Genomic DNA, 144179 nt, shown 5'->3' with positions numbered 1-144179 from the left:
TACTTTGGGCAGCATAAAGCACGAAAGGAGAGCATCAACATAAGGACCACAGGGGCAGGTAATGACGACATGAGGAAATCAAGCAGTCTTTCTTTTCTCAGTACTCATAGATCATCTTTATTGCAAAGTTCTGAGTGAGTTTAGGAAGAAAATATGAATACTTAAAACGTTAAAAATCAGGAAACAGGACAGCACTCAGAGAAATGCACACATCCTGCACTGAGCAGTGTTCTGTAGACAGAGCTGGCTGCACTGGTTGTGACTCGGGTGAGCTACACTGTGACTATAAAATGCTGTTGGCTTTACAAAGACACAAAGGAAAGGGAGAAATAGGAGAAAAATGCAGAATCCCTTTCTTTAATCCACCTTCCAATGTTTGGCTTAGCTACAGAGTAACAACAAAAGAACAATATGTATTTACTAACCGAACACTGAAACTTGTGTTTAAATTCTGTGGAAAGAATAAAAACCTAACACCTGTGCAACCAGTCAAGCTCTGTCTGCCCTATTGGCACTGGTATCTTCAGCTTTCCAAACTGCTGCCTGATAGGTTTGCAGCTGTTCCTGGGAGAGATGAGCTGAGTTTTTCCAGGATATTCATCCCCACTATCATCACTCCATGCACAGAAAGTGGTATTTCAGGTGGTCACAGTATGAAATGCTGGAAGGATTGCAGGGATGTCAGTTGCCCTGTGGGCTTCGGTCTCCCAAAAACCCAGCTGGAGCTATAAATTAGCTTTTAAAGTGTTGCTTAGGGTGATGCTGTGGTGGTAGTTTCACCAGAAATGCCCAGCTGGAAGAGACTGAAGCTGTTCCTGTCTGAACCAGCTTGTCAATAAAGCCATAAATCAATAGCTATTTACAGATTGACATCCTGGGGCAAATTCTGGATTTTATTTTGTCAATGCGTTGGCACTGGTCTTCACCACTTAAGGGCAGAGGCCCCAGGGTTTCCTAGCAGGGTTTTTAATTACCTTAATATATTCTCAGTTGATGACAGGCAACTGCAGCACACAACATATTGCCCTTCTATAGCTCCTCTGGCATTTTCTGGTGGTATTGTGTGGTTAGAGCTGGTGGAAAGGATTCAATTGCAAAACAAAATGTGAAAATACATTGATTTTTTTTTTTTTTAAATTCCAGACTTCCATGAAAATGTAGCTATCTCTTCATTTATTTGTTTTAAATAGCTCTTTCATGTGTTGGGACAAAGGGACATTGTATTAATCGTGAAGTGTGAAATGTTTTTCTTGTTTGCTTGGGACAACAACTGGGAATACACGGATTTGCCTATTCACGCTTTATTGTTATGGCAACATTTTTTTCACAAACTATTTGAAAGCCAGTGCTATGAAAGGAATAAAGTTGGCTATAAAGCTGGAGGAGTTTCATGCTTTTGTTTTAAGCTTGTGTGTGTGAGCTTTGTCAAAATTGTGAGTCTTTCATCCGTGGTGTCTGCCTGATTCAAGGGTTCTTTTCTTGTTCAAATATCCTTTAGTAAAACCCATTTGACTGAAAGGCTGTGCAAACACGAGCTGGCTATGATAAGGGTTCTACATGAAATCCTTAACATGCTTTGTCAGCATGAGGTTTTTTCAGCTGTGGTGCCCTAGTAAATATTCCCCCCCTCCTCCAAACCAAGTTCATTTTCTTGAAGTGCATTTCTCATTTATAATTGCTGTAATTTTGTGATGGATTTATGACAATAAGCCTTTATGCCTTAGGTGAAATGTTAATCCACTCTGGATTAGAAAAATAGTGCATTACTTCAGTAGTTACTTGAAAAACATTGCCCTAGTCAAGGCTGTGCTACTAAAACAAGCAGCACCAGAACAGTCAGGTCCCAGCCATGCCTGAGATTTATTTTCTATGTTTCTCTTTCCTAAATGAGCTGCCTGTCCAGCTTTCTTTAGCACCAGTAAAAGGCATGGTAAGGAATCTCATCTTGTGACTTTGCTAGAGGAGGACACATTAATAACTTAATCAAAGTCAATATACATCAAATTTCTTTCAAATGTGGTTGTCACATGGGAGCACATCACAGCATGGGCAGGAGCTGAGGACAGGAGGGTTCATCTAAACCCTGTCCCAGCTCTCAAACATCCAAGAGAGTTTGTGAAAAACCAGCTGTTTGTTCTCTAATAAATTGTTCATATCATGCATCACACAACCTATGTTCTCTATCTGGTTTGGTTCTGAAATGGGTTTGTAGGAGGAACAAGGAGAAAAACTTGTCTTTGAAAAACGCTTTGTTTCACTGCTGTTCATTCCTGTGTTGTTGCTTTAAAGCCTGAGCTTTTCCAGCTCCTATTCATCCCTGCTCACCTTTGCTTTTCTTGGTAAAAGTACATTGGCACACAGCTCTTAGACAGGAAAAATGGAGACATTTTGCCACATGCCTCTGCTAAGCACAACTAATAACACTCTGGATATTTTCCACTCCACCCAAGCTGCATAATTGTTCACCATATGAAATGAAGTTAATTCTGTGTAATGTTTTGATGAGTAATTTTAATCAGTGCTGTGAAGAAACTGCTCTCAGGTCTGGAAACGTAAGTGCTTCCTGTAGTAAACAAATCTTGTGGTTTTAGCATTTGACTTAATTTGGTTTTTCAGATGACAGAACACGTTCCTTCTCTTTCCCTATGGTCTCCAAGGCTTTGGAGCAATTTTGTAGCCCAAATTAATTTGTTCCTCCCTTAAACCAGTTAAAGGGGAGAGAGAAAATGTAGATCTCACCTTTTCCTTTGACAAGGAAAGTCTTGACCTTGACTTCTTGGCTTTCACCTGTCCTTCAAAGAGCAGGAGTGTGATTCTGCTGTGATGGCCCCTGACAATGAGCAGCTTCTTTGCAGGGTGGCCACTGGACCAGTGTCCTGTTGGAAGAGCACTGGGGAAATGGGTGAATGTGAGTGGATCTGATACATTTCAGCACATGGCAGTGACTGCAGGCACCTAGAGCCAAATGGATCCACCAAGGAAATCTCCTGACTTGTGGCAGGAGCTGCCAGGATGAACTTGGTCATAAATTAATAATCAATCTTTATTGCATGTCTTAAGCTTCTGGGTGCTTTCAAGGCTCCTGAATACACAAGGTTTGCTCCAGTCTAACCTTTGAAAGCAGAAAGAAGCTGCAAAAGGAGTGGTAAAAATACTCTTTTTGCATTGTAGTGCACAAGGAGTTGTCTGTGTTGGGGATGGAAGAGCCTGATCTGATTCTTGGGTTATCCCTAACAATCTGTGACTAAAAAGGCCAAGGTACTTAGTTGTCCAGAACAAGTACAAAACAGAAATTCAAAACTGAAATTTTCAGTTGCTATGTATGTTATCCATGGGCAAATTAAATATATCATAACTTTTGCAAGAATATATAAAGGAAAATAAATCCCTAGGTTGGCTGGCTGTTTATTTATTATAGCAATTTTACACTTTCAAACTCCCCTTCCCTGCAGGCTCCTGTATGCTCCCAGGCAATGGATCACTGTGTGATCCATATCCTGAACTTGTGTGAACAACCAACACTGGTCACAAAGGCAACTCTTGGGAGCAGATTTCCTGAGAAAATGGGAATGCTTGTGAGTCAGGAATTCACATTTTAAAAAATGCCCTCTGATATTTCCATGTGATTCCTTGGTTTTATGAATTTTCCGTTAATAATCTTGTTTCCCCAGAATGTTTCCAGCAAGGAAGCACAAACAGGGAAGCCGTGGTCATTTTAATATATATGTAAATAGTGGTGTGATGCAGAGGATATTAACATTTAGCAGTACTCTAACACTTGCTATTGGTAAGCACCATTTCACACTGCAGTTGGAAGTTTAAAGTAATGGTCCCATGAGCTATCCTGTCTCCCTCTTTTATTAAATTCTTTGTCATGGATTTGTCCTTTGCCAAACACATCACCTGCTCTTTCAAAACTGAGAATCTCCAGATGTTAATTTTTTACTAAAGCAGATTCAATGTTCCCCCTGAAAAATACCATGGCAAACAAAAGATGCATGCTGTTACAGAAATGACAGGCTTCTTTTCTTGGCAGGTATTCAGCAGGCTGAAAGTGCAGGGAGTGCCTGCTGAAGTTCACGATTCCTGAAGTGCAAGAAATGTCTTTTAATTCCACACTGCAGCAGATAGGGGTGTGCAGCTTTCTCTGCTCTGCAGCATCTGTGGTGCAGGCTCTACTCTGATGAGGGCAATGGGTGAGAAACTGCCCTACCCCTCTCTACAGACAGTTCTAGAAAATATTGCCTTAAATTTCCTCAAGCCTTAAGTGTACTTCAGCCTTCATTTGCTAAGGAAGCTTTAAAGGACTTCAGCTTAAAGCATTTCCCTGTAGCAATCATTGTCCCCATTTGAGCAGCATCTGCCACATGGTGATGACCCGGCTGTTGCATCTCCTTCCATTTGGGAGGAAGAATCCCACTGCTCCTCCTTTACAGAAAAGACCTGAAAAACAGAATTGAATGCCTTGTGCAGTGTCTCAATGGGGCAGAGATGAATTCCGAACTTTGATCTTACTAGACCCTCACCAGCATCATAATTCCTTTCCCTTGTTCCAAAGGTTTCTGCTAAATCAGCTCAAATGGACAGCATCATCCTGAGAGTGTGCAGTGGCTTCTGCTTGGCCCAGGAAATGTTCCTGCCTGCTTGGGGAAGGTTTCCCAAAGGATTGCTGCCCGTGCAGTGCTAGCAGGGATTTATATTACATCCAAAGCACTTGCCAAATGCTCACCATGAGGATTTGGAATATGGAGATTGCAAAAAGAGTGAGTGGTCTGAAAGGGAGCCCAAAGCATGACCGCTGCCAAGGTGAGTTGTGTGTACAACATGCATTTAACAGAAGCATAAAATATTGATTTTTCTGTGGCCTGGATGATTTCACAAGTCATTTTGGCACCGTATTTTGTTCCCTAAGCTGTTTAAGGAGATACTGCATATCCATGTAAAAAACCTTATAGCTCAGCCTCTCTTTGTCCTTCACTGCAGAAGCACACCTGAGTTGTATCCACCTCCTCTCACAAGCATTGTCCAATACTGCCCTTCCCTGGGTGTTAACTTGATTTATTTGTTGCTCCTTGAAAGACTGGTTTCTTCATTCAGCCTGCGTCTTTTATCACCAGGTTTCTCCTTGGCTTTGTTGTTAACACAGTTACAGCAAAACAGAGGATTTGATAATATTTTAATATATCTAGTTTTTAAACATTAAATATCTCAGCTTCCATTTGCTGCAGACAGAACAGGTTTTGATTCTGGCTGCACTGAGGGGTTTTAGGTTTGGTGACCATTTGGGATGGACACGAACTGAACCCTTTTATCTTCTTTTCCTTTGTAAGTAACCTTCAGAGGCAGTCTGGCTGGAGGACGTCAGTCTGGCTGCTTCCTTTCTGTGCAGAGACACTGGATCAACACCTGTGACACACAGCTAGGGATGGATTCCACATCTTGCAGCACTCACTCCCCTGCCGACACGGGGACAGCACAGATTGTCTGCTTCTGCTGCAGCCATCCAATAACCCACCATCTGTTTTCCATTTTTAATTTAGACACAAGCAATAGACCTGAATCAAAACCTGTGGTTCCAGATCCCATGGGGATTGCTAGGAATTCTTCTGAGTTTAATAATTAAATAAACAACAACAACAAAAAGTAAATGATTTAATCTCTCAGCAGAGATCCACGGAGCTGTGCACGTGCCTGCAGACTCATTACCTCATTCTCTCCAGCCCCCGCGCTGTCAGGGCTCGTTCCTTGTCACATCTCAAGCCTCTACCAAAATTTCTGCAGGGCAGGGACTGTGTGTGTTTGCCTGGTCATGTATCTGTGGGAATAACATAAAGTACTAATGGTATTAACAGCAAGTGTGAAAGGCAGTTTGGAAACCAGAGTTAATTTTGAAATTTGGCTTTTCAGTTCACCATGAGTAACCAGGCAGAAAGCAGGGAGAAAGAAGAAACCTGTCATTAAATGTAATTAAAATTGGGATTTGAAATGAGAATTGTCATCTGAGTCATAATAGCTATCAAGGAAAAGTCTAGTGAAATCTCTGGGCCAGCTCAGTGCCACCCCAATGTGGCTCCCAGGACACCTCCCTCCCTTTGGGCTACAAGCAAAGGTGGTGTGACCATGTGGGCATGGCCCAGACCCAGCAAGGGATGTGGCACAGGGCTTGGGCACAAAAGGAGGAGAGGCTGTGTTGGGCTGCAGTGTTGCCTTGGAGCCTGGTTTGGGATAAATCCATCCTGCCAGGGGCAGCAGTGACTCAGAGGGACCACTCCTCCTTCCCATTCCTGTCCTGATGTGGTTCTCCCCCCACAAGCTCAGTCATCACCTTCTCCTCTCCAGCTCTGATGATGTATTCCCAGCCTCTGGCAGCCCAGGAGAGGTATCTACCTGGAAAAGGGAAGAAGCATTGTAAGAGCACAGTAAGAGAACAATATTATCAAAATGCAGGATTTGAGGGTGAGGCTTTCCAGGGACTGTCTCAAGCTCCTGAGGACTGAAGAGTCATCAGAATTAAACTCTAAAAAAGGAGATAGTTCCCAAAAGACCTTCTGTCTGAAGTGGTGATGTCAACAGGAGAGAGAGAAAAGGGAAAAGTCTACTCTCCTGGTGTTTACACTTGGAGACAAAAACAGCTGGCCATGGCAGGGGTCTGGAACTGCATGGGTTTTAATTTCCCACCCAGTCCAAACCATTCATAGTTCTGTGAATATATGAGGCCTTCATTGGTGATGTCAGAGGGTTGGAAAGCATTTATGGAGTGAGCAGGTGAATCTTTCCACAAGGAAGGCATTTACTGGGCCAGTCCTTTGGTCCCCAAACATCAGGCATTTCCTGACTACGCTGGGCCTGTGGCACCCAGCTTTTGTTCTGTTTCAAGTCTGTGGAGCCAAATCCCACTTTGGGATTTTCAGCAGCATCTCAGACAGTCCTCAGCAATGGAGCAGACCTTGCAGAGGACAATGCATGGCTGCAGTAACCTTGTATGGTGCTCCTAATCTCCCTGGCAGAGCACACAGGGCAGAATCCGTGTTCCCATGGAATGGAGCCGGGTTACAGGGATGAAGCAGAGCTGGGTTTGCTGCAGTGGAGGCTGCTGGTGGGAGAGGTCTGGTGGAGCTGCATTGCTGGCTGCTGGCAAAGAGATGAGAGATGTTTCCTCTCCTTTTGGCAGAATGAAGAGTTTGATCTGGTTTGGTTTCTCCTGACGTGATGAACAAGCTGACAGCACTCGTGCAGGATGAGTGCCAACAGAGGAAGGAAGACAAGCAGCAGAGCTGCTGAGAGTCACAAGGATGTTATGTGGGACTGGGGCAGGCTTCCCTCCAGGTCTTACTTATGTTTTAAAACCTGTATGTGGCCTTGGAGTTGGTTAGAGAGAGCTTCTACCTTCCTCCACCTCCAGCCCTGCCCATGAGACAGTATCTGAGCTGCTGAGTTAAGGAACCACGGCCATCCCAGAGCCTTTGGGGTTATCCCTTCCCAGGAAAACAAGCATATGGCTCTCTGCAGGGTGAGGGAGCATCTGGGCACTGCATTCAGGCCTGGACCTCTGAATGGAAAGACTGAACTCTGCACAGCACTGAGCAAAGCTCCTCACAGTTTTCTGCCCAGAAGCTGAGTCTCCTCTGCCAATCTTCAGTTGTGCCCAGCCTTCCCAGAATATCCTCCAAAGCCATCCTGCTTTCTGCTCCCCACTGCAAGGAGCTCAAAATTAGGATTAGGATAGGTGGGTGCTCTCCTGGCCCAGTTTTGGAAAGGCTGGTTAACAGGAGTTCAGCACTGAAAATACCTGCTATGGAGATGACCTTGCAGAGCTCACCCAACGTGAAGGAAACAGTTTTTGTCTGAGTCTCCCAAGCCGGGAACAAAAAGTGATTTTATAATTTTTTTTTTTTTAATGTTTCAGCTTCTGCCCGACTGTTGCAATCTTCCTGTTATTTGCTGCATCACTGTTCATCCTTGTGAGGAGGGACAGGGAGGGCAGCCCTGCTGTTTAATCACTCTCCTTCACTGCTCACTTGTGGTTAATTCTTGCTCCTCAGCATTGGCAAGTGGAATGCAGTAGTGCTGCTTTGCATTACCGCCCTGGAGCTGAGAACCAGGCCAATATCATCAAAATTCAAGGCATTCCTTTCCCAAACCCACTTTACATGGAAAAGTACCCTTAACTCTCTCTAGCCCCGAATACCAGGCTTGAGGGCCTCTTTACCTGCCAATGATGCTGGGCAAGCTTTCAGCCCAGATAAATCACAGGCAGCTGGGGAATGGGTGGAGGCTCTTGTTTCACCACTTGAAAGGCAACTTTTAAAAGTTGGTTGGAATTCAGCCTTTAATTTTGCACCCACAGATTTAAGCCCGTGATCAGATGTGAGCTGGGATCTGCAGATCTCATCTGCTGCAGCACCAACACCACCTCTTGCTCACTGCCTGCCTAATCCAAGAGAACAGTTAGGTAATTAAAGGTCTGAATGTGTTCAGCTTTTCCCACCACTAGTTATGGGCAGAGCATTAAAAGGCTTTGGGTGCTCTGCACAAATCCTGGGTGAGCAGATTCCTGCCCTCCTCACCTCCTGGTCATTCCTTTGGGGTTTCAAAGTGCTCCCTGTAACTTTCACGATTATTACATTCTGCTCTCCTAAATTAAGTCTTCTGATATGCTGCTCCAAATGAAATTATCATTACTATTATTGTTGCTATTATCATTATATGAAACCCCTAAACCCACACACTTCCAAAAGTGAGACTTCATTTAGTGAGGGTTCTTTAAAATGTATTTATTTTATTTTCCAAGTCCAAACTTCAGGAAAATTTTGTATGCAGCATCCATGGCTCGGGGCTGTGCCTGTGGGCAGCCAGAGCCTCAACATTGCTTCCAGGGGAAGATTGCTCCACACAGCCCAGCAGAAAATTGTTATTTTTACTGGCATTTGTGCTGCAGCAGAATTTGGAAGAAGGCATGGAGGAGCTTTATGGCATGGTCTGCTTGTTCTTGTTGTCATTGGTGGAAAAAAACCCAGATAAATCTTAAAACTGCAGCCTCTGTTCTCTGCATTAACAATGAGGGAAATGGTGCTCTGGTCTGCTGCCTCACCTGAAATGTCACTGCACATCTTGAAGAAAAAGTCAGGGAAGTAAAATGAAAAAAAAAAAAAAATTTCATTTCTTTCCGAAATGTATGTAATAGGTATGGAAGAAGGCAGATTTTTGCTGAACTACTCCTTGAAGAAATCACTGATATTTGTGTTTACTGCTGGGTCCCATCCTAGTAGATGTACTTTCATTCACAGAATGATGGATTTCACTCATAGAACAAAGTGCAATGGAGCAAAATGATTGGACTTTATTTGAAGTATATGACTCTCACAAGCGCTGTCTTATTTTATTAAGAAAAAATCAAGTCTCTGCACAGAAGCACCTGATGTTTCATCAGGCTTTGGATGCCCCCTCCCCTGTCCTGTGGGAATGTGATCTGACTGATTCCCAGCTGGAAGTAAATGTTGTCTGGGAGTGATCCCAGTGCCCAAACACACCAACCATGGCTGGTGGTAGGAGACTTCCCCGGAGAAGCCAACCCACACCAGGAAAGCCTCACTTTCAGTTAGGCACAGGAGGGGAGATGCATTTGGCTCTGGGCTGTGCTCTCAGTAGTGCTTCTTAGTCTAGATCATGATTAATGCTGTGTCCAGTCTAAAAGTTTAGATTATTTTTTGTAACTGGGCATTGAGCTTGCTTCATTGTTTTGTTTCATGGCTCCTTGAATGTATCAGACAAAGTCTTTTTCCTCCCCTGGAAAAACTCTGTAAATCTCTTATCATGATTCCATCTTGATACGCTTCTCGTTCTCCTCTCCACCTTGCCCTTCGTTCTGGAACCTGCATCATGTGTACATTTGATATAATCACATTTGTATTTCTGGGTCTTAGGATTCATTTTCTTCTTTCCATCCTTTTGCTTTCATTGCCTTGCCTTGTTGCAATTAAAAACCTGTGGGGCAGAAATTTTACTTCTACAAAAACACACCCATGGTGATAAGCAAACCACCATGCAGAAGGCACACTGTGTATTCTCATGGGCTACTGGTGTGTTCACAGGGAAAGGTTCCTTTTTACAGATGAATGCAGAGCATGGAAATGGAGTGGAATTTGTATTTCATAGAATTATTTAGGTTGGAAAAGGCCTCGTTAAATGCCATATGATATTTATTCCACATTTGCTGGCCTGAGCCACTCAGCAACGTTGCTGAGGGCTGTTACCTCTCCCAGCAGTGGATGTGGTGGGGGGTTTGTGAGGCTGTGCAGGCTCCTTCAAGATTCAAGACCCTGTCTTAAGAACATCCTGTTTTATTATTTATTTAAAGGAGGTTTTCATGACACTGCAATTTCTAACTCAGCATGGTGAGATCGTAAAAATAATAGTGGGTCTGTTTGGGAGGACGTGTTTTATTTGGCACGTTTTGGGAAGAGCAGTACAAAGGAAGAAAATAAAGTTGCAATGTTTATGGCAGCTAGGCTCTCTGTCCGTTGGTAACCACTCACCACAAATAACTGCTTGCTGCTGCCCACACGTGATATTTTAAGGCCCGAGCTCTTAAAAAGAAGCTCTTAAACATCAGCAATATTTAGTGCTGCGCAGCCTCCTGGCCACACATAATGACTGCAGTGTTTTTTATGAAAATGAAACTCATCGCATTCTGGGCTTTGCTTTAAGACCTCACATCAATCACTCAACCCCAAGCCGTGCCTCACACCTTTTCAATTCCCAGAGTCTTGCTCTTTCCGTTACGTTGCTCTTAACGTCTCTTTTTTCTGCCTTCTTCCTTGCTGCCTACTCCTTGAGGAAATATCCTCTCTCCAATGCTGTTTGCTGAACAATCCTCCTACTGATCTGGAGGAGAGAGGAAAACCTGATCAGGTCCATACGGCAGATACAATTAAAGCACAGTTATTGACTGGTACACTAAAAACAAACATAAGTAGTACAGAGATCAAGCAGCATTTAAGGCAAGTAAAGGAAAAAAAAATATTTTTGCCCACCACAAAATTAATTGTGGGACTCACTTCCACAGGATATTGTGAAAGAAATAGAAATTATTTTTTAAAATTAACTAAGAAAATGAACAAAGGCTGGATTAACCACTTGTTATGAAATGTAATGACTCAGGTGAAAAAAGCTGCTGAGAAAACTCCCAGGCAGTTGGTAGGAGCTGGGAGGACCAGGAATCCACTGTTGGTCCTGTGGGATGGATCTGACTCAGCCACTCTTAAATGCTTTTCAATCACACCACCCGTCAGGTGTATGTATTACAAAACATAATTACAAACCGCTACAGACTGCATAAATGCAGTTAATTCAAGGTATGGATTTGCCTTACTGATGAAATGACCCAGTTCTTCAACCTTTTCATCTCTCAGTTTCTTCCTTTCGGCTTAATACTATCTTTCTCCTACTCTGGTAATGGTAAGTTTTGTCTTGCTGCTCCTCAGGGCTATGCCTGTGGCTTTCTGTCTGTAAAACTGTCTCATGCAACTACAAGTAAAGCAATTTATTCACTTGTTTTTGCTTTCTCCCATTCCTTGACAACCCCAAATACTCTGTCTTTCCCTTGCCCCTTAGTCTCCTCCTCTCTACACTGTGGACAATAAACACTGCAGAAAACCTTTCCACCAAGCAGGAAAGGCTGGTAGGACATTTCTGAAATGCTTGGTCCCTTATCACAGACCCTCATGGTGAAACTGGGGATCAACCAGGATCGAGGCCACTGCTGAGTGTCTGAAAACTCTTCCCACTTCTCTATTTTAACTCAAACCCCCCACCCTCTGGTGGTTTTGAGTTAGAGTTTTGGTCTGGGACCACTGAATGACATGGGGTGACGTGAGAATATGTATTGGAAACAGCACAGTGCTGTTGGTTGGCTTAGCATCACTTTATCTCTTGTGGCTGGGGCAGTGCAGGATGCAGGCAGCTGAATTCTTTGTACTGAGACAGCGCCTTCCTCTCTAAGGTTATAATATCATGAAGGAAATGCAAGATAAGCCACAGCTTCAGCACCCTCCTTTATCTGGTCCCTCCCCATCTGAGATGCCAGCGCACGGAGACACTGCTGAGCTTTGTTTGGTGCCCTGCCGAGGATGCTGGGCAGCAGGACAATGCCCAGTGCCACAAGTCACCAGCTGTCCCACAGCAAATGCACCCACAGTAAACAACCAGGGACAATGGGGACCCTGGAGAGAGGGAGTGGGTTTGTACCAGGGCTGGTGACTGTACCTGAAGGGACAAAGGGACAATTCAGCTCTTTGGGATGGCGTACGGCGGCACGGCGCAGAGAGGATGAGTGAGGAGAGATCAGCAAGGCTTGGCTTGTGCAGGCTGGCACATGAGAACATTATTGGTTCTGTCATTTGATGCTCAGTGAAGAATGCAGAAAGAAAGTGATTCAGCCAGCTAAGTTAGCATTTGATGTTGGTAAAGGTTATTTTATGGTGTTTTCTGCTCCACTCCCTTTTTCTGTCCGCTGCAGTCTGGTGGAAGCCTACTCTACTCCTTTCATCTGATATTCCTGGTTATCAGGCAGCACCAGGACGGTGGAATTCCTGCCACACCAGCACCAGTGCTGGTTCAGTTTACTGTTAACTGGCAATTGCCCAGGGATCAAGACATCCAGAAACTTTCAGGGTGGCTCACCTTGGGCAGGCTTTGAAAGTATCAATGCCTAGCCTAAAACATCCAGAAGGAGGAAAGGTAACCCATACCTGAGGGAAAAAATGGTCTGACGAGGATTTATACTCTGAAGAACTGGATAGCTCAGCACACTGTGAGAAACCCAGCAGGAGGCAGCTGGGCTTGAAGATGTTCGTTTGTGCTCTCCATGACACACCCTGTAAAACCAAAATCTGAGTGCAAATAGTAGCAGATAAAGATTTTTTTTTTTTTTTAATGGCCCTTTGCCATGAAGGAATGGAGCTGGGCAAGCAAACAAGCAAAGGCAGCTGAGAGAATGAAGGTCCCATAACTCACAGTGCATTTGTTTACTTACTTTGGCATGAGATGCAGGTGTGAGCTCGGTCTTTGTTTCTTTCTGCAGGCTGGAAGGAAGCCTGCCTGCTCCTTGCCACGCAGGTAGTATAACTCTAGTACCAAAGAATATTCTTTAGCCACCTTTTTAATGAAGGGACACATGCCTTTTGGAAAAAAAGGAGTCCAAAGACCGGCTAAAGGTGAATAAATAAATCCTGCAAACTGTTTCACACAAGGCTCTAAGGATGGTTTTCATTTATTCACCTCACCTCCCCCTGAAATAACCTAAACTGAATGTTCATGGATTACTCTCCCCAGTTTTGCTTCCTGGCATAGATCTTTGCACATTTTCACCTCTCAGGTGTTGCAAATCCCCACGGGCTCTCCCTGAGTGCAGACTCTGTACACACTCTCATCCTTGTTCTCTTAGTCTTTTGTATTTTAAAATTTGTAAGTTTTTTTTTCATATGAACTTTTTGATTTTAGACCCTTCCAGTGCAAGTTTAATGGAATCACAGAGTATTTGGGAGAAGGCAAAGAGTAAGAGCAGTAGTGAGGGTGGCTGAGTGAACCCAGGTCAGAACTGCTGGATACAGAGCAACAGTTTTTGGGGAGTAGTGGCCACATGCAGCCTTAGGAAAAGGAGTTAAGTTTTCAGAACGAAATGCAGCTGTGGGGAAGCCCCTCTTGGAGCTTGTGGAGGAGGTGTACGTGCAGGAGCAGAAGGCAGGCACCCAGACCAGCTGTGTAACCTGAACACCTTTCCTGTGGGATGGATAATGGGGAGAAAAGCAGTCCCTGGAGAAAGTAACTTGGGTGGACTGACAGCATTGTCCTGTGTGTGAGGATGCAGAGGCTGGAGAGCAGGGACAGGAGAAGAGGGAGAAAGAGGAAGAAGAGCAGGCAGCTGCTCTGTGGATGCTCCATGTATTTGGCTAATGATGGTAATAAAACAGGATTAGCTGCTGGCCCTGGATTGATGGTCATGGCAATTGCCAGACACTCTGCTTCCCTTCTGTGAGCAAAGGAAGGTGGCTGCATGTGGGAATTGCTTTTAAAAGCTCATTAGCTGGGTGTTAAGTCTCATCAAACAGTTAACATTTCAAACAAGTACAACTCGGGTATAATTGCAGCCTCTCTAAATTTGTTTGCCCCATTAATACCTGCCACTATCAATTATTTAATTCCTTCTCAGTTGTTTGAATGCTTGTTTCAAACTGGGCCTTACACGGATTTATTTGTTTGTTTCTGACCAGAAGATGTGTTTTCTCCTCCTTGAGCCCTGTAATCTGAAGGTAAGAAATTAAGTGGGAGATGATGAGGATGGTGAGTTTTGGTTTGATGCTGCAAAATCCACGGGAAATTTTTAGGCAGAGGGCAAGCCCAGGTTGGAGAAGATTGGGGTTTGGAGGATGTGGTTTGGGTCTCCCAGATGTGCAAAGGAGTTCCCACCAAAGCAAACGGAGCCTGAGTCACTCAGGAGATTTCTGCTCATGTTTATTCCAGCAACGGGAGAACCATAGCAGCAGGAAAACAAACTTTGGGAGAGAGGACAGATAAATGAGACATTCCTGGGCAGCAGGAGTGAGTTCCATAGGGATGCCAGAGGGGAGGGAGGGTCGCCTGCCCTGGAGCACTGGGGGAGTGCAAGAGGGGTGAACTGTCCCTACCAGGCTGATAAGGAAAATAATAACCAGGAAAAATCTTTATTAGTGCTGACCCAAATATTTTTGCCATTTCTTACCTCAGAATGTTTGCTTTTATTGCTGTTGATTCTCTTTATTTCTGGCTGCTGGATCTCTGCTGAAAGTTTTGTGGCACAGATGGCTCCCTGGTAATTTCTGTGTATGTCCTCCAGGACAGCTATTTAAATTTTCCATTTTTTTAAAGTGACACCTGTTGTGTGTGGGTATTAATTGCAGAGGGCAATCAAGTGGGCCGGCAGGTGAAATCTCTCCTCTTGATCTCCCCATGCTTATCTTTAATGCTTTTAAGCATGGAGAATCCAAATAATTAATTAAGGTGGCATTTCTGTGGTCAAGGGGAGAGCTTTGCTTTGGCTCCCAGCTCCCCACAGCTGCTCAGCTGCCAATGAGCAGGCATTTCTGTGCAGTGCATATGTGGCACTCTGTGCTCCTGGCGACTGAGAAAAGGGGTTTATTTTGGAAACTGCTAATGGCTTTGTTTGCACGTTCATTCCCTTTGCTGAGACAGGCTGCAGACTGTCCCTGTGACCTTTTGTGTTTCTGTGATAGGGAGCTGTGTTGGGAGAAAGCAGACTTAATGCTTTGGGCACCCAGGGGCCTTTGGAAAGGCCTCCAATCCATCCAGGCAGAGGGAGGCAGGATGCTGATTGCAGCTGGAATCCATAGGCTGGGTAATGTTTGCTAGGGTAAATATTTGGAATGTAGGCGTAGGAATTTAGAAGGAAAGAGGTTAATGTATATACTTCTCCAAGGCACTGGGATTGCTGGTTTTGAGAGTCCAGTTCTAGAGGCATCTCCAGCCATGCCAGGGCTGCTTCCAGTTTATTTCCTGTAGAGCAGAGGGAGGCATATGAAGGGGAATGTGCCTTCCTCCCATCTTCAGTCAGGAACCTTGCAAAGCTGTCAGACACCAGCTGAAAAAGGGCTTTTGGTTCCCAGAAAAGGAAATGGCAAATCACCCCTGAAGACAGAGCAGCAGCATTCTCAGTGTTCTTCTGTCTCCAGACCATCTCTTAAAAAGAATTGCAAATATTTCAAATTTAAATGCTAATTTTTATATAAGAAGCAAACTATAAATTGTTCTTGCTCTTTATTTTGGCACTAGAGCTGCAAACAACAAGGCATGTCATTTTGTTCTTTATAACCCCCCAAAAGTGGCTCTAATGTACTTTCAAGTTTTGGTAATATTGGTTTCCATATATGTTCCCAGTTTCTAACTGAGAACATATAGTAAAAAAAATCTACTTACATGAATCATAATTTATGACAGGGAAAACTGAATTATGAAGACATCCATGGTGAAAGTACAATGTACTTTTTTTTATTATTATTATTCTTGTTTAAATAAGTACCTTGGAACTGGTCATTTAAAGAAGAAAAACAATGCTGGTTGCTTTTTCAGTGGCCTTTTCAGCTCGTGCATGTAATAATATATAAAATGAGGCATATTTCCATAGCTGCCATTCTGGAGTGAACAAAGCTTGTTATTAGCTTGTCTAGCCTGGTTTGTTTGATTTGAACTTCAGTCAGGGGATGAGTGCATGCCTGACATTTCTTCTGCACTAAAATGTCTAAAGCAATGCCAGCCTGGGCTCCATTATGGGGAACGAGTAAAATCCATTCAGTATGTTCATGAGCAACTATTCTGACTTTTAATATACTTACAAAGTATATAACCACTTCTGGCTGCTTATGCAGCTGAATGTTTTTGATGTTTAAAAGAAATAAAAAAACAACAACCTAGTGTAGGTTTTCTTAGATATGGAAAAAGTACCAGTGAAATCCATATTTGTTTTATGTGGCTGAGCATGTTTATATTGCCCATGCTGAGGATTATATGCCCTTAAACAGGAGAGGAATCTTGTCCACAGCTGTTGTGGGGAGCCTTTATTATAAAAGATGACACAGAAAAAGTGAAGAATTTTCTTAATGAGTGTGTTAGTAATGAGAATAGAAGACAGATCTGTGATTTTAGCTCAGTTCCTTGGGCCCTGGAAGTACTTTAAATACATCCCTGACCTGATCCCTGTTGAACAAATAAAGTGGGTATATCTTTGAGGTTATTCATTTTAATGGGGCTTACACATGTGTTCAATAACTATGTACAATAAAAGCTCTGCTGAATTCAGGCTCCAGGTTTGCTTTTCAGGTCAAGAACAGTGGCATTTGTCCAGCTTGTCCTGAGAGCTACAGATAAAACCATTGTGGGTGTTCAAAGTAGTGTTCTCTAGGCTTAAAAATATGAAAGAAATAGGCAAAGTGTGTTTCTCCTTCTTGGGTTCCCTGGAGATGTCTGATTTGGCTGATGGCTTGCCATCAATATAATCAGATAATCCCAGAATTAAAACATTAAGTTGGGAAAAGCCTCCAAGGACAGTGAGCCACTATTGACTGAGCATGGCCAAGGCCACCACTGACCCATGTCCCCAGGTGCCACATCCACACATTTAAATCTTCCAGGGACGATGACTCCACCATTGCCCTGGGCAGCCTGTGCCAATGCCTGGCCACCTTTTAGAGAAGAAGCTTTTCCTGATATTCAATCTAAACTCCTCTGGCACAACTTGAGGCCATTTCTTCTTGTCCTGTTGTTTGTTATTTGGGTGAAGAAACTGATCCCTAGTGATATTCACCACTTTAAATATTGCTGTGCAAGCTCCAGGCATCACTTTTAATTAATTTAATTATTTCTGTCTCTCCAAATATGCCCAAACCTCTTTTTTTTTTTTTTTTTTTTTTTTCTTTTGCCACAGCAATTAATTAACCTAAAGGCTGATATAAATGGCAGTGAGTATGACCAGAAATCAGTGTGCAGAAGTGGCCTCTGCCACACATCTTCATAGTGGCTCTGCTGGAACTCTGTCAGGGCTCCTTCCCACAAGATGTGTCTGAACAGGAGGCATCCAGGCTCTGCCCTTTTCCAGATGCAGCAGCAGGAAGCAGTTTCAGAATTCCTCCTTTGGGCTCATGCCACCCAAACATGGATTTTTTTTTTTTTTTTAAATTTTTTTTTTTTTTTTTTTTTTTTTTTTTTTTTTTTTTTTTTTTGTAAATACAGCATGCATGCAGCCTACTTGACCTCAGTAAATACTGCATGAGCATGTGTGTAAACTTGAGGCCAGCACACAGTTGGTGACTTGGAGAGGCTGCTCTGGCAGCACGGAGCTGCCATCAATCACAGCCTGCTTTTAGGGTGTCAGCCCTTGCAAGCAGAGCAGGCTCTGTGAGTCAGGAAAAGCTCCAGATGAGGAGGAGCTTACTGGTGACAAAGCAGCACTGCTGCGTGATGTGATTCACCTCTGGTACTGTAATGTGTGCACATCAACAACAAATCCATGCCTTTCCCCAAATTACTCACTGTTGTTTTTACCCTGGTGGCTACCAGGTATCACTTGAATCTTCCTGACCAGATTGAGTCCCAAATAATTCCAAACTGCCCCCTGGTCAGTTTGCTGTGGAGAAAAGACTGAACTCTCCATTCACAAACTCTGTAAATTTGTATTTCCTTCATGAAATTCCTACTTTGGGATGTCCATGATGTCTTTAAACTCTCTGTTTCCAAATCTTCATATAAAGGTCAAGCTTGGCACCTGGCAGTCATTGTTTTCCTTAACACTTCACATCAGACAGTGAAACTAACATTTTACTATTTATTGTTTTGCTCTCTGGGGGAAACTTGATTTTTTCTTTTTTTCTGAAGATTAACCCCATCACCCAAACCAGACATTATTGGGATAGTTCCTGTCAGAACATTTTCAGTAGTGGCCCAATAGTGTTAAAGATGAAGATGAGGCAAGACAATATGGCTCCAACAAAGCTAATTGGAAAAATTCCCATGAACTTCAGCAGAATCAGGATTTAATCCCTGCTATTGTACAGTTAAGAAAAGCTACATGAGAGAGAAGTCTTTAAAAAAATTATTAGAGAACAGTTATGATATTGCATGTCAAATGTATTTAATTAGAATTTTTCCAGTACCTCTAGAGATTTAGGAACATGCAGTGGGACCTTTTCTGTTCGGAAAATACTTTGCCCATTGTGGGCACTAGGAGAGGAAAAAAAATCAAAATAATCTGTATCCAATTGCAGTTAGAAATGTAATACAATGGGATAGGGCTGAGACCCACAGGGAAGCAGTGGCAGCACTCCCACTGACCTTAATGGGAGCTGGACCACATCCCACACGGCCTCGGAGACATTTGTGGGGGGAAAAAATGTCTACTGCAAAGCTGAAAGATGAGAACGAAGAAACGCAAGGATTTCAAAACTCTGTGGCTCAAGTGGGGCCAGAGCCAGAAGCTGCTGAAGCAAACACAGAGTCAACGGTCAGGCAGGCTTGGTTTGACTCCTTCTGTTGCCTCTTTTGTTTTGCTGAAAGTTTTGTCAATTTTTTTTGTTCCCACTCTTAGAAAATACCTGTTCATCAACAGGTAATGCACGTTAGCAACTCTTCTGTATAACTGATACAACATTGGGTTTTATCCCAAATAATAGGTTTTATCCAAAATCACAGTGTGTTTCCACTAATGAAGTCCAGCAGGAGCTGGTGACCTCCACTGTCAGCAGTTCCACTCCCAGAGGAGGATGTCTCCCATGGGATCATCTATGGGCAAGAGCTGGGAAAAGGCTGGCAAAAAGGGGTCTTACAGTAGTGGGGTTTCTGTTGCTGCAAGTTGAGGCAGATGATGGTGGTAAAAATGCTGCTGTCTCAATGGCTTTGACGACAGCAGGAAAATGATGAGGAGGTAAAATTTTCTAGAGGTAGAATATTTTCTGGGTTTGAAACACAGCTGAGGAAAGGCTTAATGGTGAAAAGGCATTTCCTTCATGTAGAGGAAAAGGAACACCCAAAGGATAGAGGAAAGGGAATGGAAATACCTTCAACTTCAACAGGGCCAGCAAAAGCCAGAGAGCTCCCAAGCTGCTGTTGTTTCCTTGCTATTTTGTGAACTTATGGAAAGAGGTCTCCACCATGGCTCAGTTTACAGCAATCAGGTTTCTGATGTACAAATGTGGGCAGCTAAAGACAGAACAAACACAAAGTCTCTTCTGGATACCAGGACGAGCTTTACTCTGTGTCTCTCCAAGTGCATCAGTTCTCCAAACTACATGGAAAAGTTTCCAGTTTCCAGAACTTTCAGCAGAGCAAGGCTCACCAACACCAGCTTCGTAAGGAATTAGGAGGATCCTCACCCCCAAAGAGCTCTCAGAGAGACAACACACAGGAGGAGCCCAGCTCCTGAGCAAAGGGCTGCCCGTGCTTCCAGAAGAACTTGCTAGAAGCCACAATACATCTTGGAAGGCGCGGGGATCATATTTCAGCCCTGGATTTTAGGCACACGTTGTGACAGCCCGCGGCAGACATGCCAGGAACTTCATTCCGTAAATCACATTTCTTGCAAAGGAGGCCTCTGTGCTCAGTAGTAGTAGCATTTGTTTCTTCTTTTTCTTGGCTGCTTTGCTTGGAAGTAGTGTAAAGACTTAACCCTGGTGAGAAGGACCTGCAGAGAAATAATGGAGTATGTGAGAGCTCCGGCTTTTGCCTTGTTAAATGAAACTTGGTCTATATAAACACCCTTGAAAAAAACCCACTGGTAATGCTGCAAACATGGGATTCAGCACTGGGCTGTTTTCATTTAGCCTCTTGGCAGCATTTTTAACAAGAATATGTTTTTTTGCGACTTTCAAACCAGACACATCATCTTGGATGAACTATAACGGTAATAAAAGCATTGCAAATATCTCTATTTCTAACCCAGGTTTTGCTGGAAGCATCTTACTGCTCAGAGGACAAATAGAGCCTTCATGCACTGAGCATAAATTGCTTAGAATTGAGCATATTCCTGTCCTTACTCACACCCCAGCTCTACTCTTAGTGTTCTTTGGTTGGCTCAGTATCACCCCTCTTGTTAAGAGTGGCTTTTGCTTTCATCCAGCTGTGCTGCAGAAACTTCAGAAGCTGCTGACCTGATGTACTTTGCCTTTTCCCTCTGAAGTGTGTGATGTGTTTAATGCAATAGTGTTTTGTATACACAAAGGCTATCATCACCCCAAATTACCTGTTTGTAGACAAATGTTTCCTCAGTCAGTTGCTGAGGGTGAGGAAGATCTCTGCTGTCAGGTAAGGAAAAGCCTCAGTCTGGAGTGAGGTCTGCTTTGAACATTTCTGAATGAATATTTTGCAGAGAAATGTATATAGGGAGACATGGTGTTCAGCTTGATTATAGTGGTGACCATAAAAAATGCTAGTGGAGATAGTAATCACGAGAAGGGCTTAATTAGCAAAGCACCCACTGATTTGTACAGCAGACACGAGCAGCTTCAATTCAAAGTTCCTGCTTCTACCTGAGATGCTGAACCCCATCATCAGCTCATCATCAGCTCATCATAACCTTGTGTAGTCCTCTGTGTATCTTATTCACTGTCAGCCTAAGGTTGGGCAGGAATTTTCCCTCACTACCATTTAGAAAGTTATTTCAGAATCTCTCTCAATAGCTCAAAATGTTCTAACTTCCATGTGTTCTACATTTTCTTGTCATTGCCAGCTGGGAAAGTTTGGCATAACTGTCACTGTTAATCCTGAGCAGCACAACTCTATTCATTGTATCAGTGAATTCAGTCTTTTTATTATTCTTGCCCTGATCCCATTCTCCCTGAATAGACATTCCCATCTTCCTCTGTTTGGCAGTCCTTTCCGGTCTTATGCTATCAACAAAATTCAACATGCTCCTATTTCCTGTGTCAAGAACATTGATGAAAATATCTAATATTTAACTAATATTACTATTAAGCTAATTATCTAATTACTCAGAGTCTGGGAACTCTCCTGTTCAACTCTATACTGATGTCCCTCCTTTCAGTTTGAGGAGACACCACCAGCTTCCCTAAGAATTTCCTTCTGGCTCTCTGCTGAAAGAGTTGCTGGAAATGCTGAGCTCTGCCCATTCTTCTGCTCCAAAGTTGGGTAAAGACCAAAAAGCATATTTCTTTAAAATGTACTGGTCATAGAATCACAGGATGGTTTGGGTTGGAAGGGACCTTAAAGCTCATCACATTCCACCCTCTGCCACAGGCAGGGATACCTTCCACTATCCCAGGCTGCTCCAAGCCTCATCCAGCCTGGCCTGGGACTCACAGAGATGACACAGCCACAGCTCTTTAGGCACGCTGTGCCAGGGCCTCACCAACCTCACAGTAAATAATTTCTTCCGAATAGCTCATCTAAACCTGCCCTCTGTCAATTTGAAGCCATTCCCTCTTGTCTTGTCACTACATGCACTTGTAATAAGAAAAAAAAACAACAAAACCAGCAGAACTCTTAAAGCTGGGGTTGTCTCTGAGCCAAAACACATCTTAGTAATAAAAAGTCAAGTGAGAAAATGAATTGTGCCTTCTGCAAAATCGCTGAGTTTATAAGAATCACAGGTAATGGGATGTTCATGACCAAGAGCCCCCAGTACCTCATCGTTTTGACTGAACCATTCATGCTGTCCATGAAGGTATAGATTTGGTGTGTTGTCACACAGCTGCTGTTACCAGTGCAGTTTAATTCCTTGAAATGTGGCCTCTGCACGGAGGAGGCTCCTCTGCCTTGGAGCAGAGCTTCCTCTGGGAATGCCGATCGCTGCTGCAATGCCACCACCATTGACCACAGCAGAAATCATCGCCTCCAAACACACTCAATATGGGGAAAACCAGAGCCCCTGCTGTCCCCAGGGGTTTGCTCTTTCACTTCTGTCTTCCTTCTGATGCCTGGGGAAGGTGACCTGAAACAGAGACTGGGCAGAGCTAGAGAATAAAGTAGGGATTTATTGAAAGGCCTCCAGGATCCACCTTGGACAGGACAGGGCCTGACCAGGGCTATACCCAGGGTGGACCCAAAATGGTCACAAAATGGATGACCAGTCATGAGGTCTTATATTGTTAAAATTTTTGGTCCATTTACATATTGGGATTTAATTGTCCAATTCCAGCTGCAGGTTGTGAGGTCCCATCCTTCTTGCTCCTCCCTCCAGCCACCCTTGTTTGTGCTTTTGGGCCTGAAAGTTGTCCTTCGTGCGCAGCAGGAAAAGGATTTGTTTTGTCTCCCTACTCTGTGAAGAGCTGACTGGCACTTAATGTGAGCTCAGAACTGCACCCCTGGGCAGCACAGAACCTGAAATACATGAAAGCTCAAACTTAAGGCATCACTTCACCCAGCGAAGGGGCCACCAGTGACCACAGCCCGCTGAGGGGTGTTGGAGCCTCGCCAGAGGAAGGGGCAGCACCGTTGTCTTGCAGGTCGATATTCCAGCCTGTGCGGAGCTCCAGGAGGCAGGCGGGGAGTTAACTGTGAGCTCTGCCATCACTGGGGGTTGCAGGCCAGCCTGTGAGGAGGAGCACGGCCCACAGCCGGAGCCGTCAAGCTCCAACACGCCGGAGCCTCCGCGGCACTCCCGGCACGGCCCCGCCTCGGCCGCGCTGCTCCTTCTGCAGCCTCCCAAAGGCCGGGGAAAATAACAATCAGGGGCTGCACTGTTTGCCTTCAAACCCCCCGTGCCAAAGGCAGCAGGAATTCCCTGCGCTGGGAGGTGCAGGCAGGCACGGGAGTGGCCTGTTCACGGTGCACGCTGCTGCTGGTTTGTGCCTCCTCAGCCCAGGGCTTTGTGCGCTTTGGGGCTGTGGGGTCAGCAGCCATGCCATGCCATGCTGTGGTGATTCGGGTTTGTGCTGATATTGCCATTTCATGGATCACAGAATGTGCTGAGCTGGAAGGGACCCATCAGGACCATCAAATCCAACTCCTGGCCCTGTGCAGGACATTCCAACTATCCCACCCTGTGCCCAAGAGTATTGTTCAAACCCTTCCTGAGCTCCGTCAGGCTTGGTGCTCTGACCACTGCTCCTGTTCCAGTGCTCAACCACCCTCTAGGTGAAAAACCTGTTATTGATATCCAACCTATACCTAAACCTTTCCATAAATATCTAATTTTAATGACATTTAATGCAGTGCTGTCCCTGGTGTCAGTGCATGCTGAAAACACAACTGACCATGCTTTATTTTTTTCCAAATGTTTAATTGGCCTAAATAAAAGATTAAACAACTGGCACTGATTTAGGTTACTCAGGAAATTCCTGTTAATGTAGCAAATTTACACAGCTTACTGGCTATTGCATGCAGTCTTTGCCTGACAGTATGTGCATCACCCCATGCTTCTCTGTGTGACAAACCATCACTGCAAAAGGCTTCTGGTGTGGGGAAAGGGCACTTTAATGAAGCAAAATTATAATGAGGTTTTGCGGCTGAAAGCTGAAGCTGAAGAATTCAGACCAGTAATAAGGTGTGCATTCTTGGCCACTGGAGAATTTAATATCTGAAACAATTTGCCTAGGGATATGACGAATTCTCTCTTTGAAAACTTAAATGAAGATGGGGTTATTTTTTTTCTAAACAATCTGGTTCAACCAGAAGTTATGGTCTTAATGCTGGAGGTTCTGGTAGCAAGTACCTGACCCAGGCAATGCAGGAGTTCAGACGAGACACTGCAAGTCTCCACTTGGATGAAATGAAATGTTTTAAATGCTGTACTAAAGCTTTGCTTGCCTTCATGCTTTAAGTCTTAACTCAATCTTTCCTGCACGAAGAAGTGGGGGGAAAAGTGAGAACAAATGGCATTTTCTGAATTTTTCTGCGATGTACTTTTACTTCTGTATCTATTCCTCTAATAACTTCTCACTGACATTAAATATAACTTGGCTTGAAGGGAATTGTCTTACCTTCAGAGATCCTTCTGATCCCTTTTCTTGTCCTAGGGAATGGGTTACTGCTTGCCTGATGGAACACCACTGCTAAGGGATAATTCACCAGGAAATACCCCAGGCCAAGCAATGAACTGCACAGCAGCCCTCTTTCTACTCATTTTCCTGCAAAAACAATCCTTGTGTGCTTAGATATTTAAGGAATGCAAAATACAGTGGTGGTAGTGACTTTTAGAGCTACTTAGTATATTTTTCTTCTCTTCCCTTAGCATAGAGGGGAATTTTACAAAAGCCCCTATGGTGGGCAGGGCACAGACCTCCCTGGCTGGAGCAGGATTTCTCCTTCTCCTCCTGGCCTCTTGCAGAGGATCTGTGGCTGAACTGCAGTGACATCCAAACCACTGCTACCTGCCCAAATGGCTTCTGAACCCATGAGCTCCTGCAGATGAGCTGGGGATAATATGGGCATGGAAAAAATCTCTACATCCCTGGGAATAACTGGGCTGGCAGGAGTTGTTAGGTGCTGAACAGTCAGCAACAGGCTGTGATAAGAAGGAAAAAAACAGCCAAGTAAGAAGAGGACCTTTGATACAATCCCATAAAAACCACCCCTACAACCCATGAGTACCCTACAAACTCTTCCAGCATTGTATAAATCTACTAAATTAATCCAGTGTTCATGATTAAGATGAACCTTTGTACTCGTTTCAGCTGTTTCTGTATGAGGACCTCAGAGGAAAATGAAGATAAAGGCCTGTATGAGATCTACTTGACTTTTCTCTGTCTCTGTGATAGTGGTGAATAATGCCTACAGGGAATACCAAACTTAATTGTGTTGTCTGTGAATAATGAGTCTTCTCTTAATACTCTGGAATTAGTAGGTAAACAAGAAAGTGGTTTTTGGGGACATAGATGTAGTGATTCCAGTATTTCCCATGATTTTACATTTAGATTTATTCAGTCAGTGGGTTTGATGAGCCCTCAGATCATGTCCTCATGAATGACATCATTCAGACTCCCTCACTTGTGCTTTAGGAGCTCATTCTAAGAAATGATATTACTTTTTTTTTAACCTGTGAGAAAAGCAGGGTTAGAGGAGAACTGAAATACCAATTTACTTCATGTGAAAAGCAGGCAATGTCCAAGGCACAAAATACTGGAAAATTATTCTTACATTTGTCAGCATGCTAAAGCCGGGATCCATCCTTTTGCTGGTGCTAAATTATTCTTCATTGTGTACAACACAACTTCACAAATTATTACTTTTTCAACCTTACTGCCCAGTAGTTGTTGAACAGAAAAAATCATGCTTTCATTTAGTTTAGTTCTTGCTTTGGAGAAACAAATTTATTTACCAGTGAGAGTATTGCTTTTTGAAGCAAACCCAGTATTTTGCTGAAGAGTGTTTTGGGGAAAGCTGCATATGTTTATCTCCCTGTGTTTACTGAAAATAGACAGAAAAATCTTCCTTACAGAGGTTCTCTGTACTGGTGGTGAGGCACAGACCTGAAAAGCTCTGGTGGGTTGTGAGCTGGCAGCTGTGAAAGTGCTTCTGTTCTTCTGCCTTTGTGGCTTTCATCAGCAGAGATGCACAGGGTGGCATTTTAAGATTGTAGCTCACCAGGAGAGTGGGAATAATACCCTCTGGATAGGCAAGGAGATGAGATTTATACAGGGAATTTCAAAGCCTGCAACTGAAAACTACTTGTAGGTAAATTTTGCTGGGCAGATATTTCTTTATTGACCTGAGACACACACACTTTACAATGCTTTGTGTTTGGCCAGTAAATTATTTAATGGAACAAACAGTTAATCTTCAATCGCAGCCTTGACTCTGGCTCTGCTCTTCAAGCTCGTACTCACTCCAGAGCAAATGTTCCTCCTGACAAATTCATGGTGATTTTTCATGTTGTTGGCATGGTCTGGCACATTTCTTCAAGGAAAATAAATCTTGATATCAAATAGGGAATATTCACCTAAGGAGGAACTGAGTAAAGGTTAGCTATTAGTTCTTTGGGTGTACCTTCCTTCAGAGGAAGAAACTCATCCTTCTGTTTAACTCTTGAAAGCTGTTATTGACTTTAAATAGAAAGAAAAAACACTGAGAGCACACTGCAATCTCCTGGCAAATATGTAAAATCCTGTCTATTTGTAGTCACAGAGTAGAGCTGGAACCAAACAATGAATATAGACCATCAGTAAACTTCCAGTAGATGAGGCAATGTGCCATTGAATAGATGGGGATGAGCTTTTTAGCAGGGCTGGTGGTGATTAGACAAGGGGGGGGTGGCTTTGAACTAGAAGAAGGTTGATATAAGGAAGAATTTTTTTTACATTGAGTGTGTGAAACAGTGTGGCACAGTGAAACTTCCTCATCCCTGTAAGTGTCCAGGGCCAGGTTGGTTGGGGTTGGAGCAACCTGGTCTAGTGGAAGCTGTCCCTGCCCATGGTTGGGGGTTGGAATGAAATTACCTTTAATGTCCCTTCCAACCCAAACTATTTTAGGACTCTGTAATTCTATAAAGAATAAAGGAAGATGTGGCTCTGGGGTGCTCTGTAGCAATAATAAATTAAATAATAATTTCTAGGACTGGACAGGTGTATAACTGTGCCTTACCCCAGCACAATGACACCCTGGATGAAAAACTGCTCAAAGGGAGATTTGTCATATGGAAGTGGTACCCAACCCTCACAAGGAAATCATTTCTACTGCTTATCTACAAGCTCTTCTGCAATGCTGGGTGAACTGAAGTCAAATATTACACTTTAAAAGACAATTACGTGTCTTTCACTTCCTCAAGCCCCTCTAAAGCCAAATAGTGCTATCTAATCTAAACCACCCCAGCTCTTCTCCATCCCCCTCAGACACATGCTGTGCATTACATTTCTGTAGAAATCCACTGCAGTCTGCTTCAGCAATCCCTTTGAAGTCCTTGGAAGCTTATCTGTACTCCAGCAAGCAAGGGTGTGTCTCCTGGCCAGCTTGTGGGCGACCATAAAGCAGAAATTTATCCCAGAGGCCACAGGTGGCTCTCTGGGGAATTTTTTTTCTATGAGTATTAAGAAATCTCCAGAATTACCCCAGAATAAAGGGCTTCTGAGCCTGTCAGAGCTGCTGAGTGGGAATGTGGTGTGGGCATGGCCCACCAAGATTTAAACCTTCAAGAAAGCACTGAAAATGGTCACAGCGTCCTCGTGACAAAACTGAGCAGGAAAAACCAAAGTGGGGTTGGCAGGAAACATATGTCTGTCTCTCCTCCAAACCCCAGCAAATCCCCCAGGTGCACCCACCCAGCACCATTCCCACTCTGTAGAGGGTGTCTGGACTCTACTTCCCCTGCCTCATCACCATTCTCATCCCCCTTTCCTAGGAACCACAAATACTTTGCCTAAAAAAAAGCTGGAAAATGGTTTTAATGCCACAGGAGAAAAGAACAACAAACAAAACCCCAAAAAATCTGACATTAATCCTGAGATGAAAATGGTCGAGCAAGTATTTATGTTGATTTAGAGCTGCTCTTGTTACATTCTTGAAACTACTGAGGTTATCTTGTAATCCATCTGAATTGCAGCTTGCGGCATTTTGAGCTAATTTTCAATTGTGCTGCATTTAACTATTCTTTACCTCCTTCTGATTCCCAGTATTTGTGCAAAAACATTCATCAGGCTTAGGAAACCTAAGCCTATAGCCTCTGAGGTGTCTCTGCACCAGAAAATGGAGACGGCATTTCTTAAACAGACAAATTTCAGGGTCTGATGAGATTTTGGACTCTGTTGAGAGGCGACACTTTTGCAGGGCTGGGTTTTGGCAGGAGGAGGGTTCACTGAGCAGCTCCCTTTCTGTTTATTTTCTGAATGTTTTGAGTGAATGCATGTCTCTATAGATGTTTAGAGAGCAGCAGCACTGGAGATGAGGTTTATTTATTCACAAGATATGTATCGTGCAAACAGCTGTGCACTGCTTCTCCTCACTGCTCTGGTGATGAGATTCAGCTCCCAGCCCACAGATCCCACAGGGAGAGGAAACACAGCCCCCCAGGAGTGGGGTCTGCAGTGTCTGGAGATTTCTGCCTCTCCTCCAGCCTCAGGCCATTGGGCTTATCCCTTCCTGGAGCTCTGTGCTCCAGGCTGGAAAGCGGGAGGAAAACTGGACATGATCCAGTACTCACAGGGTACCCAGAGAAGCTGTGGCTGCCCCATCCCTGAAATGTTCAAGGCCAGGCTGGACAGGGTTTGGAACAACCTGGGACAGTGGGAGGTGCCCATGGCAGGGGAAGCTGGACTAGCTGACCTTCCAACTCAAACCATTCCATGCTTCTAACATGGATACGAGGATTTTGGAAGACTTTTTCCCTCTGGTGAAGTTAATTCTCTTCTCCCACCATTCTGTCTTTTAACAGTAGAGCTCCAAATGTGTAGCAGATTTGTCAGAGTTTTGGGTCTAAGGGCATTAGGAGGTATTTTCTGCTGAGGCAGTTTGGTAATCTTCTCAGCATCCAAGAAAAGGAAGCCTCAGTACTAAAGCCAGCACTTAACATATCCAGTGACCAGACAGATTTCCCTGGAGTACAAAGCAACTGGATGTCTCTAAGCACATGGGATCACAGCATGATTTTCCTCTGGGATCTTTTGCAAGTTTCTCCCTGAGGAAAGTGGGAGTAAACCCCATTTTTCACATGCCTCTGGAAAACACTCCTGGTCTGCTCCTTACCCCTTCAACCATCAGAAATCTGGGGATTCAAGGCAGGAATGAAGAAAGAAAATAAACCTTGTATTCCCCTTGTATTTCCCCATCATGTCGTGGTTCCATGACAGTTTTAGTGAGAGCACCATATGAGCACCTTCCTTTTCTCCTTCAGCTTCTTTTCCCTTTTGTCCCCTCTCTTGACCCCTGGGCACCCCTGTGGCATGGAAAGTGACCCATTGCTTGTAGTTGCTCCTGCCTGTTTGTTTATAGAGATAGGGTTAAACCTGCATTATTTCTTATCTGTAAATGATGTTTTTTTCCTGTTGAAAACAATTACAAATGCAGCTCCTTTGCTTTTAGCTCAATTTTTCACCACTTGTTCCTCCTTCCCCCCCCCCGCCTTGGTTGTACTCTGGCGATCACAGCAGTTTCTGTTTAAAATGTTTCAGTTTCTCTGTTTTCTAGAATTAACCAGGAGCTTGTTGCTACATGTGGAGCAGGGCGGGACTGCTGATGCCTTTCTTCTTTTTTTGCTGTTTTTTGTTTGGGTTTTTTTACCCTCAGAAAGTAGCTTGCTGAATGTAAGGCTTCAGGGAATAAAATTTACAGGAGAGAAATTGCCTTGTATGTTTTTAAGGCACAGCTACCTCACTGGCCAACACAGGATTTCACTCTTTGCATGCCATGAAAAACCCGTTTTAGAGCTAATGATTTTTGTAAATCTGGGATCAGTGTTTCTCCAGTTCCTCACTCCTTACTACTCTTTTCTTGTCCTCTGTGGCCAAAATTGAATTTGTTGCTTTCAGATGCCTTGCTGAATTGCTCTGATTTACGTGTAGGAAGGCTGAATATTCCAGTAAAAATTTGGAGCCCTGTTTAAAATCTGCTTTTTAAAAGAGATTTTTTTGAATTTTATCATTTGTCACCAATCAACATTATGGCCCTTTTCAAAAGACCTGCAAAATTTTGGGACCCATCCAGCTCAGGAAGGTAGAGAGAGGCCATTTGTCATGAAACCCCTGTGGAGGACACCCGTGGGACAGGGCTGGATCTGCAAAGCTCTCTTTGGCAAATTAAAGGAGCACCAGGATTAAAAACCAGCGAAACCTTTGCTGCACATCCTCACGGACCTGCTGTATTCCTCCCACTAGAGGACAGCAGCTGGGTTATGCAGCCACCAGGAGCATTTCACAGCAGAAGCAAGAATAAAACAGCCCTACCCTTCGTGTAGAAACTTGTTCCTTTCTAGTGGTTTTCACATAATGAATCCCAGTGAATATTTAACTAAGTCTCCCCTGTAATCAAGTTTCTGGCCTCTTTACTTGTACCCACAGTGCAAAACATTTCCTGACCCATTGAGTTCAGCAGCCCTGGGAGTCTCCAGCAGGATCTCTGCTCAATTGGCATCAGGGAAGCAGCATGAGGGTTGTTGGGTTTTCCTCATCCAGCAATCACCAATACAACCTTTGCTATCCTTTAAGAAATGGAATCTGGCCTCAGCTTGGCTATCTAAATCAAAAGCAGGCCTTCTCTTCAAGCCCTGAAATATGGCTGTGTGTTTATACATATATGAATATTCATTCTTATGCATATGAATATTCAGTAATGCAAGTCTGGATTTCATGCAAAGCAAGCTTCCCTGCAACCCTTTATTTAAAATAGAGAAGAATGAAGGAGAAAAGGGTGTTTCTGGGTCTGTGGGAGCACGGAAAAAGGATAGTTTTGGTCTATATGTGGGAAACCTTTCTGTGACTTCAGTTTAAGAACTCCTCATGGCTGTATCAAATTGTCTTTGGACTTTATCTGCCTGACCATTACCTTTCCATCCCATTTTTGGGGACTGCAGCTTGTGAACGTGGCTACAGAGTTAACAAATGAGGGCTGTTAAACCTCGGAGCATCTCTGTTTATGTGGAGACTTTCATGGGCAGATCACTGGCTGCCCTCCAAGGCAATCCAATGTCTCAAGTGAAATTGTGGGTACCACAATCACCTGGCAAAGTGGAGGAGGAGGTCATCTTACAGGAGCTGATAAAAGGCATGGCTTTCACTGAGAGAGACACATAAAGGAAGAAGCAAATTCCTGTGAAAATTCTGGTAGGAGATAGGGAAGGGAAATGATGTGCAAAGGATGGGGAGAGGAGAAAGAATATTAACTGCCTGGAGAATGCTGACTTGAAAGATGTTTGAGGGTTAAGAAGAATGAGGCAGGGAAAGAGTTGTAGGCATTTAGTGCTTTATTACCCAACCTGGGAAGTAGAAGAATTACTTTTATTTTATATTTTTAACTGCTACAGAGTGATTGTGCCTGCTTGTGCCTGCATCCAGACCTGTGGGAGAGCAAACTGGAATTGCAGAGCTTGGCACAGCAGCAGAGGATTTGGGAAGCAGGAGGGATTTGGTGCTGTGGGACAGCTGGGTCATAGAACCCAGAGAGTACAGAGTGCCCACACTGCAGGTCCCTGCCTTCCAGTTTCCTGCTCCTTCCAGGATTTAAACTGTAACACGAGCCCTGGTGTAAGGCTGACTTCACACCTCCTGCTCTGAGGCTGTGCCTGGAAGTTGGAGCACCTCTGCTGAACCCTGCGGTGTCACCAGAGAGGAATCTGATCTGATGTAACACTGCAGGGGAAGCTGCCACAACCACCAGCTGCTCCAGTGAGACACAAGGGCTCCAGTGGAACAAACCAGCGGGTATTGATCAGCTGGAAACAGAAATGAGAAGTGCTCGGGCCAACAAGAAAAATATACCCAAGTTCTGTAACAGACGGAGAAATTGTCTTTGCAGCTTTTGTCTTCTCGTTTTTACAAGTCTGGCTCTGTCTTACTGTGCCCTGCTCAGCACTCAGAAGAGGTTTATTCACGAGGTTTCTCTGCAGTCTGCTTTAAAGGAGCTCACTGCTAAAAGATCTCCAATGGATGCTGCTTTCCACTCTTTTAGAAATGATACTGTTCCCTGGGAGCCAGGGGTGCTCTACCGGGACAGCGTGTGACAAATTCTTTATGAGGGAATACATAATAAATTGAGGATTTTCTTTTATTTTGATTATTTAGTTATTCAATATTTGCATTATGGAAGTGCCTGGAGGTTCCAGCTGAGATCAGTGTCCTATTGTTCTAAGCCATGCATAAAAACATGGTCAGAGATGAGGAGCTTACCATCTAAATAGATGAACTGGATAAAGGGTAGGAGACAGGAAGCATCTATTATTCTCATTTCATAGCTGGAGAGCTTGGACACAGACAAATTAAGTGCCTTTCTCAGGAAAGCCAAAGGAGAAGGGCAGAAATCATTGAATGTCCAGGATCCCAGTGTAATACCCTGCTCAAAACACACCACATTTCCTGTTTAAATATATCTTGCAACACTGTAATGAAAACAACAAATATTTATTTGGAATATTTTCCTTAAGACACACAAAATGAGAGGAGCAGCAGAAAGGTTACATGGCTATGAGGCATAACAATCCAAGGGGAGTGTTGATACTCAAATGCCATTACAAGACATTGACACAGCAGTGAAAATAAGAGGGTTTTCTCAACTGGTTGGCCTCACTGCCTGAAGAATTTCCTAGAATATTCAGCTGCTCATAATGCAGAGGAAGATCAAAAATTGATAGACAAAAGCAATTATTTTATCCCCTTCTCTAGCTTAACCAAAATGAGGTTTTCTTGTTTGATAAACACCCAGTAAAACTAACCCTTGATGGGCCAGAAACTGCAGCCCACCCCTTTCCATACATGTTTTGCTGCAAAAGAACTTGGTAGCCCATCTGCTTCACACTTTCATGGATAATTATTTGATATATTGGCATTAAAATTTGGAAAGCAGGAGGGATCTGTTGGGATTTGGTGCTGTGGGACAGCTGGGTCACAGGACCCAGAAAGCACAGAGTGCTTTCATGGATACTTTAATGGATAATTATTTGATATATTTGCATTAAAATTACTAATTTTAATCTCAATTTTTCAGTTTAGCAGCATCTTGAAGTAATACCTGGTGAGAACTAGTGATGGAAGCCTCTCTGTAGTAGCTTTTATTTTAGAATGGGGTTATTTTTGTATGAAATGACTTTTCCCTGAGACACTGAAAAATCTATAAAGCAACTTTTCTTGTCTTTGAAAAAAAAAATCAGAAGTGGGTTCCTATGATTTGCTGTTTGGTACCCTAAAAAAAGGTTTGAAGCTGCCTGGAAAAAGAACCATAAACACTTTGGAAACCAGGTAAATATTTTAGCTGCCAAAGTTTGGGTTTAGACACTTAGCTTTGGAAGAACTTTAAAGTAAAGAAAATTAAAAAAAAAAAATCTTAGACAAGCATTTAATCATATCCAGCATGGACAGGAGACATTTTTTGATGGGAAAGCTGGAATAATGGGGAAGAAATGTTGGTTCCCATTGTCTTTTGTGGAGAAAACCCTTGGTGATATGTGTGGTTGAATTTGGATCTGGAGGATTTCTCCCCATAGACCTCTAAGAATTGAAAGTGTGGGCTTTCATTTTCTTTCATTTGTCTTTCCTAATTTAACTCCCTGTATTGTAATCCTATTTCCATCAGATGGAACTGTGGCATGTTAGCAGGTCCTGCAGCCGGAGAACAGATCAGTGCTGCAGAACTTGCTTCCCCGGGTACCCAGAGCCTCCCCTGCCATCTGTCTGCACCGTGCCAGGAGCTGGGGCTGCTTCCTCCCTGGAATTCCATGGAGGAGCCGCTTCCCGTGGAGCCCTGGCTGCCCTGGTATCTCCAGCACTTAAAAGAAATGTCAGAGAGTCTGCAAGGATTAGAACTGAGAGTGCTCAGAAGCCGTGTGCTGTGCTTTTTTTTCCGAGGTGACTTTTCCCACAATTACTCGGAGGCATCGGTTGCCCATCTCACCCCATCCCTCCGCTGACACGAGCTGTTTGCCACCTGCTGAACCTTCCACCTTCATCCTTATGGGTGAGCTGGGCTGTTATGGGTGAGCTGGGCTCTGCTGGGTCCAGCCCAGGAGCAGCCTGAAGTCAGGCACATCTCCACCTTACCCCGCCAGGTAAAAGAGATGTCGGGAGGGGATTAACCCATCTCCTCACCTCTGGGTGCCCCTCGCTGGGGATTTGGGCTAGCCCAGCTGTGGCCTGGCTGCAGCTGGAGCAGGGCTTGGACCCTGCCCCTGTTGAACATTAACCGCATCCCTGCCTGCGTGCAGAGGGAGGACCGGAGTTCGGCTGACAGCAGCGACAAAGAGCTGGCAGGGCTGAAAGATTCAATTTAACTTTCTTTCTCCTCCCCCGCTTCCATATGCGAGGGCACACAGCGCTGTTCCTGCTTTTGAAACTTGCGGGGCAAAGGAGCATTGGTGTCCTCATTTTCCTTCCTCCCTATTGATGTATCATTGCCAGGATGAAAAAGGACGTCTCAAGAGCTTTTGAAAAAATGGGTGACTACTCAAGACATTTTATAAAGGAGGAAGAATGGGAGAGAAAATAGGACTCGGTAGGGGGTAGAAGGAGCCTGAATGTGTGCCTTGTCTGTCTATTCTTTCGCTTGAAACCTGGAGCTGTTGTTCCTATTTCAGTTCAAACTGTCACCTTTAGTTCATGATGGCTTTACTGCCCTTGCTCCTGAACCTCAACAGATTGGGGCTTATTTACCTATTCACACTCTGCTGTGGAACCTCATTAATAGGCTTATTAGCCACACCATTCACGTGCAGGAGGGCTCACAGAAAAGATCCCAGCCACTTTGAGAGGAGGAGGAAAAAACTGTAAAGAGATTATGCTCTCATTCAGCAGCCTAACTGCTATGAAAGGCTCCCTGGGCCCACTGAGATCTCTTGAAGCCTAAATATGATGACAGAATTGATCTCCCCCCCCACCCCTTTAATTCCAAACATGCTTCTGCTTTTCTCAGATTGAGGAGCTGGGCTGTTGTGGGCCACTTTAGGAGAATGTGGCTCATTTAAGAGAAAAGGCTGCTATTGATAGACTGCTATCTTTTCATCCTCCAAAAGAATAAATTCTGACAAGTGCTTCCAGACCTTGGAAATAGGTGTTCTGATTTGTCATTTTTAGTGGAATGCTTCCTTTTCTTTCAGAGTATGCAAAGATATCGATGAATGGGGAAAGGTATTGCAGCTTCCTGTGCCGGACAATAATTTATGTGAGAATGTGTTAACAATGTTTTCAATGGGCGATGGACATGCCCGGTGCTGGGAAAATTGGATCTTGACTGTGACATCTCAGCTTCTCAATTAGAACATTCAGATGTCTGATGCTTTAGGAGCAACAACAGCATTAAAAAAAACCAAAAAAACAAAAAAAACAAAAAAAAAAAAAAACAAAACAAACAAACAAACAAACAAAAAAAACAAACAAAAAAACCCCACAAAAAAACCCACTAAACCTGTGTTTTCAATCAATTATAAATTTGTCTGCCACCCCTCATAGAGACTGCGGTAGTGGTGGGAAAATACATGCTGGGAGGTAAGTACGTATTCTACAGAAAACTTGTTTCCAAGTTTTTGGTGTCAAGGTGTGTGTAAATAGAGTTACACTATGTGTGGCCTCAGTCCTTGAAAATCCCCTTGATCAATACCGCACACAGCATATAAAATGTACAGTAGAGCTTAAATAAAGTAACATTAAATTGATCAACACTGATTAAATTTGAGGCAACCACCCCTTATTGATTTTGTTGTCAAGCTGACTCTACACAAGCAAGCATTACACAGATTCCATATTCAAAACCTTTTAGTTGATGATGTCTAAAGCAAATGTTTCATTAAGCAAGGATCAGGCTAAGCAATATTGAATTCTGAATACCCACATTATGCAGTTTTGAATCTGTGTGTCCAAACAAACGATGTTTGCATAACTTTTCGACAACTTTTCCCATTTGGAAAAGTATACACAGACAGGTATTGAAAGTGCACTGTCAGACTAATTCACGGGGCAGCTGGAATCGGGCTTTGAACTGAGAGGCTCCTAATTTTTGGAGCGGGTGTTATCCAACCATCTCCCTAGATGGAACTGGCCACAGGCCAGCCATGGCTTCTGAGCCAGAAACACTTCAGGAGAGGTTTCGGCGGCCGCTGCTGAGCTGGTCCCGTTTCTGTGTGAGGATGCAGATGCCGCCCAGCGCCGCGGTGGCGGTGCCGCAGCCCAGGCTCGGTCACTGCGCTGGTACTCGCCGCGCTGCCCATCCTTCCTTTCCAGCCCCTGGAAAACTTTCGGTGCAGCGCCCGTCCGGGGGCTGTGCGGGGCCGCTCCCCCCCGCATCCCTCCGTGCGGTGGCGCTGGGATGAGCCGTCCCGCTCCCCGGACAGGCACTGCCCGGAGCGGGATCCCGGCTCCCCTCCTGCCCCTCTCCGGCGCTGCCGGGCGCGGCGGGACCCGGCGCGGGGACACCGCGACCCCCGGGCGGGGCGGGGGCTCCCGGCTGCGCAGCCCGGAGGGCCGGGCGGGGGAAGGGGCTCGGCGGCGATTGGCAGAGCCCGGCAGCGCCGTCCAGGAAACGGCTCGGGTTGCAGCGGGGGGAGTGACCGGGGGAGGAGGAAGGAGCCGGAGGAGTGCGCCGAGAGGGGGAAAGGGGGGAGAGAAAACCCACCTCCCACCCGAGGGGGCCGGCGGCGTGACAAAGCCGCGGCGGCTCGGGGCGGGCGGCTGGATGGAGCGGAGCGGGACCCGCGGCGCGCTGCTCGGCGATGCCCGCGCGGGGGAGGAGGCAGCTGGCGCCGGGCACGGCGGGCTCGCCCCTCTGAGGCGGTAGCGCTGCGGCCGAGCCAGGGCACGGCACGGGACGGGGCGCCGGGCCGGCTCCCGCCTCGCCTCGCCGCCCTCCTGCCTGCCCCGGGCGCGTCCCGCGGGGGATGCGCGGCTCTGCGCCGCTGCGGGCTCGCCAGCCGGGGCCGCCCGCGCAGTGACCGCGGCCGCTCCGACGGGACTCTCGCCCCGTCCCGGGAGCCGCCGCCGCTCGGCACCGCGCCCCAGCCCGGGAGCCGCCGCGGAGCCGAGCCCGCCCGGCGCTCTCGCCGCAGGTAAAGGCAGCGGGCGGGCCGGGGAGGGGGCGGCCCCGGGAGGCGGCGGGGCAGGGCCGGGGGTCCCGCCGCGGGCTGTGCGCGCTGCAGCGCTTGGGGATGTCCCGATGCGGGGCTCGGGCTGTCCCGGTGCGGGGCTCGGGCTGTCCCGGTGCGGGGCTCGGGGTGTCCCGGTGCGGGGCTCGGGCTGTCCCGGGCGGGCTGTGCCCGTGCCCAGCTCCGTTCCGCTCCCGGCGGAGCTGCGGGGCGGTTTGTGTCGCTCACACGGGGGAAGCCCGGGCGGCACCGCTGCTCCCCGCCTTGCCCGCATCCCCGGGGTGTGTTCGGGGATACCCAGCGGTGACAGCGCGGGCTGGGGACGGGGAGCAGCCCTGGAGGAGCGGCCCCGCTCGGTCCCGGCCCCGGCCCCGGCCCCGGTGGGAGCTCGGGGCTGCCCCGCCGGGCTGCGGGAGCGGGGCCGGGGCCACCGCCGCCCGTCTGAGATACGGGCAGAGAAATCGTCACTGAGATACAGATTTAAATGCAAAAGGGCCCCTTCAAACCGGGACCCATTATGCGTTTGGTGTGAAACGCTATCAACATTTAAAACTTCATTGTCTCCTTTGTACCAAATCCCTGTAAATCTTCCACTAGCCTTTTCTCATTTTCATCTGAAAAGCCTGTTTGGGCTGAATAGCAGCAATCAGCAGCCTCTGGACTTCTCCCGCTCTCCGGAATGTCAATTAAAATGCAGATTTTTTTTCTTTCCCCCCCCTCCCCGATCTTTTGGTGGCAAAAGACTTGAGAAAAACAGGATAGTCCTGGAAAGCAAATGAAAGAAGTTCAAACAATGCAAAAGTACTGAAGCTGCCAGCCGGTTCCCATTAGTCCTCCAGAATTAATGTTTAATAGCTGTGATGCTCAGATTTGCTTTGAACTCTGCTGAGGAGTCTTGTTAGATATATATGTGTATATGTGTTTTCATAGACGGAGGGACATGTCTGCATTTTCTGTGCACACAGCATTCCTCTGTCAGTGGAATTGTGTGTGTATAGAGCTGTTAGCTTTAAAGCTTCATCTACCTGGATTTTTCTGACGAAGCTACTGGGCTTTTAGAGCGCTTGAGGTTTCTTTGTGGAGGGAAGATCCCTGTTTCACCCAGATTTTGCTATTCCCCGCCTAATTGAGAAAGATGCTGTAAAGTTATACAGTGAGCAATGTATTGATTTGGTTCGGATACTCCACAAATCGTACTGTCCCTGGGGAGTGATAAACATCGTATAAACAACAGTGCGAGTAGATTAAAAAGAACACTGAGCATCGAATTTAATTAATGCCACTGCTGAACAAGTACTACTTGTTTGTGTGTGCGAGTGTGTTTAAACTGAAGTACAGCTTGGAGGAATTTGGTTGGGCTCCCAAACCAGTCTGCTTTCCCATGCTTGTCAGTTTGGCAAAGAAAATTTGGGCAGGTATGTGACGAGGTGAAAATTGACTTGATGAGCGAGTGGCAAGGAGAGCCATCAATCATTGGGGGCTGACAACTCCTCCCCAAAGTGTAGGCTGAGAAGAGAGACAGAGTTCCCTTTCAAGGGGAAAAATAAACACTACGTGTGGCTTTCACTGAGTCTGAGACTCCAGGAGGGATTATGGTATTGTAGTCAGGAAGCCAGAATTGTGGAGGCCAAAAAGCATGCTGGGGCTGTGTTCCAAACATTGAGATAGAGGTACATAATTATCCAGCACAGGAGGTCTTTCCAGAGACTCGTCCCCCGGCAACTGTGGCAATTAAACTATGAAAAGAATTTGGTTTCGTTTCGTCTTCGCTGGACTCCACTTCTTTTGGGAGAGGGCAATCCTTGAAGCCTGTTTGCTGCCCTGGTGGTAAAGAGTGCTTTGGCTCCATGGATGAGTGCAGAGCTTTGATTTTTGCCTTGTTGCACATTCTCGAGCCTGGATTTTGAGCTTGCTGCTGCCCTGTGGATGAAGAATCTCTTTTTTTCTGCCGGCAGATGTTGAGGTGCAGGAGCCAACAAAAATCTTCAGGTGAGGAGAAGCGTGGCCAAGTAGCCTTGTGCCACAATTCAGGGTTTAGGATGAGGATAGGAACCACGAATGTGCTTTCAGTGGCGTTTAATGCAGTCTGAAAACCTGAAACTGGAGGAATGTCAGTGGAATTAATGCTCTTGGAGTCTGAAATACATGCTGGCGGTTCTGGTATGTTTTCGTTCTGCAAAGCCATGATAGGGTTTTGCATTTATCAACACAGACTTTAATCGGAGTTTACAGGATGATTTATGGAAATTAAATCAGCATTACATCCAGGCTGTTAATTAGGGGTTCCTACCCACTTTACAGCTGGATAAACTGAGCTGCAGGGCTGTGGCTGCCAGGCAGGGAGGTGGGCAGTGGACCTGGGTGGCGGCATCCAGGGGGGTTTGCTCTGGTCCTGCTCCAGACACAAACTGAGCTCTCTTCAGCTCTACACCTGCTCTCTGCTTATTTATAAAAGGGCTGGGCAGGCTCTTTGCAAATGTTTGTGCAGTGGTCTGGTGGTGTTTTCACTGGAAATTTAATGGTGGTTGCTAGCTTGTGGTGTGGGATGCTCGAGCCAGGCTGAAATCTCTCCAGGAGGGACAGGGCTTTGAGGTGATACCAACGGAGTTGGAAAACGCTTGCCCTGAAGTAGCAGGGATTCACCTGGGATGTCACGTATTAATTGTTCCATGAAGTGACTTATTTATGTTGTCCAAACCTGTTTTTACGAACTCCAGAAGTTACTGCATACAGTACTCAAGATAAAAGATGCCTCAAGACTAACAAAAATCAGAATCAACTTTCTAAATGGTTGGCTTTAATGGTTGGCTTTATAAAAGGAGTATCTCTGTCCCTGTTTCTGCATGCTGAGGTACCACACCAAATCCCAATGACAAGGAGTTTGGAGAAGTTTATCTCCACATTCCCTTTTTATTTTATTTTTTTTTTTTTTTGATTTTCAAGTATTGAGGGCAGGAGGGAAAAAGAGATTCTGTGTTATTTTTTCCCCTTCCAGGCAAGGGCTCTCCAAATTTCAGTTGGGTTTCATCACATCCAAGATGAATCATTGACCAGATTAGAACAATCGCTGCTGCAGTTACTTGTTTTATCCATTTACTGAGGTTTTAGCGTCTTTTATTTCTGAAGCGGAAAATCAGGTCTAATTTTCTGCTTGAGTTGTTAAATCGCCCTGCGAGGAGGATGCTCTTCTGACCCTCACCTGGCATCTCACTGTGGAGGCAACAGGGTCCCCTGACGGGAGTGCCAGTTCCTTAGGTGCCACTTCTCTGTCAGACCATGCCTGGATTGCCACTTAACTCCATCCATTTAAATTTGTTTTATTGTGAACAAAATAGATTTCTCACCTCTGAAAAATGTATCTCAATAAGCATCGTTGAGAGACTGAGAAAAGAAAGGTTTGTGCACACAGCTTGGCATGTATGGATGGAAAGTGATGCTGGGCAGCTCTTCTGTGAAACTGCAGTCTATACCATATTTTATACTGATATTAATTGCCTGTAATGCAGTGTACCAGACAAATACCACTGCAAGGACTTGAGCCTTTTACCTGTCCAGGACTCAGGGGCTTCCAAAGTACACTAAACTGAGTCAGAAGAAGGTACATCCATGGGGGAGCTGGAAGCCTTGAGTTGAAATAGTCTTACAGATTTTTCCTAGTCTAAGGAAAACATTTTTCAGCTGTTTTTCTTGTGGAAAATTACTGAATTCCTGCAAATTCATCTGGCTGCAGAACTGCCTAGGTGAAGGAATGAAAAACAAGGCAAACTTACATAAACCTTCAAACAATAACAAGAATATAATTTGTATAATTGTGGTAATTTTGCAGCATTACAGGTTATGTGCCTGCACATGTGTGTGCCTCTCATTTTTGAAATCCTGTATGTTTTTCTGTCAGTAAAATAGCTCTCAATATGTGCTGAGAAGTGATTTTGTGAAAACAAGGAGGACTTGGTTACGCCTCAGGTGATGATGGAAACTGCTAACAGAAGATGAAAAGTCACTCACTTTTCACATATTCTTGAAGCTGGAAAACTATTTTTCCTATCCTCCTCCTCCCCTCCCTCTCACCTCAGCTCTGTTCAAGACTTTATGAAGGTTTTTGGTTTGTGTTTGGAGATGTTTTTGCTGACAGTGTTCAATCTCTCCTTCTCGCAGCAGCCGCCATCGTTCCAAGGGAGGAGGCATTACCCTGGCCGAAGGCACAGCTTTCTCTCCATGCTTCTCTAGAGGAGTTCAGATGGGATTAAAGTCCACATGGAGATATGGAAATGGACCAGGAATTTACTCTAAAAAGATGGTCAGCTGGGATTCGAGTTGCCTTATCTGCCTGGTGGTGGTCACCATGGCTGGACTTTGCCTGGCTCGACCTTCATTTAATTTAGTTGTTGAAGACACCACAGTGGAACCTGAAGGTAAATCACTCTAGGATACTTAATTTTTTAAAAGATGTTAATTTTAAATGCTTGGACATCTGAAATAGGAGTCAACATCTTTCCATGTGCTCTGGCAAATCTAAGGCAAGTAACAGACCAGCCCTGGAGAGTTACGGTTTCTGCCTTTCCCTGCTCCCGCCTGGGCTGTGTTTGTACAAGCGTGCGTTTGTTTATTCTTGTGCAAGCCAGTGGTGTCAGTGATTTCACTTGGGACTGTCATCACGTTGTATAATCAAAGTGTACAGATGAAAGTTTTCAGGAATGGACCTTTAAGGAAACCAGTCTGTGGCACTTTTGTGCTGTTACGTGTTGCTGTCTCAAGGAATGAAGGCTGCTGCTCTTTGGGAGTGTCTTAACCTGAGGAGTCCAGAGAAAAATGAATCTCAGTAGTTTTTATTTGTGAATGTTCAATTTTGCCAGGCACTCTGCAAAAATGCTATTGCAGCTTTGTTGGTGTTTGTACTGAGGACAAACAGTTCCCTGTTGCTGTTAATATCCAAGCATAATCTTGCATTGGTGCATTGTCTGGATCACAAGTTCTGGAGGTGTAAATGTGGAGTTCTCAATAGAAGGGCTGTAATTTTTTGCTGTGAGAGCAAAGGCCAATCTAGACCTTCACATTGAAAGAGGTGTTTTGATAAAATCTCCTATTTTGAGCCTGCACCTGTTGTTATGTTTTTCTAGGTTTATCTGTTTCTCAAGCTTTGATTTTATTCTCTGGAGAGCTCAGGAGAGGCGGGCTGCTGTTTTATTGTTGTGAGCTGATTGTATTGAAGAATGATTTTACTGTGTTGTGCTGCATCAGTCCTGCTCTCTGAGCATCTGGAGGAGGAAGTGAGGCTTCTTTCATAAGGTTGTGTCTGTCTTTTGGAGGAGTGATCACAGTTCTAATAACTCAGCTGTCAAGCTGATCTAATAGTCCACAGAGCATTTCTCACCTGGCAAGCTTGCTGCAGAGAGTTTGGCCTTTACACGTTCTACTACTCATGTCCATGGATGTAGCTTTGTTTTTATTTAATAATTCTTCATGCATAACTTTTTTTGTTTCTATCCACCGCCTCTAAAAATAGACGTCACCAGCTAACACATTTTTAGAATCCGCTCCAAGTACATTTTTATTGATGGCAGGGGATGAACTATTTAGAGATGATGAGCCCTCTAACCTAGCAAGCATTCTTGAAAAAAACTTGTCAAAGAATAGAAATATTGTCATCTGTCAGCCAGAGAGATTGTTGATAGCAAAAATGTTTGGGTTTTTTTTTCTTTTGAAGGTAACCTGAGATTAAAAAAAAAAAAAAGCTCAACTCTTGTTGCCACTTACTGTATGATTTGTTAATTGAACATCTGGTGCCTTTTTGGCTTTTCAGGGGAATGACAAAATCATGAATAATTCTGGTTTCAGACTAGCTTTGTAGTGAGGTCCCCTACTTTTAGGGTAAAGTCAGAAAGAATGTGATTGAAGATTGGTGAAGTGTTTTGTGAGAAAAGTAATATTTTTTGAATGGTGACTGATAATTTTTCAACTTCTCAGGGAAAGAACAGTTTTTTTAATTTTGGAAAGCACAGTTTGAGAATATATGTCTCTTACATACTGAATATGTAAGAGGTGGAATCTGGGTTTTATCAAAAAGTAAATTGTTAAAAAAGATTTCAAACTTCTTTCCTGGGTAGGAATGTTACTGGTGTGAAACAATTTTAGATGTGAGAACCCAAATCATTACCAGAAACAAGAAAAAAAATCAGAAAACGCTTCTAAGTTAATGGCATAATAAGAGCTTTTATGCTGCAGAATACAGGGAATTGTGTGGGATTTATATCTGAGAATTGGGAAATAAAACCTCCTTTATGTATTTTATTAAACCCTTTGATAAGGAAAAAAAACCAAAACAAACCCAAGTTTTTACACAATCACCTTCTCTGGGTTTTATCACTGCCACCCACAAGCACTCGAAGCCCAAACCAAGAAAAAAACCCTTCAAAAGATCTCTTCAAAGACAAAGCAGACTTCTTTTTTTAATTTAGCAAATGCCAAAACATTTTGGGCAAAGCTAATTTGGGGGGGTCAGGTGCTCTAATAATGTAAATTTTCAGTGGGGCTGCTGACTGCAGTCATTAGAGCTATGACATTTCATGCCAGCTGAGAAGGTCGGCAGGGCCGTGACCTTTGGTGACACTCGCTGATCTGTTCCCAAGTCTTCCTTCATGGACATGCCCTGAATTGTCTGTATTTATTTATTTATTTCCAATGCAAGCTGCTTGGATGGTTATTGTTTATTGCCTTAGTGACTCAGACTATTGGAAAAAACCGTACACAGCATCAAAAGGAATTGAGACATGTTCTTTTGGATGTAACAGAGAAAATACCTTCTCTCAGCTATACATAACTGTAGGGACGTTTGCAATCATTTCCTTCAGAGTATCTGAAGTATTTTATGTATAAAAATACTAAAATGTGTGTTTTAATTCAAGCAGTATTTATCTAACAGGGTTATTAGATCGTGTTGCATGGATATGTGCAGGATGTCATGCATTATGGTGCTGTGCTCTTTGGCTCAGTCAGTCTTGAGAAAATAAATATCCCTCCATGACCACTGGATGTTACTCTGGTCCATATGAAAGTATTTACGCTGAAAATGCCATTCTGATCCGTTGTGAGTGATAGTGTTGGTGCTGATGTTGTGGGTGCTCACTGAGGATCCAGAGTGTGGTGGATCTCAGCTGTGGTGCTTTATTCCCAAGAAAACCTGAGACTGTTGTGCTGTGTGAGCAGAAACAGAACCTGTGGGACCTCTGTGGGGACTGTCGGCTCTCAAATTATATCTCACATTGAGTGTTTACATACATGTTTTTTGTCCTAGGGAGCAGAAAGACTTTTTCTGCTTTTAAATATTTAGAAATAAGCCTCCCCCAGCATGTACAAAGGCACCATTCTCTCAGCCTGTGTGTGCCCAGGCCTTTGATGATGGCCAGCATTTCACAAGGGCTCTGACCGCACACATGGGTTGAAGGATTACTTTGTGAACTGAATAATTAGTTTAGACATATATTTGATAAATAGTGAGCTCTCCCTTGACCTCTCCTTGCCCAGGCTGTGTGTTATCATCCTGCTGGGTAGCTAATTTGGTCTCTTACCCACATGCAATGCCTTGACACCGTCCTTGGAGCACCCACTCGGAGCCCCTGACAATGCGTTTCAGTTCTTTTAATTTAGGTCAAATTTCAAAGGATTAATTTAAGCTTTCCACAAGGGACAGCCTATTTCTGTGTCCTGTGGAAAACACAGTAGTTCAGAGTGGTCCTACATTTGGGAGGTTCCCAGGAGCAGCAGGGAAGGGGAGAGACCCCCTTTAATGGGTGAGATGTGCTTATGGTGGAAGTGAGTAATGAGTTTTTCTTTGGGATTTAATCAGTCATAGCCACTTGCTGACACTAAAAAACATCCAAAAATAAGTATGTTCAGCACAGTACCTTCCTTTCTGCAGAAACATTGAGTCATATGAGCAAGGGACCTTCATTTTTGTAAAAATGTTGGTGGTGCTTAAAGATTAATGTCACCTGTGGTCAGCGGTGGTCAGCACTGTCCACTTGGAGATCCTTCTTTAGCCACTGTGACCTGCCTGAGTGAGGATGTGGATTTTCTGAGGTGCTCCAGTGTGTGGAGGAGGGATGTTGTGGTGGTGGCATGTCCCCTGTCCCACTCCCCGTCCTCGGGTGTCCCCATGGGTCCTCTCCAGCCAGTGCCACCCTGCCGAGAGGTCACAGGGCTGGGGGGACCCTGCACGTCCATCGTTTTCCTGGGACAGAGCTGGTGTAGAAGCACCAGAAGGCTGCTTCTAGTTTGGTAGGAAAAAATAAAGCAAATTGTTCACCCAGGATTCTCTTTTGACTGTTCTGTTTTGGCTTTTTCTTTTTTTGAAACGAGAACAGTGGTTTGATATCCGCAAGTTAAATTAAGAATTCAAACCAGATTAGTTAAATCAGAGTTGGCTTTATCTTTTTCATTTTTTCTCCTTTTAATTTTATTTCCAGGAAGGGCAATTATTAAGGCCCATTATGGAGGAATGTGACATCCCCACAGCTTCGGGTGAGGGCTGGATGCCCTTTCAGGGATCCGGTTCAGTAAGTTGTTTGGCCCAGTACAGGATTTGCTAGCTGAGATTCTGGGGAATTGTACAAGCAGCCAGATTAAATCAGTCTAAATGTGTCCATTCTGTGTTTAAAATCTGCAGCCCTTTAGCAGGGGCATGGTCTTGAGCTTCAAACTAATTGGACATGGGTAGGGTTGTTATTTACAGTCCGTGTTGATGAGACACTGGGAGTTGGTAGTCTCTCAGTGTGGCTACTATTTTGCAAAGTAGCAGAAATAATTGCATGTTTTAGGCATATCTGCCAGACAGTTGAAGCTTTTTGAAGGGGTATAATAATTATTAACTTTTAGGAATTTTATTCCTTTAATGTGGTTTTTTTTTTTTTTTTTTTTTTTTTTTTAAGCCGGAAGATTTTCAAAGATGCTGAATTGTGAGGGTTTTTTTAATATATATATATATATATATTTTTTTTTTTTTTTTAAAAACTACTTGTATAGATAAAACCCCAAACCAGTGGCCAACTCCAATGAATACATAGTTTCCTAATGTTAAAATAGTTCTCCCTTGGCAGGGAGATAGCAACAAATTTCAGGCCATAGCAACTTTTTTACGGGCAAGTTTGAAACCTCTGAAAGCAGAATTTACAATGAAAATGCTGACATCTCCAGTTATGCAAGGCTGTGTATGCATGAGACGATGGACTATTGTGGAGTTTCAATAATACCCATAGCGTAGCTCCTAATGAGCTTATTTCTATATCCAACTTCCCAGCTTCACTAGAAATGATCTTTAAATGGCTTTAAACAAAAGCATTCAGAGATTAGTGTTTTCTTAAAATGGGTATTTAGTTTAGGATCAGATGGGTATGCTAGAAAAATAATTAATTATGTTTTTTTCGGTCGTTTATAGAGAAAAATTCCTTATTGGAAGTGTCAGATTTTTAAGTGTTAAATATTTTGAGGCTCTTCAAGGTTGAAGCTTTAGACTGAAAGAGACTTTGTTCGAAGCAGCGCTCCTGAGCAGTTTAAATCTTGTGTTTTTAAAAGAACCATCACCCACTTTGGCAAGTTATGTCTTGTCTGTGTGTAATAGCACACCTGGTTTGACAAGAGGAGAAAATTTATTTCAGTGTAGTTAAAGAAGTGCAAAATTCAGGCTGAAGAGGGACCTTGAATCCCAGCTGGACAAGTGGGGGCATCTTCTGCAGAGGACACTGCTTTGTGTTAGTGGTGGCTGTGGGAAACGGGGCAATATTTGGTTTGGCACAGAGCCTGTCAGTGTAAAATCATCCTCTGAGCAATTCGGGGACTGATTCGGAACTCAGACCTTTGAGTTTAGGCTCAGCACATTGCAGTGTGTGTTTGCAGTGGGGTTATTTTTCAGGGAGATTTGGCACAGCATGCTCCCCAAATCACAGATGCCGTCTTGCAGTACCAGGGACTAAACTGACTTCTAAGCTGATTGAAAGAGAAGTTGGAGCAACTGAGCAACTTTGGAGCGACTTTGTAAGAGTCAGATCTTAAATAAGGACCAGATTTGCAGGAGTGCAGCAGCCAACAGCTCCTGTTATAATTACGAAACGTGCGCTGGGAGTGCCAGGGCTGTTCTGGAAGTTTGGCCCTTCGGGTTTCAATCAGAGCTGGGAGTGTCAGCAGAACTGCCTTGGCATTTGCTCCTTGGGGACCGTGCTTCCCAGGACAGTTGCAAAACAAGAGATTCTGTAAGAGGAGTAGATTTTTTTAATGTGGATTTTTTTTTTAACTTTCCAAACCAGCTTATAATTCATAAACCGATTATGTATTACTCCAAATTGTCCTTTCCTATCTCTTAATTATCACTGGTAGTTTGTTTTGTTTGATTTTTTTTTTTTTTTTCCCCAAAGAGCCCTTTTTTATGGGTTTGTTTTTGACTTCTGAGTATCAGAGCACCCGATACTGGGATGTGTCTTGTGGGCTTCATTTTCTGCTGGTTCAGGTTTTTGTGCCTCTTGTCACCACACAAATGCCATTATCCATATCAAAGAAAAGAACAGAAAGTTGAATTCTACAGTGTTGCTTTGTTCACTTGCTGTGCTATTATTATTTTAATTGTATTTTTAAAGTGGCTGTAAGCGAAAGCATTTGGTGAACCCCAGTGAAGCTGAGGAGTTGAGACCTGACCTACTTTCATTCCCCTCCTCACACGTTGCAGGTTGTGTGTAATTATTGCTTTTCCTTCCCCACAAAAGAACTGGCTCATCAGTTTGGGACATTCACTGTGTCAAGCTAAGCCACAAGAACTGGGAAGAGGGGAAAATTCCTTTGTACCAAGGAAATGGCTTGCATTTATGAGGGTTTACTGGAAAGGGAAACGTGTTGAAGGATGGGAAGGGAATAAAATGAGCATGAGAGGCTGGTTGAGGATGAGAAAGTCATAGTTGGGTTGTATTTGAATTTTTTTCCCCTCTTGGCTTTTCTATTTTGAATAGAGTTTTGTTACATGAAAGGAAAAACATTTGGTGACACCTCAGGCTTTCTCCCAGGGGACTTGTGGCTGTTTCTGAGTGGGGTTTGGAATGGATGCTGTGGCTGGGGATGCCTTGGTGGGCTGCACCCACCAGGATAAGGCTGCAGGAAGTTCAGTTGTGGTCGGATGGACAGGAATTGATCAGAACACCACGCAAGAACTTAGTTTTTAAACTGTAGTAAAAAGTTGCAGGGTAGAAAACGTCAGTAAGGTTCATGCTACACTGCCTTTAGGATGGGCTGTGTGGAGAGGTGAGCTGCTGCCAGGAGCTGCTGCTGGGCAGGAGCAGAACCTGCTCTCTCTCGGGAGACTGGCTTTGCAAGTTTGGAAAGCTCAGTGTCTCAGTGTTGCAATATTTAATTTGTTTCAAGGAAAGTAATATGACTTCTAATTGTGAATGCCACCCGACAGTTCTTGAAAATAATTTTAAACACCCAGTTTAAATTTTGAGTACTTCTTGAGCGTGGTTCTGTTAAACATTGTTTATTCATGAAAAATAGTGCTGGTGAGATACTACAGCATTGAAGTACCCAGATTTCCCTGATATTGTTTACTCAGCAGGGTAGCACAGGTATTTGAGCCGTGCAGGATTAACATGGAGACTCTTTAATAAATCTGCAGTGAACCACAGCTCAGTAATAGCTCTTCTAGCAATTCAGGAGCATTTGAACCTTCTTCCATTAGTATGGCAAAGTGCCCGGGAGCCACTGGCACCGTCAGGAGTGACGGAGGTGTCTGCAAGTTCAAGTGGAGCATTGTGTGAGTGATTTTGTGCCACCTGGAAGGGCAGGTAGCCAGCCTGGCTTTTCACTTCAGGGCTTGTGCTGCTCTTTCTTTGTTTCCACTGGAGACTGTCCTCTGTGTGGAGCTGGAATTAAACAAGCTACGATGCCTCTTGCCTAAATGTTGCTCTCGGTTGAAAGGGAGCCTGGTATGCCTTGAGGCTTTGAAGTGTTTGGGGAGCATCCCGTGGTCTGTATCCCTGTGAGTTGTGGATGGGACTCTCAAAAGGGCTGAGAGGATGTTTTGGGGATATTGTTTCCAGTGATATTTTCAAATCCTGCTTTAGGAAGTAGAGGGAGATGAATTTCAGGGGAACAGGCAAGATGAGACTTCCAGACGAGCTGCTAAAATTAAGGGGATTTGTATAGTCAAGTAAAAATGGGACTGTGTACAAAAGAAACAACTGCTGACTTGCTTGTAGGGAATCTGAATAGATGTTCTCTGCCTCCAGAACTAACACTGCAACATTGAATTGTGCAATTTTTAACCTCCCAGTTGTAATTTATTTCTTTTGCACGTTGAGCAGTAATAGTTTTGAGCATGGCCTTTGGCAAAGCTGGAAGAAAAAGGTTCTGTTTTTATGTTTGGATCTATGCTACATTTTGTTCAGGTTTTATGTTGCTCTTGAAATGCAAATAAGGAGCCTGAAAAAGAGCTACAGATTGGAATAGATGGAAGAAAATTCTAAACCCAAGAAAAACCTTTTGCAACCGAATATACGTGCTTGTATGCTTTCCCAAGCCTATATATCTTATTATGGAGCCTTTCCCAAGCAAACCTTAAGGCTGGGTTGAACAACAGGAGCTGGTTTAATTACTCTGCCACTTGGTTACGTGCAGAATTCAATCAGGGAGATTTGAAGTTCTGCTCTTACTGAAAGAAGAAACAATAAGAAAATGTTCCTCATTTCAAATTCTGCTTTTTTAGAAAGAGAAGATTAATTTTTTTTTTTAGCTTTTCATTTGAGATTCTGGCAAAACGTGATTCATTTCCCCTTTGTATTGTATAATAGATTACATGAGAAGACTCTTCTGTAATGAGTTGGAAGAGCAGTTAATTATTTTTGAGATTGTGTTACATATGTGTTAGATTTGTTGTACTCTTCAGTTCACTTAGCAGAGAGATTCTCACTCTGTTACTTTAGGTGGATGGTGGAGATTATGACTTGAACAGGAATGCTCAAGGTTTGGTGCCTGGAACCAAACATTCACATCCTGAAAGATGGCCTTTAGTTTCTCATCAAACTGATGAAATTACAAATGGCAGCACAATAATTTTAGGGGGTTTGGTGTGGCTTCTCAAGGTCGGGAGTGCTCTTTCCCTCTGTGGTTGCCAAGGCTTCATGCAGAAGCCATCCTGGTGCTTTCCTGTTTCTGGCCCTATCTGGAGATCAGTCTCCTGGTGCTGCTGTGTAAAGAACTCTTCATCCTGCAAGGAGCAGACCGTGAGGAATGGGGACAAACAGGAAGAAAGTGGCAGGGCAGCTCCCAGCAGCAGGAGGTGGCCTCGCTGGTCTCTCTGCTGTTTACTTTGAACTTGGCATGGTCTGAGTCTTCCCTGGCCTGGCTTCCAGCAGCACAAAGCCCAGGCCAAGCCCAGGAGCATGTGATACTTGGCGTTTTTGACGCAGGTTGTGAGGCTGTGCGGCCGTAACTCAACAGTCCCGTCTGTAAACACAGGTAGGAGCAATCAGGCTACGAGCTGCAGGAATTTTTAATTTCTGCGCGAAGCCTGGACAACTATGTGAGTTTGTTGAGGATTCTCAAAGCCTGACAGAAGGCTCACATAGTATGTATCTGTATGCAAACATCGAGATAGAAAATGTTGAGTTAGAAATGCCATGGAATAGAATAGATGTTGTTGAGAGAGAAATGGAACCAGGAACAAGTTTTAAATGATGGTCTTGCAAACAAACCAGGTACTTTGGAAAAATAGAACTGTGAAAGGTGCATTGTAGTAGGACCCACGAGGGGCGATTTTAGATGATTGGCTTTAAGGCATTTACAGCATTGTGTGGCAAAAGCTGATAGGCCAAGAAACGCTTATAATGTATTGTAATTAGGAAATAGTTGGCTTCTAATTGTGGTGGCATGAATTATAACATCTATGTTGTCTCACCCTTCACATGAGAGTGAAAATGGAATAAAAGTTTTTAAAATGCCTCTCAGTTGCCCCATCCCTGGGTCAGAAAAGGGTATAATCCGATACAAGTATAATTTGTTTCTCTTGGGGAATGAATCTTTCCTTAACCATGGGGTGAGTGAGGCACATCCACCCAACTGCTTGGCAGCCGTCAAAGCCCTGATGAAACTTGTCATGTCCCTCACCCCGTGTCAACCAACATAGCAGGAGACCATCCTCACGAGGTTTGGTCCCACTGCTCTTCTGTGCTGGGTGTGATGGGGCCTGGTGGCTGTAGCCAGGGCCAAATACTGCCTGGGGACTGTTACTTGCTGCCAAGGAGTATGACTCAAAACAGATGGGATATAATCACATGGGGATAATTTTTGGGTGCCTACACAGAGACATTTTTTCCTTGTCCAGGGATTCCAACAAGTGGCAAAACGCTTTGTTGGTCACCAGAATTTTTCATTTTTTCTCAGCCTTCAAAGCTTAGGAAAACAAGATATAGTGCAATGTAATATTTTCCCTTACCCGTGATGACATTGGCAAGTTGTTGCAATTGGAGGAGATTCACTTTTTTTAGATGGTTTTATTATATGTAGCACTCAATAGGAGTTGACATGGTGTGGAGGTCCAAGCTCCAGCAGGTCAGTGTGGCTGGAAGCTCCACACTTGCTGGAGCACCAGCCACGTATGATGTGGCAACTTTATTTTGCAAATGTTCATTTCCAGGGCAAGAAGATTATTATTCCTATTCCTTACGTAATTTTTTTTTGGTCTGGTTTTGTCTCTTTACCCATCAGATGATTATGTCCTTATTCTATAAGGATAACAATACTAACGAACATGCCAGGAAAAAATTATTTTGAAGAATCTGGCGCTTTGTTTTGTGAAAGTCTATCAAATAGAGCAGCCCAGGAGTTTGTGTTAAAGGAACAAGGAAAGACTTAGAATCTGCCACGTATTTATGTTTGTAACTATCATGGGTGGCTCTTTCAAGTTTTGTGTTTGAAGCTTTTCTACTAAGCCCAGATCTTTTTCATCAGATTTGAGCAACTAATGTTTTTATACATTAGATGAGGGGGAATTATTCGTGCTCTTTGGAGTCTTGTTTAGGGACAAGGGATTTAGAAAAAAAAATAAACTGTTAGTGTTTTAAAATTATGGGAGGAACTGTAGCAATTTGGAAAGGAAAGAGTATTATCAGAACAGAGACTTCCTGATGGTGCCTGGCAGAGGCAGAGCAGGGCAGAGCTGGCAGCTGGCTGACAGCAACAGTACAAATGGGACAGCAGGAATCCAGTGGCTTTGGAGCAGCTGATGGATGAATTGCAAACACTGTTTTGTGCCCCTTTGTCTAAGGAGCCTTTGTTTTGCTGTTGGCTAGTGGGAGATGATCACCATGGCCAGGAATGACTCTCTGCATTCTTAAACTGGTGGCCCCGTGACTTTTGCAGGCTGATTTTATCATCCATTGTCAGAAGAGGACATGGAGATACTCTTAATATTGGTCTGCCAACTTAAATTAAGGGAGAATCCCATCATCTTGTCGCTGGGAGGTGGGAGGGAAGGCTGCAAACCTGACTGGTGATACCTGGGCTGCCTCCTGGAGAGAGCCTAAAGCCTTGGGCTTGACTTGCAAAGTCGTGAGACCTATTTGACATCCCCATTCCATGTTCATCCAGTGTGGTCTTGCTGGACTTCCCTCAATGGCAGGAAAGCCATGAGGAGGGGTAGGAGAAGCAGCAGCAGCAGTGGTGGTGGTTGGCAGCCTGGTGTTCCCTGTGGGGACATTCAATTTTGCAATGAACCTCTTGGATTCTTGACAGGTCAGGTCTGTTGACCCTTCTGGGCACACTGTGGTGAGTGTTTAGTTATTTACTAAAGCCTTTTGAAGTGAAAGTGGCTTGATGGGGTCTGAGGCTTTTGTGTTCTGGAGAGTTGTGTGAGAGTCTTTGCTGGGGTTAGCTATTAGCTGATTGTTTCATTATTTGGCTCTGTAACTAAGTAACTAAATGACTTGAGACTTAAGATAAGCAGCTCTTTGTTAACATTTTATTAGACGGAGACAATTAATAATAATGATAATGATAATAATAATAATTTAATGCCTAAGGAAGTAGAAATCTCTCAGTGACCGAATCTGGAACAGAAACATGATTTGGAATACAATTGCATATCTTAATAATCTGAAATAGAGCAGTCAGAGTGTCCCCAGTCCTCTATTGTGGTCATGGCTTTTATACAAACAGTCTTTACTCCACTTGATGGCTGGATGGCATAAACCATGCTGTGAGGCTGTATGAGCAGGCAGAGAAAAAAGTTCACAGCTGTTTATTTAACAGCAGCTTGGTTTTCCATGGCAGTATTGTTCAACAGCTCCACCTATAAAGTTTAAATACATTGTGTGCACCACTATTACGGATAAGGATGTAGCTGAGAACAGAAAATAGCAGAAGCAGTGTCCCCTGTCCTGCAGTGTTTAAGAACACCCAGAGTCGTTCTGCATGTGCCTTTGTTGCTTGTTTGGTGTTCTAAGGGGTGACAGACAGGTGTAATTCACGTCAAGTCATGCACCTTTGCAGGAGGAACCAATGCCATAGTTACAGGATTTGCTTGAAAAAGAATCTTGTGCCTCCTTAGAATCAAGGAATGGTTTGGATTGGAAGAGACCTTTAAAGGTCCTCTTGTCCAACCTGCCTGCAGTGAGCTGGGACATCTTCAGCCAGACCAGACTGCTCACAGCCCTGTCCAGCCTGGCCTGAAATGTTTCCAGGGATGGGCCATCCACTGTCTCTCTGGGCAACTGTGCCAGTGCCACTCTTGTTGTAAAAACTTCTTTCTATCTAATCTGACAAACCCAACAAGGGCTGGTTCACTGGTGAAAGGCCTCTGGTGATGGCTGAGGATCCAATTCCAAGGCAGAGCTCCCAGCTGGAGGAGCTGGATGTGATAGCTGGTCATCAAGCCTTGCCTGGGGAGCAGGGAAAGAATCCTGCTGTCAGCCACAGGGGAGCCATTGGTGTGATGGTACATGGAACTCGTGGACATGAGTTCAAAATTTGTCCCTGAATTTCAGAGCAGTGCAAAAATCCATGTGTAGCGTCCCAGGGAGAGTTAACGTTGCAGCTTAGGTTGTTTATGTGCTGATGGGAATTTCTGAACAGTTTGATCTGGTTGATTTTCACAGTGAAGCTGTTGGGCGGATTCATGCCTCAGAATCCCACCTGTTCTCTGTTTGCTTTTGGGCACCATTTCAAACCCACACTGGAAAAAAGTTTATAGGCAAACATTATAAAAAGTGACAGTCTTAAGTGCTGCTACATTCTAGTTTGGCAACACAAAGGCTTACCTGAAATAACTCACAATTTCTAAACATGACTTCATTATATCATGACAACACTTTGCTGCATCTTCCCTGATACTCTAGAGAGAAAAAAAATGGAGGAGCATAATATATACCAAATGCTAATAGCTGTTTGAAACTTGTTTTTCTTTAGTGTACTAGTGATTTTCTTTGTAAAAGGATTTTTTTAATTGTAGTTTTGAAATAAATTACTCTTCTCAAGTTTGGATTTGTGTTGAAAGACTCAGCACAAATTTGGGGTAGTAGTTTAAAAAGAGATGAAATCAGGGATGTGATTTTTAAAAATTATTTTCATTTTAATTTCCTTTTAATTGTGTGTGTGCTCATCCTGTGAGTTTCCTGGCACTGTTCAGCAGAAGGGTCTAATGCACTTAAAGGAGGGTTGAGGTATCATCACCCAAGGTGGCTTTTAAAAAAGTTTAAACAGAGACATTTTTAGACTCCACTACATTTTTGGCACAGTGTAAACTCTGTAAAAGAAGTTTTCTTTGCAGGTAGAGCATTACAAAGAAGTCTTACTAACTTCAAAGTAAATTAGGTAACTGGCTTCAGGTACCTTTTTTATTTGACAGTGAAATCTAATTAAAAAAAATTCTCAAGCAGACTCAAACACACTCATTACTGTGATGAAATATATGTAGAAAGGAGCCCATGCTCCTTCTGGAAATTCGATTTCTAAGAGCATAATGTAACACTCAGTGAAACACATGCATTGCAGATCTGTGGGTTCGTGACTGTATCAGCAAGACTGAATTAATTTATAAGGGGTATAAATCTGTACTGGAGCCTGTCCTAGACTCTTGAGATGGAACTCTGCACACTAGAAAGTTTAGAGACTTTGTTATAAAATCTAAATCCAAGAAACTTCACAGTCACTGTAACTGGTTTTGTTGAGTTTTATGTTCCACCTTGGTGCAATGTGTGTGTCAAATCTGTTTCTTTGAGAAAGCATGTTTGCCCTAATGAAAAAGGCAGAAGAAGCTTTGATAGGGCACATTCCTGTAATGAGAGGATTGCAGGGAGAGAAACTGAGCCTCCCAAGTCCATCAGTAGAACCTGATATCTACAGGCATGAGTCTCCCACCATGCTGGGCCCTTCTGGTGCTCATAGAATCATATTTCGAGTTGGAAGGGACCCATGGGGACAATCAAGTCCAACTCCCTGCTCCTGGCAGGAGTGCACAAAACTCAGCTACTGACAGAACTTCAGCATTTCCAGACTCCCATCTACAGGCCTGCTCAGACGTGGTGCTTGTTTCAGGCAAGCACCTGTTGATGAGTGTGATACGGAAAATGAGAACCCAAGGATGAGGAGCACTGGTTTCAGGGTTTTGGCATTCTTTGAAGGAAGTGTGGACTTCAAAGAGTCACCTTTTAGTACTCCTCAGAGTCCCAAGCATATAGAGAGGTGTTTTATTTATTCCTAAGTGCACAGTTGGTGCCCCTGCAGGGCAGGACGTGTCCGGGGTGCTCGGAGAGCAGCTGTCTGTGCACTCTGACCCTCCCCATGAGCAAACAGAAGATGCCTCTGTGCTTCTTTCCTTTATTTACCATTCCTGCTGCCCTTGGTGATGTCCTTGGGAGAGGGATGGTGTGGTGGTAGGGAGAAACCATTTCCAGAAGCAGTGCCTGTTCGTGGGACAGCTTGAGTTCATCCTAGGTGTGCTGAACCTTCCTTCTGCACTGTGGAGACAGTTTGAAGTGCCTGGGGCTGCAGTTCCTTTCCCCCTGCTGAGAGCTGACCCTGCAAGGGAGGGATGAAGCTCAAGTAACTATAGGCAGATGTAGTTTCCCAAGGTTGTTTTTTTGGAAAAAGGCTGTGGTTTGACATTCTTGTTACTGGGTTACAGAAGGGAGCTGACGGATGAGCCATTTCGTTCTGAACTTCTGTGCACACTGTGACTCTGAAAGCTTTGCTTGTGCTCCTGGGTTCCTGCTGTATTCCGCTTGGGAGACGTTGTGAAATAAGTGATGGAGCAAAAAAGAATTTAAAGGAAAAAGTTACTGTCATGGAGAGAAGTGCTGGTAGTGTAGAAGGTAAATGTGAGGCTTTGTGATGGGCACAGGGAGAAAAATAAAAGATATCCTATATGCTGTGTATAGGAGGAACTCATGCTTATTACTTTAGCGAGTGAAAGGGTTTTCGAGCGTTCTTTTCTTTCTAAACAGCAGTTCCCAGGTTTTAAAAATTAAACAGCAACTTACAATAAAATCAGGTGTGGAAAGATAATTATTCATTTGAATTGTGGACCCAAATACTAAGATAGAAAATGGAATTTGCCTTTTGAACCCCTCCTGATGCTCCCACAAGCCCTTGGAAGCCTCCAGATTCCGCAACCCTCATTGTCCCCTGCTCTCTGTGACTGATGAGAAGAGTCATGTGTTGATGTGGCAGTGGGGACAAGGGACATACCAAGACACTGATGAATAGTGCCTGAGCTTTACTTGTGGTGAACTTCTTGAAAATAACCTGCATGTGGTTGGTTCGGTTTTACAACACAGCCTACTGGGCTAATCTGAAACTTTTTTTTTAATTGAACGTTAACTTGATTTCCTTGAAAAGGGACCTTCACTGACCTGTGTTGGAAATTCTCTCCTTTCCTTTCTCTTTCTTCTATTTTTTCCTCCTTTCCTTCCACCTTCGCAGAGCCGCCAACCAAATACCAAATCTCTCAGCCAGATGTTTACTCGGCACTGCCAGGAGAGCCGCTTGAGTTGCGCTGTCAATTGAGAGACGCCGTCATGATCAGTTGGACTAAGGACGGGCTCCCTTTGGGGCCCGACAATAGGACAGTGATTATTGGGGAGTACTTACAAATTAAGGATGCCACGGCCAGAGATTCGGGCCTCTATGCTTGCACTGCTGTTAGGACCCTAGACAGTGATACTCTGTACTTCATTGTAAATGTTACAGGTGAGTGAGTCAAACGCAGGTTTTTGCATGCAGAAGCTGTGAAATGTTGATGTTAAGACACATTGTGACCTAACATGTAACAGTCCACTTGAGCACAGAGAGTTAAAGATGAGTTCTGTCGCCGTTTTGGGCATTTTTCTCCTTGTCCTGACCCTGAAATGGGCTCTGCTCATTTTGTATCTGCTCCTTTTTGCTCTGTGGGCTCTACAGTCATTAACAGCTTCTGTAGAGCTCTCTGTTTTGTGCCACTCTGACAAGATTAAATTAGACAGCTGTGATGATGATAAAGCCAGTAGAATACAGGTTGTTGCCCCCTGTATCAGAAGAGGAAAACGTATGCTCTGCATCCTTCAAGTTTAGAGTTAAATTGTTCTGGAGATGCTCAGTTCTGTTCAACTGCATTTCTTAAACGGAAGTTAAGGTATTAAGTAGAAAGAGATTTTTTTCAATTAGCAAACTCCCTTGGGAATCTTTGTAGCACTTCAGGAAGAACTATTAGCTAGTTTTTTTACAATTTTACGTGGAAATAGCACGTTTTGTGCCTGGATTTTCTTTTTCTCTAGCTTCTGTACAACTAACACAAACACTTGTTCTCCTTGATATACTCTATAGTCTAAAAGATGTAGCGTATCAATTTATTTGTCTGTAAAAAAAAAAGATAGGCTGATTTAAAGACCTGGTTGTTTTTAATGTGCAGATGCTCTTTCCTCTGGGGATGATGAAGACGACAATGATGGGTCCGAGGACTTTGTGAATGACAGCAACCAGATGAGTAAGTAACAACGAACTGTCAGAAGTCACTAGCAAGATCCACGTGGAAAATTATCTCCCATCTTTTGCACTCCTGTCTTCAGAACTTCTTGATTGTTAACTGCATGTACTGTCCAATAGCGGTGTCTTTGTCCTCCTCTGTTTTCTGTTTCATGTAGCTCATAACTTGGAAAAGTAAAACAAAAATAAACTAATATTCTTTTGAACGTGCTTTTCTGGTCTGTACTTTCTTTTCTGCCTTCTTCCTGGCATTTCTGCAGTTTCCTTTCTTCCTGAATCAGTGTTCGATCTTTGTCTCTCAATTTAGACTCTCACAGATAAACTAATTTTTCCTGAACCTGAGCAAAAATTCAACAGAAAAAAACCAAAGATCCAGCTCATTTTGTTAAAAGGTAGTATGAAAACTTTTTAAAAAACTGAAGTTATAATGAGGAAAATCCTTCAATCCCTAATCTCAGCAGAAACGTCCCCAGGGAGAATGAATTTGGAGACAATGAGGTTCTTTTGTCTGCAAGGGACCTTAAGGTTTGTTGCAAAGGAGGCAATTCAGTGCTAAACCCACATTTTATGTTACTTACGCATGATGAAAATGGGCTAAAAGAGTCTTAAACCTATCTGAATGTGTTAAACTTCGTCCCCTTTAGAGGATTCATAAAGCTATTAATAAGCTCTAAATAGAGCACTCTTAGAGAGGAAAAAAAAAAGTATATAAAATTCATATGGGCCCCTTATGCCACTGTGCAGTGTTGCAAAACCCCCTCAGTGACTGGAGGTTTGCTATCGCTGGTGCCTGGTAAAGTCAATAACACAGAGAGCACAGAAATCCTTTGGGGGAGATGTCAGTGAGTGGCACCCACAGTGGGCAGGGAGTGTGTTTGCTGCCCAGGCTGATCAGGAGCTGGCAGCTGCGCTGCAGCTTGGAACACTTGTTCAGGTGATAAAGTAGGAGCCTGATTTCAGTTCCCCTGGTTAGTGCCTTTTGTGTGCCGCTGCCCCTGGCCTGAAGCTGTGAAACATTAGATGCTATTTAAAGTGATATAAGTTCCTAGCTGCCTGTTTGGCCTCTGCCATCTGTTAATGTGATTAACCCTGGGCTGATGCATAGGTGCCTCTGGAAGGGGCTGAGATCAGGCAGCTGGAGGCTGCCCTGACAGAGGAATGTGGTGGCAAAGAGAGTTGGATAGCTTGGGAAAGGGACACTGCTTTTAAAAGAGGTTGTCTAGGCAAAACTCACCAATCCAGGCAGTGTTAGCACTGCTCTGAAATGGAACCATGGTTAGAAATTCCTTTTAAGAAATATTTCAAGTATTTGCTCCTCCTTAAAGCTTTATTGGTGTTGTTCAGAAAAGAGCTTGCGATGTTTTTGGTGACGATTGTGCTTCTGATCTGCAGTGGTGGCTTTGGTGATGCACTGTGAGCATAAATGGCTTTTGGAATAAGTAAAGGACCTGCTCTCAAGGCAGCTGTGCTCTGTAATGGCCTCAGAAGGATTCCTGCTCTTCCAGCAACAGGGAGCAGTGCCCAGTGCTTGCGCTAATGACGCTCTTGTAAAAAGAGCTATCATTTTAAGCTACTGTTAATCAATCTTGATTGGGGAGCTGGTGAAAGGCCCTTGACAGTGTCCATCTGCTGGGACAGGGGTGTGTGCTGCAGCAGGGGCCAGGCACACTTTCCCTGCTCTCAGTGAAAGATGCCTCTCAAGCGCCAACATTTAAACATCACGGATGGCGGGGAAAGCGCAGCTGTGGAGATGGGAGGAAACTGCAAGAAAACAGATTTGGGCCTGAGCAGAGTGTTCCACAGGCAACTCCTTGTGGGATTGCTCTTTAAAAGATGCCCACTGTCTGCTCAGAGAGCAGCACAGCCTCCCCAGGTCTGAGCTGGAAGCAGGACAATGACTGAAGGTTGCCATGTCCCTCCAAGTATTTTGTGTTCAGTGAAAAGTTGCATCGTAGTAACTCCTTGGGTTAATACGAGGCTGCTGAAAGAGAGTTGTGATTTGACATATGTGTGAAAGTCAGGTGTGAGAGTTGGTGTGGTGTGCCTAGTGCCTTGTAAGCCTTCTTTTCCTCTTCCAAATTTTCTGTCGCACTCAAGATGCCACATCTAATTGAAGATACTGGTTCCAAGGGAGGTGGAAGCGTGAACCAGGAGCTGTGTCTTCCCTGTGTGTGCTGTGGGGCAGGCTGTGAAACACAATGGCCAAATGCCCTTTACCTTCCCTGCCTATGGGATGTGGAGCCTGGGGAAGTCCACGACCTCACAAGAGTCCCTGGCTGCTGCTCTTTTACAGAAGTCTTTTAAGTGTTTCCTCAATCATGGTTTGAGCTTTGCAGATCTCAAATGATTTAACTGATGATTTACATACAAATTACAGCTGTGATCATTAAGGATAAGCAATGGAAATTGGCCTGGTTATGCCTTTACTGATGGAAACAAAAGGCCATGGTCTTCAAAGGTTGTTGCTTTTTGATGAAACAATTCTGATAAAGTCCAGCTGTCTTGGCATGTTAATTATGATGAGATGAGGCAGGAAACGGCTGTAGTGCCTTCAACAGGAAGCTGAACCTTGGCATTCTCATTCCTGCATACTTAAAACTAAAACAAACCTTTTAGAGCTGTTTTATTTACACTCCTAAGTATTCTTTTAAGCTGTTTTATTTTCTTTGCCTCTGTTGCAAATACATATTTCAGAGGCCAAGGTTTCCAACTGCAGGTGGAAGAGGCCGTTGAGGAAATCTAGTGTAATTTTCAAGGCTGCCCAGAAAATACAATTGCTCTTGAAGTCGGTGGAGGCTGTAGGTGACTCTTTAGATGTGAGGAGCAGCTCCTCCTTGGGAGAGCAGGGCACTGGTGTGTACCCATGTGCATTTGAGCACTGGCCCTGTGTGTATTTTTCAGTAAGAGGCATGCAGAGCAGATTTCACTCTGCATTTGCTGTCCCTTCAGCTTGACAGATACTTTAACTGTCTGAAAAAACACTGTAGTAGATTTGTTCCAGACTGCATCCTGAATAGCTTTTTATTACTTCCAGCTTTTGTTGAAGGGATTAGTGCTCATGGGGAAGGTGCAGGATTGGTTCCACTGCAAAAGTCCCCTTTCTCCACAAAATGGCTTTGTTGGCAACTCGAGTTTTCCTCTTTGTTACCTTAAAGATGGGCCTTTGCTTGGTTCTTGGAGGGTCATCTCCAAGGGCTTGCTTTTACAAACTTCGGTGCTGATCATCATTCTGGCAGCAGGGGAAAAGACATTGCTGGCACTTCCTGCCTTGTCCTCTTTGTGATTTTGAGAGGTAGCTCTAATTTGAGGGATTTCTATAATCCTGACCTGATGCTGGCAAGGCAGCAGCTGTCATGGTGGTTGCAATCAAGTCCACCAACTCGTTTATTCTGTAGACCTCTGGGTAGCCCTGAAGATGCTGCTGCTCTGCCTTGAATTCTGGTCAGGCAATGGAAGCTTTATGAATTTTTTTTTTCTTATCGCCCTTTAAACAATTTCTTCTGGGCCAAGCAATGGTAAATTGGCACCAAGAACAAAAAGTATCTAAATGTAATCCACATGCTGTTCCTTTCATGCTTTGAAGAGTTTCAGAAAGGATGAAACAAGGTTCAAATTCATCAAATCCTGTAGAGTGGAAACCCACTCAGGGGAGCAGCAAAAATTGGATGTTGCCTAGAAGTGTTTTTTAATTAAAGGTCAAATACAATAGTACTGAAAACCTTGGAGGGGTTTGATGTGGTCACTTACGGCGCTCTATTGCCTGCTTGAGGTGCTTGTCAGGCAGGCTTGGAGTTGACTACTTTTGTATTTCTTTGTATTAGATAAGTCCAAATAAAAACTGAAGAGTCCTGAAGTGAAGTGGTCCCCTGGGCTTCCTAATTTCAATTTCACATGCAGGAGATTTGGCTGATTAGATGTAATGTCTGTGCAGTGGGGGTCAGCAGGATATTTTCTTCACTAATGAGAACTCTAAAGGCAATCAGGAATTCCCACCCGTTCCCCTGCTGCTCGTTACTGCTTCATGCTGGAGTCTGCCCTGTGGTTACTGTGAACTTTGAGCAGTGGTGCCACCTTCTTCCACCTGTCCTGGTAGCAGTGATGGGATGTGATGGACATGGCCCGTGAGAGCAGGCAGCACCTGGTGGTATCTGCTCATTAACTCTGTTCATTATTTTAATGAAGCTTGATGTTTTTCCTCTCAAGACAAATTGAAGCACTAAAAGGTGTTTCAGGTTATGATGATTTAATCTATAAAGAAGAATGCTGTGTGTCAATCAGATCAATCACTGGATGAAAGCACAATATAAGGGCAAGTGTGATGGTTTGTGGATGTTGCTGCCTTTTCCTCTTTTCCTTGAACATGCTGAGGAGCTGCCAATAATGAAAAATGTAGGATGTCTTGGAGCATTTTCAGATGGTGTTTTCCATATGTGATGTCTGCATGTTTTTCTCCAAGCTGATGTGTAATTTAGGAGCATTGCAGGTTAATGCTGAGAATTGTGTGAGGGAAGATTTCCAAACAGACCTTTCTCCCATTCTGGGGTGTTTCCTTTCCCCTTCTGTGGGACAAACCTGAGCCTCTTCTCTTCATTGCTGCCTGTGTCTGCCTGGACTCTTTTCTGCACCCATCTCTGTCAGAGGTTTTCCCTCTGTGCATTTGTTGTGTTGGAGCTTTTCCAGGGGCAGATTGTTGATGTAAAGTATAGTCATTTTCAAGAAAACCAGAGGATGGGCTGCATTACAGCACAGTACAAACCTGGCTGCGTGGAGCAGCTTTCTTTGGGGAGCTGCTGGTGGCTGCATCCAACTCCCAATCTGCAGCCTGATGGGAGCTTCCCAGAGCTTGGCCCTTCCAGGCTGTGGGCTGCAGGGCAGCTGTGCCATGGGTGAGCTGGTGGCTCAGAGGCTGTGCTTGCCAGTGGCTGCATGTGAGCTCTTTGTGTGCATGTGAGAAAGGTTCATGTGGTGGCTGTGATGAGAAGTGACCGTGCTGGCTGCAGAGTTGCTGGGTTGGCAGTGCCCATCTGGAGGCTAAAGTAAGCACTTTGCTCTGGCTGGGATGCTGATACAACTGGTTTGGATGGTTGATTGTCTTTGACCTGCCCCAGTTTACTTTGATTTTGTGGGAGCTGTGAGTAGGACCCAGCAGTGGTTGCCTTGTGGAAGACTTTGTAGCAGTCCAGGGAAAACAGCTTTTTAATCCCTCAGTACCAGCATGTAGTTCTGCCTTTGCCTGGTGTACTTGTAATGTAATTTAGCCTTTGCGTGTAGCAGTTAATTCCTCTGGTTGGCTTTGTTTAAAGTCTTCTGTTGTTTTAATGTGATCCTGCTTTTAGCAAATAATGTTAACAGTGATTTTCCTTGCATCCCTAATTCACTTTAGTCTGCGTAACAATTTCTTAGTGTTGCAGTTAAATTTTCAATAGTTACTTGATTTTCTATTTTGATTACATGCACAAATTTGCTTTGCTTTTCTACTTCATTAATTTTAACACTAATTGCCACTTCGGGCAAAAAAAAAGAAAAAAAACCAACCCAAACACTTATCGTTCATAGCATCATTATAGGACTTGCGTTTAGAATGTTTTCTTTATACTGAGAGAGACTTTGTTAAAGGATTTATTCCTGTATTTTCTGCCCAGCTGTATTTTTATTTAGAGAGGGGGTAGCAGGATTTCTGAGTTTGCACTGATTGTAAGAACTGCTATAAATATTTGAGGAACGGAAGAGTTTATTTATAGTGGAGTGTTGGCCTGCTAATGAAGGAAATGAAACAGGGCTGAGAGAAATGGAGTTATTTTTCTGGACCCCTCTAGTCCTAAAAATTCCAGGCTAATCTGATTTGCTTCAGGAAAACTCCATTGTAAAAGAAATTAATGTTTCCTACTATTAAACAGGTCTTGAATCTTTAACTTTAAAAAAAAACCTGTTATGTTGAGACGACTGAAGCAATGCCATGAAGACGTTGGGAGGTGTAGATGAAGTGGTGCAAGGATCCAGAGCATGGGGTAACCTTGTCTTTGGGTCTCTGTATCCAAGTTTACTTCTGTGAGGGTAAAAACATATAATGGGTAGTTGTAAATTTTGTTCTGCTGCGTTTCCTCTACTGGTACATGACAAATGTGTTTTTCATGATGTTCATGTGGGCACAGGCTGAGCCAGGACATGGCAAGAAGTGAGTGAGAACCAGGAGAGCCATGTTAGGGTCTGGAAAAGTGATTACCTCAGAAAATGTGTGTTGAGAGAGAGAGAGACTCGTTTCATGGCATGTTTTTGGATGTCACTGACCCTTTGGACTTCAAGAGGCTCATTAGTGTGGGAAACCCCTCCAAAATGATAAATGTTTTTTGCTGATCCACATTTACTCGTTTGGTTTCCCCTGCTTGTGTTAAGATTTCAGAAATATGTTCCATTTGTAAATACATTTCAGTGGTTTCTATGGCAGTTGCAATACAGTTCACCTTGGCATCATCTCACACTCAGCCTTTAGCGTGCTGTCAGATAGGTTGGTGCTTTTATCCCCCTTCTCACAGAAGGGGAAAGGGGAAGGCTGATGATTCCAAGCATCTTCTGTCTTGGTCTGTCTGGCTTCACAGCTGAGGGCCAAAAATTCTGAGTTTGAACCATCACGGTAACTCAGCTCGAGGTCAGAAGTGTCTGATGAGAGCCCGGCCCCTGTGTCTTACTTGATGTACACCGAACAAAGGTTGTGTGTGGTTAATTATTGTGATTTTTGTCTCAAATTAAATACCCAGAGCAGCAGCCTGAGCTGTTTGCAAAGCCCTGGCTGACACTTGGAGCACACGCTCTGCAGCCGTTTGTGCACTCTTTTTAAACCGTGCTTAAAAAGGATTCATGTGGCCGGTGGAAGGGGCTGGAGATGGGGCTCAGTTTCCAGGTGCTGATGTTTCTGGATGTGTCCCTTTGGAACAGGGGCTCCTTACTGGACACACACGGACAAAATGGAGAAGAGGCTCCACGCCGTGCCAGCCGCCAACACCGTCAAGTTCCGCTGCCCGGCCATGGGAAACCCAACGCCGACCATGCGGTGGCTGAAAAACGGGAAGGAGTTCAAGCAGGAGCATCGCATCGGTGGCTACAAGGTAAGGGCTTACAATGTCATTTTGTAATTTCTCTTCTTGACCAAAGCTGTAAAAAAAAAAAAACAAAACAAAACAAAATGAACAATCCAAAGCCAGTCCTCCTCCCCCTCAAAAAAACCAAAAAACCCACCAAAAACTTGCTGAAGTCAACAGAAAATCTTTTAATGGCCTTGGATCAAACGTGGAAGCAAAAAGAGGTGGTTGTTTTCTTCTGGGGAAGGGTGGGTGGTTTCTTTGGCGGTTACTGAGCACTAATTCTATATTTATTTTTTCTTTCTGAAATTCAAGCTTCTAGCTTAGCAGTGCAGCTAAGGATTATTTATAGAGATGTATTTGGAAAACTAAAGACTGACTTAGCAAAGCAGATTAAAACTGTTTTGCTCTATTCATTTTTGGCTGCTTTGTTAAAAACATGACCATCCGCTTTGGTGAGTGTAAGGCAGTTTAATAAAGGAAGCCTTGGAAGTCAAAAGTTATTATTTTCTATAGAGTTTATGGCCTGTGAAACTGAAATGGGAAGAAGAGAATTTGAGGGAAAGTAACAGCAATTACTTGGAAGGGTTTGTTTGAATTTTAAATAGCTTCAGATTAGATGTCTTATTCCGAGTTGGTGGTTACTGATTAAGAGAGAGTTTTCGGGAGGCCAGCTCTCTCTGTGTGTTAGTGCATGGACCTTTAACCTCACGGTATCTGCCTAGGTCAGGTCAGAAGTCAGGATCCGGTCATCTGATCCCTCTTCTCCAAGGAACTGGGAATGCGTGACTTCGGTGGCAAATTGCTGTTCAGGCATTGCCATTTCTGACTTCCCTTCACCTCTCCTGTGGGTTTTCTCTCAGCAGTTTCCTCCTGTCCCCGACACCTTGGCAACTCCTCCCCAAAGAGGAGAAGTTTCTGGGGCTTGTGCTGGGATGGAATCCCCATCCTGGAGCGCATGCTGAGCTGCTCCCAGCAGTTTGCAATGGTAGTTAGACTCAAGTTAGCTGTCTTTGCTAGACAGAGCTCAGTTCTGAGTCCTGAGGCTGCCCCCTAGTCCTGCACCACTGCCTTGCCCCCATGGTTGCAGTGTTTTTGCGGGGGCTGCCTTGGTTGAGCCATTGCTTGGTTGAGCTGTCAATTCAGGTCCTGCTCAGTGCAAAAAATCTGTTTTCCGGTGCAGAGGAGGACAAGCCTCAGTCTCCTTTCCTCTCTAGCTGGATTTACTGTAGAAAGTGTCAATTTTTCCAACATTTGTGTTAGCAGAGAGCAGAGCCCAGAAAGTCTACCCACATGAGCACTAATTATCTAAGTAGACTTTTCCATCTATGTTTGCTTACACCATAAATTTCTGTTGCTTATGAGTGTACACCTGGCAACACCTTCTGCCTTTCATAACGCTGTGGAGTGTTAATGAATTGGCTCCAATTCAGTGATTTTTGCCCTTCTCAGTGCTTTTTTAAAAACAAAAAAAGCGCCAATTAAGGAAAAAAAATCCCCAACCAAACTAATCCTGTCTTGGAAAATAATAGTAACTGTTCTGGTAGTAACCAGGCTGTTATTTTGAACACTTTGCATCTGATGAAGGGGAAATGAAGATAACACTTTTGAAGACCATGAAGGAAAATGTGTGTCTGGAGAGGCAGGGTGGAGATACCTGGTGCCTGCTTTGGGAGGGGGATTTTGGTGAAGTACATCAGCTTATGTGGGGCTCTATGCTGGCACTGCTGGTCTGTGTTAGGGAGCTGGGTGAGATCATTTAGATTTGTGCCCATTAAGTGGCACAAATTAAACTTTTGGTCATGTGTATTATATGTATGCAATTTCCTAGGTATGCATATACTCTGGAAGGAGCCACAGGTGCCTGTTCCTAAAGCCAGCTGGATACGTGAAGTCTATACCTCTAATTCTAAATCATAACTTCTTGTATCTCTTTAGTTCAGAGGAAAAAAAGAGGGCACACAGCTGAGGATCTCAGATTTTCTTGTTGCTCAGAAAGACATTAAATTTTAAATTATCTTGTAGGATTTACTTACCATTGTCAAATCAACCCAAATCCATGTATATTCTATATTCCGTCATTTTGAATGACCATCTTTGAAGATGGAAGCTTGTTCCCAATGAATGGGTGTTAAAGAGTGAGAACTTAGGGCTTTTGGAACCTGTGTCCTCGTCTTCTTAAAGAGAGGCAGGGTGAAGTCCCTCTGAGCTTAGGCAAAATTACACTAGAACAGAGAGAGAATTGCATTTTCTTGACACCACTATTACAATGAGCTTTAAATGAAGGAGTCCTCAGGAGGGACTGAGTCCATCAATGTTGGTCTGTGTTCAGCCAAGGTATCACAGCAGCTCATGGTGAATCTTGCACCTTAACTTGTCTAATGTATCTGGGTGTTTCTCTCTGCAAGGCATTCTTGCTGGAGATATTCACAATACTTTGAGGTAGAATCGCTGGAACCAAAACTAGCTTATCTGACAGAGGAGACAATCATCCCTTGAAGCTTTAAGGGACAAAGGGAAGGGAAAGAAAAGGTAAAGTTTCCCAGTAATCCTTCAGCCACCTCTTTCCTGCTAAGAGCTGAGAAATCCCTTGGTGTGTATTGTTTTTATCTAAATCAGATAGTGGCCTGTAGCACTTTGTCCCTGGACTGGGGAATGTCTTGAGTCAATTTGCTCTCAGGCAGGCTAGCAGAAGGGTGTATGTGCTGGCCAAGATAACTTCCAGGGTGGAATTCCTGCACTGTGACTAATTCTGGGTGGTGAATTTCAAAATTGATCCTTTTACGATCTTTCATGATATACTCAACCTCCTTAAAATAAAGAGAACAGGATCAGTTACTGAATATCTAAATCCTTTTTACTCTGATTTTTTTAAGTGATGATAACTCTTGTTTGTACCATTAGAGGCATTTTATATTTATTTTGAGTTGATAATCTAAATCCTCTCTGAGACCACAGGAGCCTTTTCTTTCCTGTCCACCACCCAGAAAGCAAATGCACTTCTATCAGCTGTTACTGTTTAAGCATTAACACATGGGTGTTTTCACCTATGCATTTGGATAAGCTTCATCACTGCAGTTGTCTTAAACACGTTTAAATTCAGCCAGGTAAATACAGAGTAAGAAAATTTCTGATTACAGGAACAACTGCACAAGCCTGTGGCCTCTGCCAGGGGTGTTCTGTACTTGTTCTTTTTGAGCAGAACCACTGTGCTGCTGTCTGAACTGTGCTGATTTTGTGGAGAGTTGTTTTGGTTTCTAACTCTTCTTTCCTTTTAAATTAGTTTAAAATTGATCCATTTTTAGCTAAGTGACAACTTTTCATAACATTTTCTCTTCAGTGAAGACACACATTGTAAGACTGAACAGAACTGTCCACTGTTCTTTACAGGATACTCCAAAAGCAAAAAATGAAAAATTCCTTGCTCCTTCCCAGTTACCTGAGTAATATTTGTTGGCATTTTGATTCCAGTTTGTTTCTCACCTCCAAACTATAACTTTACGGTGCAGTTTGTATGCACTTGATATTGATAATTCAGTTTAAAAATTGAATCTTTTGGAAAGATTGTTTGGAAGACTGGTTAAAAACTTGATGGAGAGGATTTCCCCCCAAAAAAGTTGTCAGTAATTTGCTAGAAGTGTCCATAACTGGTCAGGGAAAAAAACTGTGCTAAGGGATGTGGCTTTTCACTTAAAAAGGCCATATTACCAAAGCCTGTGTTTCAAGCTGTGTGGGTGCACAGATGTGTCTGGACTGTTACATGCCCGAGAATGAAATGTTGAATTTGGAAATCTTCAGTGAGAGAAGAGGCTGCTCATTCCCAGCAAAGGGGATTTTCCTGGACTTTGCAATTCTGCACTTGCAGCCACAAAGCACTAAGCTGATAGTCATGTTGGATCCAGATCCCTGACATAAATCCTGTTGTCTGACAATGTGTCATAACTGCTTTGGACCTCTACAACAGTTGTTTAGCTTAAACCAAAGTGGCTTAAGCTGTTGTTTTGTTATGAAGATATTATCTCTGTTCATGGAGTTGCAAGAAGGGAAATTGCACAAATACTTTTTAATATTGCCGTCCAGTATATCCACTTGTGGCTGTAAGTTAGTTATTTTTTTTTTATTGAACATAAACAATTTCTCATTTTTTTCTGTCAAATTAATTACTTGCAGCTTGTTTACAATTTTTGGCTGTTTTAGCTTTTCTGGAGCTGTAATCTGTTCTGTTTTACAGTCAGATTGGTTAAAAACTCTTGCTCTGATTCTGAGAAGTGTGCTTTAAATTGTAATAGCAGAAAGTTCAGGTCACTTTGACCAAGTGTCCTTCAAAATAAATCACAAAGAAGTAAAATACTCAAAATATGTAGCTGTTGTATTTGTTGTTTACCAACAGTTTATGACAGTGGTTCTTCCTGACCCAAACTTTGACTTTCAGGGCTGCTCAGCAGAATGAGATGTTAAAATAACACTGATAAATTCTCCCTAGTTCTATAAACTTATGCCTTAGCTCTTCACAGTGTGAAGAAAAATGAAGATATCATTTTGATGAAATCAATACAATTGTTTCACCATCAACACAAGGAGCTGAGAAGAGAAGCCTTAAGTTTGGGCTGGAGGTTTTGAGGCCATGTCACACATTTCTCTGATGTTAGCGTAGCATTTTCTCTTCTCCTGCTGCTAGGATATTGCCCACACCTCCTTTGCTTTTCAAAGCCCACATGGCCAGTTATTAGCTAATATTATTAATCCACAGCTAAGCAATAATAGACATATCCAGCTATTGAGATAATTACTAGCTGAGGGAACTACAAGAGCCAGGAGCTGCCTATAGAGGGAACTTCTCTTCCAAGCTTTGGACTGAAGGCATTTTTACCTCCAGCAAGTGCTCTTGGCACTGGGATGTGGCCCTGTGGAGCTTTTCCTGCTGGATAAGGACCTACAAAATAGTCAGGCACAACGCAGGATTTCATAGCTATAGTTGTAATGATGTTTTAAGAATGTATAGTTACTGGAAGCATCACTGAATGGTCCATAAATTTTTCTCATGTACAGCACTGAATTACTGCTTTCCATTTGGCTGATTAAAATGACTGTACCAGATTTTGTTTTATTCCATTTGCTGAAATATGTACTTTGCAGTTGAAGAATTGTATGTTACACTACAGAGAATGTTAGGCTTTCTGAGCACTTTGTCAAAAATGTAATGCTAAAACAAGGAATTAGTCCACAGCCAGCAAAAGGTCATTTTGGGAGCCAACTTCTGATGCAGGAAATATATGTATGTACCGGATGGCTCTGTATCCTTCCAGTACTGGGCTGGATCCTATTTTCTGTGAGACCAATGCCAGCACTCCTTTGGAGTTCAAATGGGAACAGAATCAGTACCTTTAATAAATTCTGCCTGAGAGGGATTCTGTGAGATAAATGTATATCCTTACATTCTGTTTCCATAAGGATTTTTTTCAGGCATTTTTTGTGAGGCAGCATGATTCTAGGATTCATTTCTTTCTTGTGCTGCCTCAGTGCAGCAGGAGGTCTGGGGGAGGAATCCCAAACATCACCCCTCAGTTTCTCTAAAGCATGAGCTGTGTAATTGAGCTTTTAAGAAGGATGGAGACCTAGATGTTAGGGGATCATATCCATCCTGTGTTGCTGATGGGTAGTTAATACCAGGTGGCTGTTTGGAAACAGGTGGGGAATATCCTGAGGGTGTCCATTCACTTTAGAGTGGATTGAAAGGTAAAGTCCAGTTAGACAACTGCTGCTAATTGGGGCCATACTGGTCAGCCTGGAAGGGCTGAGTGTGCATTGACATCTGCAGTGCTTGGAGCAGAGGCCAGGTAAATTTGTAGCAGAAGGTGTGAAAGCTTTCACTGCTGCAGCTGTGTTGTCCTGGATTGAGCATAAGTCATTTCCAGTGTCCAGAAGTGTCAAACGAGCACAGAAGAGGCTTTCAGCTGTGAATTAACAAGGCTAATTATTCAGGGAACAGTTCTTTTGGAAGGGGAGAGGGTAAAACTCTGCTTGAGAAGATGCCAACCTCTCTGGTTCCACCCCCCAGGTCCGTAACCAGCACTGGAGCCTCATCATGGAGAGCGTGGTGCCGTCGGACAAAGGGAACTACACGTGCATAGTGGAGAACCAGTACGGCTCCATCAACCACACCTACCACCTCGACGTGGTTGGTAAGTGAAGCTATCATGGGCAGGACAACGTTTTGTACTAATGACTTTCTCTGTTCAGACCTTTAGAACGGAGCTGATACATCCCACGTTTATTTTGGAGATGATTTCGCAGCACTCCAAAGATAAGATTTCACTGCACAGCCAAGTGCTTCATAACTTGATGTATTAATCTGTCTCACTCGTGTCTGTAGGCTTAATCTACCCCTGCCTTGGCAAAAAGTATAATATCCATGTGTAATATCCACCCACAAGATTGCCATGGAGACCAAATAATAAGTGCTGATGCAATTTTAATCATTAGTATTGCAATTTAATTATTACTTGTACAATTGTACTAACACAGACTTTAATAACTGCAGTTATGAGAACTGTCAAGCAATCCTTAAGAGTCCTGTTATTATAGCTGAAATGATTTTTTAAAAAAATTTAAATGCTAGATATTGACTTTGCAGCTGTAGCAGATCTGGAGCTTCAGGAAAGGCAGTTTGCATTCACAGCAGTCTTGCAGAGATCTGACTGGAGCCTGTTGGGTGGGCTCTGAGCAGTCTCCAAAACACAGATGATAAAAACTCTGAAGAAGTATTTTACCTGAGGAAAAAAATCTAAACAGATGTGTGAATTTTAAGTAGTAGCAAAGCTGTGATTACACAGGCCTGTTGAACACAGGCTTAATACTGTTATCTTATTAATACCCAAATCCCGTTGACTTTAATGAGGCTTACAGATACTGTTAAGTGGTTAGCTAAATTAGAGCTTGCAATCCTAGGAACAATTTCTGTTCGCCTCTAGTCTTGCTGATTAGCCTGGATGGGTGTGAGCTATTTTATTGACTCTCAAGGCATTGCTGTCCAAAATAACCAGTGTGGCTTTTCCTATAGGACCTTTAGGGATCCGAGCCATGGTTTCTGAAGTATGTCTTGAATGGGCTTTGCTCTCTCCAGCTTTGCGAGGTGATCTGAGCATTACTGTGAATGGAATTTTTGATCAATCACTATTGAAAGCAAATGTTAGTTTGATATCATATTCTATTTTTGGCTGGTGAGAGACAGCCCAACTCCATAGATTCTTTGCAGAATATCTTACTGTAAGTGTGGGCTTATATGATTTAAATGGTGACAAAATGTTCATTTCCCTAGTTCTGGATTGGGTTTACATGAGTAAAAATATATCCCTTGCATTGTTTTGGATGGTCTTTAAAAGCAGAATCTTGTTTTGTCTGGGACCACTAAATTTGTAGAAACACCCAAATCCAAGAGAAAAAAGTGCCAGTTTCTTGGGTGGCACAAAAGGAAAACATTCCATGTGAAAATTCCAAGGAGAGCTAGCCTTTGTGGGGCAGAGGAGGAGAAAGATCACTTTGTGATGAGGATGTCATCAGACTAAAGCCCCACCACCAACCCTCGTACTTCTAATGCTTCAGAGCCCATGAACCACCCAGCTCACCCATACTTGAGTTTGGACAGTCAACACTGAAAGCACTGGGGGTTTTCATAGCCTTGGCAATATTTTGTCACAGAGTGAGCTCTGAGTATGGCTGAGGTGAGCTTGGGTGGCTGGCAAAGCCATTTTTGTGTTTGAACACTTGTTTAAACAAAGTTTATAGAGGCTGCAGCAGGAACGGCTGCCGGGGATGGATGTCGGTGGTTGTGGTCAGCTGTGCTCTGCATGCTGTGGTTCTCTGCTGGCCACCTCACCTGGGGCTCAGGCTGCCTGCAGGGGCTTGCCAGCCTCTAGGACTGACTCAAAATCTTTCCTTACTGAAATGAAACTGGTTAAAAATCCCCCTTCTCTACCCCCTCTTCATTTTCCTGGCCCAGCCTGGCGTGTTTCGTGTTGACCATAAATTTCTTCGCCCATTTTTTTTTCCTAGCGAATGTGTTCATGGATGATGCGGTCACTTGAGCAAATATTTGTCAGAAGCCCTCTCACCTCCTCTCCTGCTTTGAGGCTTTTGAATGTCTTGCATTGAGGAATATTTTGCAGGAGTTTATTTTTCCTGGCGGTAAATTATAGTGACCTGCATGAATGAATGGAATGGTAGTAAGGATTATGTCATTTATTTAAATGTCTAGTCCTTTCCTATAGAGAGGCAGGAAAATAAATAATGAGGTTTTCAAAAGTGATGAGAGGTTTGGGGTGCTGGGTACCCAGCTGATAGCACCCAGAGGACCCTGCTTGTGTCCTGTAAGAAATGAAACCAGAAGTCCAAAAATTACTTTTGCAAGTCACAACCTGCATTTTGGAGTCCTGCGTACTTAGTAATTTTACCACTCTTTTTTTTTTTTTTTTTTTTTTTTTTTCCATTTCATTTGATGAGTTCAAGGGTATAATTGTGAGCCTCTTTGAAAACCTGTGCATTGGAATGTGCACCTTGGGTTGAGTTTAGTGTGAATCTCTCAGGAGACTGGGATTTTAACCTAAAGAGGGGTTGGTGTTGGAGTGCTCAGCCGTTCCTGTGTGGCTGGAGGCTTGCAGTAATTGTGGAGCATAAAATTGCTGAAGCAGTAAATTAAGGCTGGCCAGAAGGGGAAACTCTGACAGTTCTTCTAGCTGAGACAGTTATACAGAGTTAACTTTATGCCCTTTTTTCTGTTTTCATATGAATTTTCAGTTCCCACAGGATTGTGGAGAGTTATGAATGTTTGTTTAGAGGCAATTGCGTACGTAGACCGCATCTTACAAACTTCAGGTCGTAATTTTAGGTCGAGTTCTGTGTAGAAAACTGTCAGTTGAAAGCCTCTGAAATTACTTTTCCTATATGGTTTAACTGGTTCCAGAGCTGATTAAGTGTAAGTAATAGCAAATGGTATTAAACATGGTAACATATTACACTAACATGAGCATCTGACTATATGGTGTAATGTAGAGAACCCTCTGATTATGTCACAGAGTTGGGAGGTATCCCAGCAGAAATTGTGCCAAATAGTGACACAATGCTAGTTAGGAATATGTCAATAACTTTCCAAACCTTGAACTCTTTTGACAATTAAAAAGCCTGGAGCCAGCAGGGCTGAGAAATTTTCAGTCAGAATGTAGGTGTGAAGTATTCTCATTTTTACCTTGTAATTACTTGCAAGAACTCTTAAGAGTCAGCTCAGATGGTCTTGTTCAAGTTTACAGACCTGGCAAAACTCTTGCCCTGATTTTTTTTTTTTTTTTACAGTGGGAATAGAAAGTACAGAAAAAAAGAAACAGCAAGTCATTGGCAACCTCTCTATTTTACAGGATACTTGTGCACAGTGACTGTGTTAGCAGGGAATGGCCCATTCAAGTTGGCCAGGATGTTCTGTGCTGGACAAAGTTATTCTCTGCATGTTTGGGATACCCCAATCAATAGCCTTTTTCGTCCTTCTCCATTTATTTCCAAGTGGGGATTGCAGCAGGGCTTTGCTCAGGGACTCAGATGTGTTAGGTTGCAGTAGTGGCAAATGGTGGTGATACAAAACTCCACCAGGATGCTGTGAAAGGGAGACGAGTCAATTTTAGCTTTTTATTAGAGTAGGACCCAGAGGCTTCAATTAATATCGGATACTTATTGTCCAGGGCAACATGCCAGCACACAGTAATTGCTTACAAAAGAAATACAGCAAGGCCAGGAGAGGGAAATGTCACTGTCCATTTTAGAGATGAAAACCCGAGCTGCGGAGTGATGAAATTTCTTGCCCTCGGTCACGCAGGAAGCTGGTGACAGAGCCAAGAAGCAAAGCTGGTCTTTGAATCCTAATCCAGTACCTTAATTAAAAGAATGTTCTTTCCCTTGTATAGTTTAGCCCATCAGCTGGTTTTTTTACATGCAGCTGAAGTGCCTTTTCTCCTCCTTTGTATTTAACAGTAGGTAGAAACTTTGGTTTTTATGGTAAGCTTACTAATAGACTAACTCCATTCTCATTAAAGGTATATAAAGTCGTGCAATCTTAAGGGAGAAGGAATGAAAACGATGTGGTTTTCACTGGAGTTGCATTGTAGTGAATCCGGGTTGTAGGAAGCAACGTGGGAATGCAGCCACTGAGACTTGTATATAATTAGATCACTCTTGGATGGCAATTATTGCTGGAGTACAATTTCAGCAGCAGCAGTTCTGTTTGAGCATGGAGGAACTAATTGAATTTGGGTTTTAACGGCAAAAGGAAAAAAAAAAAGGTTACTCTGAGCAGTCCTGGGCCAGGTAGCTGTTTCTGCCCTATTTAATGTTGTCATCCGGGGAGACAAAAGATGGTTTGGTTTCAGGTGAAGTTTGCCACGTTACCTCATTATACTGGGATTTATAAGCAGCTGCTATAGCACAACACCTCTGCAAAGGATATATGAGGACCCTGCTGTTTGCTATAAAAATGAATATGTTGCAAATACTTTTTTTTTTTTTTTGAAAGAAGCGCTTTTGCAGCCAGGTTAGCAGTACTTTGAGCAGTCCCTAATTTGCCTAATAGCCATGCCTTTGGCTCTCTTTGCTGAGGAGTGAGCTCCAGGGGTGGCAGAGCACCACGCAGCTGTCCCTTAACAGTAATTCATATTTTCATATAAAATCGGTGTGAGAGTAACTTCTCATCCAGAAAGCATTTTAAATGACTCTCAGTTTAAAGCTTGTGCCTCAGAAATCCCATGTATGAGAGATTTTACTGATGGCTGTGCAGAAAAACACTTTTATTCTGAACTCTTGGTGGTTTTAGAGTGCTATAGGATAAATTTTATTCTTGTTCTTTTACAGCTGTTAAAAATCTTATTAAAATGGGATAGACATTTTGCTATTGGTACTTCACTGTTTATGTTTCCCTTCGTTTAGACAGAGGGAAAAACTTCTGCTTTTGTTTCTACTCAAGTTTTATTTTGGGACTTTCATGTGCTCTCACAGTCTCTAGCTGCAAACATGGCATGAGTACATTTTTATTTTTTTTAAAGACGTGTTTCCATTTGATCATTCCCGAATTCATAAAAACATATGGATTGTTGTTTGCTGTTTTGCAGAGGCTTCTTGAAGTAAAGCTCAGAATTAGTTTGACTCAAGTATAGTTCTTCCCTTAATTTCCAAAGAATTGTTTTTAGGATTCGGGTTACATACAAAAAAGGAACTGACACCAACTCAATAACATGCCTTGGGTGTTGCATCATTAATGTCTGGCAGGAGTTAAGGGGGCAGGTATTACAACCAAGCCTAAACTTGCATTTCTGGCAGATGTTCCTGGAGTTGTTGACTGGCTCTTCACAAGGACAAGCTTTGGCTTGATGTCTTCACTTTGGCGCTCCAGGCTGGGACAAGATGAGACAGGGACAAAAAGCATGAAGGAATCCAGGCTGATGCCTGCCCTCAGGTTAGGCTGAGAGGGAAGATGCTTTTATTTAATGTGCTGATAAGCCCAAAATGTGGACTTTACACCTGGCACCAGGATTTTTGGCAAGGTGTGTGCATCGCAGGAGGAATTAGGCAAATTGTTTAGTGCTGGGGGCTGTGTGGTTTGCTCCTGAAAACAAAGCCCACACTGTGATGGTTCAGCTCAAGGAAAATGAAAGCTTATGGGGTTTGCCCCCCCCTCTTCCTTAATAAGGTAAAAATATTCCAACCCTGTAGTTTTATAGCATTAAAGCTTCTGATTTCATTGGAGTAGTCTGGCTAAATTACATTTTATGGACAAATACTGGTGTCATTACTTCATCTGCTGGGTGAACAGTGAATTTGTCATGTTTGGAATGCTTCCTGCAGAGTCTGCTGGGGAGGACTGGTCTCCTTGTCCCACTTTCTGTCTTATTACAGCCCCAAGGCAGTTATTTCTCTTTCTTTTGATGAGTGATGAACAGGATATTGTTTCAGCTCTGTTATTATCATTTTTAATCATGCCTTCTAATTTGTGCTGTATCCTACTTGTGGAAGTGCAAGTAGGAATTTGCAGGAGTTGTCTGAAGATGCAAACACAAGACTGTTGCCTTGTTAATATGCAATTGGCATGTGTCGAAAGCCATATCTGTGCCTGATAAGAGGGACTTTCTGACCTGATCCAGCCTTTTCTCACAGCTTTATTAGTGGAAAAATGGCAGTGTAATTGGCAGTAAATTGGTAAAACTATGTTTTAAAAACACAAAAAAACACCGCAACCTAAAAAAATTATTATAAATATAGAAAAGTTGTAAATGAACTGTGATACAGGTTGGATGATGACATATTGAAGACAAGCACAAGATTTACAGTCCAAGAGAAAAAAAAAAATCAAGGGGTGTTACCAGGCTGAGAAAGGTTACAAGGGCGAGGAATCCGGCGGTAGAAAAGCATGGACAAATCAGTAAAATGTAAAATTCTGTGTCTAATAAAGAAAAAGGTCACACCTAGAGCCTTAGTGTTGGTCTCCTCTCCTCCCTCTGCTCTGCAGACCACTGTGTGACCTGAACTCCAGAGGTGGCTGTGATTTACAGCTTTTGAGGATTTTAAGCCATTATGTCATCTTTGGATTGCTACTGTTCCCGTGGTGTAGCTTCCACAGCTGTTGTTCCATTTAAACCTAAAAAGGCACATTAAAAATCAGAGTTTGGTAAACACTTTTGAATTTTTAACTGCTCTGTAAGTTTAAGATACTGAATTTATTATTTTCAGATTGCTCTTTGGAAAGTAGCATGAATATGTTGAAATTTTTGACTTCTCATGGAAGTGAAACACCGATACTGTCAGAACTTAGGAAAGGGAAGAACCCAACATGACAGTGTATTAGTTGAAATAAAGTAATTTATCATTTTTACAAGATGCTTACAAGAGTCTAAAATTAGATCTACTTTTAGGGAGTTTTTAATCACCATCACAGAGAAGGTGATCAAAGCATGAGTTATTTTGTGTATTCTGTGTTTATAAACAAATCTCCATGCATTTATTAGTGTTCTTACCTGCAGAACTGTGTCTGCTGTTCAGTTGGGTTATGTACATTACTGAGCAACATAATTCCATTGCAGCAGTTGGTTTCCTTTGATATCTGTGCACCTAGGGTGTTTGTGAGCACACCTATGTCTGTATTGATGTGAATATCCAATGGGTTTTATTGCTCCAACTGCTTTTCAGTGACATTTTCTCAGAAAGCAGCTCTGGCACCTGCTGCTCATCCAGAGGCTGTTGCTGGTGCTCCTGTCTCTGCATCCTAGGAAGCTGTCCATTTATGCTGAAAGGCAGCAAAATGGGGATGCAGGGATGTTGTGGATTATCCCCAACAGGGAACCAAGCCCCACACAACTCTTGCTTACTCCTCACTCTGGGATGGGTGAGAGAATCAGAAGGGCAGAACTGAGGACTCGTGGGTTGAGATAAGAGCAGTTTAATAATTTAAATATAATGGTAATAATGGAAAAGAAAATAAGGGAAAGAGAGAAATAAAACTCAAGAAAGTCAAGTGATGCAAATGAAAACCTGTTGCTCACCACCAGCTGACTGGTGCTCAGCCAGTTCCTTGAGTGGCTCCTGGCCAGCTTTCCCCATAATTTATACACTGAGTATTTGGTCTGGAATACCTCTTTATCTGTCCTGGCTGTGTCACGCCCCCCCCAGCTCCTTGTGCCCCCCAGTATCTCCCCTGGCAGGGCAGCAGGAGGAGCTGGCAGGTCCTTGACTGAGTGTGAGAGCTGCTCAGCAGCAACTGAACCATCAGTGAGTTCTCAACATTATTCTCATCCTTAAACCACACAGGGCATTGTACCAGTGCTAGGAAGGAAATCACCTACCCCAGCCAGGACAAGAGCTGTAGAAAGCTAACAAATCAGTTTTGTATTTCTGGAGCACTGAGTTTGTGTCCAAGCATGGCCAGCCTATGGATGCTGCTGTATCTTGTGAAATTTAGTTGGATTTACCCAAATTACTGGAAATATAATGACAAATGTGTATAATCAGGGTATTCCTATGAGCAGTGTTCTTCAGCATCTGCTCCAGCTTTCTGAACAGTGGGTTGTGTGTTGCAGAAGGGGGTGTGACGCTGATGGAGGGATGTCTCCAAATGTCATCACCAGAGAAGGGAAGTCCAGAGGGCTGAGTGAGGGCTGACATAGATTTATCATGGGGCTGAGCCAGGACTGTCCAGCACTGAAATTCTGGGTGCTGGCGCTTCTTTTCTGCCCTGAGACCTGCACAGTCAATATGGTCAGTCAGCTGCTGGTTGGCTGTGTCTGGCAGGGAGCTGGGGAGGGGGCAATCCTGCAGTGCTTCCAATAATTTCACACCTGCATTGCTCAGTAGAGCAAGTGTGCTGTGTAAGAAAAGGGGGGAGAAGTGTAGAAATGCAAGGAGCACTTTTAAAGCTTTACATAATCTTTTCCATTTTACTTTAAAGGCAGAGCTGTTTTCAGGAAAGGAAATTTGGCTGATGAGAAATATGTAGTTGGGTCACAATACCAGCAGAAATAATAACTCCCCCTGCCGTGTGCTTTATGGCATCACTGGGTGCACTGGGGAGCTGAAGCCACTGCAGCTGGGAGAGGACATCATCCCTGTGGGAGGGATGCTGTTTGCCAGGCATGCAGTAAACCTTTGGCAGAGCCTATTGGAAAGCCCATTCCAGTGATGCTGGACCCAGCATTGTCTCTGGTTATTATACAGCAGCTGAGTGCTGGGAGCTGTGCACAGTTACAAAGGATGATATCTCTGGGTGTAAAAATTAATGCAGTCTCTGGGAACAGCCAGAACAATAAAATTTTACCACTTGTCTGTGAGAAGTCACAAGCTGTTTTTCATAGTCTCTTGTAGCCTTTTTCTTTTAGGGTACACTGAAAAGAATATCAATGAAAATTGTAGCCTCTCATTGTTCTGTTTCCCATAATTTTTTTCACACTAAAATAAGGCCCCTCTACCCTTTGTTCAGACATGTATGAAGCATTTGCTTATGCATGCACTGTGAGAGGGACGCTGCAAGGGAGCTCCAAGATTAGTGTTGTACAACTCTTGCTTCTACGACTTTTTCTGCTCCTTGGGGCTGATGAAACCCATGCTGTCAGCCTGACAATAGGGTTTTGCTTTTAAGGACAAACTAGTCTTAAAACCCTGTTGATAATTTCGTGTTTTAAAACAAGAGCATTCATGTTTCCTGTCTTAGCCTCAGGCTTGCTGGATGTTCCTGTCTCTTTTAACCCTCAGATGTATGTGTGATTTGAAAGGACAGCTTTTAACTAGTTCTGATTCTGACTTTTTGGTGTTGTTTTCATTGACATCAACGGGCTTTGTATCAAGCCAAATAGGTCAGTCTTGCTTGCTGTCTTTTCCCCATCTTGCTGCCCTGTGAGGAAGAGGTGTGCAGATGCACTTCTGCTGTAAAGGTGTGCAGAGATGGATTTTAAGCTAAAATGCAGGTAGGACAGAGAGCTGAAGCTCTGCTGTGGAACTATCCAAGGAGACAGATGGGATAACATCAGTGGGAGCTTTGCCTGCTTGGGAAACAGTGCCATTACTTAAAATTAGAGGTGAAGATGGTGAAGCCAAGGACAAAGAGTTTGAATACACCTGCTTAACTTCTGTAAAGATTTTTAAAAGGCGCTGCCTTTTGCTTGACTGGCCTTAGTGAATAGAAGGGCTTCAGTGTCACAAAGAGGTTGGATGGAGTGGCAGAAGCTTTGCTGAGGGTAACAAATGGGTCTACTGTGATATATGTGACAGAACTTCAATCTTTAGCATTAAAATTCTTCAATAGTTTTCAAGTGTTTAACTTCTTGTGAAAGTATTCACAAGAAGTTGTGACAGTAGGAGTATGTGGAGTCTGGTTCTGTGCTGACTGCCCAAAAACCAGAGAAGAGCTGGGTGTTGGGGCCCAGTTGTTAGCAAGGATGGAGTGAGACAGACAACAGCAGCAAGAACTGCAAAAAGGCTTCTAAATGCCAGGACAAAGGAAGCTTAGATCATGGTGATGGAGGTTGGCCCCAGGCCCCTGTGCCAGGTTCACTGGAGTTCCAGCTGCAACGATGCCCCTTTGAGCTTTGGCCACCAAAATGAATTCTTCAAGTGGTGCTGGGCCAGTAGGAAATGCTGCACATGGAGACTCCTGCTGTACTGGAACATGGAGCAGCATGAACCATTTGTTGGCTAATACCTACTGTTTAAAAGATGCCAAAGTTTGTCAGGTGTGATATCATCAGTACTGCTAGTGCTGGACTGATCCATAAGCTGTTCTGCAAGTCTGCCTGAGAGGCTCCTGTTCTTTATCAAGTGTTCTTGCCAGGGATGGTCTTTATCTCTTACTGTTTTATGACAGTGATGTTAATCCTTCCAGCCTTCAAGCACCTTGTGATTTTGCAGGTTTAGGGAGAGAGCATCGCCCCTGACTTGCTGTGGGCTCTACCTTGGCGTGTGTAAATTACCCAGGAGGTGATGATTGGAGGGGGTTGTGTGTGTGTCTGTTTAAACAGAACATGACAGTTCAGCAGCACTTCTGAATTGGCCATGAACAACACATAGTGCTTCATCTTGTGCAGGGAGAAACCCAAACTGACGTGCAGCTGGTGGAGGCTGCTCAGCTCCTGGCTCAGGGACATCTGCCACGTGACTTTAACTAGGAGAGGTGTTCTGCCTACACCTGCTTGGCTCTTTCTGATCTTCTGAGAGAACTGCCAGCAGCTCCTCCACACCAGGGAGCAAAGGGTGGAGTTAGGAGTGTTCTGCTTCCAGGCTTTCAGAGAGCACAGGTTCCCCTAAGCAGTGGCTTTGTGCTGGGGATAGGAAGCCAAGGTTTGGCTTGGCCCATGAGCAGAGAGCTACCTTGAAGGAGGAAATTCCTCTGGGGGCTGGTATCTCTTTGGTTGGACTCCTCCTACACCACTGCACATAGGGGCGTGGAGTGCAAGTGTAGCTCCAGAGTCCTTTGTGAACTCAGACAATTCTGGCTTTACAGAGAAACCCAAGCTGCAATTCCTCATGCTGGAGTTGCTCCTGGAACTCACCTTGGAAAGGCTCACTAATTCAGAGAACAATAATTAATCCAGCCTCTGAGTGCTTATGAATGGATTTGCAGTCAGTGTGGGTGGGATCTTTCATGAAGGATGGCAACCCTTGTGTTTCTCCATGCAAACTGGTTCCTTTGCAGTCAGCTAGCACAGGATAGAAACCTGAAACTCACTGAACAGTAGGGGTTTAATAATCTTATAATCTTTATAATAATGTTATAATCTTTAAGCCTTTATAATCTTATAATGGTTGATATTTAGCCCAAATAGATGCTGATCAGGGACTGATACCCTATGGCTGGCTCCTTGGCTTTAGCAAATGCTCCAGACCTGTGGCAGGTACCCACATCACCAAAACCAGCATCAGAGCCAGCAATAATAGTACCTACATGTACAGTCTCAACAAAGATGTCTGAAAAGGAGCACAGAGACAGAGTGGCTTGCACAAACAGGGAGTTGTTCCCTCATACTGTGTCTGAAATGGTCACAGTGCCACTGCTGAGAAGAAATCATGTTTCATCTTTGAGGTGTTGTGGGGTGCACTGTAGGAAGGTGGAGCTACACCTGAGGGGTTTCACCTTACTGCTAGCTCCAGGCGGTGGGTAAGTCACCTGGAAAGTTGCCATAGAACTGCCCTTCCTGATGGAGCAGTTTTGGTAATCCTTTGGGTATGGTTTGGATGAGGGAGAGGAGAGGAGTCTAGGTGTCCCAGAGATGGGTGACACTGCTGAAGAGGTCTCTGGAGTCCCAGAAATGGGTGACACTGCTGGAGAGGACTGTGGGTGTCCCAGAGATGGCTGACACTGCTGGTGAGGTCTCTGGATGTCCCAGAGAGGAGTGACACTGCTGGCTTCCCACTCAGTGAAGTCTTTGGGTCACTTGGTGGCACAAGGGATGTGTAGGTGGCTTTACATCCATCTGTAATGTGTCTCCCAAGGGAATGCCCAGATGTGTTGTTAATTCAAGGACAGAGCCATGCTACTCCCAGACTCCAGCAGCTTCTGAGATCTCCTGAGTTAGGTAGCTGGCCCAGTGGAAATGGTGGGAGAGTGCTACTTGTTGGTGAAGATGAAACACAGGGGAGGAATGTTTCAGTCCAAGCCTGCCATGAAAAGGCTGTGGTAATTTTTTTTTAAGGCTTGCAAGTCAATCTTGCAAGTTTACAATGTGAAGCCAAAGCCAATGCAATAGGCTGTGATTACAGTCTGGCCTAAAATGCTGTAGGATGCTTTTGGGACCTGTAATTTACAGCATAATTAGCATCTTCCGAAACAACAGATGTTGCAGCATCTGAAGGAAGATGGTTGGGAGTGGGTAGTGTTTTCTGCAAGCAGGGTCCAGGCTGCTGCTGAATATTTCCCAAGCTTGGAGTCAGGCAAAATACACAACTAGAGCTGAGAGTGTTATGCTGAGCAGGGCAAGAGAAGAAGTAGGTATGGCAGGTCGGTGCTTTCAGTCAGCACAGTGACAGCTGGAACTACTTCGTTTCTCATTTAGTGATGACTGAATGCACAGAACCTCTACCAGGGACTATTGATCCAGACCTGGTGCTCAGAGACAGCATTTGAGGCATCCCTCTGTAGCTGCTCAGTGGCAGCCATCAAGATGAGTCCTTAGAAGTCAGTAACATTTCAAAACTGTGATTAAAGGGTCTGATAAATGTGTCTAGCTAAAAATTAGGTAATCTTTTCCCCCCCTCTCTTCCCCCCTTAATTGAGGATTCCTCCATTGTCCCCAGAACTCATGCTTGGTGCTTGGTCTTGCATTTGCTATTAAGCTTTTATTTTTCTAGCCCACTCTTGAATCACACATTTGCAAGGAGAGGAAACAAGCACATTCAAAAGCAGAAAATAAAAGTAGTTTTCGTTTTCTCTTTTTTTTCAATGAATCGGATGCCTTATGCAAAGCCCATTGAATTCCATGTGAGTTTTCCCCCTGACTTCAATGGGCTTTGGTTCTGGCTTTTAGCTCCCGTGAAAGGTCCTGAACTATCTGTGCTAGGGTGACAAGGAAGCTTGGAGAGACAATTCCCAGAGCTCTTCTCAGGCCCTGGCACAGCCAAGTTGCTAAGGAGACTTGGCCTGGCCAGGGTCCTGGAGCTCCCCCCTTCCGGGGCTATTGTCTGCTCCCCCTGCCAAGGCTCTCTGGTGGCAGCAGTGCCACTCTCTCAGCCACAATTCCTCTCCACTGGTCTCTGGCAGCAGCAATTCCTGCCCCACACCTCCCCTGTGCTCCTTGGCGAGCAGCCTCCCTTCCCGTGGCTGTTCCCTCCTGCTCCGGGGCTGGAGGGATGAGGTGGTGTCTTCTGGGGTCTCCCTTGGCTGTGGGAATTGGGGTTTGGCCCCTGTCACCCACCTCCACACCCCAGCATCTTCACCTCGTAGGATTGCATCACTTTCCTCTTTCTCTCCTCTCCCCTTTCCCTGGCCAGCAGAAACACCTGGAAATGAGGCCAAGGATGGGGAAGGGATGAGGCCCTTTTGTAGGAATCATCTGTTCAGGGGCTTAAGTTCCTTGAAGAGCCAGTTCTCAGGATTCCTTGGGAAGTGTGTAGGCTCCAATAGGCATTTCCAGTACCAGGAAAGGCTCCCACCATCTCTAGTGATCCTGCAGTGCTTGGAACTCCCTGGGGAGCACCTTCCATTGTGGCAGCTTTTTTGGAACTTGGAATTTGTCAGCTTTCCTGGATTCTTTGTAGTTTTATCTCTTGGAGGGAGGTATTTTGAAGTTTTAACATTAACAGGCTAAATGACAGTTTACTCTAAGCTTTGGGGCAGGGCCTCTTTGTCAGTCATCCCTTCAGATAGCGACTCTGTCTGCAGATAAGTGAGCAGAAGTGCTCAAGCCCTGGGCACTTTTATGGTGGTGTAAAATTTAGTTGCTTGTGGCCTTGAATCTGATAATTCCTCATGTGAGCAATCATTTTGACTCTGTCTTTTGTAGATAACTGATTCCTCAGATGGGGATGATGTTGGTTTTATATCTCAGCTGCAAGCTGGTGTCTGTCTCTTCCGGTGGGATCCAGCATGAAGCATGTTGGGGGTGATTTTCTGTATTATACCCTATGTTTTTGACTTGATTTTTATAACAAACTGTGTCAGCAGTGAGGCCGTAACACTGAAATTTCAGTGTTCAGGCAGCAAAGATTTATTTCTCAGGATGATTCTTCAATATTAGTGAACAAGAGGAATAGTGAAATCAGGCTCCAGAGCGATGAGATTTGTTGCCAGCTTGTTTTGTATGAAAATATTGTTTAAATAACTAGAGATGTATATGGTCACTATGTTTTAGTGATGATCCTGATTATAATTATTAGGTAATGATAAAATCACTTTCACCAGCCTTTAAGATTTTTTTCAAAGGCAACTTTGACTCCTTTGCTGGTGTTCAGTAAGAAGGAACGTGCTGTTCCCATCTAATATTGGTGCAGCTAGTTGTTTGAGTGATGATATCTGCTTACAAATGTACAACTTGTGTTTTAAATGCTGAATAGTGATGTGAGATTTATGAATATGGCTTTGACAGTGCCTGTGCTTAACAGAGTCCTTACATGTGTGTGGGTTTGCAGAGAAATAGGATAACTTCAGGATGTTTTTTGATAATTAACTAATAATGAAATTGGTATTTCCAAGAAAATGCGCTGTACAAAACTAAGCTTGGTCATTGGTAGTTAGTGGAAGTTTCTTTGTAGTTATTTTCCCCAATCCTGAGTGTATTTTATGTTCTCTTTGGACCCCAGGTTTGCCATGAAGCCCTACTGGATTTGCATGGTGATAGTTTTATTCTCTTGTGCTGTTTGCCTGTGTGGGCACAGGACTCTCCTCTGCTGAAGTGGAGGAGTTGGTGAACACTGATCCATATGTGGGAGGGCAACTAAAGTTTATTTTTAACACATTTGCCTTTAGAGAAGAAATTTCACAAACAGCCATGCATATATACCCATCCATATGCACATACTTTAATTATGTTAAATGAAATTGGGGGCCAAGAATGTGAGAACTCTGCTTTTACTCCTTTGCTTTGCCTCCTCTTTTTTGGTAGAGGAAGTGCTTGACAGTCATCAATGAAAGATTAAATCATTGATGGCTATTGGGATAAACTAAACACATCTCATGTGTGGATGCTGGCATAGTAGGAACTTTTCCAAGATGTTTCAGGCCTCATTCTCTGGTTTGTTAAAGGGCAGAGAATAAGGTCACAAAGGAAATCAAACCCTGATGTGGAGAAATGAAACATGAGGCCTACTGACTTCTAAAAAACATTTTAAATAACATTCTCTAAGGTTTCATTTTATACCGAAGGCAGCTGTAATAAGTTTTGGAAGATGGTGTAAGGTTTCTATTAGAGAGAGATTTTTGCTTGCTGTTTTTGTACCCAAATGAAGGAATGAGGGAGATGGAATTAGAGCTTATTTAGTATAAGGTGAGAAACTAAAAGTTCTCTCCAGAACTGTAAAATAATAATTTATATGTTTTAATGCAATTTACAAATTAAAAAATATGAAACTGTTCCTAGATCTTCGAAAATGGCACACATAGCCATGGAATAATTTAGTAACTGCAATGCAAATGCACTTTTGCCACAAGTAAAATAAGACTGCTGCTTTGTAGTGTGCTGCCAGCATAGCCTCAGTGAATAAATTCCCAGTAGATGTTTGCTGCATGCCAAATATATTGGACTGCATAAAAGATCCCATTGTTCAATGGCATCATTATTTGCTATTATACTCACAATGTTTGCTTGTGAAACAATTTATTGGAGCCCAGTATGTTTAAGAAGGAACGCTTGGTTTGAAATTCAGCTGATTTGGCTCGTAATGTCAGAGCTTTTACAATATGTAGGCTCTAAAAATAAATATTTAGGTCTGCTATTTTTTACTTACCTTTGAAAGAATTCCTGGAGCAGGATAGAACAGGGAGCTGAGGCTGGGGATGGGCAGTGGGCATTTCACTTCTGATTCAATTGTTTAGGTTGGAGAAGCCCTCTAAAATCATTGAGTCCTACCCAGCACTGCCAAGGCCACCACTAAACCATGTCCGCAGGTGTCACATCTACACACGTGGCTTTCAGAGGCCCTCTCTGGGCAGGCTGTTCCAAAGCTGGGCAACTCTTATATTGAGGGAATTTTCCCGGATATCCAATCTAAACCTCCCCTGGCACAACCTGAGGCCATTTCCTCTCCTCCTGTCACTTGTCACCTGTGAGAAGAGCCTGACTCCCACCTGGCTAAAACCTCCTGTCAAGGAGTTGTAGAGAGTGAGAAGGTCCCTCCTGAACCTCCTTTTCTCCAGGCTAAACGACCCCAATTCCCTCAGCTGCTCCCCTTGAGAGGTTGACTGAAAATGTGTGAGAAATGCTTATGCATGGGGATAGATTAGAAGCTGAACTGGCTCACATTAAATACACTTCATTTTTCTAGAGAATTCTGTATTTCCCTTTGTCTTGGTGAGAATAAGAATGAAGCAGTGTTCTGCTGCTGTGTCTGGGTGAAGCAGGGAGCAGTGGTGGTGGTGGCACTGATTAGAGCGTTTTAGGAAGTTGAGCTGCCTGTTTTGTGCATCCTGCACTCTGAGGCTTCTGCTGCTACTTTTGGGAAATTCCCTTTGGTTTATTTTAATGCGTTTTTAAAATTAATCAATAATATTTCTTCCTAATGTGCAGAGGCCTAGTTGAATCAAGATGTTTTAGAATTCAGAGGTAACTTTATTACAGTAGCTTAAAAAAAAAAAACCAAAAAGATATATTTTACCTAATTAGGGCTGAGTTAAACAAATGAGTAAAGTGTTTAAGCAGAGTTTCCCCCCTCCTCCCAAAAATGTCTATTCTTTAAATTACAAGTGTAGCTCTCAAGCCATCTCCTTTGAACCGCAGGTTTTGTTACGCGCCTTGGCTGCGGCGTTACTTCGGAGGAGTCAGCCAACAGGCTTACAGGGCTTTTTGGCTGGGGTTCACTTACAGTTTTCTTGGCAGCCCTGCTTATTTATGCATCTTTATTTCTCTCTCTCTCTCTCCCTCTCTTGTGCTCCTTCCCTCCCGTTGCCTGCCGGAGCAGAGCGCTCCCCGCACCGGCCCATCCTGCAGGCAGGGCTCCCTGCCAACGCCTCCGCCGTGGTCGGGGGAGATGTCGAGTTTGTCTGCAAGGTCTACAGCGATGCCCAGCCCCACATCCAGTGGATCAAGCACGTGGAGAGGAATGGCAGTAAATACGGGCCAGATGGGCTGCCCTACCTCCAGGTGTTAAAGGTGAGGCCCCACAGATGCCAGTGGTGATGCCTTCTTTAGAGAGCAGCGTTTGTTTGGTGTGTGAATCTGAGGATCTCGAGTGGAGATGTTTGTGTTACAAATAGATAAACATTTGCTTGTCTGAATGCTAACTATGCAGCTTATAGACACTGTTTTGCTCCTTTTTGCTCCCTTTATATCTGAATGTTTCAGGCATGACTCGTTCAGAAAGAAATTGAAAATCCTTCTAAAGGACATCACTGACATTTTTGTATGGGCAGAAAGCATCCAAAACATACCTGGGACAATCTACTCCATTTCTTTCATGTTTCTTCAGCCTCTTGATTTCAAAGTAACATGGCAGCTGCAGCCAAAAGCTTGCTGGAAGACTGGGCTGTCTGGATGCTGAGCCTGCAGAGATGTCTGATTTGGAGCAGTGTATTGGTACTGTCATTCCTGCCAGTTTTGGAGCAAACCTGACCAGGGAAACTGGAGTTTTCCAAGCTGGGTGGCATTGCCAAAACTCTGACGGGCAGGACAACCAGCTCTGTACCTGCTTGTCCCATGCAGTACCTGCCTAGGTGGATTTTTTTTTCCCCCCATGCTGCTGTTTTCCAACTCCTCATGTGATGCTCTGGATGTAAGAAAACCAAACAACAACCAAAAGGAAACAGAAAAACCTCCAAACTCCAACAAATTCCAACCCCAAACCCTTCAATGTTTAGAGACTGATGTGGAATATTCTGGTGACATGTTGGTGGTGGGACCATAGACAGATTGGTGTCCATTCTGGGCAGCAGTGACGTTGTTCTCCTGTGTTATTGGTCTATTCTAGCACTCGGGGATAAATAATTCCAATGCTGAAGTGCTGACACTGTTCAATGTGACAGAGGCGGACGCTGGAGAATATATTTGTAAGGTCTCCAATTATATAGGGGAGGCCAACCAGTCTGCCTGGCTCTCTGTTCTGCCAAGCCTACAAGGTAACAACGTTTTTTAAAGCAAGCTGGAAAAAAATGGTGCTTTGGGAGACTGCAGGCAGCTTGTAGGATACTCTCTGGCCTTGGTGGTGTTTGTGTAATCCTCCTTTGGTGATGCAGCTGGTGTTACACCAGCAGCCATGGAAAAATTCCCACAAGAGTCTCTGTGTACCAGAAGCACTGCTTTGGTTTCTGATGCTGATCTTTATTCTCTCTTTGGTGTCTTTGTGTCTGTGTGTGTGTTATGTGTCCAGTTTTGTTGTTAATTCTGCATACTCTGCAGTTCACACAGAGGGAGCTCACTGAATAATGTAATGACACCCTAGTAGTGTGTATTTATGTATACACATAGGTGTGTATATATATGACCTGTTCACATAAATACCCACTGGACCATAAGTCAGGTCAGTTTAGTCACTTAAAACTTCCCCCCTTGCCTGTGACTGTGCAGGTGGGAAGGTTTTTCCAGGTCTTACTCACCCATTACTAACTGGGTTTTACTCAGCAATAACAATAAAGACAGGCAACTGTGTGAGTACAACCCACAATTTACTTCAGAATTGTCCAATAAAAAGGTATTTATTGCCTAATCGTGTATTTCAAAGTAACATTTTTGAATGGAACAGAGATCAAAAGTAGCAAACATTCATTTCTCTAAACTTCCATCACTGAGACCTTGATGCTGATGCCCTCATGTGCCCATCTTAGGGCAGCTGGGAAGTTCCAGGCCTAAGATAAACTCCATTTGTATGAGTTTGGATAATCACTGATACTTGGATTGGTGCTCAATGTCAAGATAAGAAGTCTGGAAGATGACCAGTAAAAAACTCAAAACTCTCAGAGGTTTTTTTTTCCCCTCAATCTTTAAGATGTAGAAAAATATATTTTATTTCCATCTCCTGGTTCTCAAACCTTTGAAGTCTTTTCTCTCCCACCTGTGAGAGCCACAACTGAACAAGATCTCTGATTTTTGAGCAAGAGTTGGGATACTTTCCACTGTGCTTCTAAGCAAACCACCAAATAATTCCAGATTTAAACGAGATTTGGCAACTCTTTACAATGTACAGTAGTACTTACTACTCACAGATTTAGTGCAATGGGTGATGCAAGGATCATACACAGTCTAAGACAGCTACTGAGTTATCTTTAGGAGCAGAATTCACCCCTTTTTAAAAATCGTTTTAGAGTATGCTTTTGTGGTAAATTCTTTCCTCTGAAACAGGTATTTACACGTGAAGGATCCCACATTCTGTCCTACTTTGTTTTCTCTTTGTTTTTCTTTCCACTTTCTCTTGTTATAAAAGAAGAAGGAGAAAAAAACCCCAAAACAAACAACATTTGTGGGTGAATTTTTCCATGTCTTTTGATTGCATGCATGTTTAGGTGGTGAGTTTAAGTCTGGTGAAGGGTGTTGATTACTTTCTGAGGTGAGCTGGGACCTGTTGGTAAATGCCTTTTGGACGAGGGATTGTGGATGGGGAAAGGAGCTTTGCATCTCTCCACCTCTGCCTTTACCAAGTGCAAAGCCCTGTGGCTCCACCTCCCTATCCACAAAAATTCTCTCAGTGTCTAGCTTTTTCTTTTGCTTCCCTCTTGTTTTTTTTTAGGCTGCCGGTGTTAACACCACGGACAAAGAAATTGAGGTTCTCTATATACGGAATGTAACTTTTGAGGATGCTGGGGAGTATACATGCTTGGCGGGTAATTCTATTGGGATATCCTTTCACACTGCATGGTTGACAGTTCTGCCAGGTATACACTGCTCTCTTTCTGTGGTTTTTCCTCCTTTTTTCCCCCCCTCCCCTTGTTGATTGCTGCAGAGTTAGCACGGCTTCTGTCTTAAGAAAAAAAGGACTTTTACAATGATTTTGGTTTTTTAAGAGCAGTTGTCTCAAGCCAGTGAATTGTTCTGTCAAATATTTGCAACTACAAAAATCAAACAGTAACAATGACAAAAAAGGGAGTGGAATGTGTGGCTATTGCACTTAATTGAAATACTTTTACATCATCAGAAATGCTAAGGAGCTGCATTTCCTTAGCACTTCAATGAGACAACTGGAAATCAGCCCATAAATCATTGTAAACTTTTTCAAGAGGATGAAATTCAGTTCATTATGAAGTTTGGAACTAATTTGGCAATAGTTATGTAATGGCTCATTAAAATACCTGAGCTATTCAGTGTACTTCAATTCTGTTTTACCTATCATGCAAATCTCTCATGGAAATTCCAATTTCAATGCCAGAGGATCATGTACAGAAGCAGTGCCTTCCATATCTTGGGAATCGGCTCGGTGCATCTTTAAACATTGCATGCTCTAAGGGAACAAGTAGTCATTTGCTTTTACTGCAAAGCATGTCTTGCTGTTCTGGGGTTGATGATGTTTCTGTCCTTAAAAGAAACAAACATCAATGTGCTTTATTGCTTGAAAATTATTATCAGCTGTTAGAAGATGTAACCGTAGTTGGTTTTGACATTGTCAAATTTTCTCATTTATAACTGTTGGCAGCTGCCTCAGGAGTTCCTTTGGAAAAAAAACATGAACCACCTGAGGTTTGCTGGGTCATCTTGTGCTTAACGTTTATTAATTGTTAATCCTAAGTAAGAGGTACAAAACCTGCATGTGCATATTGCTGAGGTTCACAGTGTGGGAGTTAAATGTTCCCACTGTCTGCAGATAATTTCTTAGCTTTTATTGAAATATCCTGAACAAGGCAGCTTTATTCCATCTCACTCTGCACTGAACCCTGAGCCTGTGAGGTGTCACCAAGCAGGCAGAGCAGTGCTTGTGTACAGCTTGCTTCTGCTGGCAGTGTTTGCATTTTGCAAGTGCTTGAACAGCATTTTTTATTTTTTTATTTTTTTTAACCAATTTTCTTGAACAAAGTATTTTTATAAGCCTGGAAAGGCACGAGAAAATTTCAGCTTGAAACGTGCATTGCTTGCGGAGTGACCGCTGATGGCTGTGGAATGCTGTTTATCCGGGGGTTGAATCCCAGATAAGGGATTAGGGACACTGTTTGCACATATAACTGTCTTGAAGATAGCTTCAAAATGGTTTCAATCAGAGTAACAGCTCTGTACAACCACTCCCTCCAAAATCTAATCTGCTAGGCCAGTAACCACTGATGAGGTTACTTGAAAGACCACAGTCCTCACAGAAGAGGGCTCGTTAATTAACGTGTTGCTGTCAATTTGTTTTGTTTTGTTGGTTTTTTTTTTTTCACTTCGGTTATGCTTTTTAATCCATCATTGGGCTCCTCAAAGGACCTCAGGGGAGTTGGGCACCCAGCATTAAGCACAGCTGGTTAAGCAGCCAGGTCCTTGAAACTCTTTTGAAACTCCTAAGCGGAGTTTATAGACATGATTGGGGGACTGAGTCATCCTCCCTTCCCTCTGTATTTTGAGATCCTATTGAAAATTTTGAATAGACAGGCAGACTCAGGCCCAAACATTTATTTTCAAATTTAGACACTTCTCATTTAGGCCAGCCAATTCACAGTTTTATCTTTAGATGTGCTTTTGTGTGGTTCACAACAGTTGCAGTGCTTTTAAAGTTTGACTCAAGCAACAAAATGAACCTGAGCCTAGTTTGAACAGTTTTTTCTTCCCTCTAAAATTAACCTTGATCATGCAATATTTCAATGTATATGTATGTACCTACCTACGGCAGTCACATGTATATGTTTGTGTATGTATACACAGATGCACAAGCTCACACTCAGTGCAAACTGAGAAATTGTAATGGAAATCAAAGCAGTAATCTGGAAAAAAAAGAATTGCTCTTAGATTGCAAGATGGCCTAAACATTCAGTGTTCTGAATACCACGCAAGAACTGGTTCTATTTTACCATGACTTGCTCCAAGTACTGAACGCTGCCCGTTCCCTGTGCTAACCCTGTGGTGTGATTGTTCCCTCCTGAAACCTTCCCCATCCAGCTCCTGAGAAAGAAAAGGAATACTCAACATCTCCAGACTACCTGGAAATAGCCATTTACTGCATCGGGGTGTTCCTGATTGCCTGCATGGTGCTGACAGTGGTCCTGTGCCGCATGAAGAACACCACCAAGAAGCCGGATTTCAGCAGTCAGCCCGCCGTGCACAAGCTCACCAAGCGAATCCCCCTGCGCAGACAGGTAACAGAAAGTAGATAAAGAGTTTCAGAAAACTTTAACCCCAACAACCAAGCCAGCACATCCTTCTGCTGAGAGATTTGGAAAGGGAAATGAGGAAATTAGTAGCTTATACTAGGTTGCGATAGGGGTGGGATGGAGAGAACATCTTAGCACAGTGATCTGTGTCTCAAGTAAATCTGGGCAGGGCTGTTAATGAGGAGAGAAATGTAAAAACTATATTAACAGTCTGTAAATGGGAAAAAAAAAATTGTATTTCAAGTGTTTTGGGGTCTGATCCCACGGCTTGTTGGAGTCAATGGAAAAAATGTTACTGCCTAAATGGGCTTTGGAACAGAATCCTATTTAATTGTATATTTATGATGTTTCTACGGTGATTATTATTGTGGTAACTAGGTACCAGATACAGAGAGGTATTTTTCAGAAAGGCTTTTGAAGACCAGGAGGAGGGAGTTTCATAGCCAGGCATCCAGAAAACACCCAAAATAGAAAAAAGACTGTAGTAAAGTAAAAATAGGAGAGATACTATATCAGATCTTGGACAGCTTGATTAAGATAAAGATGCTTTTGAGCAAGAAACAAAAGCAAGTGCCAGGTTTAAAATGCACACAATAGCATCACATGAAATATATTTTACAATTGTTTGAGGCTGGCAATGAGCATTTCTGGAGAAGGGCAATGCCACGAGCAACAAACCAGTGGAACAAGTAACAGGACTTTGGCTTGATCACAGGCCACCACTTGCCAAAACAGCCTCCATTCCCACATACTGTCCTCTCCTGAAGGGTTTATGGTGCTTGCAGAAGCTGGAGTTTAATAGCTTTTGATTTTCTTGCAGTAGGTCTTGAGGGCAGAATGGGAGATGTTGGGATCTGAGGCTGTGGTTCACCTCAGCAGCCAAAAAAATCACTGTCTAGGGAGCTTGGATTCAGGCTCTGGCCCGGGAATTGGGATATGAGGGTTCACTTTGTGTCCATCTGCACCATGAGTAAGTGGTGCTGGATTCCTGCAGATTTGTTTTTACAGCCTGTCCAGAATATTGTCACTGTCAGAGTAATGCATGTACCCTAAAAAAGGTTCTTCAAAATGGGTAAGTGTTTGAAATGAGATGCATGGGCACACAGAGTGGGAGATCCTGAACAGCATTACATTCTTCCGGACCCTTGTTGCATGAATTTCCTTGGTTAAAAATACCAGGGAGTAGAATGCTTTAATTAGCTTTCTCTGAATTCAGTATTTTAGAGAATCTTGAGGTGGGGCACCTGAACTTTTTTCAATCTGAAAGATATTTGTCTTATGAGCAAAAAATGTTAATTCTTGTTTCTTTTCTTTCTTTGCCGCTTTTGATTGTTTTGTTTTGATTTGGGTTTTTTGTTTGTTTGTTTGTTTTTTGTTTTGTTTTGTTTTTTTGTAATTTTGTGATTTTACTCATTTGCTCGAGTATCACTGGGACAAAGAGGGACTTTTCACTCTGAGTGTGTCAGAAAGAGTGATGAGAAGCCCTCAGCTCAATTCACACATCTCTCTGGCTAGAAATCTGTGTAGCTTTCTGGACAAAGAAAGCCTTTCAGATGTTGTGTGCTTAGCCAGAGAGAGAGATATATATCAACTGCTTAGATAGGAGACATTTATTAGATTTCTGCCTGAATATAAAAGCCTAATGACTCAGAGATAAGCTGATGGTATAAAAAATACCTCGGGTTTGGTGCAAGCTCAGTTGTGTCAGCTGGAAATGGTTCCTCAGGGAGAAGAGTGTTATTTCACTGCGTGTGACAGCAGTGCCAACCACTGCCCTCAGCTTGGCTATTTATCCTTACATGATGCAATATGGACCTTCTCCAAAGCTATTGTTTTTATAGAGGAAAGAAACTGTCTTACAGCATGTTTGTCACGTTGGGTTTTATCAATTTATTTCAGTATTTTTGCTTTTTTTTTTTCATCCAAAGTGACATTTTGCTTTTAAAAGTGGGAGTACTTTTTTTGAAAAAAGATTTATATTTGAAAGTGCAAATGCTGTTTCAACCCTTAAGCAAAAATCCCACTATTCCCAGTTGTTCCTGGTACTGCTTTGTTAGCAGCAGTTACTCATTGAAGATCTCTCTGCTTTTGTGTCTGCATGGAAGAAAATGTAACTTCTGTAAGCATTGTCTGAAATCTGGATTTCTGGTTTGATGATTTCACTGGTCAGCTTGCAAAGGCAGGATGAGACAAGCAGTCCCTGAAGATTTGCTTGTGAATATTCCTTAATTTCTCCTTGGTGCTGAGGCTGCAGCAGCTCTTTAGTTTCTGCATCTTTTAAAGCTGGCTTTGGATTTCAGGGCTGTTGTCACAAGTGACGAAGAATTGAAAAATAATCCAGATGTTTTATTTAAAGGGGTGTGTGTTTCTGGATCATTCAGCCCTGTTTTATTGTGCCACCAAGCTCACTTTGTTTCAGTTTATTTGTGTTACAGAGGATTGTATTTAAACTTGGTGGGGTTTTCGTCACTAAGCCTTTATTTATCTGGGGATGAGAGAAGTTCTCCCTTTGTGCTGTGTGTGGGAGGGATGAGGTGAGAGGATGGGGGATGCTCGTGGCAGGTAGGCTGGGAGAACGGGGCAGGGATCCAGGGCTGGGTGATGGGATTTGTTGGAATTCCAGAGAAATGAGGCCACAGATTGGGAAATTCTTGATATTGTTTTCAAAGCTCTGCTGCTGCTGGGTCAGGGTCCCTGAGGGTCTGGGTTGGAAAATAATCCTGGTTCACAGAGAGACGTTTGCACAGCTCTGATGCCATCTTGTCTGAGCAGGAGAAGAGTCTTGCTGAGTAACATATGGTTTGGTTTGGATCCTCCTGCACTGTTTAGCCTGAGCTACCACAGGATTTTATCATTCTCCACATGCAGGCGTTTTTCTCCTGCCAAGATGCAGTTCTTTTCACATTTGTAGGAAGGGTCAGGATGAAGTCAGGAATTATCAGTTCCCATCCCCTACAACCCTCACCCTCACCAGGATCTGGTGCTCTGTTTTCAGGTTTTTCCAGGGAATTCCAGCAGACTCTTTTCATCAGAGCAGTTCAAGTATTACCCATGGTTTGCATGGAGGTACCAGCTTGAGAGGGAGAGGATGAAGAATTTGTAGGATTGAGCCTCATGAGCTGACTTGCAGGACAGGTTTTAAGTGACAGGGCCACTGAACCAAAACAGTAAAGAGCAGCCTTCAATAGCATGTCCACCTATTTCGTAGAACCTTTGTTTTAACAGATAAATTTTAATTGAAGAAGACAAAAAGACAGTCCCATCTCTTGTGACTTGCTCAAAGTCAAGCACAAAGGTTTGTCATCACTAAAGATTTTTGTTAGGGCTGTCACCATCCATCTGTCAAATCTGGACCCCCTCAACATGGAAAATAGGAAGCAGTGATCTTTTTTTATGCTTAGTATGTAAAATACACTCCCATTAATTTATGTCTCTTGTTGTTGTTGTGTAGTCTGATCCTTCATAAAGATGTAATGGGTGTGTTTGTGATGAACAAAGACTGATGGGTTTAAAGCAAGGCTTGAGCTAACCCAGCAGAATAGTTCAAAATGGTAGTTCAATAATCCAAAATGATGATGGCAGCTGAAAAAAAAAAGTGATCAGGAAAAAGGAAAGTAATGTAGTATTTCATGTAATATTAAGCAGTAAAATGATCATTTTTTGAGAGGAATGAACTTAAGTACGAAGATTAATACACAACTGTCAGTAAGATATTGTTGAATGGAATCTGCCTTAAGTATTTATGTTATTTTTTTCTTTCTGCTTGGATTTTTCTATATGGAAATCGCTGTCTTGTCTAGTGGTACTTATTGGATATTATTTTGTGTATAAGTGTTTCCAAATGAGTTTCCAAAAGTGTTTCATGGAGGGGTGGTGCATGTGTTTTAAATGTCAGTACTTAACATTAGGATTACTCAGTTTAGTGTAGTGCATTTAACCTTGTATTTTCCTGCATCTGGTCACTCACATGGCCTGTTTCTACCAGCAGCTAACAGCATTATTTACTAATTATAATATACAAATATGCATATGATTTCAAATTAACTTTTCCAGCAGAGCCTTCAGAAAGGCTGACAGTTATAGGAAATCACTGCATGCCTGCTAAAATGTCCCAGCATGAGTGCCAGAACTGACAGATCTAGGCTCCAGGACATGGTATGAATTATCAGTGGAGGAAAACACCCTTCATAATCAATTACAGACAATTACACACTGCTCTGCAGCTGATTTTGCCACATGGCATTTAAAGATTCCAGCAAAGATTTGTTTGTTTTAAATGCTCCGCTGCTTAGAAATGCTTGTAAAGCATTAACTGAGAGCTGATTAAACACAGTGTGTTGGCCAGAGGAAGAAGATGGAGTTAAAATAGGGATATAATCATGCACTGATGGGTGAGGTTTGGATGCAGTGGGCTTTTCTTCTCGAGGGCAGATGTAGAGCTAAAGGTGTGTCTGAGGCTGGTGCTGTTCTCACTTCTGGCCTGCTAAAAGCACAAAGGAAGCACACAAGGAATATTTTCTGGAGGAGCTCCGCCTTCCTGTTGAGGTTAACACGAACCATAATGGTTCTTTCAGTGGTCTGCTCAACTCAAGCTGACTTTCACCTCTCTTTCTTTAATTAAGCACTCAAAACACCTCCCTAGTGCAGTGTCATCACTTAAAAGAGGGTGTCAGCACACTGAGAGGGGCCCCCACGATGTTTAATTCACCTGTATCAGGTAAACCTGCATGGTGAAGGGTTGGAGAGCAGAGCTGCATGTGGCAAGCTGGGGAGAGAAAAAAAAAAAAAGCATATAGAAAGCTGCCACTTAAATGTAGATTAAAGCTGACCATGTCTACTGACCTTGGAATAGGCAGGATTTTCCTCAGTCTTTTATAGTGTGCTCCAAGGCAGTGAAAAAAAAGATGCTTGAGGGAGGAGACCAAAGGTTAATTCTTTCTTATTGCAGGAAAGGTGAGAGGCCATTTCAAAACAGAAAATCTCCCCCAACCACAGGCCAGGCTGGGTTGGCTTCATCTTTTCTGGAGCAGTTTTTTATAGCCCTTGAGCTCCTGTAACTCCTTGTACTGCTCCAGTTAATCAATCAGGAGAATATTCCCTGGGAGTACAGTCCATTTGTCTTCTCCCAGACACGGGGTAGCTCCTCTGGATTTCTCATCATTCCTATCCACATTAATGCACTTTGGTTACCTCCAGTGTCTCTGGCCCATCACACAGTTCTGCTGTGAAGTAAACATGTGGAGTAGTGTTAAAAGGGAAACTGGCAGAGCCTTTAATCTGCTTTTTTCTATACATTATTGCTATTTAAGCTCTGTGTTTAAAATGCATCACCAGAGTATTTCAGTTTATTGCAAGTTTATATTTATAGGTTTTAACCAGGCTAAGGCTGCTGAATGGTGAGTGTAAAAAACTAGTGGAAAGATGAAACTCTGGAAGAGATCCAGACAGTGTCTAGTACAATCATTGTATTCATGAAAAAAAACCCCAAAAACCAAAAAACAAGACCCCAGAACCCAGAATTATGGACCATTTCTGATACCAAAGGTATCTAAATTTTGTAGCTTCAGTTCTATGTTTCTGTCCCTTGAAAACAATGGCTGTAATGGCAAAGATAGACATGAAACTAAAGGAAATGTTAATTAATAAAGAATATAAGAATCAAGACTTAAATAAAGATCTTGGTAGAATGATGGAGAATAGTAAGTAGATTTTGGGAATACGAAGGAAGTGTTCATAGAGTATTGGTAGATTTGTGGTAAGAGATGAAAGAATGGAAGCCAGAAATAACAGAAAAGTGGAATTCAGGAAAATAGACTTGGGGACAGAGGAGCTGCCACACTTGGGGACAGAGGAGCTGCCACATTGGAGATTTGCACATTTTTTGGTGCTGAGCTGGTTCACTTCATGAAGCATCATTTTCAAACTGTAGTGAAATAATGAAAATGATAAAAAAAAAAAGGCAGATCAGATTCCAGCCCTCTTGTCCAGCAGATGAGTTCCCCTCTGCAGGCTGGGCATAGCAGCATCTCTCTCTCTCTCTCAGGACTCTATTCAGTATTCACTCACTGATTTATTTACAGCTCCATAGTCTGCTTTAATAGTACTTTTCTGTTTGCATCCCAAGTGGTCACTGAATTTATTTTTCTGGAGGAATGTGCCAGGTACTTATATTTGCTGAAAGTAAATATTACATTTGTGATGGTGGGATGAATGAGGCAGAAGGAGTCCACCTTTCTTTTTTGAATGGTGGCCTTGTGTTTGTGCAGTTTCACTCTTTACATGGACACCACATCTTGTGTGCAGGAGCTGTTTCTGATATCAGGAAAGGTCTGTCAGCTGCAAATCTGGTTACCAGGATTAATCTATTTGATAGCAATCCTTAACATTTTCTTCCTTATAAAACCTCTTGACCTCTGGTTTTAGAAAGATGCCTTTTTTAATCTAAAACCCGTGGAACAAAACTGTACCCTGGTGACATTTTACATAAGCAAACCTGGTGGTAAAAGTCAATCCTCATCCAAATGATGAGAGTGTGGGTACTCTGCTGCTCCAGGCTTCCAGCTGGGTCCGAGAGAAGAACCTCCTGCTGCCTGGTGTGAGGATGGGTGCCAGTGATGGCTTTGTGACAACCCTCATCCCAGCCTGGCTGCCAGGACCAAGATTTAGGCTTGGCTAATATTGTGTCATGAAGAGAGGAGGAGGATTCACACTTGGGAGGGGAAGACTGGCAATACAAGCGTTTCTGTTTTGTGTTAGCATTCACTTGAAACTCTGAGGTCAGCAGATGTCAGGCTGCTGCTTGCAGGCTTGAGGAAAGAGCCTCATTGAAAATTCACATGAAAACAAATTTTGTTAAATGGATGGACTGGCTGCCTCCTTTTTCAAAACATTTATCAATAAGTTCCTTTGGTACTCTAAGGAAGATATCTGGGCTGGCGAGAAATCACACTCCAAAGTTTCAATACTGAGTTATTTTTAGGACCTCTTCCCCACATTTCCTGTAGAGTCTTTAGCTAAGCATGTAGTTAATTGAAAACTGAAGTATTGTGATAGCTTTTTGATGCTTTCAGTATTGAGTACTTGGAAAATAGAAAGTAATAGAATCATATAGGTTGGAAAAGACCTTTAAGATCGTTGAGTCCAAATGTGAACCCTGCCAAGGCCACCACTAAACCGTGTCCCCTGTGCCACATCTGACAGTCCATCCATTGAAGGAGCTGTTCTTAATATCCAATCCAAACCTCCCTTGGAGACCATTTTCTCTTGTGCTATTGCTTTTCTTCGGGAGAAGAGATGGAGCCCCACCTGGGTGTACTGATTTGGGAAAAGACGTGGTGACATGGGCATCTAGGAGTGGAAGAAGAGAACTTAGTGGTCACTTCTGCTCATGGTATATCCGCTTGGAATATCTGAGGGTATTGATGTAAATACTGCCAGTTTATTTAAAAAATCCTAATATGATAAACAAAAAAAACCTTCTGAGGGAATAAATTTAAAACCTATGTGGTTTTTGATTTATGGGGCAGACTGACAGCCTTGGCAGCCATTAGAGTCAGTATGTCCTTACAGGGGAGGCTAAATGTGAGAACAGAGCAATAGAATCGAGACTGTAGATTCAACTACTTCCTAACACCATGATTCTGAGCTGGCTTGGTATCAGGTGCTGGTGGTTTTCAGATTTTGGGCCAAGATTACATCTCCATCTTTTTGTTTTTCCCTTGTTGCATCTTGCATTGCAACCACAGGTGTCGGCCGACTCGAGCTCCTCCATGAATTCCAACACGCCCCTGGTGAGGATCACCACCCGCCTCTCCTCCACTGCTGATGCCCCCATGCTGGCTGGAGTCTCGGAGTATGAACTGCCAGAAGACCCAAAGTGGGAGTTCCCAAGGGATAAGTACGTAGCTTCCTTCCTCTGGCACCACCTCTGCGTGTCTGAATAACCTCAAGCAGCATGAGAGGAGGAGGAAGCATCTCTCCTCGTGTCTCCCGGGGTTTCTCTAGTTTAAAGAAAAAAATCTCACTTACTTGAAGCTGCTCTGAAGATCAAGATTCAGTTCAATTGTCTGAGATCAGTTTGGTTAAATAGAAACTAAACTTTTTTTTGCCTGCAGTCCCGATTGTATTTTCAGATTTCTTGCAGGTTTTCAGACGCTCTGCTCAAATGTAGTTAGGAGATGAATTAGGAAAATTCGGTGTGATCTAGACTGGGAAAAATATCCACATGCAAGCACTGTTGAAGAACGATGATGATTTCCCAAGCAATACCTCTAACATTAAACCATGTTTCTTAGTTGACTACTTAATTGGCTAATATTTTAAAAAACAAGTAATACAATATGTAGGAGATAGAGAAAGTCTAAATTATGCTATTAGACAATCTTTATGTCACATTACTGGGTAGTATTTGGTGTTAAGTTTGTATTGACATGTATGGAGATAAATATTTTTAATTTAGGGGAACATTTTGTATGCTGGGTGCATGTATGTGCAATCTCTGTGGCTTAAAAGTGTTGGGTTTCAAGCAAAGGATACTGAATTTTGATATATTCAAATTCACGTGGCTATATGATATTTTTCTTCAAAGCCTGTTGACTAACATGCAAAATGAGCTTTTGGATAATCTAATTAAAACTGTAACCATATTGCTTAATATGAAGACGTGCAAAAGAGAGATGACGTTAACACAGGTAGAGCCATGATTTTATCAGAAATAGTGCTAACTTTAAGAAGTCTTTAGGTGGCTTTGAGAAAATAACACCTTTTATCACAGACACTTCTCTTTGGAAGGTTCACGGTTTGTAACTTTTGAATAGATGAACTGTAATCTTGAGCCTTCTGATAACTGTTTTGGAAATTATTTTATTGGTTTAGCTGAAAACTGGAGTAAAAGGCTGTAATTGCCACCTGCAGCATTCTGGTCAACAGTGGGGGCCTGTATATGTGCTCCTGTCAGCCCATGCCCCGGGGGGATACTCCAAATGCGGAAAATTTTAGAGTTGCTAAACATTTAAACCCAGTGTTCAGCACAAATGTAGGTGGAGCAGATCTGCAATGAAAGGAGGCTATTTAGAGGCAGTTTATTAGGCTGGGGGGCAGCAGGCACACAATGAGGGGTTTGTTACTTTGGTCCTAGCAGGGCAATAGCACATAAATTAACCAGTTTCCAATGCAAATGTTTGTTCTCTGCCAAGACCCTAAATTCAGTTTTAGTCCTGGAGAAAACGCAGGGTGACCTCAGCATAGCATATGCTGCCCTTCAGTCTTTGCACCTTTTTAAAACTTGAATTTGCTTTAGAAACCAATCCAAAACAGCTCGAGGAATTCTCACCAGGCCAGAGCCCACATGTGACAGAGTGAGCTGGCTGCCCTCACAAGGAGCCACCTCACTTCTGCCCTGTGCCTCAGCAGATAAGCAGGCCTTCAAATCACTTAGCCCTCATCTAACATTTCTGCTAATGGTATGACAGCCTCTCCCTGTACTTCATGCTGAAAGACAGGTGTCCATGCTTTTAAGACTGAGTCCCTATGTCTGTGGTATCTGTGAAATTCTCCTGTTGACCATGGAAAGTCAAGTCCTTAAGAATTTTTTTAGAAAAATGCTTGTCTCAATCTGGCCCCTGTGTTGGGTAACATTACTAACATCACACTCACTGAGCATCCTCCCTGATTCCTGCCACAGCACTGCTGCTGGATGCCACGTGGTATTCTCTGCAAGTAAAGGGGCCTGGGTCTGGCCCTTAAACACTTGGGCTGGAATCAAAAAGGTTTTGCCCAGAGGCTTTCAAGTCTCTTTTTTATTTCATCTCTTTCTCCTCACAATGATGAGATCGATCTCTGTCTGTTAGATCTGAGCAGGTTCTGCAACCAGGAACATGCTCCACAAAATACATTCTGCATTTAGAATGCCCTTAGTGACTACTTCTTTTTGGAGGGTTTGATGTTGGTGCTGTGATGATTACAACTGAGTTTGTTTTTCCCAGTCTCTGCTTCCCTCTCTGAGCGGAGCCTGGACTCTGTGGGCAGGAGGCACCTTCTGCTCCCCTCAGCCAAGACTCTTGTGGCTACAGCCAAGAAACAGCCACTGTGCTGGACCCTCTGTGGCTGAAACTTGGCTCCCATCTCCTTGTGGTCAGCCTGGGAACAAAGATGACCAGCAGTGTGACAGTGACCTGGCCTGTTGCTGGCTGCTCCCTGATTCCAGCCATGCTCTGATGCTCTTTGAAAGCTCTGCCCCACACTGTGTCTCCCCACAAGCCATCAAGGGCAGCCTTGAGGAAAGCTTAAAAGCTGGATTTGGTGACTGATGTGCCTCTCTGAGATGCTCACTCCACCATCCCTAAGAAAACATAAAAACCGACATGCACCCAGGCCCTGATTGGTTCCATATGATAAACTCCTCACGCTGCAGCAAGCTGGTGAAAGGTTTTTATATTTAGCCCTGGAATTTCACTGGCTGCACCTCTTCACCAGATGCTGTGTTGTTAATCTGCTGTTTGCACCCCCAGGCTGACGCTGGGCAAACCCCTGGGAGAAGGTTGCTTTGGGCAAGTGGTCATGGCCGAGGCTGTGGGGATTGACAAAGACAGGCCCAAAGAGGCAGTGACCGTGGCAGTGAAGATGTTGAAAGGTAAGAAAATTGGGTGATTAGGGATCAGAACGGGCGATATGGCAGCTCTCAGCCACAGGGTTTTCTTTTGTGGCATCTGAACTCTGTCATCGTTGTGGGGTGGGTCAAAGAGCACATAGCTGACCTCAGCCTTCAGCAGTTTGGGGTGTAAATCTGCACCCTTGACAGCCTGTTTATCTTGAGCAGGGAGTATTTGGGAGCCAGGAGATGTATTAGCATCGTGTGGGTCTCTCTGCTTTCAGTTTATTTCATGTCAGAGAAATGACATGAAATCCTTGTGTAGATCCAAGCCCATTCAGTCCAGGTAGTTGGTGCCTATTTATTTTGAATTTAATTGTAAGGTTAGTTTGCAGGAAGCAGGGTGTAATTGGAGGTTTGATAACTAAGGACAGCTTTTTTATGTCTGATCTTGCCGTGCTGCCTATTTACATAATAACACTGAAGGGCTGGTCAGTCCACCAAAGAGGCTGAGACTGTTTTTTGGTAAGACAAAGTATATGAGGTGCAGTGTAAAATGGAAAACAAATCCCGTATTCTGCATTTTGGGTCACACATATTTTACACCAGCTGCTGAGCCTTACTGGAGCTCAGGCTGGTGCACTAAAATAGATGAACTGAACCTGTGTCTTCTACAGATGATGCCACAGAAAAAGACCTGTCTGACCTGGTGTCAGAGATGGAGATGATGAAGATGATTGGGAAGCATAAAAATATCATCAATCTTCTTGGAGCCTGTACCCAGGATGGTGAGTAGAGAAAACAAAGTAAACCAGGACTTTCCAACACGTCTGTGAAAGTCTCATTAATCATAATTTTCCAGGAGGTTTTAAGGAAGCAGTCATGCCGTGATAGGATTTTTAGGTATTTCTTTAGCTTAACAGCAATATTTTAACTTCTGTTTCTCATTATACTTGCAGCCTTAATATGAGAAAGGGTCCTATATCATATGAAAACTCTCTAATCCCTTGCTGTAAGGAACAAATGACCTTTTGCAGGGCCTTTGCCCATGTCTGCTGTTCTGAATTGTCAGCTCTGCTTTAGGAGAACTTTCACCCCACAAATTTGAAATGAGCATTCTCACTCCTGGAAAAGCTAATTACTCCATATAAAGTGATACAAAATGGCATAACACTCTGGAAATTAAAAAAAAATATAAAGAAGCATTTTAAGGGAATGCTTTTTAATTTTAGTTCTTAATTTAAGGGAAGAATTTTTCTTTCCCTTTGTTGGAGATCTCAGGGTAGTTTTGATCGAAAATACTGGTTTTTCAGTCCATGACGTGGACTGAAAGGAGCAGGCACTGGGGCAGGGTTTAGGTGCTTTAAGGCACTAATTGTGGCTCTGCCATTCCTGCTGTGGAGATTTGGGCAGTCACTTCCCCACACCCAAACCTTTTATTTTGTTTTTTTTTTAAAGCGGTGCTTACCGCTTTCTCATTTTATTGGTTCAGTAATTTATTATAGTACACCAAAAGCTTTTTTACATTAAAAAAAACCCCAAAAATATTTTACTCTGGTACCTGACCCTGCTTTTCCCGTGGTTCTTTTCACCCCAAGGTCCTTTGTATGTGATAGTGGAATATGCTTCCAAGGGAAACCTGCGGGAGTACCTGCGAGCGCGCCGCCCGCCCGGCATGGAGTATTCCTTCGACATCAACAGGGTGCCCGAGGAGCAGATGACATTCAAGGACCTTGTGTCCTGCACCTACCAGCTGGCACGAGGCATGGAGTACCTGGCTTCCCAAAAAGTAGGTGGAACTCAGTAAATACAGGATGAAAGACATGGGAAATGAAGATGTTGAGTTTGGACTTGGAATGTTTATTATATATTATCTATTTACGGTATTTACAGGCTCATGAGCTGGGAGCTTAACTAGCAAGCTGGGGAAATGAGGTGAAATGGAGAGCTTCTAACTGTTTCTGAGGTCTTTTAAGTGCTAATTACCCAATAACGAGGTGACACCTCTATTATTTATGTTTTTAACCCAATAATGACCACCCAAGACCCACAATACAGACCTTCTTCACCCAATTACAGAAAACCACCCAAACCCATGAAGAAGAAGGAAGGACAAGGACAACACCCAGAATCCTCCATCTTGACTCTTATGTATTACTATACACTAAACCCCTAAATTCTGAGTTTCTAGGACTCCAACACTGTCCTTGTCTTGTTTGTGTTTGAGAATTTTGCTGGGGGAAGGAGCTGCCTCAAACAGGTTGTGTAATCCACTTCCCTGCAGACCAGTGGGAAAATTCATACACTCAGAGAAGTTTTTCATCTTTGTTCAGCAATATTGCTGAAGTGAGGCCTGGAGTGGGTAATTTAAAGTAAATACTGTGCACCTATCTGCAGTTGGAATCCATAAGCACAGGTGGTCACTTGGTTGCACAAATCACATCACTCCACCCATGAGGCAGCAGGCTCTGTTTGCCTCCTGTTTCCAGTCAAACCAACCAAATCCTTTCACATTATGACATAAAACAAATTAATTCAGTGGCTGAAAGGACTCACAGAATAACAACAGGCTGGGTTGAGAAGAGCCAAGACACCAGGGCAAAAATAGTGGGCAGAAGAGGCAAAAATATGTGGAGTTTATTAGTCACTTAATTATGCATTTTACTTAAAACTGGTGTTTTCAGGAGAATGAGCTTGTTGGAAGAATTTATTTATCCTGTCATGTCCCCAGACACTTATTTCTAAAACCTATCTTCAAACATTTCTTCTTAACCAGCATTTTGATTAAATTACAGTTATAAAACCTTAAGTAGCCCTGTATAACTAACTCTGTAAACATACTGTGGCTTAGTGGACAAGCAATCCTGGATACCCTGGGTGATGTTTGGACCCAAAGGCTAAACCAGAGCAGCAGATACCAATGATAAGTGCTTCCTGCAGGGTGTGGAGTGGTTAGTGGGATTTATACCCATTTCCAGTCATGTCCACTCCCAAGTATGTAGCTGTTTTTAACCAAAGACCAGGGATGAGTGTAACCCTCAATTCCTGTTGTGTGGAGTCATGATTTTGTCATTGTTTTTTCTGCACTTGTAGAGGTTGGGGAAGAAAGGGAATCCAGGTTTAATTTTGCTTTTATTCTTTTGTTTTGAAACAGTAAATCTTAGCACAGCAGGGTTGCCAGGGTGATGTGTATGACAAGGGAAAACTCTTCTAATAGAGTAAAGCAGGGCTATTGATTAGGTGACACACCTCAGGATATCTCTTTCTGAGATTAATGCAACTCCTGCCTGGCAGTGAGCCACATCCCAAAGAAACAGAGCTGATGTGAAAGGGAAACATAAATCTTTTCATTGGCCATCTTGAGAGCAAGTGTCCTCCTGAGGAGCTCTGGAGTGCTGCTGTAGGACACTCCCAGGAGCCTCTGCAGACTTTTTTTTGTTTGCAGAAGCACTTGATTGGTGCTGTGCTGAGCTGGACAGATTGAGAGGCATTGCCCAAGGCAGAGGGAGGACAGGGGCAGCAACAGAGTAGAGCTGTGCATTCCTGTGCTCCAGATATCCCACCACTTCTGTTTGTATTTCACCCCTTCTTCTCCCCTTAGGGATCAATTCGCTGAGCTGGAATAATAAGAGAGCTGCTCTTCTCATGGTATTCCCATCATGCATGAGCTGTGGGAAGGGCAGTGTTCTTATTTCAATCCTGTAAGGGGCTCACTGAGATTTCAATAAAGAAAAAGGTGAAGGTGATGTTTGTTCACCTACCTTTTGCCTCATAAGAGGTTTTTGCCTTACAAGCAGTTGTACTTAGAAACAGTACCCCATTTCCAAGGTTGGATGGATGCTTTTTGAAAGTCGGAATCTTGGCCTGTGTTGTTTCTGCCACCACAGCATTGCTGGTGCTGAGCTAGAGGACTGATGGGATGCTGAAATCAGGCACTGTTGTCTGGTGCTGTGCTCATGGAGGCATTGCTGGAGCAGGTTTTTCCTGACAGCTCCCCATGGCTAACCCAGTGAGGAGCAGAGACTTCATTTTACCCATGTGGGATAAGAGACCTCAGCAGTTTGCTGGGGCAAGTTATAGAGCAAGAAAAGAACCTGGTGGTTTTACAGCTTTTGGTAGTGTGTCTATGCACATACCTAAATAAAGCGAACAATGTAAAGAGTTATCCAGAATGAAAGAGGGGGGGGGGGGATATATATATTTAAGTTAAAAACAAATATCCTGCTGGGATTCAAAATGCAATGTTTTTTACCATGCCCCTATTGCACCCTTGCATCAACCCTAATAAAGCCCCTTGAACACAGGAATAATATCCAGAGCAGTCAGAGTCCCCTCAGTGTCAGGATAATGTTGACATGAAGGAAACATCTCTCAGAATGTAATAGATTTAGTTTCAGTATCAAAGCTGTCTTGAAAACAAAAATTCAAACCCTGATTGTTTGGTTTTTTCTTTTCTTTTCCTTTTCATAATTGCATTTTTATAATCTTGTGGTTGAAGTAATTATACATACCCTAGACATCCTGCTGACAGTTACAGTAAAATCTTTAATATTAAAAACGATTGCACTGTTTCAGACTGGCTGTCAGGTCTTATCTCTGATGAGACAATATCATTTAAGAGCAGCAACACAATAAAAATGTTCATTAACAGTATTTCTGATGAAACTGCAATACCTGGGCACATGTAAAGGAGAGTGGATCACAAAATGCTTTGCACAACTTGGGTCACCACCCAGCTTTCAGCCTTTGCAAAAATATAAGATTTAAGGGGACCAGGACTTTCTAAGACACTTCTTAGGGTCATTGTTCAGCTTAGAAACATCAGCTGAGGGGATGGATTGTGATAATTAGGAAAATCATATTTCACAGGCTTGTAGTGAATTTGTTGCTTTCCCACCTGGTCATTTAGGTTAAAATCTGGAAAGGAGATTTAGTTATGGTGTTGAAGCACTTCCAGTTTTGCAGCAGTTTATTTCAATGGGCTGTTTTTTTCTTCTTGTTTTTGTTTCCAGTGCATCCATCGAGACTTGGCCGCAAGAAATGTTTTGGTAACCGAAAACAATGTCATGAAAATAGCAGACTTTGGTTTAGCCAGAGACATCAACAATATAGATTATTATAAAAAGACTACTAATGTAAGTGGATGGTTTTCTAATCTGTGGAAACAAGTGTTTCTTTCAGTGATTCATTTCAGAATTATGGTTGTAAACTTAATAGGCTTCTTGTACAGCAGCTTCACTTTTCATTCCAGACAAAAAAGCAGGGATCAAGGACATGAGCATTTCTGTCTCCTCTTACAGTGATAGTTAAAAAGTTAAGCAAAGAGGCTGCATATTGGAGGGTTAGGAATGCTAAAATACAAGATTTTTATTTTTATTGTGTCCCTGACTGCAGTCAGTTGTAATAAGTGGAAATATTTCTGTTGATCCCAGCTGGTTTAGCACCCAATCTAGGATCTTGAAATACACTGTACAAACAATGCCAGCAACAACCACAATAAAAATCCTGTTTGCTTGTGGTGATGTCACATTCAGCCTTCTGCCTGTGCCTGTACTGAGCTTGTCAGGGACAGGGAACTCAAAGTGGAGCTAAAGATAGAGAAAACTTATTTGTACTCCCCACACTGTCACTGTTTTGCTGCTTAGCCTGTACCAAATCAAGAAGATAAAACATTTGGGATGTAGCACTGGTGCCTGGTTTAAATCCTTACACCTCCTCAGGGGGATGTCTTAAGGTCCTGCTGAGCTGCACTTGGGTTTTGATGGGAACTCTGCAGAGCTCATTGAGTTCTACAGATTTTATTTGTATAAATGTGATTTCTAATCAACAGTCATCTGAAGTGGCTTATTTATGAAAATCACTAAGTGATTAGTGGCACTTTAATGGTAACATCTGCCTACTTCCAAAAGCCAGAACCACCATGTACAGCAGTGTTGGAGGAGATTGAACCTCCATTCCAGACTCAGTGCAGTTCTTGGGCTCTGTGTGTGCAAAGCAACAGGCAACTCTGAGCTTTGGGTCACTGCAAAAAGAACAAGAACACAAATTTCTTTGATTTAGTAATCAATTTATTTTTGCAGGCAGGCCTGTTTTTCAGAAGTTTATTAATTGGGGGGGGGGGGGGGGTTTGTCTTTAAAGAGCCATAGCAGAATGATATGATTTTGATTTTGATCTGCTTATGCTATCATTCTCCTAGCAAGCAGTATGGGGAGTTTTTGGAAGCTCTCAATGTTTTTAATTTTATCTTCAGTGCTTATATCCATTTTTATAACAGTCTCTGTACTTTAGCCCATGTTACTGTTTTCTCACTGAAAACATTAAGGGTGAATTACGTGCTGGTTTGCATTAGCAGACAACTCTTGGAGAAACCATCCTGTAAATTGCTGCCATTTTAATTTCTCTTCCCCTTCTAACACACAGGGACGGCTTCCAGTAAAGTGGATGGCTCCAGAAGCTCTGTTTGACAGAGTTTACACACATCAAAGTGATGTGTAAGTGGCCTGATTTCAATGGGGTTTTGGGGGTGGGAAGGAGGGAGGGGTTGTTTTGCTTTGTGTTTGTTAAAGTTTGGGGTATTTCATATGAGTTTTGCTGTTGTCCTTTACCTTTAAGAGTTTTCATTCTGCTTCACATATTAATAGATGGAACAGGACTTGCCCTTAGAAAGTGAGGATTTTATGGTAGACTGCTAACCAGTGCTCTGTTACTAATCTGCCCAGCTTCAAAGCACATGAAAGGTGGAAAATGCTAACCTCCTTCTGTCACTGCGGAAGTTTCCCCCCTTGAACTTATTTACGGATGTGCAGCTACAAAGAGTCTATCTAATTTGCTTGCCTTTTGACATATTCTGGACTTCCTTCAGGTTTAAAAAAAAAAAAGGAGAGAGAGAAAAGAATGAAAAAAACCCCAAAAAACCCCAAAAACCCCAAGAAAGTTCCTGTAAACTTCTTATAAAAATCTGTGCTAAGATTTGGTGTAATAAAACATAGGCTGGATATGCTGGAAAAGTTTTCTCTGGTTTTCAGAAGTGCTTCCCAGCAGTACTTCACATGTAATAGGAAATCATTGGACTCTGACACTTCAAAAATCTTTTAATGTGTGCACAGAGCCACTGGCTGATGCAACTGCTCAGGGTTTATTCTGCTTCCTATTACAGTTCTGTGTGCATTGTGCTTGAAGTAGATGTGTATTTCTTATGCAATACAGATGAAGATCCTGGTTTTTATTTCTCCAAGAAAAGCTGTTGACTGTAAAGGGCTGGATGCTTCCCAGCAGAGGTGCAAAAGGTTATGCAAGTCAGTTCAGGGTTAAAAAGGAAAAGGGCAGCTTGGAGAAAACAAGAAGTATCTCCTCTTTCTTTAACCTGGGTGCAGTTTCCAAGCTGCTCTCTCCTTAAGAAAATCATTTACTGAGGCGTTTCCTGCAATCTCTACATCATTTACAAAGGAAACTATATACACAGGTTAAGGGTGGATCAAACTTGTGCTTTAAAATAACATCTTGGCAAAATATTTAAGTGAATGTGAAGTAAACCACTTCACTTGGACTGAGAATCAGCCTGAGCTCCTCAGCAGCCAGAGAGCATGAGGATTTCAGTGCTGGGACTTGGAGACTCTTGGCCCCATGGTGGCTTTGAAGATGGCTAAAGATAATATTATTGTAAGTTTGTGCAAACAGTTTACTAAAATACTGTGCTGCAGAGCTGGGGGAGCTGCAGAGGAGCTGGGGAGGCAAGTGCAGGCGCTGTGCTGGTGCTCACCTGGCAGAGCTGCCTGCCAAAGAGCCCCAGCTTGCCAGCCAGGCAGGATGAGGCAGGAAAACTGGCTTAAAAATTATCCCCCTTCATTTCCTAGCAGAAATTAGCAACAAAAGAGGGGGAAAAAAAGAAAGAAAGAAAGGCAGGGTGACGCAAAATATTTTTGTTTTGAGCAGTCTGCTTTTTCCAAAATATCCTGCCACATAATTGCCCCCCAGCTGAGCTGTGAGTGCTCTGTAAGTCATTAAGCTGTGAAGATGCAGTGCTGGGCAGCAGCCCCCGGGTGCTCAGAGCACACCAGACAGAGGAAAAGAGGATCTTGGGGAATATGCTGGGGTCAGTCCCCATCCTAAATGCACTTCCCAGATGCCTGTCCTGTTCTGGGCAGGCAGACCTGGGCAGAGGCTGGTTTAAACAGCTCTGGCTGGGATGGGATTCTCTGTTTCCAGCAGCCAGGCAGATCTACTAATGCAGTTTTCCCTTTGATTTGCAGCTGGTCGTTTGGTGTGTTAATGTGGGAGATCTTCACCTTAGGAGGGTCACCCTACCCAGGAATCCCAGTGGAAGAACTTTTTAAGCTGCTTAAAGAAGGGCACCGGATGGATAAACCTGCCAACTGCACCAATGAACTGTAAGGAGCCTGATGTGCTGTGCCAGGGCTGAAGGGCACAGCTCTACTGAATCCACGTGTTTAATGCTCCTCCAGAAGGATCAAAACACTTTCAGAAGTGCTCAACTCTAAAATTATGGATGTTTGTGAGGGTATAGATGTGTAAGGAAAAGGTATGGGAAGGATTACAGGAAATGTTTGGCAGAGGATGCTTCTTTGCACACCCTGCTGGGATCCTATTGCAGAAAGAAGAAATCATCTACAAGCCAGTCTCAGTCAGTGTTTTAACACCCATATTTGTTTGATTTTAATGTTGCTAATGTAGAAATGCATAGATGTTGCACACACCACTAATCAAATGTGAGGTACATCAGGCTGCTTTTGTACACAACAAAATACATCTGAGAACTTCTGTGTTGATACAGCATTATCCCCTGGTGATTTGGGGAGTGTGATTTCAGGTGTTTCAATATAGACCTCCACTATATATATATATATTTATTTATTTTTTCATTTTAATTTCTTCACAAAGACTGCAATCCCTGACATGTGAAAAATATTGTCATTTAATACCTTAGAAGTTGCTGGGCCCCAAAAAGGTAATTTAGACACTGAGCAAGGGAGAGACAGGAGCAGAAATCCTTTCTGAGGGCAGGGAGTGTTGCCCAGGTTTGGGGATTCAGTGGTCCATGAGCAGAGCTGTGTTTGCTCTCTGCTTTCCCTGTGAAAAAAGGGAAAGCAGAGAGCAAACTGCACTGAGTGCCTGAAAAGGTTTGTGAGGAGGATGCGTGATTTTAATTAAGCTCAGAAAATGTGTGTTTCTTCCAGATATATGATGATGAGAGATTGCTGGCATGCTGTGCCTTCTCACAGACCCACCTTCAAACAGTTGGTGGAGGACTTGGATCGGATTCTCACTCTCACAACTAACGAGGTAGGTAAATTGTCCCCCCCCTCCCCATAAGCTGCTGCAGAATGGTCCAGGGGACAGATGGAATTTATTCAATTATGAAATCCTGCTCAAGTTCACTTCTTGTTCTGTTTGTCATTGTCCTCTGAGGTTTCACGCAGCTAAACTATGTATCCTGTGAAATCCTCGGTCTCTTGCCATTATGCCTGGAATTATGTAACTAAAAAGAAACACGTCTTTGAGGAGTTTTTGTTTATTTCTCTCCACATCCTTGGATGTTTTTAGAGTCGAGGGGCTGCGTGTGGCAGGTTGAGGGGTAGTGTTTGTGTTTCAGCAGGAATTACATGTGAGGGAGAGATGTGGAGCTCGTGGTGATTCTCATTTGCTGGCTCAGTTTGATTCCCAGCCATGCTATGTAGGTCAGAAGAGGAGAAATCGTCAATGGCAGATTTCTGATGCTGTGTCTGAGAGTGAATTAGGTTCACTGAAATAGCTCTCTGTGGAGGGAATGGGGACCCACGGGGGATGTGCAAACAGCCATCCAATTATCCAAAGGTCCTGCCTTGCTTCAGGTTGGGGTATGTGAATGCGGGAAGGTTTTATTTGAAGAGTGCTCTTTCAGAGGTCTGAGATATTATTAGTTTTAGCAAGGAACACACTGATTAGGGTATTCACACAGGAATCCATCCTCTTATCACTGAACCACGTGCACCTTTGAGGAAAAGCACAAGTGATGGAAATGTTGATTCTTTTGGTGGAAATTTCTTTTAAGAGAAGATACTTGATGTCCCAGGAATATTCTACAAACTCCTATTACTTCTGAGAAATGAAATGTTTAACGGGAGCAAAAAAAGAACAAAGTAGTTACACAGGAAAGTTACAACAACTTGATTTGACCATTTCAAAGCAAGACTTTCCTATTTGTTATTGCTTCTTTGTAAAAAAAAAAAAAAAAACACAAAAAACCCCGAGATTTGGATCACTCTATGTGGCTCCTCAACAATATGTTATAATTTTTTAGGATTGTTAGAGAAACAGAAAATGGATCATGGAGCAGCTTTGGGAAAGCCTTTTCACAATGGAGATGACAGGAGAACCTGAGTAAAGAGATGGAATTTTTTGTGATCATAGTTTGCCCGGTAGATCTGGGTGAAAAAGATCTTTGGCTTCAGTAGCAGCTGTAAATTGATCTGGGTTCTGTTTTTAAGGCTTACTCTAGAAAGTGGCACCTTCAAGGCTGGTTGAGAGATATGGCAGGAATATCCCTGTGGAGTCATGGATGTAGCTCTGTGCTCTGTTACCATTTTCACCTTGTCCAGTCCTCCCTGCATCTCTTCCTGCCTAATTCATATATGATTTCACAAGACCAGTTGGAGGTGGGCTGGCTGCCACTGCGGAGTGCTGGGTGGCTTGGACTGGATGTGTGTTTGCAAATTCAGGAGGGAGGTTCTGGGCTGCAATTCCAAGCCTGGGAAAGGATATTGCTTTCTTTTTTGCGTGTGTTTAACCGTCAAGCCCTCCCAACTCTGTACTGCTCATAGACCTGGAATGATCTCAAAGTTAACCTGAAAAGGCCTTTAGGGTTATGTAAATTACTTTAGACTGGAATTACAGCAAAAACGTCTGGAAAAAGCTTAGGAATGCATCCAGTCCATCTGATGGGCCTATGGCAGGGCCCACTATACGTTTGTCATTCCTGACAGATGTTTATGTAACTTGTCCTCACAGATCTCCACTGCTGTATTTCGGCATCGCCTCTTGACAGCCTGTTGCTTTGTTTTCCTAATCTCTAATCTTTCAACATCAGATATTGCTTTTGTCCTATTTACCCTGGACATAGAAAGCAAATCACTCCACTTGTCTTCGCAGCACGTTTCATGTTCCTGAACACTTGTCGTCATCTTGGTGTCTCCTGAGAACTCCAACATGTCCCATTTTCCTCCAAAGTTTTGGAGAGCTCTGGTTCTGTGCAATCTTTTCCTCAAGTGCAGGTCCTCCAGGCTCACTTCTGCTTAACCTCTCCCCACTCTGCCTTTCCCCCCAGAATCACACTGTTGGCCCAGGCTCAGTCTGGTTTACCCAACAACTCAGTTTGCCGGGGCAGCCAATAATTCCATCTGCTTTTGTGCAAGTAATGATTTCTGCCTAAATAGTAATATCTCACTCTTTTCTATGTTGACTCATCACTTGTTGGTTTTTTAACGTGTTTTCTTCCTGAGTTTTTTCCCCCAAAAATCTCTCATCCCAATGTTTCTGTGACCCTCGTGAGCAGAAGTCACCAGGACGTGGCTGTGTTGCTTTGTCAATGCCAGAAACCAACCTGGTGTTGGTTCTTATGCCCCTTGGAGTGACTCTGGCTGTTGACACTGGATAAGGATCTTATCTTCAGTACTGAATTCATATCTGAGTTACATCAAGTCTTCTGATATGATGAGCCATGTCTGATAGCTCCTGGGAAAAAGCCCTGTTTCTTCAGTCTGGGCTCCTTTCTTTTTCCGTCTATTTAGAATATGTCTGATTATTTCTTCTTCTGTCTATTTAGAAAATGTCTGGTTATTTCTGCTCACATAGGGCTGATTTGCTAACCCATAAATATGCATCAAGATTGCCCTCATGGATTTTTCAAGAGCCTGGGCAGCCACATAGTAATCAATAAATCCAAACTCCCTCCTTTTGCTCCCTGTTGAATTTTCCAGCATTTTAAAACTTGCATACCACACCCTCGTTTTAAAATGGTGACCATTTTTTTTTAAGATGGTAATGACTGAATCTCTGACTTAAAAAAGGGATTTTAGCCAAAGGACTAAATTACCTCAAATCTAAGCACAGCAGCATAAAATACTGACTGAGGTGGAAGACTCGTCTCGTCAGTACGATCATAACTTGTGGTTTAGCAAATGAAGAGATTGCGTTTAAATGAATGCAGCTGCCTTTAGAAGTTGAAAGAGAAGGAACATTTCAAGGGGAAAAATAACTTTATTCTCTTGCCAAAACTGTTGTTTCTAGCAAAAGAGCTTTAACCCAAAACTTGGATTCAGCAGATGATATTTCCTTTTTTAATGACTACTTTGGTCATGGCTACTCTGGGACACACAACACACAAATATGTAGTGTAAAAAAACCAAATCGTGTGAATTTGATTTTGTTTTTCTTTCAGATCTTTTTTGCACGTATGCCACTGCATGTTGAAACACAAATTTAATATCACAGAATATAAAACAGAGATTCAAAGTGACCAAAGGAATACAAAGTTGGAAGTGTCTTTCCCTCTCCAAATCACTACCATGTGCTAAAGAAAAATGGTTCTATTTAGGATGAAATTTCATTTTTATCATTGCGAGTGAAAAGCCCTCTTTTGATGTGGTTGCCATGTTTATTCCCACTGACACAGCTAATGCTGGTGATGTTGGACTTCAGAAAATACCGTGTTATTGGCTTGGTTTCTCTTTCCCTAGTCGAGCTCCTTGTTTTATGAGGTATTTAAGCAACAAGGCAGTTTTGAACGCAGTCAATTCGCAGAATCGAGCGTCATTTTCAAGCTGCTCTTTCCCAAAATCAGAGTGGTGGTGACGTGTTGTTCCCTTCACTGACTGAAAATGTGTTTTATTCCTCTTGCCACAGGAGTACCTGGACCTCAGTGGACCTCTGGAACAGTATTCACCCAGCTACCCCGACACGAGGAGCTCGTGTTCCTCGGGGGACGACTCCGTGTTCTCCCCCGACCCAATGCCTTACGAACCTTGTCTCCCCAAGTACCAGCACATGAATGGCAGTGTGAAAACATGAAAAGAGGAATCAAGAGCTTGCAAGAACATCAAGCTACATATGCAAAGCAAAAGCTTTTCCCCAGGACCTTCTGCTTGTACATAGGAAATATGGGAGAAAGAAAAAAGAAGGAAAAGGAAAAAATAAACCAAAACCGATTTGGAGGAAAGCAGTCAGAACCTACATAAAAGATTCTCATCACTTGCGGCTTTCAGATGTTCCCAAGAAAGGAGAATGTTTATGAGCTGTGTCTAGATACCCATTGCTATCAATTTTCTGGCTTCCTGTGAACTGCAACAGACTTTGTTTGTACAATGGACCAGTTGGACTTGAGGCAAACTCTGGGTCTGCCTTTCTTGTTTATTTTGTAATATTTGGAGAAAATATATGTTGGCACACACTTACAGAGCACAAATGCAGTATATAGGTGCTGGATGTATGTAAATATATTCAAAATATGTATAAATATATATTATATATATTTACAATGAATTATTTTTTGTATTGATTTAAAAAATGGATGTCCCAATCCACCTAGCAAATTAGTCTCTTTTTTAACAGCTATTTGCTAAATGCTGTTCTTACACAGAATTTCTTAATTTTCACCATCCAAAGGTGGAAAAAATACTTTGCTTTCAGGGAAAATGGTATATCATTAATTTATTAACTAATTGGTAATGTACAAAACAGTTAATCGTTTATAGGGTTGTTGTGTTTTTGTAATTTAAATGGCATTTCTATGCAGGCAGCACAGAGGACTAGTAGATATATTGCTCAGACTTTACTAGTTTTCAGATCTTTAAGAAAAGAAATATTTACAGTATATAACTAATTTGGGGGAATTAAACTTTTGATTTATTTGTGTTTAAAAACTGCAGTGTCAGATGATTATTCTTATCAAAACCAAACCCTTTAACAAGAAAGTCTTTTTCTTATAAGGTCCAAAAAGCAGAGTCACTCCACTCAAAAAAAAAAAAAAAAAAAAAAAAAAAAAAAAAAAAAAAAGAGCATTTTGAAGAAGGTTCTTAAAGTAAGGAAAGACACGAGTTGGTCTATAACCACAGCAGAACAGACTGCTCTAAAAGGAGCTGAGCTTCTACCCTGAGTTGCACATGCATCAAATTATCTATAATTCTCTTGCCTCAGTTGGATAATAGGTTCCAGACCTTTTGGCCTGGATCTTTTGCCTTTATCCCTCTATTGTAACTTAAGTTAAAAAGGGAGAAGTTGTTTATAATGACAACTTGCCATAGGAATATCAGCCTCTTTTTAGGGGATTAATTCATGCTGACTCCAGTATTTCCTTCTGAACCATTCCATAACAGTAGGTGTAGCACTGGCCTCTGCTAGAATATCACTGTTGTTTGTATCTTTTTTTTTTTTTTTTTTTTTTTTTTTTACAGGATCTTGTATTTTTACTTTCAGAACATTCACATTGATATGGCCATGGAATATGAATGCAAATTTCACTGTTTTATGTGGTGGTGCATTTTGGTTTTTTTTGTTTTTGTTTTTGGTTTTTTTTTTAATAATTTTTAATTGGGTAAAGTAATTATTAAAATCTGTTAACTTTTGTACTGACAATAAAATGTTTCTACAGATATTAATGTTAAAATTACAAAATAAATGTCATGCAGCTTATTTTTCCTAATCCTTTGTGTCATACAAAATGGTTTCCTGAACATCAAGTGATGGAACACATCCAGAAAAGCTTCCTTTAGACCTTATCATAGATCCTATATTACAAAGCAGTCCTTTCAGGAATAATGCTTTTGCCTCTGTCTTGTAAAATGTCTATTCATGAATAGCATGGGTTATTCGAGTAAACATATGTACAGTTACAGTCTTTGGTGGAAAATGGCTTGAAGTGTTCGTAATGTAGACTCGAAGTATGTTCTCCTTTTATTTAGGCTGTATCCTTTAATTAGTGAGGTTTCTGATTCATTCTGGAGAGGCTGGACAACTATTTGCATGGGAGATTTAAAAAAAAAATTGTAACAGATGGAAAGAGGCATCATGGCAAGAGTTTAAAAGTTTTCTTTTTTTTTTTTTTTTTTTAAGTTGGAAACAGAAGGAAGACACCCCAAAACAGCCTGTGCTTGAGGCAGAAATAGGAACTTTGTGGTCACATTGCTGCAGGTTAGCCTGGAGAGGGATGTTGGCTGTGATCACCACGTGCTGTGGAAGTGCTCCAGACACCAAAGTGCTCTTTGGTTCCTTTTTGCCTCCTTCTACTCTGACTGAAAATCCCGTGCCAGCCCTAAGAAACTTTCTAAAAAAGCTCCCATTAAAAACTGGTGGTTTTCAATTAAGAATTATCTGATTGGAAAATTCCCATTGACTTCACTGGAAACTGTAATTCCATTTCCCCACAACCTCCATTACCATTAGCAGCAACAGTGGCTACTGTGACAGAAACCACAACGTTTGTAATGACACATGTCTGGTTTTAAGAGTTTTTTTAGGGCTCTCAGAAGATCGTGAGTCTTGCTTTGCTTGTATTGAGATAGATTTTAGTGCATCTCTGCTACTTTAATACCTTTTTAAAATAACAGGGCAAAAACATGCAGAAATGAGGTGGGAAGGTGCTGTTTATCAATGTAAGCTTATTTGTTGCCCTGATTTTGTTCCAAACAGGTGATATGGTTTTTCTGTGTTCATCTTTTAGCTCTCAGTGATTTAGATTTACACCTTGGATGGATTCTACAGTTCCACAAATGTTATCTGAAGTCTCTTATGCCATTTTCCTAATTTTATACTGTAATCCTTTGATTAGGCTTTTATTCTTTTCCTGCCATCTGAAGACTTTCTTCCCCACTGCCTGCTGACTGATTTCCTTCTGTGGAAACCTTGGCTCTGGAGCAGGGCGCAGAAGCCTCAGTTTTGGGGGGAGAAGCAGAATAGCCTCTGTGTGTGGAGTTGCAAGAGGAAAGTAGGCAGCAGAAAATAAAATCTGGCACTGAGATTTGTTTAAAGGGGAAATCCTACCTTTGGATCATTCATGAGTAGAAGGGTCGAGGATTTGGAATTGCTGTCTCATCTGAAAATAAAATTGCGATTAATAGGAGCAGTAATGGAGAGTGCATTTTGTCAGAAAGTGATTTATATTGATGTGGATATTGAGGGGTGTGTCCTGTGTGTAATCTGTTCCCTTCAGCACTTCCTTGTTTCTTTCCTTCCTTTAGGTATGGATTTGAATCAACTCCGTGTAATATATGGGAAAATAATGTAGAAATGAGCTTTGATACAGCTCAAATCTATGAACAAGTTCATATTGCCTGTTTTGGAGGATTTCCACTTTTTTACTAATTTAGCAAGTAGCAGGGATGACATATATCAGACAAGACTGCAGGTTTTTGCTATAATATACCAAGTAGCTCAGGCTGTATGCATCAGATAAGAATATAGCTTGTTCTTTTTTCTGTTGATGTTATACCATGAATATCTGGTTCATTTTGCCTTTACAAAAGTAAGAGTTCAGCTGTGTTATGAGTTTCAAAATTGTATAAAGACAAATAAATTGACTGGTTTATTTCTGGAAGCAAGATGAGCAAAGAAAGCTGTGTGCACAAGGTAGCAATTTTCATAGGAGAAAATTTTTCTAGGAGAAAAAAACTCCCCAGAACCCTGAGGTTTGGAGAGCATTATTTTAGTGAAAGGCTCAGTGATCTCAAAGTGATAAATTAAACCAAGAGAAGGTTAATACCAGTGATCAGTTCTAGAGATTTTTCTGTAGTCCAGGAAGTTTAAAGTGTGTGTCTGTTCAGGAAAAGCAAAGAATTGTCAGAAGAGAACTCTTAGGAACATTAATAGTTTTAGTTATATTTACATTTTTTTAAGCTGCCAAACATACTTGAGAAAAAAAAAGTAAATAGTTGCTATTCATAAAAAACACCTCCAGCCATAGAAAAGGGGAAAAAAAGCCAACCAACACCTGTTTTGAAAGGTCATCTGTCCGTTCCGTAATCAGGAAGTTCTGTAGTTGCATAATTTGATCTAATAATTAGAAAAACTTCATTGATTTTTCCACAGTAAATGTAATAAGGTTGTTGGGATGAAGCATGAGGTGCCTCCAACAGTTTGTTGTTGGGAAGACTGTCACTCCTGTGCCTGTGAAAATGTGCTTCGGAGCTTTTTGTTGCCAAAAGTCCTTAATGTTACAAGCAGCTTAAATGCAACAGATTCTGTGGAGAAAGTCTTCTTTTTATCCCCTTTTATCAGATTTACATGTTAACCAGCTTTTCTGTAAGGCTCCTAGAGGAGAGAGAGGGTGACAGTGCTGAGAGAACAAGGGGAAGAGGTACCAGTTGCTTCAGTGTGTTTCTATCCGAATTTTAGAAGCAGTTTCTTCACTTTGGGACCACTTGGACACTGGGATGAACTGCCTGGAGAAGCAGTGGAATCTTCCTGGCCCTAGATATTCAAGAACTTGGCTTGCCAGGGCCATGGATAACCTCATCTAAGGCCCTGCTTTCAACACAAGGTTGGCCAAGACAATCTCCAGGGTCCTTTCCAGCTGAAACTTCTCTGTGATTTTGCAAATCTGTGCTGTTGGCCAAAGGTAACCCAGATCTGCAGCAGAGTCCTGGAAAGCTGTGCTGGCACATGTAGAGGCTGTCAGTGGGAATGTATTGTTCAGTAAATTCAATTTAGCCGTGCATTTAACAAGAGAGATCCCCCTCTATTAAGGATGTTAAATGTCAGGTCCTGGCTTGTTTGTGATTATCACAGCTGGCCAAAGGTTTTCAGATTGGATTCCTATGCAGTGGAAAGCAGAGTTTTTGTCAGAAGCTTTCTAGAACATGAGTACCCTGTAGAAGATGGAGTATTTTGATTTTATCAGAGTGACATGACCCTATCAGAGTCAGAAGGAAATGAAGTTATTTTATGTTGCAGCTATTTAATAGTAGACAATGGTATACAAAGTCAAAGAAATGGAGTATTTAGATTTTGTCAAACCAGAACAGACTAACTCTAAGTAACATCCAGGTACCACAAATAATTTTGCTTTTCAAATGTTTTATTTCCAGTTCAGGCTGAAGATGAGGTTTCCTTGGCAAATACACTTTGAGGATCAAAGATGTCCCTATTGCTCAGACTGTCAAACAATATTTTGACAAGTTTTTTCCTGATGCTCCAGCATTTGTCCCTTGGAACCAGAAGCTATGAGTGAGGCCAGGGGCCAGGATATTTTGGGATGGTTTGTGGGGGACCTGGTCCCATTTCCCTTGCCCAGCACTGGGTGCTGGGACCAGGTTGCTTTCCTTGAAATAGTGACTTACTGAGTGGGAAAGCTTTTCCAAAGTCCTCACTTTCACGGAGGACTAATAATTAATTCTCAGCTCATTTCTTCTGCTGAGCCATCACAGCTTTGAATTGTCTGAGAGGGTGGAGAAACAGGCCAGCAAACAGGAGCCCTGGTGATACTGCTGGCTGGGGAAATCTATGGCCCCTTATACTGGAACCAGTGGGAATTACAATTTATGAGGGGAAAAAAATCAATACTCCCAAGGACTGTTTTAAAGACATCTGAGAGGAGGTAGCCAAGGTGCAATACTTTGTGTAGATGTGTTTTCCTGGCACAGCTATAATTTGTTTTAGGGTTTTTCAGCAGTGTGCAGGACCTTCTGTTCCAAAAGTTTGTTGGCACAGAGATACACAAATTACCTGCTGAATACTGCTGTGCCAAATCCAGTGAGTGAGGGATCTTCCATGGGAATGATGCTTTGGGTGTCCAGAAGAGCAGCTACACCCAGGGCTGGACAGAGTGGGTGTGACACTGCTGGAGAAATTGGCGTTGCTTCTTCTTACACAGTCCCAGAGTTTCAAGGGCCAAATCCCGAATGCCAAAAGCACTTGAGAATGGTTTGCCACCACCATGAAAGCTCCTGGGAAATCCTGGCCTGCAGTGACAAAGCTGAAGCTTTGTCTTTCAAGAATATCCCCCGTTCTTACCATTTTTCTTGAGTATATTTCAGTTATTTTCAGTAAGTCTCTCTTTAAAAAGCATTTGCATTTTTCAGGTCAGAGAATTGAGAAAAAAACTCCAAACATTTGGGTTTCTGCTGGGAATTGTAAGTAATAAAAAATTGCCAATATATTTTCTAAAATTAGTATTTTCACTCTCCTTTAAAATTTCCAAGTCTTGTTCCCTGACAGCTGTTATAACAAATGGTGGGGCTTCTTCAGCTGATGTAATCCAAGACTTCAGTCATGTCACTGGAGTTGTAATATTTATTTATCAACTGGTCAATCTGTTGATTTGTTCTTTAGAGTTAAGTAGCCCTTTTGTCGTATTTTCACTAAAAATAATATATTTATTTCTAATTATGTATGCACACTAGATCTGTACAAGAAAGTTTGTAAAGAAATTAAAAAACCTGTTTGCAGGTTTTTAAATCAGGAGACTAATGCTATATAGAGGTTCAGTAATCACATAATAGATTATAAAATGACATAGTCATGACAGGGTTCTGAAAGAGACAATAAAAATGTTACTAACCAGATTAAAATGGTTAAATAGTAAAAAAGGAAAAATATTATTGTGAGTTCAAAGTAGTGGGGTATTTTGGGTTTTTTTCCTTAGTGTCTGGCAGTGCTTTGCTTACTCCTCATTTGACTTTTTGCTTCATTATTTACAACTACTCTGGATCCTCATCTGGCATAATATTTGGGAAACAACAGTTTACACTCAGGATGATTCCAGCAAGCCTAAAATCACCCCAGAATTTCATGCCTGGCCTCTCTTGCATGGCCCTGAACGTGAAGGATATCACTTGGATGCAGATGGGAATTCTGTAACCTCTGTTTCTCTGCCTGTGTCAGTTGCTCTTCAGTCCCCCAGCGTGTGTGCTGAGCTCCCTTCACCCTTGGTGTTGCAATAAAACAAGGAGGAAAAATCTGCTGTGGTTTTCCTTCGGCTTTGTTTCACTCCCTGCAGGCAGATGAGGAGGGAAAAGGCAGCAGCCCCTGACTTTTCCTGGTGCCACATTTGTTGTCTGTGTTGCTGGAGCCTCCAGCACCTCCTGCCCTCATTGTGGCACCCACCACATCAATAGTTTAAAAAACACACATCCTCAAACACTCCTTATTTCGTTGAGATTTCTTTTGTAACCTGACTGGACAGCCAGTGCCCCGTTAATCGACTCCCTCTGTTCGACACAGAGCAGATTTGTGGCTCTGGGCTGATGGAACCAAAAGGCAATTAAACACAATCAATCAGCTGGGCTGAAGGTTCCAGGTTCTGCTCACAAAATCCTTTTCAGATGTCATTAGTGCTGGGGCTTCAAGAGGCCTGGAGTGAAAACAAAGGAGAGATGGTTGTTTTTCCAGGTTTTTCCATGGTGTTTTCAGCCTCTCAGAATATACCCTCCAAGATTCTAAAAAGATTTTTTAAAAAAATGAAGAGCCAAGGGGAAGAGATGATTGTAGGGGGTTTACTTTCAGTCCTGGAGTAGAAGTGGGGGTGAAAGGAGCATCAGATGACAAAGAGGCAAGTCACTAAGTCTGTGTGGTTTCTGCAGTCTCAGTGTCTGCTTTTGCTCCGAGAGGCACAGCAGACATGAACAGCGTGTTCCTCTTTGGGGGGAACATTCCCACTTCATTAATTAACAGCAAAGATACGATGCAAACATAACAGAGTTGCCTGCTGGATTTGTAAACCCTTTGTTAAACAGCTCTGGAGTTCTTGATTTCCACTGTGTTGCTATGTACAGCCTTAGTCCACCAGCTGACTTCCAGGAAACTACCATTAACCAGAAGCAGCTTAATTTCACTTTTTCATTTATTTATTTGCTCTTTGTAGCAATCCTTTTTCTTCAACGCAGCTGTGATATACAAGTAAAGAAACAAAAAAAACCAAATTTTTTTTCTTCCACCCATTGTATGTCTTTTGAGGAGAAATGCTTGGTATTCCTTGAGCTTGCATGCATTAACAAATGTCAGTATTTTTGTTTTATCTGTTACCACTACAAACATATGTAAAGACCGTCAAGTATTGGTGCTGGTGCTCCTATGCAGTCCACACATTGGACATCCTTACAAAAAAGAAAATAATGTATTCCTGTACACACTTGGGAAACTGTAATGTCCCAAGACCTTCTTTACCTGACAGTTTTCTGATAATGGAGAAAAAAATGGAATCAACTTCCGCAACAATAAGCAAACTTTTTTGAAAAAAAAAAAAGATTTTGTCCTCTTACTTGATCTATATGTTAGGTCACTTTATAAATCTTTTGGTGTTTCTGGCACCCAGTTCTGTGTTTGATAGTCAACAAAAGCCAGTTCCCATTTTTTGCATATTTGTTTTTCCTTACAAACTTATCTTTATCTGAACTACTTCTCTTCTGATTCTGCAATGGAGCCAGTACTCCAGACTCACCATTTAAAAAGGAACAAGCATCTGTCTCAGCAAAGTCCATGGACATTTGATGCTATTAAAAGTAGACCTTCACTAGGAGCCATATGATTGAGTTTCTTATGGTTTCTCAGGGTAAAGAGGTGGAGAGGTTGTCTCCATCTGTAAATCCCCACTTCATGCTGTTCCTAGAGAGGTGAGGAGGGTGCAGTGCTTGAATTCAATCACACTGCTTTGAAAAATGCCCAGCAACATTCTCCTGGTGATGGAATGGCCGCAGACATCTAGATCATGATGGTTTTGCCATAATTGATAGAAAAGTGTTGGATTCTCTGCAATGCTGTGGTAACCCTGTGAGATGGTGAACATTCACCTTGTGAAAGGTGGTTTGCTGGTTGAGATCCAATTCTGGACCAGGTCTTGGACCACAGAGCCCAACAGCTGCTGCTCCTGGTGCTCTATGCCCAGAGCAGTTGCTGTCCCCAGAAGGGCTGCTGGGAGGATTGAGAGAAAGGCCCTGAAGCTCCAAATCCAGCTCCTTGACAGGATTGTTCCTTGTAAGACTTATCTTCTCTCTCTGAACACCTTCTCTGCTTCCTGTTGCAGAACCACCCACCAGAGCTTCCCTGCCTACAGCAGCAGCACCAGGGGAAGAAGCAGCTGATGGGGGAAAGTGTCTTCTCTCTCCTTTGCCTTTTTTTCCCCAAAAGGGAACCCCATCCTTGTGAAAGCTCCCTAAGACTCATACGCCAGACCCACATCAGCACTACTGGCTTCAGCAGCAAGCAGCTCCCAGCTTGGTGTTACTGGTTCCCACTTTACCTCCTAAAAAAAATGCATCTCATTTTTACTTTGGAACAAAAAACCTCACTTCCAGGTTCTCTGCAAGATGATCTTCTAAAGACAGCTACTGCTGGACAGACCTGGACATTGCATGAACTCAGCTGGATTTTGGATTAGTTTTAAATTTTCCAATTGTTAATTTTTTAATGTGTCCCTCAGGTCCCTTATTAATGGAGCTTATGGAGGAGGTCTGGGTTACTGTTTACCACAGCCCTCAATACTTTGGTATCCCTTGAGTCAAACTGAGCTCTCAGGCCTCTGCTTGCCAAGTTAAATCCTTTTAGCATTTTTATAATCTCCAAACACACGTTTGTTCATCTCTCAGACTCCATCTCTGCAGCTCAGTAAGCATTTGTTGTTTGAAATCAGATCATGATGAAATCGTTTAATAGTCGGTCTATGAAAATATTTTGTTTAAAAAACACTCAGAACTTAATTGGAATGAAAATACCAGCAGCTGGATTGTAGTTTGGAGTCAGAAGTCTGAGAAGCAGCTGGAGCAGCAGGATTCAGAGCGACACTTCTAATTCTTCCCCTTCCTACAGGAACATTCCAAGGCTGCGCTGTTTTGGCAGGCAATGAAAAGGACCCACTCGTGTTCAGCCTTCTCTGACCAATATCATCTGCTGCTGGTACATCCGTCCCTTAGCTTTGCAGATAGAGCACAAAAACCTCCTGGTTCTCTTTTTTTCCCAATGCTTTATGATGGGTTCTGATGTACTACCACAACATCCTTGTCATTACTGGCATATCTGAGCAATGACTTGCTCTAGAAGAGAAATTTAATTTCTTCTCAGATTCCCTAGGGAGACATAAAGAAGAATATGTGGTAAAGAAAGATTTTGGGTGACTTGTTCAATGGATGAGGAGTTAATCCTTCAATTGTATTGAGTCTGGCTCTGTGATTTGTGAACTTGCTGGACAGTTTTTGTTGTGCTTTATTTATACTTGGTTGGAGGAGTTGTTAAGGTTTAAATAGTTGGAGGCCTTGGATATGCACAGTAGTGTCCCTGCTACGAGTTCATTGGCAAAATGCTGGAAGTTTTCAGGCCAGATCTCTGTCCAGTTTCCACTAGATAAAATTCCTTCCATCACAAGAGTTAATTGATAAGGGTGGAATTAAGTGCCTGGAGTAATTGCCTTCTTGGGGTCAAAATAATCTCCATACACAGCCCAGCAGCTTCTTGTTTGTATCAGAAAAGACTGGCTCTTCAACTTGCATTTTGTTTTAGATAAAGAGGAAAATGAATGTATAAAAAATGTAGTTTTGACATTGAAGATCTCAGAGGTACATGCAGAACATCCCTAAATGAATGCAAACTTACTGGAGCTGCCTTTAGAGAAATTATTCTCATTGGATGTTTACTTCCAAATTGCACATATGACCAGCAGGATATCTGGATGCCTAAAACCATATTTTTTTAAGTTACAGTAATACAGTTTTTAAGATACAGTAATACAAAGTTGGCACAGTTTGCAGTGAGCATGTCAGCAACCTCAGAAGTCTAAAAGGGTCCAGTGGATGAAGCACCCTCCTCTGCCATCAGCAATAAAGGAACTCCAGTGAGGACTTTTGGGGATTTAAAGAGGCATCCAAAGTTATTTAGCCATGACTGCAACCATCCCAGTATTGACAAGCTTTTTGATATGTGTTTGTTTTGGTTGGAATTTTTTATAACCTGGCATGCAAACTGAGATCAGGGGACATAAATAACAAAGTGTAGTTGCCAGACTCAGTGGTTAAGGATATAAACCAGACTTCTAACTTGAAGGTGTTGTCCTTAGTTTATCTCCTACTGAACAATCTGTTTATCCTAAGGTAATCAAAACCATGAGGATGAGGAGAGGGAGCAAGTATGTTTTAATGCAGAAGGGGAATTATTATCTCCTCTTAACTCTCAGTCATCCCTATCATACTGTAAAATATTTGCTAGAGTATTAAGTGTACTCCATTTACATCTTTTGCTTGTTTTTTTCTCAGCAGCATTATTTCAGTGGCTATAGGCTTCATGAATTTAACACAAAACTAATTTTAGATCAGTAGGATCAATCTGGGTTACCTGTCTGGAGCCACCTCCACACTGATGCAGACAGTGCTCAAGCCAAAACTGTCCCAAGGAGGAGAAAACAAATAGAAATCACTTCTAACCATTGGCAACTAATTCTGGAGGGGGTTTTGTTTGTTTAATCCCCTTCCAAATTCTGCATTACAAAAATGTTGTCCTTTCTGGACAACACTGTAGACAGCAGGAGTGTCTCACTGGTTTGGCAATGAGAAATGGACACAGATTAAAAATGTGATGCAGACTAGACCTGGTGAACAGTCACCAAAATATTCCATGAGTATTTGCTTGGGTTTTGAAGTGAATTCAGGCCCTTTTCTTCCTTCTTTGGACCTCACACACCAAGAGCATTACAGTCTTCCCATCCCTGACCACATATAAAACCAACTTTTAAAATAATTTGCATCAGCGGAAGTTGAATTTTTTATTTGCCACTTTTGTATTGCAGAGATTTGCCCCACACTTCAAAAAGAAAGGAGAAAAAAGTGAGTGCAACACTTCTGTCTGATCACAACAGCCACTGCAGTGACAATGAGGAAGGGAATAATGCTGCCAGTTTTGCCTTGGAAGCACAGCAGGAGAATAACTTTGGGGGGAAAAGAAAAAGCATAGAAAACGTATTTGTTCCTGCCTTTTGCTGAATGTTGCATTTCATCCATAGAATGGTCACATCAATCCTGAGATCAGTGTGTGATGCCAAAGGAGAGGCAGATCTCAGGTGATGGTATGAGGGTGGAAAGGAGCACTTGGGGCTCTCCAGCAGGATTTTTTTGCTGCCACTGGTGAAAGTTTCTGTGATTTTAGGTGATGCTTGTGTGCAAGCTGTGCTCAGGGTTTGTCCCCAGGCTGTGTCACACAGGGTAAATGTGGGTATTGGTGTAAGGGAATGGGGCACAACAACCTGGTAGCAGTGGCTGGAAAATTTATCTGGGGAGACAGAAGTGGATCAGTATCAGAGAAAATGGCCTCAGCACAGAGAGTTTAGCAGTTCTATGAACAACTGATGAAAGCAAGGCAATAAAGAAATACAAGAAAAGTATTCCTGCTGTGGTTTTCCTAAAGAGAACATCCAAACAGGTTGTAATCTGTTCATGGAGTCTCTGCATTCAAGGAAGTGAAACCTGTCAAACACTTTATTGTCTCTGACCTTCAATTGAGAAATCACATTGTTCATTCAAACCCTAAATAAGCACAAAACCCGAGAGGTAATCTTGAGTTTCTAGAATAACTGACTGTCATAAGGCAGAAAGCTGAGATTCCCAACTGCAGCCTGGTAAATCTGTTTTCCTTTATCCTTCTGGAGAAGCCAGAATCCTGAATTGCTAGATTAGGTTCACCTTTCAGACGAGAGTGATTTAAACCAAAATATTTTATCACACATATCCCAGAGCTCAGCACAAGCCCTCAATTGTGCTCTGCTGAAATTCATGTGAATGCCATCATTGTATTGATCAGTTGACTATCACTGCAGATGTTTGAGGGTTATGGATTCTTTCCTGAGATCATATTAAATCTTAAATTGGGTTTCTGAATTACCAAAGTAAATGAATAAAAGGGTATAAATGGATAACCAAGGAAGTTGCATCAGTTTACACAGCCCGAGGTTGTGAGCTGTACTTTATTTTGTGCCAACTCTGTGTTCTTACATCATTAGGTTATTCTTGTGGTATCTGGTTGTGGCATTTGATTACAAAATAATTCTGTCATAAAAAAAGAAGCTGTCTTCTAATATAAACCTATGTTTAGTGTTCAGGATTTTCATGTGCTGTAAGGATATCAAGTAAGAAAAGCAAGCCTTTTCTTCACGATTTTGAACATGCTCTTGAGCATAATGGATTTAAAAATCTACTCTAACCTTTTGCTATTGGCACACAGCATGTGTCTGACCTCCTGACCCCACAGCTGTATTCAGGGAATTGTATACCTCAATGATTTCTTTTTATACAAACCTGTGTTTGGTTAATTTTAAAAATAATTATTTTGAGTTTCCATAGAAAGGAGAGTCAGAGAAGCAGCAGCTTCCAGCCTACAAGAGACAGCTACTAAAGCACCATGCTTAAAAACATTATTTTTACCAGGATAAATGTTATTTACAACTCTCTCTCCTTATCAAAGTGAGTATGGATAAATATTCCATTTGACTACAGTGCTGCTCTGCTGCTCTTTAAGAGTAATACCCCATGGAACAGAGGTGGAGTGGGTTTTTATTCAGTGATATTGAGTCTCTAATGCTGTAGGGTTAAGAGGGTCAGATTAATTATTCTGGATTACAAGGTGTTTTATGCCTTATAAGGGAATCAGGTCAGCTGGCAGAGAGTTCCCTTTGCAATGAGTGGTGTGAAATCACCTAATCACAGCAAGTGCTCTTTGAGAATCCTGTTCTACACTCAGGTCTGGACAATGGTTGTACCCACATTTTTGCTTTCAGTTTTATAATGTTTATGACTTCACCAATACAATTCCTAGCAGACCACTGCAAAATGCTGTACTGGTGCAAGTGGTGGGCAGCGAACAGTGATGTTGGGATGATCATGTGTGGAGGGTGTGAAAGCAGAAACTTTTAGAATTGGTTGTTTTTGGAGGAAGGCTGATGTTGCTACATCCTGATTGCCAGACTTGACCTACAAACAAAAATGTAATTATTTCAGAACATTGGATAGGAAGGCATATTCAGGGTTATCAGGTTTGTCTATGTACATAGACAAACACAAATGCAATTGAAGCACTACTGGTGGACATCTGGAAATAGACACATTTGTTTTGGAATTTGATGTCATAACAAGGCTTCTAACAAGAGTTTTAAACCTTGGAAAGTAGAGCAATATTCTGAGTTTCACTTTTACCTACATCTCAAAGCCATTTGTTTTGAGCTTAGCATTGCTTTAAATAAAGCAGGACAGATCTGTGTTTCCACTGTCAACCTTTTAATTTCTTTCTGATTTACGGAATGAAACTTTCTGTTTCTATCTGTCATCTCTCTTTCTTTCTCCTGAAAATGCAGAAGGACCTTGGCCTCGTCCTCTAGGCAGCATCCAAGCAGGTCCTTGCTCCATCCCACTCAGAGCAGTGCCCTTGCTCTGTCCACCTGACCTGCAAGGTGTGCTCTGAGATTTTCCAATTATCAGAGTGTTCACAGGTTATTTTAGAGGTGAAAATAGTCCAAGAAAAAAACCCAACATCCTTATTCGTCTTCAACACTGCCACGTGCTTGACGTGGTACTTCATACAGTACCGAGCAAAATGAGCCTGTACAAATGGTATGGGTGCAAAAATTAGCATTACATAGTCGATAAATCATGCAAGGAATTTGGTATCTGTGTATTTAATCTAAATTTGTTAACACTGGCAAGATAAAGGTCATTTGGACTCCACGCTGACTGTAGAAACTGGGACGCTGTTCAGAAATTTGAGGTTTCTCCATCCAGCTGTGTACATGTGCCTTGTTATCTAATACTTTAATTGCTAACAAAACACTGGGTAGTGGAGAATATACTGGTCTGTGTCAATATTTAAGCAGGACTTTACTTATGGCTGAAGTTTATTCACCTTGGAGAGAGAATTTTTTTTTTGCCTCACTTGAATAGTTGGGCAAGGAAAAGGCAGGGTTTCAACTTGCTCCTGTGGTTTGTGCTTACTATAGGCAAAGAGAAAAATATGTCAGCTATTTTTGAGATCTGCATTTTCAGGTCCTTTTATTTTTTTTTTTTTCTTTTTTCTGGATATTTCAGGAACTGCTGAGACCTCAGAAGTGTTTGGGACTTTTCTCCTTCCCCTTTCTAAATAGTAGAGGTGAAATAAGCTCTCTGGCTCATTTCTGATGACTATTTGCCTAAATTCTTAAAATTCCTCCACAAAGGAGATTAGGAGTTGTAATTGTCTCTCCTCTCCCATCCTTCTCATCACCCATTGAAAAGCTGGGCCTGGGGATGAGGACTCCTGCAGGCTTACAGGGAAGGGCACCTGAGAAGAGACAGGAGAACCTGCTGAGGTTTAGATACAGCAGCCACCACCACTGTCTACATGCACCCCATTCCCAGAAGCTTTTCCCCAAAGCCACTTTCCTTTAAGTTTCTAAGGCCTAGAAACTTGCTGTTTTACGTGCCCAAAAGTCTGATTCTTGCTGTGGAGGAGGTTAAAATAAGGGATGTCACCATACTCACATAAAGCCATAAAACTTTTGGAATGACTATGAAAGAGGGGGTTATAGAGATGGATATTTTCTTATGCAAACTGGAGCGTCCACGAGGGAGAAGCGACAATATGGAGCTGTGAAGTCTCTGCCATGTGCAGAGGCTCAGTCTGGGTGATTTTTCATGAAATCTGTTCACATGGCTAAAGGACCTGCTTGTTTTTCATGCCTCATGTTCACCAACCTGTGATAACGTTAACAAACCAAGTCCTGAGGAAGTTCCATACTTTGATCATTCCATTGTGCTTCCTGAAGAACTCTCCTGGGCTGATCCTGCTTCAAATTTCTCCTTCCATACTGAGAATTTAATCCTTGCCTCTGCTTTTCCCCATTTCTGTGCTACACTGGGACTGGAAGTAAATATCTAGCAAAATGACCCCCCTGTACCAAGGCACAGATGGTACTTCCAGTCTTTGTCCTGTGAAATAAGACAATATTGTACCCCAAATGTAGCACAGCTTATGGCTGCTCTGTTCATCACAGGACACTGGAAAACAGGAACCGAGGTACCCAACTGCTGGTTTTAATATAAATCTCATTATTAGTGTAAGACCTGGCTTGTGGCCATAAAAGTGGTGGTTTTGTTGGGTGTGGGGTTTTTTGGGGGGGAGGTTTTGGTTTCTTTTTTCTCTAAGCAGAGGAAATGTGCAAAGAGCACACGCACCATAAGTTAGAGCTGTGCGCAGATGATGGGAGAGAGGAAGAAGAGGCAGCGAGCTTTGAACAAAGAAACTTTTCTGCACAGGAGATGTGCACATGGGCCATGCCTTCGAAAACCTCTGCCAGCTCAGCAGAGTATTCTCAAAGCCTGACTGGAAGCTCACATAGTCTTGGACATCTGTATGCAAACTCTGAGATAAGGTGTGCTGACTTAGAAAAGCCATGGAATTTAGAAGACGTTGTAGAGAGAGAAACTGAACTGGAAACAAGTTTCAAACTATGGCCTTGCAAACAGAGCAGATATTTTTTGTGAATTAGGACTGTGGAAGAGGAAGATGCATTGTAGCAAGACCAAGTGGGGTAAAATAATAGGTGATTGGCGTTAGAAGTATTAGCAACATTATGTGGCAAAAACTGATAGGCTGAAAAACATTTATAAGGTATTGTAACAAAGACATAGTTTAGCTTCTGAAAAAATGGCTTTTACATCTCCTGGGTCTCACCCTTCTACGAGATTGGTAATAGGATAAAATCTTTAAAAACACCTCTCAGTTGCCTCATCTCTGTAGAGCTGGGTTTGGGAATGAACTGGAGCTTGTCTGTGTGTCCTGCAGTAGGTGGGGTTCTGACTGTCCCTCCAGGGGGACCTGGGAAGGCTCAGAGCAGGGCTTCAGGAGTCAAGGCTGATTTTGTGCTGCAAGAATATATAAAGAGTTGGAATGAGCTGCATTTGGCAGGCTAACCAACAGTTTTCAGACTTGTTCTATGACAGTCATTGTTTTTCAAGGCAAATTTTGGACATTTTTCTGAGCCGGTTTCAAGTGTGGCTCATGTTTGCCAACCAGAATTTTCTTCCACATCCTCTCTCTAATCCAGATTTTTCAGCAACTCAAAGCAATTTTTATTAATGGAAGTCCAACTCCATAACAATCCCAGAACACCAGATTTAAATATTTAACTGCTTTATAATAACTTCAATTCTCATTCAGATATGTATTTTCAGTAGGAGTATTTATTGGAAAGACACTATTTATTTTGCAAAGTCACTACATTATGGCATGATGTGGATCTAAGTGCTGAACTTAAAACCAGCATTATCTGTTCTGACAATAAAAATTAAATCTGCAGCTCACTGTTGCTAAACCTGAATATATAAAACCTCTTGTCTGTCCTTCCCATCTCTAATATTTAGCTAGGTGATAGAACAGCTAAAATCTGAGGGTTTTTTTTTAATTAAAACATAATAAAAAAAGGGGTTTGGACCTTTAGAGTTTATCTTTACAAGACCTTTTTTCTAATGAAGCCTGGAGTTCTCATATGATCACTCCAAACATTGATACTGTAAGAAAAAGTACCAAATAATTTTTAGAATAGGGGAGGAAATTAGAAAGAACTAAGTTATTTATGTCAAAGAAAGCTCAAACCCCAGCCATGTTTAAATGCTGAGTTTTACAGAGGTGTATTTTCTTTAGGATTTCCTGCTAAGAGTGACAGGTCCAACATCTTTTATCATATCAGTGATTTTTTGGCTTTCTAGGAGAACTGGAGTGTGGTGGTGAGAGTCTTCCTAGATTGCCCATGATGAATGTTTGCACACAAACCAGGTTTTGTAGTTAGGAAAGAGTAGTTTCCTTCTACTCCCAGTACTTTCCTTCCTGTATTCTCTGTGGTACCTTGTTTCTCAAAGTCAGGTTTTGTCTCAGCCTAGTAGACCTTTGAAACACAGATTATTAGAAATGTTGTTCCTTCTTATGTAGTTAAATGCATGTCATTTTAGATTTCCTATGCCATTAATTTTAAATAAGCATTTTTGAGTCTTTTCCCCACTTTGGGGTATTGGCAGGCTCTAAAGAGCCACATATTACACACCATGCCAGTTCTCAATCATTCTTGTGACAATATTATCCCTGTAACATGGCCAAAGCAGAGTCTGTGTGGATTATCTGATGCTTAATTATCTGAATTATGTAGATATAAAATGTAATATGTGCAATCATAAGGCATGCAACCAAATTATTTGAGTGCTTTTGTATTCTCCCCTACTTTGTTCCTCTTCATGGTTTGCATTTGTGAATTATCACTTAAAAAAATAGAAAAAAATCAAAACACGGTATTGATGTTTCTATGCTGGTTTGGATTCTGATAACACATAATGTAAATATAAGAGTCCATTTGAGGGCTTCCACCCTTTTCCACATTATATTTAACCTCAGGGCAGCACAGTTGCTCCAAACCACATGCCTGTTAATTTTTCACATCTTGTTAGCCTGCTAATATATGTGATTAAAAAAAAAATAAAAATCAGTGGCAAACAAATGACTTCTGTGACTTCTGTCATTTCTTGTACCTAGTGTAACTCATGGATTCAGAGACCCTCGAACTCTGCAGGTATTACTGGCTTGATGATGCTTCAGGGGAAGTACTTCTGTAGTAATTTTAGAAATCTCTACATCTGTCATCTCTGGATTTGCTGTTGTGGCTAGGAAAATGCTGCACCATGCGCAGTGCCAACACCGACCTGGGGACAGCTTTGATAGAATCTCTCCAGAGGTTAATTCTAGTATATTCATGCCTAAACCAGCCAAATCCTTCAGAGTGACAATCTAGCATTATACAAATTTTGTACTGAGGAAAAAACAATGTGGTGAACTTCCCCTTTCTGTTAGGGCTGGTATATTCACTGTAATACTTACAAATACCCCTAAAGCCAAACTACCCCGATTTTCTGTGCTGTCTTATTATTTAGCAATTATTCAGCTGATGGCAAGTTATTCTACACGACTTAATTTTAAAGTTCAGTTCCAGAACTTCTCAGTGGTTCTTTATTCTTCCTTTTAAAAAAAGCCCAAGATTTGAAGGCAGCCTTCACAGTTCTTTTCTAAGGCACTGCTCTTAATCTCTGTGTGTTACAAGCTGCTCTTAGGTAGTACATTCTAGATAAGAAGGTTTAAAATAAATGGTTTCACTTGCAGAGACTATCACTTAGAGCTAAAATCATTCCAAACTCTATGTTGCTTTGAGACTTTAATCAGCCACCTTTTGCAGTTAATTGCTATTTTGGCAGGCTGGAGAAAGGAAATGGAGATTTTTAACAATTTCATATCAACACAAACCAAAAAAGAATTTGATGAGACAAATAAAAGGTCTTTTTCCTAACTCAAAAATGCTCTACTTGCCAAGTTCTAGAAGTTTTTTGCAAGCATCAGAAGTGGGAGAGGATTTTTTTTTTTTTAGAAAAGCTTGCTAGATCCCCCCTATAATGAAAGATTTTATGCAACACAGGTAAGTTCCATTTGGAGCATGTCCTGCCTAACACATCTCACCCAGGATGTTCCACCCCAGCGAGCCAGGCTCTTGGGAGGCTTTGTGGAGCTCTGATATGTACTGAAAAGTAGCAAAGCTGAGTAAATTTACCTCTCTGTCCATATCCTAGGTGGTATTTGCTCCAGCAGATGTGCACCACAGTGTTTCTGACCTCCCCCTCACTGACCAACACCACAAACTCCCTGTTATCAGCAAGCTCTGTCCTCTTCTGATCCACCCAGCAAAAAGTTGTGGCAGAGCTGACAATCAAGAAGGTTTGTCATTAATATCCACCTCACTTTAACCTTACTGAAGCACTGGAAACCTCAGAAGCTGCTGTTCCAGTTGCTCATAATGTGCTCTTTGTTTTGTGCTTGGCTTATCTTTGAGCACAATGCAATCTGAAGGAAGTACACCCACTCCCTGATGTTTTCCTTGGGAGCCAGAAATGTGTGTGCAGCGTTTTTTGGGGGCAGTGGTGAGTAAAAGTGGAGTGTGTGTGTGTTGTGAAAGGTGAGGGGGATGGTGGTGGTGGGATGCAGGAAATTGTGCTGGGCTTTAAAGGCTGCAGATCCAGGCTAAAAGCAGAGTTCTGACGCTTTCTGCTTTAAAATTTTGCAGCCCGAATCCAAAAAGCTCAACCAGCAGATGCAGAGCCATTCCAGCTTGATGGATGGTTTTCCAGGGCTGGTACCCCTTGTGCTGTGAGCACACCCAGCCTGTGGAAAGTTCAGCAGCTAAACTGAAACTAACCATTGTTCAAATACTTCTGAAATGAGAGAATCTTGTTTACTTTAACGGTTTCCCTTCCTAAGAGGCAGGCACTGTTTTCCCAGCCTGAAATATTTCTTCTCTCCATAGCACTTCCAAAAGTGAGAGTGTCCCTGGATCCTTACATAACTAATTCTGTTCTCTTTGCAAGTTATTTGATTATTTTTTAAACAATAAATCTATGTGAAAAGTCCTAGATTTTATTTTAGTTCAGGACAAATCCATTAATGTGGAAAGTTTAACTTTACACATGGCTGGCTTGGGAGGATACGTGGATAGTCCAGATCTAATGTGTATGTATATTATTTATATTTATATTTTTATGGGTAGTAGGGAGGACATAATAGCACAATGAAGTGCTTAAGGATTCTGAACTTGCAGAAAGCACAATAATCCATATTTGCTACTCACTCCTGTTTATGGACAATGGTATTGCAGCTAAAATCTTGGTGTGGATCTAATCTCACATATGTCCCCTCTAATGGCTCAGCTGGGAGACAAGAGAAGGGCAGTCCACTGCTCTATTACTAGACATGTTCTTTGTTTGAGATAGTGAATTTTGATCTGAACATCTCCCTGCTCTCCAAAGCTCTGTGAGATTTTCTGCCCCTGCACTCTCAGCCTCTACTGGGTTTTGCCAAATGACTTTTCATTTTCTACTGCATTTGGATATAGTTCCAAGGCATCAAAGAAAAGATTATAAAAAGTGATTGAATTCAAAATAAAATCATGTGTCCTCCTGCTGCTTCTTTTTTTTCTAAAAATAGTAAGACAAAACCACATACAGACACCAGGTATCAGCCTCATTTTAGAGTTCCTTTAAATTTCACAAGGGCTGAATCTTAAATGGTGAAACTGAAAAGTCATTTGGGATTTGGTTCAGAGCGACAGGTAAATACCATTGGAGTCCTGTTTGCAAGGTGCTAAAAACTCAGTTTAAAAGCTGACCTTGGAAAATGACTGATTTAATAAAAAATATTAAGGAGTTTTTCTCTGAATAAAATCAAGCCTTGGTTTAGATTTAAATTGTAGCTCTGGGGTTTTAATATAAAATACAGTTTGTGGATCATTGCTGATATCTTGCTCTATCTTAAGCAAAGCAAGTTAGAGACCAGGCTGTTTTCCTTTTAAATAAATAAACATTGCTGTTTCATTGATGGTTCCTAACAGAAGAGGTCAGCCCCATTGTTTCTGAAACAGCAGTATATTAATCTGAAACATAAATTATTAGTATCAACAGAAAAACCCATGGTGTAGTCAAGCATTTGTCACAATGAATGAAAAAATAAACAAGCTATTTCCCCAAGATCTTGATGCTATTTAGAGATGAATGAAAACTTCATTGAAGAAAATAATCAGCTTGAATATTTTTTGATTGTTCTATGATTATTTGAGAGATTATATCTTATTGAGAGATCTACACAAAAAATGCCTAACTTAAAAAAATCCTTCAAATTAGAAGTTAAGCATTAAATCATGTCACATCAATCCCACTTCTATACCATCTTAATGTTTTTAATTTTTTCTAACTAAAAAATCTTAGTGAAATAAAAAAGTTGGACTTCCTTTTATTTCTAGTATCTCATACTGCTCCACCCTTTCTGGAGAGAGAAAGGAATAAGAGAAGGGAGAGGAAGAAACCTAAAACTAGAGAAAGGAGAATTGAAATTTTTCAGCTTTAGAACCAGAGATGAAATATTTGATAGTGAATTTGAAGCATTTTATTCAGTGAAACACCTGTTCCTCTAAAAGTGGTGGTTGCATTTCCTTTGATGTTGTCTTCTGCTTAAGTAAGTACAAGACCAATTATTTTTCACATGTTAATTTTCATGGACTAAGTGAAGACTTTTGTATATGTATCATTTCCATAATTAAATCTCAGACTGGTGAAGGCAAGGCACTTAAAATGGTATCTCCTCTGCAGTACCTTGGTGCACCAGGGCTTGGCCTGGGGTTTCATTTTTCAGGCTGTGTCATAAGCACAAACGAGCTGGCCTGAAGTTTATAAACAGCTTTAAGTAGCAGCTCTGTGCCTTGCTAGAGCAGCATCCATCACAGCTACGTCAGGGATGCAGCAGGGAGCTTTGTCCTATCTCCTCTCCCTCCCCAATCGTGTGCTCTCATACCTACACAGCTGGCTCATTTAAACAAGTGTGCTATTGCTGAGAACAAAAAAAAAGAAAAAAAAAAAAAAAAAGAAGAAAAAAAAAGAAGAAGAAAAAAAGAAAATAAAAAGAAAAGAAGAAAAAGAAAAAGAAGAAAAAGAAGAAGAAAAAGAAAAAGAAGAAGAAAAAGAGAAAGACATAGTTTTTTAAGACTTGGATTTATAGCTCCATGTTGTAATCAGACATCACAGATTCTTTCACAAGAACCATAAAACAAGTTTCCTCATGAGAAGAAAAAAAGGAGAAAAAGAAAAAAAAGAAAAAGGCGGGTGTGCTGTCCCCCATTAAACAACTGTGAAGTTCTAGTTTAGCGCAAGCTTGAGGGGAAAGAGGGGACGTGGCAGTAAATCATCAGTGCAGCTCTCAGCCATAAAGTTTCTTGAGCAGTCAAAAGTGCCAGGGCTTGTTTGGATGACTTATTCCTAGGCGAGGGGGGGATGGAAGAAAGTTTATAATACAGCTGCAAACTTCTGCTGTCTCTGGTGTCACCATTGTTTATATTACATGATAATGTGCTACAGAAACCTCCTTTTATTTGAAAGGTGACGTTTCCCTCCCTGACCTTGTTTTGAGGTTGTTTCCCTCAGCCAATGGAGCAGAAATTTGGAATTGCCTTGGCCCTGGTACTCCTGGGTTGGGTTTTTGCAGGGAGGGTTTGGTGAGGGAGATGAACCAACCAGGCCAGGCTGGGCTGGAGCTGAGGAGGGACCAGTGGGTTTTGAGGTTGTTTCTCACAGCCAAAGGAGCAGGAATTTGGAATTGCCTTGGCCCTGGTGCTCCTGGGTTGGGTTTTTTCAGAGAGGTAGGGTTTGGTGAGGGGGATGCAGCAGCCAGGCCAGGTCGGGCTGGGCTGGGGCTGAGGAGGGACCAGCGGGTCTGGCTGGGGCCCTTGAGTGCCTTGGTACCTGTCCTGGGATGAGTTGTGATGCTTGCCTCCCCAGTTGTCTGTTCTGTTTATGCTGTATAACTCCAAATGTGTTGTAGTTTAGCTTTCCTAGTCTCTTATCAGTCCCTCTGGCGCTGGAAAATGCTGGAAAACTAGGCCTGAACCAAGACTGTATTCCTCAGTCTTCTCCTGAAAGTCTTCTCAGTGTTTTATTGTGCACTGTTACAAGAAAGACATCCAGTATCCCGAGACCTCTGACTAACGCTTGAGATGAGTATCTTTTAAATTAAACAGAACTCAGCCTGACCTGTCTCTGTCTTAAATTTCCTACTAATATGAAAAGTACCCTTAAAACAATCTTAGACCCATGGTTCCCTCTTCTCCCCTTAATCTCAGCTATGATTAGTGCTTAATGGACCTTGAAAAGCACGTCTATTTCTAATGGCCACAGGTTGCTCTTGCTTAGATATGATCTCCAATTTTCTGTTTTCTCTTGAAATGAAACCCCAAATAGTGGGACACATACTTGGTTATTATGTTCATATATGCCAATTTTTTTTTTCCAGAACCACAGTCTTTGGTGAATGATTTAATCCGTATAACTTTTTGTAAACCCAAAACAATGGGCTGCTTTGTTCTGAGCAGCACTGATAACATGGTATCTCTTACACAGATACACCAGGGTATCAGGTGCCAAGGGGCTCTTTCCTTGGAGGAGGACACCTGAATCCAGGACATTTATTCTGCATCTGAGGAGGTGCACTGAGGGCAAGAGGACTCTCCTACCCACTACATTTTGCTGCACAAAATAACCTCAGAATCCCTCAAAACATCAGTCAAAACTGATTATCTGTCCTGTGTTATTTGTTGAAAAACAGGGATAAAAGTACCCAGGAGCCAGTGCTTTGAGGAAATCAGCCCAAGCAGGCAAAGTCCCATACTGTGATTCCAGCATCATTCTTGGATGGAATAAAACCTTGTGGGTCAGACTGCAGACCAAAACCATGTCAGTTATGCCTGAGCCTCTCCCTACTGAGCATGTGTTTCCAAGGAGCAATCTCCAAATCCCACAGCCTTTCCCAGACCTCCCTGACTCCACTGAGGCTGGAAACCGAGAGAGGTGAAGCTCCCAGAGTTGGTAGATGATTCTCAGAGGTGAGATAAACAGTCATTACCTTTGCTAATGATGGTGAATCCCTGTGATGTGCTAATCATGGAGCAGCAGGGCCCACATCAAGCTGCCTAATTAAATTTCCTAGGAACAGATTACTGTGGGATTACTGGTTTTCTCCATAATGGCATTGGATCTAATATAACCAGCCAAAGTTCAGATATATTTGCATTGCTAATGTGGCTGGGACTTATTTCTCTTCTATTTACAATAATGTTGCAGTAATGGCTGGAATTCTGTGGCTGCACCACTCTCAGGAGTGGGAAAAGACAAGAAAATTTCATCAAGCCCAGTGATAAAAGGTGCCTGTATCAAATCTGGAGAGAGGAGTAACCATCTCCAGGGCCTCTGCCCAGTCACTCAACCAGAAGACAAGTATATTGTTTATTATTTTGTATAATGCACAAGCTTTAACATACAATCCCTGCTCACTTGGATTATGTCATTTCCATCTATGTTAATTTTCTAGTAATTGGTATCCTCAGGGCTGGGTACCATCTCTTTTCCACAGTTTCTATCACCTGAATATCTAAGGGCATATTTAAAATATAAAAAAAAAGCTCCAATGGGACATAAGTGCCTATAAAACATGGATTTTCATGCTCATCTTACTATCGGCACATTCAAAGTGGTTTCTTTGCTTCCTTTTCTCTCCCCAGGGTCTTTCCAAACATAGCCAGTGTGCTCTCCTTTGCTCCCTGGCCAAATCCTGGAAGGTGACTTAATGTGTGGACGCTCCCCCTCAATCACTGTGTTTTAGGCTTCAGTACATGACTCAGTGGATAAATATTCAAAAACAGGGCAATTTCTCAGCGCTGTTTCACAAAGCAAGTTAAGGAGGGTGACAAGGCCAGTGAAGTTTTGATTTCAGATGATCAGCATGGAATGTGGCTGTGCAAAATGAAAGTGGTGAAAAATCACTGGCTGCACAACATACCTAAATTTGCTTAAATGTGTTTCCAAATTAGAATAATTTGGATTCTCCATAAGTGAAAGCTGTTTCAAAAGTGTTCTCTATTTTTAGATCATTACTGCTATTTCAGAATGTTCTAATATTACATGATTTAAGTCCTTGCAGCAATTACACTGGTAGGCAAAAATTGCATGGAAAAATGAGGCAATTTAAAATGTGTCATTTGATAAAAATGAGTGGAGAAAATAGAAAATATTCCCCCACATATAATATCTTGTCAAAGGACAGCTAGACAAGCAACATGGAGAGATTAAAGGAGTCTAAAAGTCAAATAATTAATGGCTGCAGTAGATTGAAAGGTGAAATAATGGTTAAGAAACAAGAATTACAAACAGTAAGACAGTGAGAGAAACATGATGGAAAGCTGTGCAGAATAAGACTCCTTCACTGTCTTCCAATCCTAGAGCCCCTTATACTTATTGGGATGCTCTCTTATTCTCAGTTTTCCTCTTCTAAACACTCATAATGACAGCTGGGTTTTTTCAACTCTTGGGTAAAATATTTAGAGAATAACTTCATAGATCTCTCTGATGTTTGGTGATATTTTAAATAAAAGTAGCCTGGTATCTAAAACCTCTGGTCTGAAATCTCAATGTTTTCCACCACTGAAAACAATGCTATGAAGATTCAGTTTTGTACCCTAAATTAAGTGATAACTTTTAATAATCCATTGGCTGGGTGTTTCCATGGTAAGTTTGTGTATAGATATTTACATTCTAATTTATATGGTGAGGAAAATTCTTTTTTTTTTTATTGCTGATTCCTGATATTTGAGGTATGTGAAGTATTTTTTTGCACTGCTGTTTTTAAAATAATGCTGAAATTATTTACGCATAAATTACTGATAAGGCCCAGGATTTTATTTTCACTGCTCACCAAAAAATGTAAAAAATGTGAATCTGATTTTTTGGCCTACCCACATTATCTAGCAAGATACTAAAAAAGCCACAACTCCTCTCCTTTCTTCCCCAAACACATAAGAGAACCAGGCCAAGGATGCTGTGGTACAGAGAAATTAACTGATGGGTCCTTATCTATGCTTTACAACCCAGAAAATAATTTTTATTTCCATGATTCGTAAAAAATAAAGTTAAAACAATGAAATCCGCTTAAATAGAGGTTAAACTTTTGATATTACTGAACTATGCAAAAGGCCCCTCTGCAAGTAACTTAATTCTCCATATGGGATATAGCTGAGATGGAATGAATCCTAAAAGCCTTAACAAGAATAGGGCAGGGGGTTTTTGAAGGGGATCTGCCCCTGAGCACATGATGCTCTCTGTCTCTGAGCTGCAGGAGGTGTGTTTGAAATGCTCCACCTGAGCTGCTTTGCCCCTTTAAGAAGAAAACCCTGAGTTCTGAGGGAATCCGAGCCCTGGTGCAGAGTACAAAGGTTGGGAAAGCTTCACTGTCATCATTTTTGTTTCTATGCCCAAAGACTGTACCCAATAAATCAGAATTATTTTTTTTTTTGCCTGTTGCACTTTTAATGTTCT

At 42.6% G+C, this 144179-nt stretch overlaps 1 protein-coding gene across 3 annotated transcripts; it reads left to right on the top strand.

Annotated features, from left to right (window-relative positions):
* Positions 1 to 39167: 39167 nt before the first annotated feature.
* Positions 39168 to 120035, top strand: FGFR2 (fibroblast growth factor receptor 2). 3 transcript variants are annotated; one of them, XM_083866532.1, is made up of 18 exons: positions 39168 to 39184; positions 41351 to 41607; positions 57143 to 57409; positions 58107 to 58181; positions 65114 to 65283; positions 71315 to 71438; positions 88375 to 88565; positions 89380 to 89527; positions 93462 to 93658; positions 101419 to 101570; positions 104182 to 104303; positions 104939 to 105049; positions 105860 to 106050; positions 109274 to 109396; positions 110683 to 110753; positions 112512 to 112649; positions 113457 to 113562; positions 117160 to 120035. In XM_083866532.1, the coding sequence occupies exons 2-18, from the start codon at positions 41433 to 41435 to the stop codon at positions 117322 to 117324; spliced, it is 2526 nt and encodes an 841-aa protein (XP_083722658.1). In that variant the 5' UTR covers positions 39168 to 39184; positions 41351 to 41432; the 3' UTR covers positions 117325 to 120035. The 3 variants fall into 3 exon arrangements, with proteins under 3 accessions (XP_083722658.1, XP_083722659.1, XP_083722660.1); XM_083866533.1 differs by lacking the exon at positions 89380 to 89527 and adding an exon at positions 91132 to 91276 and having other exon boundaries at positions 39170 to 39184; positions 117160 to 120034; XM_083866534.1 differs by lacking the exons at positions 39168 to 39184; positions 57143 to 57409; positions 58107 to 58181; positions 89380 to 89527 and adding an exon at positions 91132 to 91276 and having other exon boundaries at positions 117160 to 120034.
* The last annotated feature ends 24144 nt before the right edge of the window (positions 120036 to 144179 follow it).

This window comes from Zosterops lateralis, assembly GCF_965231275.1.
Source record: "Zosterops lateralis genome assembly, chromosome: 8".
Taxonomy (NCBI): Eukaryota; Metazoa; Chordata; class Aves; order Passeriformes; family Zosteropidae; genus Zosterops; species Zosterops lateralis.
The sequence above is the reverse complement of the archived record's forward strand: the minus strand, read 5'-3'. Positions and strand labels throughout refer to the sequence as shown.

What these genes read in the sequence shown, in the direction of transcription:
- FGFR2 (XM_083866532.1), top strand. Translation starts at nt 41,433, where the DNA reads ATGGGATTAAAGTCCACATGGAGATATGGAAATGGACCAGGAATTTAC. An exon ending in CTTCATTGTAAATGTTACAG is followed by an intron (nt 57,410 to 58,106) that starts GTGAGTGAGTCA and finishes TTTAATGTGCAG; the next exon opens with ATGCTCTTTCCTCTGGGGAT. An exon ending in TCACTCTCACAACTAACGAG is followed by an intron (nt 113,563 to 117,159) that starts GTAGGTAAATTG and finishes CTCTTGCCACAG; the next exon opens with GAGTACCTGGACCTCAGTGG.